We start from the raw sequence: 130,627 nt of genomic DNA on the forward strand, positions 1-130,627 counted from the left end.
CACACACACACACACACACACACACACACACACAGAACCGCGCATGCTTACTTTGAGTAACTTCAAACAGTTAACAAAACTCTGATGAACCAATGAGGAGGCAATCTCAACAGACCAATCCGGGGTGCGTGTTTAGCGCACGAGCATTTAAAGGGAGAGAGGGGGAACGTTTCCTTGAGGAGTCACCATGCAGTCTATGGTGGTAAGCGATTGTCCGTACGCTCCTAAAAAAAGTTTCAAGTGGAAAAGAAGAATCGATCCGATGGCGCAGGGCGACACTCAACGCTACTGGCCTCTGAAAGATGAAAGGGGTGCCGGAGGGTACTTTTTTGACGAGAACACCTGCACGGTTACCTTCTTCACGATCCCAAGAACGGCCGGCCTTGTATTTGAGAATGCTACAGAGAAAGTGGAATACGATCTGTACGACTGGAAGGAGTTCAGAAGATGGCGTACAGAGTTTGAATACCTTGTGGAGAGAGGAGAAGTGCCACTTCATACTATTAAGGAGCACGAATGGAAAGGTTACAGAAGCCCGTACCACGTTTTCAACATCCGAGCGTGTATGCTCGCCGAGGGAGTAGTAGACCTCTGTTTGGCGGTGACCTGCTCGCGTAAACGCGGGGCTCCCGGAGATGACGCTGGGAAAAATGGTGAGGTGAAGTACGGGCGTCTCAACTGGTACCACTTGCTAAAGTATTTCGCCTTGGTCGATAATCTGTTCAAGAATATGATGAAAAACATGGGCATTGAAACTATTAAGACGAATCTGTACGGCATGTTTGAGGAGTGCAAAGAAGAAAAAGTCGTGCCTCCGTCGCAAATCATCGAGGAACCCTACGAGGAGGACTCCTCCCACTCCTCATCATCCGATATAAATGAGCCGACCATAGCCGAGCAAGACAAACTGGTCATCATCGACAAACTGGTCATCATCGACATGGCGAGCCTAGAGGAGGATCTCGAGACCTCTTCCTCGTCGAGCTCTAATGACGACGAAGAACAGCCTCCTTCAGATCCTGAAGATAAAGAGAACGTGCCTCCCGAAACACCTTCAGTCGAAAAAACAGCCGATGAGATAGACGGCGTTCTCAGCACGAAGGTGCTAAAGATCATTCGAACCGTGATCGGAACCCTGCTGGATGGGATTATCGATAAGGATATCAAGGAAAACTGCAACGGATGCGCTATCGATCACCCGAGTCAACGTCAGCACCAATGCCTGAGCGACCCTGGCCCTAGCTATTTCTGTCTGAACCTACCCAAGCTGCTTAAGAAGGTGTTCAAGCCGTGGTTCCCGCAAACGGTGACCGTAGCGCTGAATATGTGCGGTGTCTCAAATCCACCTCCTCACAGCAAGATCTCCGCCGCTGCTGAGGCGATGATGATGGAGCTAAAACACGAAAGTAACATCAAAGATGCTCTGAGAGAGATTGAAGAGCAAAGTCAGGATCTGTGCGAGGACCTGCAGGAGCGCCTTAAGGACATTTGGACGCTGCAAGAAACCATGGCCCTTGACGAGTCGTCTGAAAAAGAAGCCTCAACAGTCTGAAAATTGAGAGGAAATGTTCTAAACTATGGGAAACCTGGTCAGCAGGCGTGACGGTTCTACATCCGAGAACAATCAATTAATAAGGGACATGATCTCTTTGTTCAGCAACACCGTCGACGTCACAGCTTACGATCTCGCCGATGAGAGATTATCTGCTTTAAAAAAACTGATGTGTGTAGTACGGGAATCTAGCGGTCTATGGAGTTCTCTGATCACCGAAGCCAATAATACTAGTTATCCGGCGCATACGTATATATCACGCATTCTTTCTTGCATGTTTGAAAAACCCTTTGTATGTAAAGACGCTCACCTATTATGCATTTTCACCTTTGTAACCGACGTGTGTGTTTTGAAACTAAGTAAAGATGAAAAGGTTGATGTAAAAGAAGCCTTTGAACATACTCTTTCATTATTAAATGAACATAATATAAATGTAATCTCTTTTGCCAAAAGTTTGTTTATGAAACCATAAAGCATTGTAACCTCATTTGCCAATTTCTTTTTATAAAAACTATTAAGCAATGTATCCTCATTTGCCATTTTCTTTTTATAAAAACTATTAAGCAATGTAATCTCATGTCAAGTTTTGTTTTATAAAAACTATTAAGCAATGTAATCTCATGTGCCAAGTTTGATAATAAAACCACGAAACAACGTATTTGTTGCATCATTGTATTCGGATCAACATGACCGAACGTTTGCTGAAAAAGATTTACTATAACCCCTCAAACCCCGGGTCTTACGGTGGGGTAGCGGGTCTGCAAAGGAGCGTTGAGGAGAAGACCGGTAAAAAAGTAGATGCTGAAAAAATCAAAACCTGGTTAGCGGCGCAGGATGCTTACACTCTACATAAACCGGTCTCAGGGAAATTTAAAAGAAACAGAGTAGTCGTGAAACACATTGACGAGCAATGGCAAGCCGATCTGGTAGATATGTCCGGCTTATCGGAGCATAACGACGGTGCAAAGTTCATGCTAACCTGTATAGATATACTATCCAAATACGCGTGGGTGCGCGTCCTAAAGAACAAGACCGGCGTCGAGGTTACCAAGGCCTTCGAATCGATTCTCAAGGAGAGGAGGGTTCCTAAAAAACTTCAGACCGACGAAGGGAAAGAATTCTTTAACAACAGATTCCAGGCATTAATGAAAAACAATAACATCGTTCACTTTGCTACCGGGACCGGACAGAAAGCCTGCGTGTGTGAGCGGTTCAACAGGACGTTAAAAACCAGAATGTGGAGATACTTCACGGCCGTCAATACGAGAAAATACGTAGACGTGGTGCAAGACCTGGTTCACGCCTACAACCGCAGCTATCATAGCAGCATCAAAATGAAGCCCTCAGAAGTGAACGAGGGAAACTCTTTCAAAGTTTTTAAAACCCTGTATGGATTGTTTGCGCCGAGAGAGCAAAGAAAAAAATTGAGTTTCAAGTTTAAAGTCGGCGATACCGTTAGAATTTCGCGATTAAAACATCAGTTTGAGAAAGGTTACGTACAGAACTTTACGGATGAATATTTTACCGTTTCTGAACGAATAGGGAGAGATCCTCCCGTATACAAACTGCAAGATTACGACGGTGAAAATTTACAAGGAACCTTTTACGAGCAGGAGCTGCAAAAGATTATACTCGGTAAAGATAAGGCTTTTAAAATAGAAAAGATTATATCTGAAAAGACTAGGAACCGAAAGAAGATTTGTCTGGTCAAGTGGGTCGGATGGCCGGACAAGTTTAACTCGTGGATTCCTGCCAAGGAAATCCGCGACATCGTGAAAGGATAAAAGGAGGCGTTGTACTTTTGCATAAAATTATAACTCCGTAATCATGGAGGAAAGCGGATTCTTCGTTACTCTCCCGAGCAACGCTTCGAGAGGCGTATACCCCAATAACAGAATTTCGAGCTACAGGACGCATTTCTTAAAACCTATAGAGTTGTCTGGTGAGTGGGAGGTAGCACTCGCGGAGGTGCAATATCCTAACACGTGGTTCAATCTGCATGAGAAGAACGGCATGGAACCTACCTTTATAGTTAGAAGGGAAGGCGTCGAGAGCAAGAGGTTTTTTATTTCGCAAGGGTATTACGATGACATAAACCTCATCGTAAAGGAAATGAATAAGAAGATGAAATCTTTTGACCCCGAACTAAAGTTAGAATACCGTCCGTTGATAAACAAAATCCGACTTGCGGCCTCCACCAAACCCTATTGTTTGGAGGCTAAAGGTAACCTTTCGCTTATTCTCGGTCTGGCATCCAAACACCTCATGCAGGAAGAGCCGGAGGCACCCTTCCCTACGGATCTTCGCGGAAGGATTTACTCATTGTTCATGTATACCGATATTATACAATATCAGAGAGTGGGGGACAGCTTTGTGCCTCTGTTGAGATGCGTACATATAGGGGGGAATAAACACGATTTCGTCACAGTAACGTATGATAAGCCACACTACGTACGTGTTACCAAAGCTCTCATAAACGATATAACCGTCGAAATCAAATCCGATCAAAATATCGAAGTACCTTTTCAATACGGGAAAGTTATAGCTAAACTTCACTTTAGACCGGTAAAACATTCATTCTGCATTTGAAGAAAAGAAAGAAGTAAAAAAAAATGCATCGAACGAGTTACGGAGATCCTCAGATCTATGTGGACTACTATAAGCATCAAGCCGGAAATGGTCTTCCGGGGTTCCAAGGGTCCCCGGTCATGTATGGGGCGGGACTCGGTGGTATGTTCAAATCGCTTTTTAGGATGGCGGTTCCCCTTATCAAAAGAGGATTCTCTATTGCAACGCCTCATTTAAAAACCGCCGCGAAAGGGATAGTAGGCGACGTGATTAGCAACTTTGTGGCCAAGAAGCAAGAGGGATCGGGACTCGCCGCCATTGCCCGCAGGAACGCTAGGTGTCCTCCCGGAAGACGCCTCGCGTCATCGTATAAAAAACGCAACGTCGTCGCGAGTAAGGTCAAAGTGAAGAATAAAACCAAACGAAGAAGCGGTAAACGTCCTTCCTCCGACAACAAAAGAAAACTGAACATCTTCTAGAACAGCTATGGCCTTTCTACATAGTATGTCGGCCGAATGCGCCAAAACGGAACTGGATATCTTCACTCTGCCTTATACTCAAACGAGTATCGAAAAGTACGCGTACGTGGAAATACCGCCGCTTTCATCCGTTGCAGACGGAGGAGCGCCGATAGATTTTTACGTAGCGGGTAATAGCGACGATTACCTGGATCTCAACAACACTTTTTTATACCTAAGATGTAAAATCACAAACCCTGACGGAACCGACATAGCCGCCGACGCAAAGGTCGGCGTCGTGAACTACCCGATAGCCTCCCTTTTTTCACAAGTGGACGTTATGCTAGGAGACCGACTCATCAGTCAGTCGAGTAATACGTACCCTTACAGAGCAGTCATGGAATGCCTCATGAATTACGGCAAGGACACGCTGGAGACTCAGTTTTCAAGCGGTATGTTTTACAAGGACACTGCGGAGCATATGGATGCTACGGACCCGGCGGGCCGGAACATGGGTCTCAGAAGCAGAGCCGCGTTTAGCGGCGAAAGTAGTCCCTTTGACCTGATCGGATACATTCACTCCGATATATTTTTTCAGGATAAATTTTTACTGAACGGAGTGGACCTGAAAATTAAATTTGTAAGGAGTAAAGACGAGTTTTGTCTGATGAAAGAAGGACAGACGGACTACGTTATAAAAATACTCACGGCTTCTCTTTTTGTGAAAAAAGTCACCGTGTCTCCCGCTGTGAAGTTGGGCCACGCGCACGCGCTTCTGAACGCCACAGCCAAGTACCCCATGGAAAGGGTGTGCATGAAGACCTTCAGTTTACCCGCGGGGAGCCGCGTATGCACCCAAGAAAATCTGTTCCTGGGCCCTCTTCCAAAAACCGTCGTTATAGGAATGGTGGATAACGACGCGTACGTAGGAGCCTACAATAAAAACCCCTTTAATTTCAAACACTACGACACGGAGTTTATCGCACTCTACGTGGACGGAACCCAACATCCCGCTAAGCCTTTTCAACCGAATTTTCAAGCCGGTAACGCCGTTCGCGAATATCACTCGCTAATTCTGGCTTCGGGAAAACACCTTAAAGATCAAGCTCTTTCCATCGGTCGTGAAGAGTACATAGGAGGCTACACATTGCTGGCTTTCAATCTATCCCCCGACGATGAAGGAGGGCAGCATCTGTCGCTGATAAAGTCCGGAAATATGAGAATGGAACTCCGGTTTAAAAATCCTCTGCCGAGGACCATAAATCTCGTTATTTACGCAACGTTCGATACCATACTGCAAATAAATAACCACCGTAACGTGCTCATCGACTACCAATAAAAACGCATGGACACCGGAGAACTTACCGAGGTGATGAGAAGCTGCCGCGCTTTGGAGAAAGTCTTTTCGGGAGTGGTTCCCTGCGACCGGCTACCTAGCATTAAGCTGAAACGCTTTCCCGCCATGTTTGTCGTAAACACGCACCCCAGTCATATGCCCGGGGAGCACTGGTTGGCCCTGTGTCTGAACGACGAAAGGTCCGGAGAATTTTTTGATTCTTACGGTAACCCTCCAGACTACGAACTCTTTCCTAAATCTATTTATTCATTTATGAAAAAGAACTGCAAAGAAATAAGACATAACTCTACACAAGTTCAGAGCTTTGATTCCGTTTGCTGCGGCCCTCACTGCGTTTTCTTTTTATGTCAAAGGGCTAAAGGAAGATCGTTTAATCAAGTTATATCGAATTATAAGGACGATGTAAAAATCAACGATAAAATGGTTGTAGCTTTTGTCAAAAAAATGTACACTAGACTGAATAAGAGATGTTCCGTTACTTGTAATCAGCGAGCGTGTTCCGGCGAAAAGTTTAAATGCTCTGTAAAAGATTAGACGGACGCCATTTTGTCTTTTAGTATTTTTTATTAATAAATTGTAATTACAATGAACAAATAAACGATACAACCGCCTATTGTTGTCTTTATGTCCTTAATCAAAATTCACCCACGCCGAAGAGTTAAAAGCATAATCAGAACTCAAGCTAGTTGAATCAGAACTAGTTGAATCAGAACTAGCAGGGGCGAAACTCGTCGAGTTTTTAATGGTCGACACTTTTTGACGTACGGCGTCATTAGGAATGGTGGAATACGGTACATTTAATGTAGCTACCGCGTGTAGTATTTCATTCCAACCTAGGGGGCGTCTGTTGTCGGGTATCTTGTGGGTAGCCGTGAGGTTTTTAATCAAGTCCAGCATGTGCGAGCCTTTAATCGTTTTTCCTTGGAAAACAAGCTCTCCCTCATCATTCCACGATGCCGTTTGACCCGATTTAGCTATTTTGTCCAGAATGTAGGAGGCGTTTTTTCTGGCTCTCGCCGGTACGTTTTCGATAACCTCTTTTACCATCTCGTCCTTGGTCACGCTTAGATCTACCGGTTGATCCTGTATCTGGCTGATCGGTTCCTTGGGGAGGGATAGGGTTAATCGCGACGTTTCTTCTTCTTCGCCTCTTTTAACGACGTTTAAAAATCTTTGCAAAGCCGCGGAGTAAAGTTTAGCCTTGTCGTAGGGATTCATGTCCGTCCTAGATAAAATGTGACGCATAACCGCGTCTAAATCATTTTCAACGGTCCGTCTTATATTTTCTTTACCCGTCGACGCATTTTTAAGCATATCTAATTGATGTTGAGGAACCAAATACATCTTCTCAGCAGTCTCCATTTTTTTATCCTTTGCCCGATAGCAGGCTGCTTATAAAGGGAACGGCTACGCTGAGCAGAGGGAGAAGGAAACCTCCGTGCTGGTTAATAGCTTTTCTCTTTGTAGCTACAGAAGCTCTTTTATTCGCAAAAAGTTTTATCCACTTTTTCTGTCTTTTCAAAACACGGTACTGTTTAGCGGTCAGAGGAATGTTCCCGCGGAGCAGATTAAAAGCCAATTCGCATATAGAAAGTATGAGTTCCGGTGAAGCTTCGTGTAATATAACCTTCCTACGTCGGGGTTGTGACTTATATAAGGTTTTCAACGCGGGTAGGTTCGTCCTTAGTCGAGCCGACATTTTCTTTCCCGGCGTTATTTGAATTTTTTCTTCTTGGGGACGTACACGGCGGGGTTCTCCCAGGAAAACGCGCTTGACCTAAGACGGAGCTCCTCTGGCGTTTGAGCTTTCAAGTCTACTAATAAATAGCCGTAAGGTTTAGAGGCGGCGTCTTGAAAGCACTCTATAAAGTATTTTGAGTTTCCGGGGTACATTTGACGCGCCAGTACGCTGATCTGCGACTTGTCTCTGGGATTTTTAAATAAAACCATGTAGTTTGCATTCAGGTTGATGGTTCTACTAGTCTTACCTTGAAAGAAAAGATTTTGCACCAAATACAAAACGCTCAAGTTTCTGTGATGCGTGTATTTTGTAAACGCTTTTTCAATCTCGTCGTTTTTGCTGGCATCGTTCATGAGATCGTCCAAAATGAGAAGGTTAGTCCTATCTATAGGAAACAGTTGGTCGTCACACAGAGATTCGGGTATTCCTTGAACAAAACGAACATTTATTTTGTTCATCAAATCATCGTACAGAGGTTGCCAACATGTATAACACCAAACGATATTATCCGGGACTTTAGACATCGTTTCATTACATTTTTCCAACAACTTTTTAATAAAAAAAGATTTTCCACAGTTACTGGGTCCGCAAACTATACAAGAAAATGGTAGCTGAAACCTAGCATCAAAATGCTCCATGACCGGAGACCCAAAAATGTTAAAGCTTAATACCCGTAGGGCAGAGTCCTGAAATCGGGCAGCAAAATGCGCTTATCGTACACGATCCTGAACCTTTTCTGTTGTGTTTTGTTTTTTAGGAGGAAGCCTATTTTATCCCTGACAATCATGTTGCGGGACGTCATTATCTCTCTAGAACGGGAGGGGTTCTTAACGTGTTCGTCGACCAGTTCCGTCAAAGATTTCAGGTTGACTAGTTTATCGTTGGTGTAATTTAACGTGAGCCCCTTAACCTTCATAACGTTCTCACCCTTTAATGTACGGAAACCATACGTTTTTGGCCCTCCGCTGACAAACTCTACAATGCTGTCGCCTTCAGAGAGTTCGCTGGTGAGTCCCCCCAAATAATCGCTCAACGGCGGCATCCAATCTCCGTCACGGGAGACAAACACCACCGAATCTGTGTCTGTGTAAAGAACCCTTCTTTGCAATTTGTCCATGAGCTCGTAAAGCTCCAGTCTGGCGTAGGCGGTCGTGAAAACGCCTATGAAAACGTTTGAGACGCCGGGGTCCATGCATCTGACGTCGGCCTGTCGCCACTGCACAAGCGCTACATCGTCGTTCAAGAACGACAAGTCCCTGACTTTGATGCTCGTTGAAAAAATAAACTTTAAAAACATTTCAGGCTGCGTGATCAGAGTCGTGTTCAGTCTGTCGGGCCGCTGACACATTTTTCCCCAGAGAGAATTTAGAGCTAGTTTAGCCACAGATCTCTTGGCGGGGTTATGCGTTATTTTCCCAGCGTCCAGACGAATTCCTTCATGTTCCTCGTACCCTCTCAGGTATTCCTCCTCGTCCGCCGCACATTTTACCCAGGAGGGGTACCCGCTGCTCTCCTGTTTAGTTTTCAAAAACATTTTAATGTAATCCGCAAACAGGGTGTCGGAGCGTAAGGGGAAATGCCAGACTTCAAAGATTTTCTGCACCACGTAGCCTTTTTCGACGGCTTTGATCACTTCTTGAGTGCACCAAGTACCCGTCAGGGCTCTTTCGTCGTCGCTATGCTCGCACTCCGACAGCCGATGTAGCACGCAGGTTCTACAGAGAGGGAAGGTGAGTTTGCCGTTTACTCTGTAGGGCAGAACAGGCGCCCACAAGCCTCTGGGGGGCAGAACTTTGACTCTGACTATACCGAAATATTGTTCTATCGGTAGGAAGTCCTTGAATACAACCACGGGGTGTCCGAGGGGGTAGGTCTTTGTTTTGTTGACGAATGGGTAGAGAGATGTGAAGTCGTAGTAATCGATCCTCTCCTCGGGTTGAGCCACGTAGTGCAGATTTAACGCGTTGGTCCTCCCCCCAAACAAAGCATCGCGGGGATTTAACCTTTCTGGAAAGTCAAATGATTTCAGAAAACTTTTCACATCCTCGTCGGTCTTTTTCATCTCGCTCCACTCGTGTTCCCATATCGAGGTCACTCGCAGATCGTAAGTGTGCTTCAAGTGTTGAATTCTCGTCTTCGTTCTCTCGAGTAGACTCCCGTATGTCGTACCTTGGGTCAGAGGGTGATGCTCGTGCGAAGCGAAGCATTTATCACAACCGTGATAAAAACACCCTAAAAACTCGTACGCTCTCCGCACGCCTTTGTGCTCGCTGTATCCGTCCACGGCGTATTTACCAAATTTCACTTCCCCACCGTTCAGAGCGTGCTGAATGTTTATCTTCCGCTTTTGCGCCACATACTCCAACCATTGGATAGAAGAAGACGAAAAAGATTTCTGCCCGCTGACGTAATGATCCAACGGTGGAATGGCCAACGTGTGTGGAGAAAGAAACTTTGTTCTAAAGATTTTCATGCACACGCTGGCTATGGTGATGCAACTAAAGGGGTCGACTTGTGTGCTTTCCAAGATCTCTTCCCTGAATATCAGACAGGCTCGCCTCAAAATCTTTACGTCGTTCTTACAGTACTTGGCCATCTCTTTCTTGAATAGAAAGATTCCTCCTTTGACCCCTTCGTACCATCGGAAGAACTCCTCGCGATCTTTGGGCATCATGCTGTCGGCACCGTAGAATTCGGGAGCGGGGTAAGGCCCTACATAGTCCTGATGTTCCGGGATGTTCCAATAGTGTGGAAAGTATCCTTTAGCGTCTGACTCGAACCCCATAGCTTTAGGCATTGCGGAGAGTTTCATAGGCATGAAGCATAGGCTGTCGATAAACCTCTGATTAAACTCGGGGTCGGTAAAACACAGAATTTTGCTGCCTTGTGCTACGATGTTAGGAACTACGCCTTCTTTCACCAGGTAGTTAAGCAGGAGATAGGAATCGTATCCTCTAGCGTTGTGTGCTATGAACATATAGTTGCTGTATGCGGGCTTGCGGAATTTTGCAAAGAATTTTTTGACGCAGTCTTCCCCGGACCACGTCCACGTTTCTCCTTTAAAATCCATGCAACATAAAAAATTTGCAACGTGCACACCCGTCGCTTGATGGCATTCTAGATCGTAGAAGATGAGTTTGTTGCTCCGCTTTTCTTTCTCTAGAGGTTCGATAAAACACTGGTGATTAAACAGTTTATCCATCTTCTCCCCACAGAGACTACAGCTTTGACCGATGCATTTATGAGACTTCTGCCCAGCGAATGATGTTTTAACCATCGTGTTACATTGTGCGCAATAGTACGCTCTTTCGCATAATGTGTACGTAATGTTTTCATTCGTCTTTTTCGACTCCTTGTGTTTGTCATAACAGTACTGAGATCTGCACAGTCTTAGACAGTCCGGGCATTGTAAGAGACTCTTCTGTTTGTGTTTGTGACATTCGGAATCGTTACAGACGCCGCACGCGTATTTACAACTGTGACTCCTGCGGTCATTGTAAGTAGCGTAGCAGTAATTGCAGAAGTAAGCCGCGCCTAGAAGTCCTTTTATGTTTTTTACACCATAGTAATGTTTATCGTGTAAAAATATGAACAAAGTCCGATCATTGGGGATTTCAGAGGTTTGAAAAAATGAATATCCTTTTTTGGAGACGGTACGGTGCAATACTACAATTTTACAGTTGAGATGACTCTCAAATCGATGTACGTCCGCAAACCCGACTTCGTCTTGGGGTCTTAATCCCGCATCTCTCTGTAACTGTTCCGCTATCCTACATATCTCAAAATGACTCCTCCCAGGATTCAACAGCTTAGCGACGCACAGCGCGAAACACAAATTATTACCCTCGTTTAGAAAAACGTATAAATGCTTGAGCTTTTTCCTTACAACTTCGGAATGGAGGAGGCCTGATAATTTTCTCCTGTCCCCACCCCCTCCCCTCGGAGCGTGCACTAATTGAATCACCAAATCAACGGCGTCGCTCATCAACACTTCATGGTTGCTCTGCATAGCTTTCTCGAGAGGTGATAGAAACGAATCTAACGCTACTCCCTCAGAGGTCACTTCAATAGGTTCTGAAACGCTCAGATTAGGTCCGTGAATTTGAAAAATCATGACGTCGTTCGGTTCTACGGCTTCGCGAGCAACGTCTACCATCTCATCTATAATCCCTAAAACGTGGTTGTGAAAATCAGAGAAACTGCTGATGTCCTCTAATGAGGAGAAATTTACTTTCCTTCTAATTTCTGTGTTATTGAACTTTTCCCTCTTTTTAATTCTAATGCTCGGGTCTGTAGCCGCTCCACAGCCTACTTGTTCGGCGTCAATATTGATCATGGGGTGAGAATAATTTGGTCTCTCCTCATCAATTTCAATCGGTACGTTATTTTGATTATCAGAGGTTTGGCTATTTAATTCTCTAAGATATTGCTCTAGTTCTTGGAAACAATCGTATTGTTGTTCTGGTTGTGTAATCTCGGTTCTGGCTTCGGGGCTATGAGCATTGTAATCGATAGGTATTGCCAATCCTCCATTCAGAGAATTTACGGCTTGTAAAACGTGAGGATTTACTGTATGATTTAAATCTATAAGATATTGCTCTAGTTCTTGGAAACAATCGTATTGTTGTTCTGGTTGTGTAATCTCGGTTCTGGCATCGGGGCTCTGAGCATTGTAATCGATAGGTATTGCCAATCCTCCATTCAGAGAATTTACGGCTTCTAAAACGTAAGGATTTACTGTATCATTTAAACCTCTAAGATATTGTTCTAGTTCTTGGAAACAATCGTATTGTTGTTCTGGTTGTGTAATCTCGGTTCTGGCTTCGGGGCTCTGAGCATTGTAATCGATAGGTATTGCCAATCCTTCATTCAGAGAATTTACGGCTTGTAAAACGTGAGTATTTACTGTATGATTTAAACCTCTAAGATATTGTTCTAGTTCTTGGAAACAATCGTATTGTTGTTCTGGTTGTGTAATCTCGGTTCTGGCTTCGGGGTTATGAGCATTGTAATCGATAGGTATTGTCAATCCTTCATTCAGAGAATTTACGGCTTCTAAAACGTGAGGGTTCGTCGCGTCTTCAGGCAGGTTGTGATTTATTTCTGTAAGGCAATGAATGAAGTCGTGTAAATCATAAATGCTTTATTAGTCACGTTGGTTATATATCATGAGTGAACTTGTGTAAATGCTTTATTAGACATGTTATATATCATGAGTGAACTCGTGTAAATGCTTTATTAGACACGTTGTTATATATCATGAGTGAACTCGTGTAAATGCTTTATTAGACACATTGGTTCATGAAAGGGGCTCCCTGACGCTAATAACGGCTTCGTTCATAAGCAAATTAGCTGAGCTTAACACTGCGTACGCGGCAGAATTCACTTGGCTCTGCGTACCGTGGATACGCGCGACTTTCAGATGTTCAGCGGCTGCAAGAGCGTCTCTTGCCCTTCGAATGAGATCAGCAGTCATGAGGTCCTCCTCCTCCATGACATATCGATTCGGTTCATGTTCCTGAAGATGACCCGCTCCGTCTTCCTGATTTGAAGTTGCGCTGGCGGCTAAAGTACAGATGAGTAAACAATCTTACTATCGAATTGTGAAATCATTTTTTCACATCATCATGTTCGGTAAAACATTCAAAAAACTTACGTGACGGAGGAGGTCCTCTGAGCGGTGAAGCATGTTCCCCACTGTCGAAACGCAAAGAACTGGCTTCAGACAGCGTTTCCCAAGCGTTCGGACCCTGTTCAGTAATTACTGACTGAGATTCTAACGCTGGAGCGGGCTCCCAGTCGTTCATCGCTTGATTAATGATGTCATCATCTTTGAAAAAATTTAGACAAATGAGAATAATTTAGTCAAATGAGAATAATAATGATTCAAAATAATAATATTAAAATAAAACATACCCGGAGATGCACGAAAAGGATGTACAATCGCTATATGTTCGACGTCCAGATCAGTATATAATGAAATCTCTTGGTATTCAAATTCATCTTCATTATCTAGATATTATGAACAATAGACATATATTATTTCGGTAGGAAATTATCTGAAAAACATTTCAAAACCTGAAATCTTTTTTTTATAAAATCATTACATTAAATGGTCGCTAGATGGCAGTGTAGGATAACTAATGGAAGAATGATAGAAGTTTTCTGTGAAAACCGTTCTCAGAAATCTTTTTATGAAATCAATACATTAAATGTCCGCTAGAAGGCAGTGTAGGATAACTAACGAAAGTTTTCTGTGAAAACCGAGGTTCATTCAATATGCTCTTTGAACTCCTACATTGCATGGAAGACAGTTTTAAATGTAACGTTCAATCAATATGCAATTTTAACTTATTGTGTTACCTTATTATACATATAATTATACATATTATTGTGTTAACTTATTATAACGTTAACTTATTATACATCATTTGTGAAATATAGTATAAATGTTTAAATGAGTACATTTAAGGTTTAGCTACGTTTTATTACTTTCATAATAATACTATAGTAATTTAATACATTCAAAATAACTCCAAAGTCTTACCTCCTGCTCGAGACGCGTTCATATTAAATGTCGGCTTGCTTGCTTGGACGGGTCCTGGTCACGCGAGTGAAACATCTAACTTCCTACGATGCTAGAAGCACCTTTTTGTACATTTCTTTAACGTGGGGGAGATGTATTTTGATATATTACTCTGTGTGTGTGTGTCTGTGTGTGTATGCATGCGTGTGTGTGTGTGTGTGTGTGTGTGTATGCATGTATGCATGTATGCATGTATGTGTGTGTGTGTGTGAGTGTGTGTGTGTGTGTGTGTGTGTGTGTGTGTGTGTGTGCATGTGTATGGGAGACCTGGGTATATGCTCTGTAATCAGTGACAGGGGTTAATTCATTGGAGAAAGGCGCCAAGGTCATATAGAGAATGTGTGCCTGAGACACCGAGGACCCTCAGAGTTACAGCTTTAAGTCAGTATGAGGCCTCTCTCAGGAAAAAATGGTTTGTATGGACAATACCACCATAGACTGCATGGTGACTCCTCAAGGAAACGTTCCCCCTCTCTCCCTTTAAATGCTCGTGCGCTAAACACGCACCCCGGATTGGTCTGTTGAGATTGCCTCCTCATTGGTTCATCAGAGTTTTGTTAACTGTTTGAAGTTACTCAAAGTAAGCATGCGCGGTTCTGTGTGTGTGTGTGTGTGTGTGTGTGTGTGTGTGTGTGTGTGTGTGTGTGTGTGTGTGTGTCAACTAGAGGTCAAAGTCGTAAATCACTTTTTTTTTAAGTTTTGGAATATGCCGTCCTATAATCTCTCTGAGGTCTGGCCCTTTAAGCAGTACATCATTGAGAGACACGTTGTTACACTGCGCACTTGAATCAAACACTATTCTGATTTTGTCTGGCTTTTGAGGGTGGTAAATGCCAAAGCTCGGGAGATACCAGCATTCTTGGTCTGGTGCAAGAGGAGGGGCAGATTCAGCATGACCCTTCCTGAAGATTTTCTCCATGAATTCCACATAATGCTCTTTCATCACAGTTTTCTTTGTCAGTGTTTTCCGGAGTGACATCAAACGACTGAGAGCTTGTTCCTTGTTGTTGGGTAGAAGCTGTCTTGGGAAACGAAATGGGAGTGGAGCCACCCAGTTATTTCCCTCATCTTTGGTAAATTCTTTATCCATAATGTTCAAGAATAACGCATCTTCAACCGAGAGTGCAAACTTCTCATCGTCTGTAGTTTGCTGGAAAAGACGTCTACCTACCTCTGTGAAATTCTCTTTAATGTGGACCACATTTTTACAGGGAGAGAGAAAGCTGTGTCGGCCATTACTGAAAACATTAGTCTTGAAAGAGTTCACAGTGGGTTTATGAGCCCCTGAGAGGCAAACATCTCCTATGATTACCCACCCTAAATCCAGGCACTGAGCATAAGGTGCATCGTGAGGGCCATTTACCTGACTGCGGACCTTGTGAGCTCGAATGATGTCTCTCCCCAGGAGGAGAAGAATATCTGCTGATGGATCTAGTGATGGTATCTGTGTTGCTATTGGTCGCAGATGGGGGTGAGCGGCGGCTGCCTCTGGGGTAGGTATCTCATTTCTGTTGTCTGGGATCTGGTCACATTCGGTGAGTGTTGGCAACGGCATAGACACCTTTTCATTAATGTGCTCAACGATAAAGCCATTAGCTCTGCGCCCTTTTGTGTCAGATAAGCCAGTGCACGTTTTCATAGTGTATGGGAGTGCGCTACCTTGTACACAAAAAATATCAAAAAAGGCAGACCTAGCCAGTGACACGTTGCTTTGGTCGTCTAACATTGCATACATTCTTCTCTTTTCTTTTGGGAATGCTCTGGGATACACATTAACTAAGCAAATCTTTGAGCATGACTTTCCTTGGAAGCCTGGTCCGCATATTTCTGTACAACTGGATGAGGTAATTGTGGAGCTTGGTGAGCCAGACTCCTCACCACGACTCTGTGGTGTTGTATCAGAGTCTCTGAGTGACCATGGGGGTGGTGATCCTCCATGCATGGCTGAAATGTGACCACTGCTATTGCATTCGGAGCAATAGATAATGGCTTTACAGTCCTTTGCTTGGTGACTTGTAGATGAGCAGCATTTGTAACAAATAGAGTGTTCTTTAAGTAACCTCTTCCTTTCATCTAATGTTTTCAGTCTGAAGCCCCTGCATTTGGCCAGTGAATGTGGCTTCCGATGTATGGGACATTGCTTGTCTGGACTGAGAGAAAGCAATACAGCATCCTTGTCAGTTTTGTTAATGTCTGTTTTACTTACTGCAACAGGAACTCTGAACTGAGCTTGTCTTCTTGCTGTCTTTTCAACTTTTGGCGATAGTGTGCTGTGAGCTTGCAACATGAAGCTTGGATCTGTTTTCATTTCGGCATGGTCATTGACAAACTGGACGAAGTAGGAAAAGGGTGGATAGACAGCGTCATTGTCTTTTTTGTATTTTGACCCCTGTCTGACCCATGACTCTTGTACACTGTAAGGAAGTTTTTCAACTATTGGGTTTATTCCCTTTGAAGTGTCAAGGAAGCTAAGGCCAGTCAAGTAGCCTTCGTTTTTTGCATATTGTAACTCAAGAAGGAGATCCGCTAGCTCCTGCAACAGGTAAGTGTCCTTGTTGGAAATCCTTGGGAAATTCTCTAGGCGTTTAAACAGAGATGCCTCGATTACCTCTGGAGAGCCATAATTCTTATCGAGCCGTTGCCAGAGACGCAGAAGACCAGTCTCAGGATTGTTCACGTGGACTGCTCTGATCCTCATGGCGTGTTGGAGTGACTCCCCACCGAGCCACTTGGTGAGTAAATCAAGCTCTTCGCTTGCTTTGAGGTTGAGACCTTCAGTGGCATTAAAGAACATAGACTTCCAGGACAGGTAGGTTTCTGGCTTGTTGTCAAAAACTTTGAAACCTGCTGTAAGTAGATCACGGCGTGCCAGGTAGGCTGCTAAGTCTGAGATTTCAGTTCGTGGGGCCTGTGGTGGTCTGTGCTGGAAGGGTGGTTCGTCTGACCTGATGTGCTTGGATGTTGAATTTGGCTGTCCTCTGGTGGTATCTGTAGAGCATTCACATGGGTGTGGAGAGGCTGGAAATGATTGCAGATTGCGAGTGTTGCTTGAGTCAACCCGTTGTTCTGTGTCAATGTTTTCTTTGCTTTTAACATCATGACCGTTGTGAAAGTGAGTGTTAACATATTCCTGTGTTCGTCTTATGGAAGGAGGTGTAGTAATAGCACCGGGTTCACGACCTCGGTAGATTGAAGTGTTTCTTCAGCTGCAGCCTCCCATACTTGAGCTGCAGCAAGGGCTGCTTCAGCCTCACCCTCTTCCTTCAGAGCGTTCAGTGTTGCCTCAATGCGTGCCTTTTCGACCTCCATGTCTATTTGGCATTTGGCGTACTGCGCTCTGGTTCGGGCAGCCTCTGCGTTAGCCCGTGCTTGTGCTGCAGCCTGACTCACATTTGAGCCACTGGACCGGCGTGAAGCAGAGGAATGACACTCTGACCTGACTTCAAACTGGGAGAGAGGTGGCGTGCTCCTGGGGTGTGACATCCTGAGTTACCGAATCAATTATCTCTGGTGTTGCACTTGACGTGTAGATAATCTTTTTACTCTTCTGCCCTCAGTTAACTGTTCTGTAATCAACCTAGACAGCGAGCTAAACATTAAAGGACTCAGCAATGATGAGACGATGTGACGTTGTTTTGTTCTTTACTGAGACCCTTTTTACTGTAAAACTGTAACAAAACGAGAATTGACAATGTACATAAATGTTTGTCATAAAATAAATACACTTCCATAAACATACTGTCACAAGTCATTACACAAATGAACATTTACGTGCCCTTTAGCCAAAACTAACATAAACAGAACTGAATCGTGAAAGAAACTACAATCAAACAGACAAAAAAGCTATTTAACATACGACAAGCTATTGTGTGGTTCTTACACTTACAGATTATGATTTGCCAAGGCTCACAGGTGATATGAAGATTTATTGTTTGTGCTCGAATGGCCGTTTTCTAATCTCCTTGCTGCTTATAGCCACTGGCCGTTAGATGGCGCGATTTAAACGAAAACAGAACAACAAATGTAGCAAGGGTGCCCCTTCTGGCGCAAAAGAGAATTACAATGTTGACCAACCGGGTCTCGCTGCAAGTGTACGGGACAGAACACCAGTATTAAAGTTTTAAGATGACTTCACACCAAAAATATCAACCAAAGAACTCACATAGTAGAGATTAGGAAGCCACTAAAAGTATTTCGATTGGTGTGCGTTTCATACAGGTTAAATCCTTGAGGTAAGCCTATGTGAACTACATCTCCAGGCTCCAGTTGCAGTGTCAGGCCACCAGTGATGTATCGGACTTTGCCATCTGAATTATGCTCATAAAGGTACAGCAGATAATTACTGTTCTTGTACAGACAAACACCTGAATAATAACCAGAAGTTCCTGAACAACTGGTGAACCTGAAGTAGTAGACTCCTCTGACAGGAGCTTTAAACATTCCTGAAATAAGACAAACATCTTTTACACTTATGCACTTATAAATAATTAAAGAATGAACAAGGCTATGAACTGCTGATTCATTCAAACATCAGATTGAGTCATAATCAACCACTAGAAATCTAATATTCTAGCTTTGAAATTTGGAGTTTCATTCAGCATATGAACCAGCCTTATATTTCAAAAATACTCCAGAAATACTGCACAGTTGAAGTATTACTCCAGAAATACTGCAGTTGAATTATTACTCCAGAAATACTACACAGTTGAACTATTACTCCAGAAATACTGCACAGTTGAATTATTACTCCAGCCTGACTTCAGTGTTTTCCAGTGCCATGGCTGCATCTGTGGTACACTGATGGTTCTGATCGCTCCTGATCTGGGGTGGGTTTCCCGATAACGAACGATCTTAGAAAGTTACGAACAACTTTAAGAACGACGTAACTTTAAGAACGCCAAATTTACGAGTGTTTCCCAAAAGCCTTCGTAGTCTCCAAATTTACGAACGAGTTTTAAGTAGTTCTTAGTTGACTCCGCCTCTGCAGCTGCCCTGGAAAATCTCGGCTAGTCGAAAACCGAACCACCGATTTACATAAATTTTTTCATAATTACGCCGCAAAAGCATCATTGGCAAAATGACAATCATAAAAACTAACAACTAATAAGTGTTGACATTTCAAGTATAAGGAAAAAATGAGTAGAACATATTATTACCTTTGCAATTCTGACCGATCGTAGGCTTTTATCAAGGCTATAAATAGGGCACACAATTAACCTTTCACACATTATTCAAAACCATGGCAAACAAGCAGAGAAAATGAAACTTTCTGTCGAGTGAACTGAGCCAAAAACAAAAGTATAGCCTACTGTTCAATAGCTCGAGGAAGTTCATCAAATTCAGAAAAAAAAAACAAATAAAAACTGTAGTCAAGTCAAAAATAAGGGGGCAGGACTCAGAAAGGAGAGGGCTAAGACTGGTGGAGGTCAAATGTCCACAAGTGCCTTCACTGTTGAGGAGGAGAAGGCACTGGGGATACTGGGCCCCACAGCTACTGAAGGGACACCAGGGGATTTGATACAAGCTTCAGAGTGGATACCCACTGTCAGCTAGTATATATATATATATTTATTTATTTATTTTTTTGCTGCATGGCGAAGCAATGCTTTAGTAACAGCATGCACACATTTATGTCAGCTTTGCTTAGTCCGTGGGCATCACCAACAGTCTGCAGAACAGTCTGTGGCATAAAATCGGAGGGCGGTCAGTAACTGCGTCGTGGAGCTAAGGGCAAAATTCTGTATTCAGGCGAACTACATGGCTTCGTGGATTACGTCGTCTTCTTAAATTATGTCTTCTATTCAAAGCCATTTATTTGCAAAGAATACATTAATTTTGAGTCTGAAACGCTGTTGACTGCACGATGACGAACGGAGAGACTTAATTAAATATTGGGAAGATATAAACTAATGCTAAATAATTCAAAGTAGTACATTTGATTTCTGTTGACACATTGTGGTATATGCGATGTAAATACTTCAAAAGAAAATAGGCTACTAGGCTAATTATACACATAAACGCAAATGTAGTAATGCCGTGATTAAAACCCGCGCGAGTGAAATTAGCGCCTCTATCATTTTTGAAGAAGAACTGCACGAGAGCTTCGAGTTAAGAAGTACTTAGTGAGTTACGAATGGGTCCGGAGATTCTTAACTTACGAACGACTATAAGAACGACGTAAGTTACGAAGAGTATCGGGAAACACTCGTAAATTTAAGAATATTCGTAAGTATGAGGTTACGAAGTACTTAGAGTTACGAACGTTTCGGGAAACCCACCCCTGATGTGTAGACATGTTGTGAGTACCTGTACTTGGGCTGTAAGCTCCTCCAACATTTGTGATGACTTGAGAGTAGACCACCCTGGTCATGATGCTCAAAGATTCCAAACTTGCAGCCAGAGCCGCTGAGAACGCCACCTTGGGTCTGTCTACAGAGTCCAACACCATCAGTGACACAGAACACATGGACTTGTACAACTCTTCTCCTAGTGGGTTCACCAGTGAGGGGTTTAAAGTTTACCTATGTCTTTCTTTAGGCTGTCCACAGCACTTTCAGTAGTAGCCAGTCTGGCATTTAGGGCTGTTGAGGAACATAATTGAGGATGATAAGTGAACATGAGGGGGAGTTTGTATGCTGTAGGGAGTCCTGCAGTCATCAGTGTCAGGTTGGATCTGTGCTGATTTACCTGCACTTGTTTTCTTCAGTATCATTACTTCATTCTTACTGGCATCTAGTGCAGTCTTTGTTGCTGTTCATGAAGCCATAATGAGAAACCAAAAATATTAACATGTGAATTATATGGTAATAATAAGAAAACACATAAAGGGGACTCTCACAGACAGGTAGAACAGAGCAGTGTTGGTAAAATGCCCAACAGAATCACTCTGCTCACAGCTGTGGGGACACTAGAGTAGAAGAGATGAATAGGGAGGAAATTAAGAAGGAGCAGGTGTAGGTGATAATTAATAAGCAGGTGATTGGTAAGGGGGCGTGGCCGTGAGGTGTGATTTGTGGATTCCTGGTTGAGTGTTGACTGAGGCATTACAATCGTATTTATTTACCTGTGTTATGTATCTTCAGGCTTTTAACTTCACCTTCAGAGGCTGCTAACCTGTCCTTCACAGCAGACATCTCAGTTGTCTGTGCTGAAAGAAGGAAAACAAATCTGTTTACTGGGGAAAACTCACTAAATATTTAAACGTTTTATTAAAATGCCCAACAGAACCACTCTGCCCACAACTGTGGGGACACTAGAGTAGAAGAGATAAATAGGGAGGAAATTAAGAAGGAGCAGGTGTAGGTTATAATTAATAAGCTGGAGATTGGTAAGGGGGCGTGGCCGTGAGGTGTGATTGGTGGATTCCTGGCTGAGTGTTGACTGAGGCATGACAATCGTATTTATTTACCTGTGTTCTGTTTCTTCAGGCTTTTAACTTCACCTTCAGAGGCTGCTAACCTGTCCTTCACAGCAGACATCTCAGTTGTCTGTGCTGAAAGAAGGAAAACAAATCTGTTTACTGGGGAAAACTCACCAAATATTTAAACGTTTTATAAAAATGCCCAACAGAACCACTCTGCCTACAGTTGTGGGGACACTAGAGTAGAAGAGATAAATAGGGAGGAAATTAAGAAGGAGCAGGTGTAGGTGATAATTAATAAGCAGGTGATTGGTAAGGGGGCGTGGCCGTGAGGTGTGATTGGTGGATTCCTGGCTGAGTGTTGACTGAGGCATGACAGTCGTATTTATTTACCTGTGTTCTGTTTCTTCAGGCTTTTGACTTCACCTTCAGAGGCTGCTAACCTGTCCTTCACAGCAGACATCTCAGCTGTCTGTGCTGAAAGAAGGAAAACAAATCTGTTCACTGGGGAAAACTCACCAAATATTTAAATGTTGTACATGTACATGCAATATGTACATTTGTATAATCTATACCTCATGTGTTTTTTGTTAGATAAGCTCTGTCCATGAACACCTAATTCCATTACCTGAAATCTCTTTATTCAAGATCTCCACTTTATTCTCCATTTGTTTGGTCTGTTTGATCCGTTGGGCAATTTTGCTCTTCAGGGCTGGCAAAGAATTCATCACTGAACTCAAACCATGAACTCAAATGTTTCAGTTGTTTAAGACAAAATTGGAAAACCAAAAAATATCTAAATCTTTATTTGGTGAATAGTTACTGTTGTTATATATCTGAACATCCAAACAGAAAAAGCACCAAATCACTCTTACCCGTGTTTTCCTGCTGCACGTATTTCATCTCCGTCTTCAGCTCCACCAGAGCGGTTCCTTGCTGGTACATAGTGTCTTTAAGCTGCTTCAACTCAGTAGGGAGGTTTGTTGGATTTAAAGCTTCAGCACTTTCAGCTTCCTGCAGGCTGTTGTGGACCAGCAGCAGTAGAGTTACAACAGCACTTCTCTTCATCTTGACCACCTCTCTCAGTGTGTGGAGATAAACTGCTCTTCTTATACACCTACTGAGATGAGCAGTTCTCAGATCTTACCATGATGAGGCCACTCACACTTCCTCCTTTGTTCCACTGCCAAATTAGGCAGTGATGCTTCTTACCACATTTGCTTTCCTACAGGAGGAACCCTGAAGTGGAGGAGTCCACCTGTTTGATCCTGCAGCTTCTAGGAGGTCACTGGCCTTCAAATGTCTTCTTTCTTTGCAGAAGGTTTAGTAACATCCATAAGTCTCATTAAGCTATGGATCTAACCCTCTGCAGTACACTTGCAATTATGTTGTGAAGCATCAACATCATTTATGTTTAAGAAACACCTTTGTGTAACCTTTCCTCTTTGTCAAATCTTACTAAAATTCAGTATGTTATCAGCATGAGGTTCATCTAATGCTGTGTCAGTTATCTTGATTGCAAAATTGTATCTTGGGTGTTATTAAATGTATGTGAATAATTTCAAAGGCTTCAAAGATTTCCAAAACATTCTAATAAATGAGAACATCAGAGATAACAATAATTGTTATAATTGAATCGTAATTAGTCAATAATTTATGTGAATGATTTTCAGATGTGTTCTGTGTTTCATTTCATGGTTGTATTGAGCAATCTTTGTGTTGCTCTGACAATGACAAGATGAGGAATCTTATCTGCATCACAACTTCATACCAACTCATTTCACAGGTCAGTGTTAACGTACTGTTGCTCAAGACGACCACATTTCTTGTTACATAATACATAGTGCAATTATGCAAACGTTCAACACACCACCACCAATAACTGCACCAATACCAACGATACCTGCACAAGATCAGAAGGATCAGGGGATAATAGATGGTCTAGTACAGTGGAAGTCCACACTCAACACTCTCATTATTACTAACGTGTTCTTATGTTTTGATGACTCATCCCAGTGGTTCTCAGTCTGCTACACATATCAGAACTTCCCATGTTTACACCTGATCCAGCTAACAGACTAATGAACAACCTGTCCAGGTTGAGAAGGATATGTTCAACCAGAGAGAACTACATCCAGGAAATGGTCCAGTGAACCCACTCACCTAAACAAGCCGTGCTGTGTGTTCAGTACTGATGGTGCTGATTTTATGACTGTAACGTATTGAACAGGCAGAGAGGGATCCAAATGCGGAAGAACACCGCTTTTATTGAAATGAGACGCTGGTACAAACACAGGCAGGTGAATCACGAGTACTTGGATCAGTAGTAACAGCGTTTTCTTGGCGTGGTCAGGACGGTCCAGGGTCATACCGGGGGAGCAGAAGTCAGAAGGTACAGAGGGATTAGGCAGGAGACAAGGTCGGGGACGTAAGCGAGGGTCAGAACACAGGAGAGCAGACAGGATATAGAAAGGCTTGGTACGCGGCATGAGTCGGCAATACTTCGCAACTGAGATGTGCTGGTGAAGTGCTTAAATAAGGCTGAAGGGGGCGTGGTAATGAGGGGCAGGTGAGGCTGATTAAAGAAGATCAGGTGGCATTCCTGACAGTACCCCCCCTCAAAGGAGTGGCATCTGACGCTCTACGACGTGCTGGGGGGTGACCGCGGCGCCGGGGGGCAGGAAAGTTAGGATGTGTAGCGTGGAAATCAGCGATCATCGTGGGGCAGAGGACATCCCTCACTGGAATCCAGGCCCGTTCCTCGGGGCCATATCCTTCCCAATCCACCAGATATTGCAGACCACCTCGCCGGCGTCGGGACTCCAAAAGCTCTCGGACGATGTACGCTGGACGATCGTCGATCTCCAGAGGGTCCGGAGGTTTATCATACACAGGGGGCACGGTGAATGGGCTGTAGTGAAACGGTTTCAGGAGAGAGACGTGGAAGACAGGGTTAATACGGTAATGTGACGGCAAAAGAAGCTTGTAGGTAACTGCATTAACTCTGCTGAGCACTTTAAATGGACCGATGTACCGTGGACTGAGTTTTTTACATTGTTGCTTCAAGTTAAGGTTCTGTGTCGACAGCCATACTCTCTGTCCCGGGTGGTAAATCAACGCGGGGAGACGACGACGGTTTGCATTGAGCCGGCGTGTGTGTAGGGCACGCCGCAAGTGTACATGCGCTAGCTCCCAGGTACGGGCACTGTGTTTAAACCATTCGTCCAGGGCGGGGACATCAGCTGGTGTCTTGTCCCACGGGAAAAACGCAGGTTGGTAACCGTATACACATTGAAAGGGCGTGAGTTTGGTCGCGGTGTGTATAATGGAATTCCGGGCGTACTCTGCCCATGGGGGGTATTTATGCCAGTCATGTTGAGAAATGCAATATTGTCGGAGAAACCTCCCTAACTCCTGATTGTAACGCTCAACCTCTCCGTTAGACTGGGGGTGGTGGCCTGAAGTCAGACTAACAGTAATGCCAAGGAGTTTGCAGAACTGCTTCCAGACTCGAGACGTAAATTGTGTCCCTCTATCTGAGACGATATCCTCAGGTAAACCATAAATATGAAATACGTAATGGAAGAGGGTAAGAGCTGTATCCATGGCAGTGGGTAATTTGGGGCAAGGAATGAGATGGCACATTTTAGAGAATCGATCTACGATTACCGTAACAACAGTATTACCTCCCGATGAGGGCAAATCTGTCACAAAGTCAACCGCGAGGTGCGTCCATGGCCGGTGAGGAACAGGTAAGGGAAGGAGTTCTCCTGCTGGAAGTGCACGGGGAGTACGGGTCTGAGCACAAACGGAACACGCCAGCACATAATCACGAATGTCATCCTCCCAGGATGGCCACCAGTAACGCTGAGAGATCAGGTGTCGTGTGTGTGTAATACCTGGGTGGCCTGTGCCCTCCGTATCGTGTGCGAGCTGTAGGATGCGTCCCCGAAGGGATACGGGCACGTATTGTTTCCCCTCCGGACATTCCACCAGACTGGTTTCAGTGCGCAAAGCCTCGTCTAATTCCTCTTGTACTTCCCAGCGAATAGCTGCGAGGAAACAGGACTCTGGCAGAATACGTCCAGGTTCATGAGTAGCTTCGTCCTTTTCGTGGATCCGTGACAGGGCATCGGCTTTGATGTTCTTTGACCCGGGTCTGTAAGAGACAGTGAAACGAAACCGGGAGAAAAACAGTGCCCACCTTGCTTGTCGCGGGTTTAGACGTCTGGCTGACTTCAGGTATTCAAGGTTCTTGTGATCAGTATATACAATGAAGGGGTGTTCCGCTCCCTCCAACCAATGACGCCACTGCTCGAGCGCGAGTTTAATAGTCAGGAGTTCCCGGTCTCCCACGTCGTAGTTCATTTCCGCGGGGGTCAGCTTTTTGGAGAAGTAGGCGCAGGGGTATAGTTTCGGCGGGCTTCCCTGCCTTTGAGAGAGAACAGCGCCCACTCCGACCTTGGAGGCGTCGACTTCCACGATGAACTGGAGTTGGGGGTCAGGAAGGTGCAGAACGGGGGCTGACGTGAACGCCTTCTTGAGGAGTGAGAACGCTTGTTCCTCTTCAGCAGTCCAGGTGAATTTCCGATTACTCCCTCCCTTTAAGAGATTAGTGAGAGGGGTAGCCAACTCACCGAATCCTCGGATGAAACGGCGACAGAAGTTAGCGAATCCCAGGAATCGCTGCAGCTCTTTCGTGGAACGAGGGGTCGGCCAGTTTAAGACAGCTTCTACCTTCTGCGCATCCATGGAGATCTGGCCAGGGGACAGCGTACATCCTAGAAACGTCACCGAGGAGCGATGAAATTCACATTTCTCCGCCTTCACGTAAGGATTATGCTCACGAAGGCGTTGTAAGACTGCAGAGACGTGTCGGCTATGCTCTGAAGCAGACGGGGAATAGATCAGGATATCGTCTATATAAACGAATACGAAGTCATCGATCAGGTCATGGAAGATGTCATCCATAAACGCTTGGAACACAGCGGGGCTGTTAGTTAGTCCATACGGCATGACTAGATACTCATAGTGCCCTCTGGCGGTAACAAAGGCTGTCTTCCACTCGTCGCCCTCTCGAATACGGATCAAGTTGTAAGCGCTGCGTAAGTCCAGTTTGGTGAATATATTCGCCCCCATCAGACACTCTTGGGAGGCTGTGATAAAGGGGAGAGGGTAAGCATTCTTCGACGTTACTGCGTTTAGGGCACGATAGTCAATACAAGGTCGTAATCCCCCATCCTTCTTCTCGATGAAAAAGAAACCAGCAGCAACCGGGGAGGTGGATGGTCGAATAAACCCTTTCTGCAGAGCCTCGGTGATGTAGGACTCCATCGCCTGATCTTCAGGGCGTGATAGAGGGTAAGGTTTCGTCTTACGAGGTAAGGGGGCTCCAGGCAGGAGGTCGATTGCGCAATCACAGGGACGATGAGGAGGCAGACGACAGGCACTGTCCTTGTCGAAGACGTCAGCGAATGCGCGATACTGCTCGGGGATGATGTCAGAGAGAGGAGTGTCAGGGCTTTCCACCGAGGAGGACCTGAGTGGTAGGTGCATGCACTTACTGAGACAATTTTCATTCCAATGTACGAGTTCTCGCTTCTTCCAGGAGATTTCAGGGTCGTGCATTGACAGCCACGGAAACCCGAGTATGACGGGATCTTGGGGCGTGGATATGAGGAAGGACTCTCTTATTTCACTATGGAACAGACCTACCCGCAACTCTACGGGGCAGGTACGTAGCGTAATCACACCCTCTCCTATAGGCTGTCCATTCAGTGAATTCACTCTCACGGGAGGATCTATAGGTACGGTGGGAAGGTGTAGGTGGTAGGCGAGGTCCTGGTCTATGAAATCGCCCGCTGCACCCAAATCAACTAACGCAGACAGGTTAGTATTTATGCCGCCCCAAGATATTTGTACGGGTAAGCTAACTTGACTATATTTCAGTAACGATCGGCATGTTAGTGGGGACCTGCCCAGCTGCACGAACTCGTCTGACATCCGAAGACTCAGAGCACATACATTGGAAGGTGGTGCACCAGACGCAGTGACAGAAGCGTCAGTCTTACTGGAGTGGTAAGTTAACAACAACTTGTCAACGTTAATCGACGCTTGGATAAACTCTGATAAAGTGAGGGCTTCACTACGACAGGCGAGTTCAACCTGGATGTCGTTTCGCAGACCACGGCGGAAAACAGTTTTCAAGGCAGATTCACTCCAACCGCTTCCTGCAGCTAGCGTACGAAACTCCCTAGCATAATCTGCAGCACTGCGTTGTTCTTGTTTGATCTCGTAGAGCCGGTCTCCCACATCATGTCCGTCCGCGGGATGATCGAAAACAGCCCGGAACACTGCGGTGAACTGACTCTCTGACTGGAGGGCAGGGTCCTGGCTTTCCCACAACGCTGTACCCCAGGCGCCTGCTACTCCCGTGAGGAACGACAGGATAAAGTGGACTCTATGTAACTCGGCCTGGAACCGGGCTGGATGATACGTGAAGTATATGGAGCATTGCATGAGGAAATTTCGACAGCGATCAGGAGATCCATCGTAGCGTTCCGGTTCTGCTGCAGGAACACTCACGGAGGTAGAAGCAGAGGTCGTGACGAGGCGGACAGCTTCCTGAAGGGCAGCGATGTTAATTCCCTGACTCCGTATGATATCCGTGAGTTGGCGGACCATTTCAGTGAGAGTCGCGATGGTTTCTTCTGCTGGATCCATTTGAAGGCGAAGTATTTCTGTAACGTATTGAACAGGCAGAGAGGGATCCAAATGCGGAAGAACACCGCTTTTATTGAAATGAGACGCTGGTACAAACACAGGCAGGTGAATCACGAGTACTAGGATCAGTAGTAACAGCGTTTTCTTGGCGTGGTCAGGACGGTCCAGGGTCATACCGGGGGAGCAGAAGTCAGGAGGTACAGAGGGATTAGGCAGGAGACAAGGTCGGGGACGTAAGCGAGGGTCAGAACACAGGAGAGCAGACAGGATATAGAAAGGCTTGGTACGCGGCATGAGTCGGCAATACTTCGCAACTGAGATGTGCTGGTGAAGTGCTTAAGTAAGGCTGAAGGGGGTGTGGTAATGAGGGGCAGGTGAGGCTGATTAAGGAAGATCAGGTGGCATTCCTGACAATGACCAACTCTGGACTCTAAAAATTAGATTGTACTACAGTGTTGTAGCGGCCAATATAGACCTTATGGTGTTTTAAGTAGAAATGTTTAAAAATGATAAGCAATTTTGTTTGAATTTATAATTTCTTAGATATTTATTTTTGTGGTTAAAAGGGTAATTACATTGAAAAATCTAAATAATTAGAATTCATATGTTTAGGTTATCTGTGGTATATGGATAAAAATGTGTACTGTCGTTTTAATACTTGGCCGAGTCGGCTACCATGCACACTCGCGTTGCTCTTTTCAGATGACTAGGAGCCTTGGAGGCGAACAGTTTTCTTACGTGCTGCTGCAGACTCCGACAGACATTTAGAACATTTTTATTTAATCATTGGATATTTTAGTTAGTTCATGTTTGTATTGTAAGTGTTACAAAAGTAAATTAAACTTCAATTTTCATTTCAAGACCGGGTTGAAGTGGATTTATTTCAAGTTACACGGACATTCAGCATGAAACAGCAACTTCGCGGTCGAAGAGTTTGTCACTGTAAGAAACAGCACATTCCTAGTGATCTCACGAAGAACAAGCCTCTATATAAAGTAAGAAAACTTGCTTGACATTGGATTATAAACGTTGGAGAGGTTTGCTGAATCTAAAAAGAAGATTAATCGAGGGGCTGCAGAACTATCATGATCACGCGCTGCATTCGTGACTGGTGAGTGGACAAGTGGCTCGTGGCTGTTACGTGACTGTCGGTGGAATCGTAAAAAAGCGGCAATCATGTCGGACGATGAAGAAAAAGCGGTAAGCCCTCCGGGGGAAAAACGTCTGGTTAAACCAACACAAGTGTCATTGGTGTCAGGGTTCGACCCAGGCACGTGCCTCCTGCTGCCACTAGGCGGAGCCCGCGAGCTGGAACCAGGGACAATCAAGCCCGATAGATTGCACCTGTTAGGCAGACTATTTAAGACAAGCGACTTCAGCAACTCATTGCTGAAGTTGTTTGTTGTTCCGTACACACACAGCCCAAGCCAGTTTTCTCTTGTCTCCGGACTGCTCCTCGTTTCTCTAGTTCTCCTGTTTCTACCCTGAGCGTTCTCAGGTTGTTTTTTGGTTTCCTTCTGTCTTTTCCCTCTTTGTTCTACGTTAGTTTGTTCTCCAGTGTTCTGGTTAACAGACTGACAGGTACCAGGTAGAAGCTATAGGTCTTGTTACCATAGCTTCATCTTTTGTTTCTTATTTTTTCCCTTCCTCTCTGACACGTCGAGTTTGTCTCCGTGTACTTTTCGTTTTTCCCGTTTTTCTTTTGTGGACGTGTTGTATCTCTTTCTGCTTATTTTTTGTTTGTTATACTTACCTGGTCTATACACACGTTGAGCTTCTCCGTGTTGTCCTTCTGTTGTTTTCCCTCTGGGTTTTTTTGTTTTCATTTTTTCCCGCATTCGCGGAGGTTTCATTTGGCTGTTTTTTGCCGTTTGTTTTAACGGGTCGCGTTTGAGTCCTCACCACGTTTAAACCAACGCGTCACCGCCGTGATCGGCGGCGAGGCGTAACAATTGGAAAATAATTTGCAAATGAGAATCCGCTCCAGAAGAGCCAAGCTAGGCAAATTGACTGAGAAAAGAAACGAAATGCTCGCTTTAATGGATGATGATGCAAACGTGGAAATTATAACGCAGGAATTGTTAAAGTATGAAGAGCTGATATGAGAATTCAGTAAGATAAATGCTGATATTAAAGATCTGTATGGGCAGTCATGGCCTGGTGGTTAGGGAACTGGTCTTGTGACCGGAGGTTCGTGGGTTTGATCCCCAGTCCTGAGGCCATGACTGAGGTGCCCCTGAGCAAGGCCCTTAACCCTCAACTGCTCACTTGTATGAAAAATGAGATAAAAATGTAAGTCGCTCTGGATAAGGGCGTCTGCCAAATGCCATAAATGTAAATGTAAATCTGTACAGTCAGCTTGGATGTATAGAGAACATGGAGGTAGATCAAAGCGATTGGTTTCAGCAAAAATACGACGAGCACAGTAAATTTGTGAAAGAAATTAATTTATGGATACGGCATGCAATGTTTCGCATAGAACAATCTGCAAAAGTGAACAATGAGGTAAATCCTGAAGATAGCGCTTCAGCTACATCCAGAAAGAGCAAAAGGGCCAAGTCTGTCTCAGCTGCTTCTGTGGTATCATTAGCTCGTGCTGAACGCATGAAAGTGGAATTGGAGCTAGCTACTTCAGGGTTGCCAACTCTCACGCATTGAGCGTGAGACACACGCATTTGACTGTTTTCACACGCTCTCACGCCACACTTCCGATATCTCACGCCGAAAAAAATATCCAGTTTATTTACCTCAGATCCACATATATGATTCAATACGTTACTAGTTCGCTAGCTCTGGCGCCATCCACCGGCGATATAACACTGAATCTGTGTCCATTTTACGTTCGCCACCCCCCCCCCCCCCCCCCCCGCTCAACAAAATACACTTGCCACCGGCTCCAGGTTAAAATCTCACTCCAAGCGAACGTCAAAAGTTGGCAACCCTGAGCTACTTTGTTAACTAAGTCAGCTACATTGAAACAAAAAAAGGCTTTGGAGGAACAGGAGTTACAGCTCAAAGCGGACAAGGAAGAATTGGAGTTACAAGCAGAGCTTGATGAATCAGATGCAAAATTAGCCGTGTTAAGAAAATATGAAGAAGGTTCATATGTGTCACGAAGCTCTAAAGGCAGTAGAGTGGATTCACTGATGGCTACCCAGAGACAACATGTTGGCCACAATAGGAGCGGTGAGGCTAGTAATGTATCTCAGCACAGCCATAGTGGAATAGCTGTTAATGCAGCGTCTGTTGCACGACCAGTGTCTGATGCACGTCAAGTGTATGCCACTTCAAAAAGCAATTCTGCAAACACAGATAATTTAGTTTCTGTCATGCAATGCCAAAATGAAATAACTGAGAGTTTAATAAAGCAACAAAAGCTATCTACCTTGCCATCGCCAAACATTCCAGTGTTTAAAGGGGATTCAATGGAATACCGTCTCTTCATGAGAGCTTTCGAGCATCGCATAGAAAGCAAGACTGAAAACAGCAAAGATCTGCTTTACTATTTAGAACAGCACACAATTGGTCAGCCTAATGACTTAGTGCGCAGCTGTTTTCATATGGACCCAGAACAGGGCTACTCTGAAGCCAAGAAATTATTAAAGGAGCGCTTTGGTGACAATTATAAAATCTCGATGGCTTACCTTGACAAGGCTCTAAATTGGCCTACTATCAAGGCAGATGATGTTAAGGCACTTGAAGCATATGTTCTCTTTCTGACCAATTGTAACAACGCAATGTCGGACCTAGAGTACTTGGATGAGATGGAGAACGCGGCAAACATGCGCACAGTCATCTCCAAGCTCCCATACCGGCTGAGGGAGAAATTTAGGAGTATTGTCATTGACATTCAGAAAAAAGACAAGCGAACAAAGTTTAAGGACGTGGTGTCATTCATTACCAATCAGGCTGAAATGGCAGCACACCCTGTGTTTGGTGAAATCTCAGGTCAAACCAAGCGCCAACCTGAAAGGTCAACTGGCAAGAAAAACATCACAACGTTAGCCACTGAAGCTAAAGAGTAGAAAGCAGTGAAAGATGTTGGTGGTGCTGACAACAAGAAAACTAAAGAAAAGAAGCCGAACATGAAACATTGGGCCGCCCAATGGAGGATGGGTTCCCTTTTGAGTCTTGGTTCTCCCGAGTTTTCTTCCTATTTCCCACCATCATAGGGAGTTTTTCCTCGCCACTGTCGCCTTTGGCTTGCTCATTAGGGTTCTGGACCCATAGTATTGTTAACCTTGTAAACCCTGTAAAGCTGCTTTGCGACAACTTGAGTTGTTAAAAGCGCTATACAAATAAACTTTGATTGATTGATAACCAGCAAGAGGCCCTCTCTGCTGCCTCCCCCATCCTGCGAGCTGCTGCCTTTCTCTCCTTCCCTGTCATTCCAATGGCTGTAAGCATTTTCCACACTGACTGAGCCGGGAATCCTCTACAGCCGACATCGACTGGGAAAAGCCATGCCTGCAATCCCTTCCCCCTGCAATCATGCAGTAGGTCTTGGTATTTGGCTCTCTTTCTTTCATAGACCTGTTCACACCCCTCCTCCCATGGGACTGTAAGTTCAATGAGGATGATCTTTTTTGCGTCTTCCGACCATAGTACCATTTCCGGCCTAAGGGTTGTCTGAACAACCTGGGGGAACTTCAGCCTTCCTCCAAGGTCGACCTTCATTTCCCATGCTTGGGCCTTTTGTAGCAGACTAGTTCTTGTTATTGCTGTGGTTGGTGGCTTTTCCCCCTCCCTTACAAACTGGCTTGCTGTCGTTTTCCGCAGTGGTTGACGTTTCTTTTTCCTTTCCTGCTCTAAGGTGTTAGCCAGTGTCATGAGCACCTTGTCGTGGCGCCACATGTACCTTCCTTGGGTTAGTGCTGTTTTACACCCAGAGAGGATGTGTGCCATGGTGCCCATCTCTGGCAAAGCCTGCACAATGGGTCCTCTCTCAGGCCCCACCTTTGCAAGTTCGTTGGGGTTGGGAGTGTGTCATACAATGGGAGTGTGTCATTTTTTAATCTGGAATGAAGATCATGTTTCAGTCTTTTGTCTTTGTTCTTCTGGACCTTTGGCTCCTTTGACATATTAAACCATCGTCCTCTCTGCTCTCTCCAGGCTTGGTGTGACTGGATCTGCATTGAAATCGGGCAACACGGTGGCTTGGTGGTTAGCATGTTTGCCTCTCAGCACTGGGGTCTTGGGTTCAAGTCCCTATCTGAGTGGAGTTTCCATGTTCTCCCCGTGTCTGCGTGGGTTTCCTCTGGGGTCTCTGGTTTCCTCCCACAGTCCAAAGACATGGAGGTTAGGTAAATTGGCATTCCCTGATTCCCTGACAAATTGTCCCTGAGTGTGTCTGTGGTTCTTCATGTCCAATAAAAGCAGTTGTCTGAGTGTCTGTGCATGAATGTGTGTGTGCTTGTATGTCCAGTGGTGGATGGTGCTCTGTCACTAGGGTCTGTCCTCTCTCCCCTTCCTGCACCCAATTCAGTCCCCCAGGGGGCTGTGGCTTCCGGTAGAGAGTACGCTGTGCGCAATAGGCTGCCGCTTCTTGCCGGTGTGTGAATGGTAGTGTAAGAGTTGTACCTGTGTTAAAATTGTAAAGCGACCTTGAGTACCTAGAAAGGCATTATATAAAATGAACATTCATTCATTCAAATGGTTCCAATCCTATCTGGTCGGTTGAATCTATCAGCTAACGTGGAGAGGATTCACATCCAATCCATGTAGACTCTCTCCCCGTGTGCCCCAGGGCTCAGTACTAGAAACTGTTCTCTTCTCTATGTAAGCCCAATTACTTCTCTCCTTCCCTTCTGTACAGAAACTCCCTGCCCTCTCCATCACCTCACAGAAGTTCTCCCCCTGACCATGAGACACTCCTTGTGGTTCACCCCTCTAACCTTCTCTCTCTCACACACCCCTCTCCCCTCCCTGTACCAATTCTCTTATCTCTCTCACTCACACACACACACACACACACACACACACACCTCCCCAGTGCACTGAGGTTGAGTAAGAAGCTGTGGACACCAACACTCTGTACATCTCCTGGAGTTTGTCCAGCTCCTCTACATGTTCCTAGTGCTGCACTGATTCACTCTCACTGCTCTCAACACCATTCATACAGATTCCTCCCAATACACAGTGTGCTCAGACTGTTCTTTACATATTTTTGCTCTTTCACTGTAACACATTTAGCTATAAGTATTTTCTTAGTACATTAGCAAACATGAAAACATTTTGGAAATGATCAGACATATTTCCAGTGTTTTTTATAGTTTGTTTTGATTCTGTTATGAGTCTACCTTTGGATTTAAACTTGGAATCACACAGTAAATCTGCCATTAGACCAGAAGGTGGTAATCTGCATATTTAAAATAATGAGACTTCATTTATTATGCAACCGGATCAGATCATTTATTTTAAATGTTGTCTTTTCTGAGCCAGAAGTACAGAATGGAAAACAAATAGCCAAAAATAAGATCAGTATTAAAGTTTTAAGATGACTTCACACCAAAAATATCAACCAAAGAACTCACATAGTAAAGATTAGGAAGCCACTAAAAGTGTTTCGATTGGTGTGCGTTTCATACAGCTTAAATCCTTGAGGTAAGCCTATGTAAACTAAATCTCCAGGCTCCAGTTGCAGTGTCAGGCCACCAGTGATGTATCGGACTTTGCCATCGGAATTATGCTCATAAAGGTACAGCAGATAATTACTGTTCTTGTACAGACAAACACCTGAATTATAACCAGAATTTCCTGAGCAAGTGGTGAACCTGAAGTAGTAGACTCCTCTGACAGGAGCTTTAAACATTCCTGAAATAAGACAAACATCTTTTACACTTATGCACTTATAAATAATTAAAGAATGAACAAGGCTATGAACTGCTGATTCATTCAAACATCAGATTGAGTCATAATCAACCACTAGAAATCTAATTTTCTAGTATTGAAATTTGGAGTTTCATTCTGCATATGAACCAGCCTTATATTCCAAAAATACTCCAGAAATACTGCACAGTTGAATTATTACTCCAGAAACACTGCAGTTGAATTATTACTCCAGAAATACTACGGAGTTGAACTATTACTCCAGAAATACTGCACAGTTGAATTATTACTCCAGCCTGACTGCAGTGTTTTCCAGTGCCATGGCTGCATCTGTGGTACACTGAAGGTTCTGATTGCTCCTGATCTGATGTGTAGACATGTTGTGAGTACCTGTACTTGGGCTGTAAGCTCCTCCAACATTTGTGATGACTTGAGAGTAGACCACCGTGGTGATGCTGCTCAAAGATTCCAAACTTGCATCCAGAGCCGCTGAGAACGCCACCTTGGGTCTGTCTACAGAGTCCAACACCATCAGTGACACAGAACACATGGACTTGTACAACTCTTCTCCTAGTGGGTTCACCAGTGAGGGGTTTAAAGTTTACCTATGTCTTTCTTTAGGCTGTCCACAGCACTTTCACTAGTAGCCAGTCTGGCATTAAGGGCTGTTGAGGAACATAATTGAGGATGATAAGTGAACATGAGGGTGAGTTTGTATGCTGTAGGGAGTCCTGCAGTCGTCAGTGTCAGGTTGGATCTGTGCTGATTTACCTGCACTTGCTTTCTTCAGTATCATTACTTCATTCTTACTGTCGTCTAGTGCAGTCTTTGTTTCTGTTCATTAAGCCATAATGAGAAACCAAAAATATTAACATGTGAATTATATGGTAATAATAAGAAAACACATAAAGGGGACTCTCACAGACAGGTAGAACAGAGCAGTGTTGGTAAAATGCCCAACAGAACCACTCTGCCCACAGCTGTGGGGACACTAGAGTAGAAGAGATACATAGGGAGGAAATTAAGAAGGAACAGGTGTAGGTGATAATTAATAAGCTGGTGTTTGGTAAGGGGGCGTGGCCGTGAGGTGTGATTGGTGGATTCCTGGCTGAGTGTTAACTGAGGCATGACAATCGTATTTATTTACCTGTGTTCTGTTTCTTCAGGCTTTTGACTTCACCTTCAGAGGCTGCTAACCTGTCGTTCACAGCAGACATCTCAGCTGTCTGTGCTGAAAGAAGGAAAACAAATCTGTTTACTGGGGAAAACTCACTAAATATTTAAACGTTTTATAAAAATGCCCAACAGAACCACTCTGCCTACAGCTGTGGGGACACTAGAGTAGAAGAGATAAATAGGGAGGAAATTAAGAAGGAGCAGGTGTAGGTGATAATTAATAAGCAGGTGATTGGTAAGGGGGCGTGGCCGTGAGGTGTGATTGGTGGATTCCTGGCTGAGTGTTGACTGAGGCATGACAATCGTATTTATTTACCTGTGTTCTGTTTCTTCAGGCTTTTAACTTCACCTTCAGAGGCTGCTAACCTGTCCTTCACAGCAGACATCTCAGCTGTCTGTGCTGAAAGAAGGAAAACAAATCTGTTCACTGGGGAAAACTCACCAAATATTTAAACGTTTTATAAAAATGCCCAACAGAACCACTCTGCCCACATCTGTGTGGACACTAGAGTAGAAGAGATAAATAGGGAGGAAATTAAGAAGGAGCAGGTATAGGTGATAATTAATAAGCAGGTGATTGGTAAGTGTTGACTGAGGCATGATAATCGTATTTATTTACCTGTGTTCTGTTTCTTCAGCCTTTTGACTTCACCTTCAGAGGCTGCTAACTTGTCCTTCACAGCAGACATCTCTGCTGTCTGTGCTGAAAGAAGGAAAACAAATCTGTTCACTGGGGAAAACTCACCAAATATTTAAACGTTTTATAAAAGCAACATGTACATTTGTATGATCTACACCCCATGTTGTGGTTTTTGTTAGATAAGCTCTGTCTATGATCACCTAATTCCATTACCTGAAATCTCTTTATTCAAGATCTCCACTTTATTCTTCATTTGTTTGGTCTTTTTGATCTGTTGGGCAATTTTGCTCTTCAGGGCTGGCAAAGAATTGATCATTGAACTCAAACCATGAACTCAAATGTTTCAGTTGTTTAAGACAAAATTGGAAAACCAAAAAATATCTAAATCTTTATTTGGTGAATAGTTACTGTTGTTATATATCTGAACATCCAAACAGAAAAAGCACCAAATCACTCTTACCCGTGTTTTCCTGCTGCACGTATTTCATCTCCGTCTTCAGCTCCACCAGAGCGGTTCCTTGCTGGTACATAGTGTCTTTAAGCTGCTTCAACTCAGTAGGGAGGTTTGTTGGATTTGAAGCTTCAGCACTTTCAGCTTCCTGCAGGCTGTTGTGGACCAGCAGCAGTAGAGTTACAACAGCACTTCTCTTCATCTTGACCACCTCTCTCAGTGTGTGGAGATAAACTGCTCTTCTTATACACCTACTGAGATGAGCAGTTCTCAGATCTTACCATGATGAGGCCACTCACACTTCCTCCTTTGTTACACTGCCAAATAAGGCAGTGATGCTTCTTACCACATTTGCTTTCCTACAGGAGGAACCCTGAAGTGGAGGAGTCCACCTGTTTGATCCTGCAGCTTCTAGGAGGTCACTGGTCTTCAAATGTCTTCTTTCTTTGCAGAAGGTTTAGTAACATCCATAAGTCTCATTAACCTATGGATCTAACCCTCTGCAGTACACTTGCAATTATGTTGTGAAGCATCAATATAACTTATGTTTATGAAACACCTTTGTGTAACCTTTCCTATGTCAAATCTTACTAAAATTCAGTATGTTATCAGCATGAGGTTCATCTAAATGCTGTGTCAGTTATCTTAATTGCAAAATTGTATCTTGCATGTTATTAAATGTATGTGAATAATTTCAAAGATTTCCAAAACTCAGTATTGTGTAATAAAACTAATAGTGACACTGATGTGTCATTCTAATAAATGAGAACACCAGAGATAACAATAGTAGTTATAATTGAATCGTAATTAGTCAATCGTTTCTGTGTGTGACATTCGGCGAGGGACGAAGGACGAGACACTGAATCCTTCTTTGTAGCAGATGTCACGTTTATTATAACAGAGATTGCGCAATAGCGCACGAGGAACATTGAAAGACACCCACGGAAACATGTAGACTTTAGACAACAACGAGCACAGGACACTGCGCGAATGCACATTAAATAGACAAACCACATTAGCCCCATGTGATTACGAGACGATTCACAGGTGAGACGGATTATCACATGACACAATCATAACCACGGAGATCCACTGACGCAGACAAAGCAAGTGGACAACGTTAACACATGCCCAAAAGGGAGGGGCCGGGGTCCTCAACGTGACAGACACCCCCTCCAAGGGCACTACCCGTCCCGGGGTGCCAACAGGACCGAGTGCCCCGAACCCACAATGATGGGCGGATCCGACGTGCTCAGTCCTGCGTCTGGGAGGTGACCGCCCTTGGTGAAGCGTCCGCCACGGACCGCCTAGAACACCCTCCCTGGGAAGACGGGGGAAAAGACGTGAGACACATTGAACGGAACATTCACAAACACACACACAGGCATGCTTACACATAGTGGCACGAGAGGGAAAAATGGGTTAGGCACACAAATGGGGAGACTAACAAACACTGGTACACACACACTTGGCATAGGCGCCAGGCTTCGCGCCAGGAGGAGAGCTATTAGGGGAGAGCGATCCGGAGCTGCTGGTGCAGGAGTCCTCCTCCCTTTTACTGTTCCCTCGGAGGAGGGAAGGCTCTCCTCCTCGTCCTCCGTGTAGGGGTCGCTCTCATACACTCCCGAGCCCACGGACGGGGAATAGTCCTCCGCGCCGTAATCCACGGTGGACGCGTCGTCCTCCGAAGGAGGGTAACAGTCCCGCTCCTCTTCACCCTCCTGTACCGTGGGAGAGGGACCCACAGGCGGAGGGAGGTAGTCCTCCTCCTCTGACTCCTGCTCCTCCTCCTCTTCACCGTAGTCGACAGTGGTGTCGTCGTCATAGACGGAGGGAGGGTACTCCTCTTCCTCCTCCCCCTCCCCAACATAGTCCACGGTGGGAGCGGAGTAAATGGATGGAGGGTAATCCTCCTCTGACTCCTCATCGGAGTCTTCCTCCCCGAATTCCGTCTCCGGGGTTGAGTCCGTGACGCCGATCACACTGGGACCCTTCTCCGGAGGCGAGAGGGCGCGGGATGGAGGGGAGTGTCGCTCCCTCCAAATCCGGACCGTTCCCTGGCGGAAGGTCTCCGCCACCTCGGGGTCTCTCTCTTCCACCTTCCGGTTTGAGGCCAGCTGGAGGGCGCACACTGGGTCCTTCTCCAGCTGTTCCTGCGTCGGTGGGTTCTCCTCCTCTCCAAGCTCGCCCTCTGGTGGCGATGCCTCGAAGAGCTCAGGGACGCTCACCCGTATGGGCGAGCTTTACCGCCGGACGCTCCTTCCCGGGACTCTTCCACCAACTCTGGTACGGAGGTCTCCCGTGCCGCACACAGCAGGTGCGAACACTCCGGGTCCGTCATCAGCTGCGCCAGAGTCGGTGGGGTTTTGCGGCGCGGGGGAGAGGAGGAAGAGCGGTGGTGCCGCTTGCTGGGGCGAAGTGCCTTCTTAGGCCGGGTGGCGTAGCCTGGCATATCTCCTCTTGGTGTCTCAGACGGCTCGTCGTTCTGTGACGTTCGGTGAGGGACGAAGGACGAGACACTGAATGCTTCTTTGTAGCAGACGTCACGTTTATTATAACAGAGATTGCGCAATAGCGCACGAGGAACATTGAAAGACGCCCACGGAAACGTGTAGACTTTAGACAACAACGAGCACAGGACACTGTGTGAGCGCACATTAAATAGACAAACCACATTAGCCCCATGTGATTACGAGACGATTCACAGGTGAGACGGATTATCACATGACACAACCATAACCACGGAGATCCACAGACGCAGACGAGTACACGTGGACAACGTTAACACACGCCCAAAAGGGAGGGGCCGGGGTCCTCAACGTGACACTGTGAATGATTTTCAGATGTGTTCTGTGTTTCATTTCATGGTTGTATTGAGCAATCTTTGTGCTGCTCTGACAATGATGAGATGAGGAACCTTATCTGCATCACAACTTCATACCAACTCATTTCACAGGTCAGTGTTAACGTACTGTGGCTCAAGACGACCACATTTCTTGTTACATAATACATAGTGCAATTATGCAAGCGTTCAACACACCACCACCAATAACAGCACCAATACCAATGATACCTGCACAAGGTCAGAAGGATCAGTGGATAATAGATGGTCTAGTACAGTGGAAGTCCACACTCAACACTCTCATTATTACTAACGTGTTCTTATGTTTTGACGACTCATCCCAGTGGTTCTCAGTCTGCTACACATTCCAGAACTTCCCATGTTTACACCTGATCCAGCTAACAGACTAATGAACAACCTGTCCAGGTTGCGAAGGATATGTTCAACCAGAGAGAACTACATCCAGGAAATGGTCTAGTGAACCCACTCACCAAAACAAGCCGTGCTGTGTGTTCAGTACTGACGGTGCTGTTTTTATGACCAACTCTGGACTCTAAAAATGAGCCTGTACTACAGTGTCATCCTCCATAACAGTGATATAAGTAGAGTGACGTGAGTGACATGTTAAAGAAGGCTGATCTGAGTCTGATAGAAAAGACCTGGCTCTGGTCAAGGTGAGTGTATTGTCTGGCATAATTTTGTCTTGTGTGTAGCTGCTCAGATTTGAAAACCATTTCACAAAGCTCCTGAAACACAGGTGTTCCTTTCCGAGGAGGTTTGGAGCTCTGCAGTGTGTGCTGAACTAAATAAAATCACTTTTTAATCTGGAATGTTTCAGTCTTTTGTCTTTGTTCTTCTGGAACTTTGGCTCCTTTGACATATTAAACCATCATCCTCTCTGTTCTCTCCAGATTGGTGTGACTGGATCTGCATTGAAATGGTTCCAAACCTATCTGGTCGGTTGAATCCATCAGCTAACGTGGAGAGGATTCACATCCAATCCATGTAGACTCTCTCCCTGTGTGCCCCAGGGCTCAGTACTAGAAACTGTTCTCTTCTCTATGTAAGCCCAATTACTTCTCTCCTTCCCTTCTGTACAGGAACTCCCTGCCCTCTCCATCACCTCACAGAAGTTCTCCCCCTGACCCTGAGACACTCCTTGTGGTTCACCCCTCTAACCTTCTCTCTCTCACACACCCCTCTCCCCTCCCTGTACAAATTCTCTTCTCTCTCTCTCTCTCTCTCTCTCTCTCTCTCACACACACACACACACACACACACACACACACACACACACACACACACACACCTCCTCAGTGCACTGAGGCTGTGGACACCAACACTCTGTACATCCCTGGAGTTCGTCCAGCTCTTCTACATTTTCCTAGTGCAGCACTGATTCACTCTCACTGCTCTCAACACCATTCATACAGATTCCCCCCAAATACACAGTGTGCTCAGACTGTTCTTTACATATTTTTTGTGTGATGTATTGGTGTTATAAATGTTAATCCTCCACATCACCTGTAGGGAGTGCTATAACACGGATGAATGATGTCGCACATGCGATTAAACCAACACACATGTGGAAGTAGCTGAACCCAACAAATGTGTCCGGTTGTGTTAATCTCATAGATTAGCACATTGATGCTATCCATAAGTAATCCATAAGTAAACATTACAAATTGGCGACGAGTTAAGTAACCCACCGAGGCGGACGTTGGTCGCGGAGATTTTTGAACAGACTGGAAGGAGAACACGAGAATGGCGGCGCTCATCGTTCATATTGATGCCTTTGACGAGTCCGTGGAGCAGTGGTCGACATACGTTGAGAGGTTTGAACATTTTGCTGACGCAAATGATGTCCCGGAGGAAAAGAAAGTCGCTGTATTCTTGAGTGTGATTGGTGCAACGACATACGGATTATTGCGCAGCTTGCTTGCTCCAGATAAACAGCTGTTCTGAAAATCTGTGCTACCCCTCGAGCTGTCCTACCTTGGGCTACTGCGCATGCGCATGCTAATTTTACGTCACTGTCAGCGCACACCCTTAGCGCAAAATTATAGACGTATCTATCGATTCTTGCTACCGTGTCAAAATGTAGTACCGCAGCAGTAGCTGTACGTACGATCATTTTATAGGCTATATTACCTTAACCGAACGTGTTTCTACCATTTATATTGTAGTTATGATCATATTATAGCCTATATTACCTGATCAGAACGTGCGTCCAGCATTAATACTGTACGTACGATCATTTTATAGGCTACATTACCTTATCTGAACGTGCGTCCAGCAATAAAAGTTAATTAAGTCATGTATTGATTACTGGAACACTGTGCGCTTAAGGAATGTCTTAGAAACAGACTGTGATTAACAAATCAAACTCAAATTAAACTTCACATTGTAAATATTAAGCAGACATCAGAATTGTTTTTAAAGAAAATATTTAGTAAAAATATTCTGAATTTGACAACAAGAAAGTTGTTACCATAAATAATTACCATAAATAAAAATAAAATTTAAAACAAAAAAGCACATTGTACATCTATTTGTGCTGCCACAAGTGTAATGAGTCAAAATGAATATATATTTCTCTACGAACATTTTTGGCAAAAATAACTTCTGTTTTTTTTGTGGTCATAATGCACACAGTCAAAATGTGCCCATCTATTGCACAGCTCACACTGCACCTGAAAATAAAATCACAAGTCATTATTGAAACAATGCACTGGAGCAAAACACATTTAAATTATATATTATGATACACAGTTATTGCAAATTATTCTATAATAAAACTGTGAACATTAAAAATACTACAAAAATAACACTGCAGTCTTGGTCTCTCAGCTTTGGTCTGTTAAAATCTCTGTACTGCATTGGTAGTTGTACCATTTCTGTTATGTTCTTGTCGTCAGCATCACCTTCTAACATGGAGCAGATTATGCAGTAATCCACTGTATTGTCTATATAAAAAAAATGCCTGGATAAATATGATCTCTCTCATCAAGACCAGTGCATTCATGTACCTATGAGAATAGCGGGTCATTTTACAACAGTGCGATACATAACATTTAGCAGATATTGTTCTGCAGCTTCAGGTAATATTTACATCAAATATCACAAAGTGGGAAAAAAAAAACATTTAAAAAGCTAGTGGTGCCAGGTGGGAAATTTGTGGGAATTGTATGATGCAACCATGTCAACATGGACCACAATTTCAATGTCTAATCTTCCTAATGAGGTTTTGTAACGTTTCGCAACTGGGAGACGGACGCAAATGCGGAAGAAAACTCAATTTATTGAGAGAAACACTCTGAGCCTCTTGGAGGCGAATCGTGCCAACCCTTAACGCACGGGAACGGCGAGGCATGTTAAACACGAGACAGCTCTACTTTAACAGACAAGCAGTATAACTCAAAGCCTTACATAGGCCAGTCGTGTCGAGACAGCGACACAACACTAAACACAACCTGTTAACAAAATGACATACACATCATGAACCAAAACATCCAGGGACTCACACAGGTACAACGCCTGAACATCCAAATCAAACAAAAGTAACAGAATGAAATAAAAGAAAGAACAACCCACACAATCACAGAATTACAGAAATACAAAACTAAACTCCAAACATAATAAACACTCAACCAAACCAAAGACCCAAAACGTGTTAACACGATCTAGCACATGTACACAGAAACCTCGCAGAGAATAAACGGCTCTGCAAACCTAACAACCCCAGAACCTCAAGGATCAAAGCGAGAGACTACTTAACTTTGGTAGCGTAGGTTAAGAAAGCCGGAACGACAGGTGAGCACGACTCAACGACCAGAAATAGAAGAAAAACAGAACCAAACCAGACAGACGAAATCTACCCACGGAGAAACGGTGAGACTAAGCACGGGTAACGAACAGGATGACTCACGCCAGGAGATTAGACATCGGAGAATATAACTTGGTATTAATCAGCCGAGAACTCAAAACAGCTGAGTGACTCTAGGAACCAAACTAACACAGAGGGCGGGGCTACCACTTCACAAAGACTATTGAAACGTAAGAAACAGAAGAGACGGAACATGACAATGTAACATTACCCCCCCCTAAAGCGTGCCACACTGGGGCACGCAAAAATCCCCTCAAAGGGGACCGATAGAAACAGACAAAAACCCCGAAGAAGCCAGGGAAGACGAACTAGACACCGGGATAACAACCGGCGTGGACAACTCGGACCTAGAGGGGACAAAAGAGGACCGACAATGGGCAAAGGAAACAGACGATGAATCAGACCGTGGGCCAGACAACTCGCATAATGAACCAGAAGGATCCGAAACAGAACACGAAGACTACAGCGCAGGACCACTCGAAGACAGTACCGAGGCACCAGCCGACGCAGACACGGGCCCGACCGACTGAGAATTTGTTCCAAGAGAACGGGAGGGTCGCAGATCCCTGGGGCACTGGACAGGATCCAGGGCTACGGACACCGGACTGGCAGGCACAGACTCAGCTAAACCGGAACCCAATGGAGACCCCGAAGAGGGGCCATGGGGAACAAAACTAACACCAGATGAACACACAAAAACAGATAACAATATACACAAAACAGACATATGCACCGGCACCCAATAAGTAAGCACACAAGGCATAGACAAATACATAGGAACAGAAACGTAATGTTTACACACTTCCCGAACAACAGGAACCCGTACAGGCAAAGACATCATAACAGGCACTGGGACTAAAACATAACCTGGAACAGGGGCAAGGAGTAAGGGCATAGTCCTACGGTCAAAGCCGTTTAATAGTTCAAAAATAGAAAGGACACTTCCAGAAGGCTCTTCTGTGGTTGAATTTGTAACAGAAGTACCGCATAGAGGCTCTTGGTAAGCTGGATGAACCGGAACCGACTCCATCTGAGTGTCAGGCAGAATGTCCTCCAGGGCAAGCTGGAACCCTGGTTGTGGGCCCTCCGGGACAGACTGGGAACCCGGCCGCGGGCCCTCCGGGACAGACTGGGAACACGGCCGCGGACACTCCGGGACAGACTGGGAACACGGCCGCGGACACTCCGGGACAGACTGGGAACACGGCCGCGGACACTCCGGGACAGACTGGGAACACGGCCGCGGACACTCCGGGACAGACTGGGAGTCAGGCAGCGCGGCCTCCGGTTCAGACTGGGAGTCAGGCAGCGCGGCCTCCGGTTCAGACTGGGAATCAGGCAGCGCGGCCTCCGGTTCAGACTGGGAATCAGGCAGCGCGGCCTCCGGTTCAGACTGGGAGTCAGGCAGCGCGGCCTCCTTAACTCTCCTTTTCTTCCCTACATAACAGATAGGGTCAAAAAGATGGGTTATGAGAGGTCGACAATCAGGAGGTACACCCGTTACAGAACATCTCAACCCCGATGTAGCTAAGGGGTTCAAATGTTTGATGGAAGGAATCCCATTGGCATCTGGACTACGTAGGACTTTAGTTCTAGAAAACCTCAACTTAAGAAACCGAAAAAATCCATCAATGGTCCAGGCCTCCTCTGGTCTGGTAGCCAAAACAAGGTCCGCCCACTCGAGAGCTACACTCCGTAAGAGAGATCTCATAAAGAGTACGGATACATTATCTGGAGGTTTAGGGCAAGTTAAATGTTGAAAATACAGCTCACATCGCATAATGAAACAATCAACATTATCTCCTTCGCCACTAAACTCATAAGGGCAGGGCATGATTGAAGGTAAAATAACAGGTTTTCCCTCCGAGTCTAACGAGAACTCCGACTGCAACACACCAAGTTGGTTCGAATACATTAATCTGCTCTCAGCACGGCTCGCAATAGAAGGCTTTACTTCAGAACCAACAGTTACCAACATAGTCTCTTTACAACCTCCCTCCTCAAATGGAGAGTCCACACTGAGTTTACTCGCTGCGTCCTCAAAAGGTGAGTCATTCTGTAACGTTTCGCAACTGGGAGACGGACGCAAATGCGGAAGAAAACTCAATTTATTGAAAGAAACACTCTGAGCCTCTTGGAGGCGAATCGTGCCAACCCTTAACGCACGGGAACGGCGAGGCATGTTAAACACGAGACAGCTCTACTTTAACAGACAAGCAGTATAACTCAAAGCCTTACATAGGCCAGTCGTGTCGAGACAGCGACACAACACTAAACACAACCTGTTAACAAAATGACATACACATCATGAACCAAAACATCCAGGGACTCACACAGGTACAACGCCTGAACATCCAAATCAAACAAAAGTAACACAGAATGAAATAAAAGAAAGAACAACCCACACAATCACAGAATTACAGAAATACAAAACTAAACTCCAAACATAATAAACACTCAACCAAACCAAAGACCCAAAACGTGTTAACACGATCTAGCACATGTACACAGAAACCTCGCAGAGAATAAACGGCTCTGCAAACCTAACAACCCCAGAACCTCAAGGATCAAAGCGAGAGACTACTTAACTTTGGTAGCATAGGTTAAGAAAACCGGAACGACAGGTGAGCACGACTCAACGACCAGAAATAGAAGAAAAACAGAACCGAACCAGACAGACGAAATCTACCCACGGAAAAACGGTGAGACTAAGCACGGGTAACGAACAGGATGACTCACGCCAAGAGATTAGACATCGGAGAATATAACTTGGTATTAATCAGCCGAGAACTCAAAACAGCTGAGTGACTCTAGGAACCAAACTAATACAGAGGGCGGGGCTACCACTTCACAAAGACTATTGAAACGTAAGAAACAGAAGAGACGGAACATGACAATGTAACAGGTTTTTAATAAATCACTCAGCAACAGTAAATGCAGTAAAAAACAGTAAATGGAATTACTATAAAACTCACCTCGACATACAAGCAAAGAACATGCTATCTCCATGCGTGCACTCTTCATAGCTACTTGTGTCATCTGCAGTTTGCTGATGTCTCCTGTCAAAAGGAAAGATTCTGCAAACTGAATGAAAAATATTATATATTAAAATACTTGATGAATTTATCAAGTTAGTAAAACAAAAATTTAACATGTACCTTCAAAACTAAAACTCCACAGTTACAGGAATCCTGATGTGACGGGTGGGGGTGAGCAACAAAAAGGAAGCGATCACGCCAAGTCTCAGGGAAAAAGGATGGTTTAATAGAAAGTGTGCAAACCTAAAACCCGTGCACTATGTCCAAATTAAGGATATAATGACCAGCGGTCAACTGGTACAAAGACAAGACATATATAGGCAAACAAACGACCCTCAGGTGAGACGGATCACGGGCTCCGCCCACCTGAGGGACGCACATGACGTCACCAAACAACAACAACAGCCGCTGTGGACAGAGATGGCCGGTCTCACCGTGACACCTGCTGTATGCTGTGCTGCATTGAAATCATACGCCACTCTGTTTTGTGGTCCTTATGATCCCTTGTCTTCAGGAGATATATATATATATATATATATATATATATATATATATATATATATATTTAGGATTTGTCTGATATCAGTACAGGTTATTATTTTATAGTGTCAATATATTCAAAATTATATCTTCAAAAGTATTACCTCCAGTTCCTTAGTGTGACGCTGGGACAGAGGCAGCAGGAGGCAGAGGTATAGGATGCTCGGGTTTATTATCCATAACAAAACCACAAAGAAAAGACTCAGGCTCAAAGGCAAAACAGTAATAACAGAAAGGTGAACACCGAAGTAAGGCTCTTGGATTTAAGTGGCAGGACTCTCCCACGTAGCGAGGCGCTGTGGCAGGTGAATGAGCAGCGCTGGAAGGATCGACCTGTGGGAATATAAAGGGAGAGCCTAACGCGGAACAGGTGTCAGAATACAGGTGATTGGGAGCGTGGGAGTGTCCTGCGTTGTGAGGGTGTGTGTTGTGAGCTGGGGGGCGTGGTGGTGTGTGTACGGGTCGCTCAGGGCGCCCTCTGGTGGCGTCCGGGCCGACTCACCGTGACACTTAGAATTTTTCTTTCCAAAGAACTTTATTGTCCCATTGGGTCAATGACCGTTAGTGCCTTCATTGACATGGTGACAACCTAATTAAAAATAATGAGTGAATGAATGAATGAAACAATAGTACTGGAGAACCACACACTCTTATTTTAATGGAAGCAATGTAATGCTAAAAAGGGCCACTGCAGAGCAAGGGATGAGAATTGTTTAAGAAAATGTTAAAGACACAACAAAACATTTATATAAATTATAACTGTTCTGAGTTGTCTGGTGTATTTTTAGGTAAAATAAACCCCACAGTATCTGGAGAAAAAAACCTTCTAGACAATAAGCAAAGATTTCTGAAATTAAAACAAGATGGATTTGTAAATTGATCATACACACCACAAGAATCCAGTGCGCTCCAGTATTCACAGGACACACCCAAGTGTCCTGAACTGGAAACTTCATCTGCATGAATGGTATAACACAACAGAATGTACACACACACACACACACACACACACACACACACACACACACACACACACACACACACACACACACACACACACACACATCCACACACAACCACACTGTTTTTACATTCATTGTACAGCTGATCTGTAACTTACAGATACGGACATCGGTCTGCAACACATCAGTGTCATCTCACTCAACAGCAGTCCATCTTATGTAGTCAAATGAGGGACTTACCTTACTGAGACACCTGAATTGTCATCTCACTCAACAGCAGTCCATCTTATGTAGTCAAATGAGGGACTTACCTTACTGAGACACCTGAATTGTCATCTCACTCAACAGCAGTCCATCTTATGTAGTCAAATGAGGGACTTACCTTACTGAGACACCTGAATTGTCATCTCACTCAACAGCAGTCCATCTTATGTAGTCAAATGAGGGACTTACCTTACTGAGACACCTGAATTGCCCAGCAAACACAGCAGCAGCAACAACAGCACTCAAATGACATACAGGCATCTGTTAACGTAAAAACAGAAACTGTTACCACATATGAGTAAAAAAGTCTAATAAACAATCAAACAAATAAAGAAATCCATCTGTAATGCCAACACTCTGAAAATCACTGGGGGAGATACCATCATGGGTGGGTTTTTATAATTGACCATTATGTATTTTTTATTGCTATATTGTGTCCGCACACTCCATCTTGACTCCAGGCTTTTTGACTGCATGATTTATATGAAAGTTATTAATGGCACATATTGGTCCTTGATTTATCTGAAGGTGTTTGCTGAAGAAAAAGGTACCAAGTGTATTTGCCTTGTGCTCTTCAATTATGTTGTGCAGGTAAGCATCAATGACCTGAATAAACAAACACGTTAATCAACTCCTTGGTGTACTTAAACAGCAGTTCCCGGTTTTCTCCTAATAACAATCAAGAATAACCCAGTATCCATTTCTGGTTCCACACTGCTGTTTAGAGAGCTCACTAAAGAAGTTGGCATGGGCAGTGTTAAAAATAGTTTAATGAATTACTTTTACTGCTCTCTCACAACCTTCTTAGCCACACATTAGTAATCATCAGAGGTGGGTAGAGTATTCAACAATTTTACTCAAGTAAAAGTACAGTTACTTGAAGCAAATGTTACTCAAGTAAAAGTAAAAGTATGCATCCCAAAAAATTACTTGAGTAAAAGTTAAAAAGTACTTTGATTAAAAGCTACTCAAGTAGTGAGTAAATGCATGAGTACTGTCTCGTGTCAGTAAATTACATCATGGGAAATTGAATTACGGGAAACAATGACTTTTAATGATAAAAATAATTTATTATAAATAAATATTATATATATATAAATTATTTATTATAAATAATATGTATTTTTGTTTGTTCCTAATTATTAGGCCTGTGTAACTTTAATGTGTTCCACAAACGCACTAACTGAAGAGACTATCAGCCAATACGTGTAGCTACAACTTGACACCAACTGAATCAATTTGTAGCAGAGTTAATCATCATATATTGCTAGTGTATACACTCTATACACTGGTTTTTAGTATTGCACTGCGTTACATTTAATAATTACATCATACAAACATTATGCCTCAGAGATATAGCATTACACAAAATTATACATACAGCAAACTTATTGCATCGTGTTTCCTCATATTTGATGTTGAGTTCTTGTAGGCTGAAATGTCCACACGTTTGCAGACAAGATTGGCAGCGCCAAGGTTGCAAACTCACGCATTGAGCGTAAGACACACGCATTTGACCGTCTTCACACGCTTACACGCCACACATCCGATTTCTCACGCCGAAAAAAATGTAGTTTATTTACCTCTGATCCATATTTATGATTCAATGAGTTACTAGTTCGCTCTGGCGCCAATCACTGACGATCGATCGATCGCGATATAACACTTAATTTGTGTCCATTTTACACCCCCCCCCCCCCCCCTCAACAATTTACGTTCACCACCCAACCCCCCCCCCCCCCCCCCCCCCCCCCCCCCCCCCGGTTTAAATCTCACTAAAAGAGATCTTGAAAACTTGGCAACCCTGCAGCGCATTATATAGCTGTCCTTTTTACACGTTTTTAATGTAAACATTGGCTGTATGAGGTCAGGGATGCTCGGTAGGTTTTTCTGTCACTTTCTTACTACGGTGGAGAAAGTTTGCGTATGTGATCACGTGATTGACCGGCTTCATTTGATTGGTCACTCATACTCGGGTGACGAGAGGTTGGTCAGTCTTCTTACTAAAAAGACGAATTATTTACAAAACGAAAGTAACGGTAACGCGCGGCGCAAATACTCAAGTAAAAGTAGAAGTCTTTCATATTAAAACTACTCCTACAAGTACATTTTTGTCCAAAAATCTACTTGAGTAAATGTAACGGAGTAAATGTAACGCGTTCCCACCTCTGGTAATCATTAATTAATTGATTAAGGAATTAACCTCATCAGCCAGCCACTCATCGCCATGTAGCGTCCGAAAAGAGTCGTAGAGTTTATAGGGTCCAACAACCGCTTCAACTCTACCAAACTCCTTTGAAGACCAGAGTCTCAGTACTGCAAAGATTAGTGTCATTACATAACATAATTGCAATAAACTGAAATTGATTAAGAAGACAGGCACAAAAGACAATTGGCAGTACAAAACAAATGCCCAACAGGCATTATACACACACTGAAATGGAAATATAAATTAAGAGGTTAATTAAGAGGTTAATTAAGAGGTTAGTTTGAGAGGTTGTTTTGGTCACACTTTTAGGGCAAATAGGAACAGCATGCCAAGAACGGTCAACAGGCCAACGTGAAACGAAAACAAAGAATGAACTGGTGGGTTAAGCCAAACCGTCAGAAATTGACCAACTGGTCACAACTCAAACTCTGCAGATAGGGCACCTTCTTCTTGTGTGCTTCTGGTATTTGATGCATCTTCCAATGTGGGCTGTTCAGCTACCCTGGTTGTGTTTACCTGTTCTGTAGTTTTGGGGGCAAAACAAATAACTGACGGCCTCTGATTTGATTCTGAGCACTTGCTTGAAGCTGGCTGAGAACATAGGAGAAGGCTGCTGTTGTCAGTTGGCTGAGTTTTAGCCACTGAACTTCTTAAAGTATTACTTCTCCTATAAGGTTTAAGGTGGGAGATGTTGTATTTAGTTTTTCAGGTAAAACCCTCTTGATTCTGCAGTTTTACAAGTTTGCCGCACACAGAGGTTATTATATAGGGACCAGAAAAATCAGGCTCCATTCTCCACCCCTTCCTTCCACGCTTCCTCATGTTCAGCAGAAGAACTTCGTCCCCATCGTTGTAAAAACGTCCTTGTATTTCTTCTGGACTCTTTTGGCATATGCCGCTTTCTGTTTCTCCTGAGCCTTAATGGTGTTCTCTTCTGCTGTTTTTTCAACAGCCGCCATATTACTTTTTTTTGACTCAAACAACTCACCATATCCTCCCTCAGGGAGAATGATTGCAGACAGCTGCGACAGAAAACGTTAGGAACAAAGCAATACAACAATTAAGTGAACATGTCATGTGTTATGTAATTGAATGCAAATAGTGAAGAAATTCTAGCATTTCCAGCACCTAATTGCATATTTATACAAATTATACATACATTCTCAACAATTCTCATTTTTTGCCACGTTTGTTCTTCCTTTCTATCTAATGCTATAGAATTATAGGGTTGCAAAAAAGTGGTAAAATAAGCCGTCTGGGAACCATAAGAGACGAGTCCTTGTGAGCCAGCTGCGCTCGGTACACCAGAAAAAGGCAGAATTGTTTTAGTTGCATATTTAGTCAGACAGCTGTTTTTGTAAAGTAAATGACTAACCGGCAAGTCGACAGGTAGCTCAGATGGGAACACGGCCTCTCTTCCATACATCAAAAGAAAAGCTGTGCATTTGGTTGTTGTATGGACCTTGGATCGGAGTGCAAAAAGCGTGGCTGTGACGTTCGTGGGTCGGCGAAGGACGAGACACAGAATCCTTGTTTTCGACAGACGTCACTTTTAATCTTCACACTTATTGCGCAATAGCGCACGAGTAACATTGAATGAAGCACACACACAACGTGTAGATTTAGACAACGACGAGCACAGGACACTGCGCGAGCGCACATTAAATAGACAAACCACATAAGCTCCACGTGATTACGAGACGAGTCACAGGTAAGACAGATTATCACACGACATAGCCATAACCACGGAAATCCACAGACGCAGACAATACAGGTGGACAACGTAAACACACGCCCAAAAGGGAGGGGCCGGGGTCCTCAACGTGGCAGACGCCCCCTCCAAGGGCACTACCCGTCCCGGGGTGCCAACAGGACCGAATGCCCCGAACCCACGACGATGGGCGGATCCGACGCGCTCAGTCCTGCGGCTTGGAGGTGACTGCCCTTGGCGAAGCGTCCATCACAAATCGCCTAGCACACCCTCCCTGGGAATACAGGGGAAAAGACGTTAGACACATTAAACGGAACATTCACAAACACACACACAGGAACACTTACACACAGAGGAACAAACGGGAAAAAGGTATTCGGTACACATATGGGCAGACTCACAAACACTGGCACACACACACACGAAACAGGCGCCAGGCTGCGCGCCAGAAGGAGAGCGATGAGGGGTGAGAGATCGGGAGCTGCAGGTGCTGCAGCGAACGGTCCTCCTCCGGCCTTTGCTGCGAAGCCTCCGCCCGGTGCAACGTGGCTGGCTTGCGTGCCTGGCGAGCCGCAAGGGAGCTCTTCCTCTGTGTCCATCTCCTCCTCTGTCCTCTGGCTCCACTCCATGGACTGCTCCGGGCTGCCACCGCGGGAGCAGTCCATCGCACTCTCGCCAGAGCGATCGGAGGGTGGACTCCTCTCCGAACTCCTCTTCGTAGTCCCGGCTGTTCTCTCTGAGGAGGGCGGACTCTCCTCCTCCTCCTCCGTATAGGAGCCCTTGGACGGAGGGTAATCCCCCTCGTCGTATTCCTCCCCGCCTTCCTCTACGGTGGTAGAGGGACCCACGGGCGGAGGGAGGTAGTCCTCTTCCTCGGACTCCTCCTCCTCCTCCTCCTCACCACCGTAGTCGAAAGTGGACGCTTCGCCCACCGACGGGGGGTAGTCCTCTCCCTCTCCACCGTAGTCCACTGTGGAGGCGTCGTTTAGCGACGGGGGGTAGTCTTCCTCCTCTTCCTGCTCCTCCTCCTCGGAGTCCTCCTCCCCGAACTCGCTCTCTGGGGTGGACTCGGTAGCACCAAAGACGCATGAGCCCACCCTCAGAGGCGAGAGGGCACAGGCTGGAGGAGAGTGTCGTTCCCTCCAGATACATACCGCGCCCTCCGCCAGTTCGGGGTCCCCTTCCTCTAGCCTCCGGGCTGAGGCCAGCTGGTAGGCACACACCGGGTCCTCTTCCAGCTCCTCGACCGATGGTGTGGCCTCTTGGCACGGGGGGAGTCCTCCTCCGCAAGCTCGCCCTCTGGCTTCCCTGTTGACCCGTAGAACTTGGGGACGCTTACACGCACGGGCGAGAGTCCCCGAGAAGGCGAGGGGTGCCTCTCTCGCCACACTCAGACAGCTGTTCGGTGGTACTCCTCCGCTAGCTCGGGAATAGCAGTCTCCCGAGCCACGCAGAGCAGATAGGAGCACTCCGGGTCCTCCTTGAGCTGCGCCAGAGACGGCAGAACCTCGTGGTGTGGGGGAGAAGACTAAGAGCGGTGATGCTGCTTGCTGGGGTTCTTGCCCTTCTTGGGCTTGCTTTTATAGCCTGGCATGGTCCTGGTGTCTCAAACGGCTCGTCGTTCTGTGACGCTCGTGGGTCGGCGAGACACAGAATTCTTGTTTTCGACAGACATCACTTTTAATCTTCACACTTATTGCGCAATAGTGCACGAGTAACATTGAATGAAGCACACACACAACGTGTAGACTTAGACAACGACGAGCACAGGACACTGCGCGAGCGCACATTAAATAGACAAACCACATTAGCCCCACGTGATTACGAGATGAGTCACAGGTGAGACAGATTACCACACGACATAACCATAACCACGTAGATCCAAAGACGCAGACAATGCACGTGGACAACGTAAACACACACCCAAAAGGGAGGGGCCGGGGTCCTCAACGTGACAGTGGCATCGAGAAATGCATCCCAGTCATTTTGCTTCTCATTGACCAATTTCTTCAGGGCTCTAAAATGTAAACACAAAATATAATATAAAATGCAGTGCTCACAACACAAGAAAAAAAGTATATGCAGGAAGAGTAATTGTGTGGGGGAAAAATGTAAATATATATAATATGGACATATATACACAGACAAAATGTCATGGTTAAAAAGTAAAATGGATGAAATGGAGCCGTATTTTCACTTTGTCTTGCACACAATATCAGTACATCCTACCGTTTTATGTTATCATTGGTCTTTTCGTCCAGGCCATTTGTTTGGGGGTGATATGCTGCTATTACACTCCTCTCAATGTGCATATTTCACAAAGCCTCTGATTAAGCTTAAAACAAATCATAGCATTAAACAAATGCACCACTCTCAGAACATAATCTTTTGTATTTCGATAATAAAATATTTTATATTTATTTCATTGTGTCAACATTTGCTGAAACATTTAGTAAAAATGATTCAATTATTATGAATTAATTATAATATATTACACAGACTTTCAGGTTAAATCAATTTTCTTTACCTGTATTTTTTTTACACACAAAATAATAAAAACATTACATATAGACTTATGATATTCCAACACACTTACTTCATTGACAAATTCTCGTCCTTGATCAGAAAGGATTCTTTTTGGACATCCGTGTCTGTAAATGATGGTGCATAAATGCTTTCCAACTTCAGAGGCAGTTTTATTTCTCAAAGGAAATGCCTCAACCTACTTTGAGAAGTAATCGGTTACAGTTAAAATGTACTGAAACCCATCATTTGTTTTGGGTAGGGGCCCAGTAAGGTCCATTCCAATGAGCTCCCAAACAGCAGTCACCTACCAATAAATAAAAAATATATATACATTTCATGTCAGTGGTTTCCCCACTTTCTGACACCTGTCACATTCCAAGACCTAAAGACATACATTTGTTAAGATATTATGACACTTTCTATTAATTATAAAATAAAATAACCACAAAAACCATACCCAATTTTGGACATCAACCGTCATGCCTGGCCAGTAAAACCTGGCACACATGGCATCCAGTCTTCATGATGCCCGACTGGCCACCTATTGGGGAGGAGTGAAACTCCCTAAACAAAACCCTGGCCTCCTCCATTGTTTTAAACAGGCCTAGTGTGCTAATTCAATAGTACAAACAGGATTTTTATGCTTTACCATGTTTTAGATTCACAGAGAAGGATGTTTATCATTGCTAAAAGTGGTTTAGATAATCTGCAGTGTTACTGTTGTGTGCTTTATTAATACTGTTGTCTGTCTCTCCCTCCCCTCTTCTCTCTCTCTCTCTCTCTCTACAAGATGTGAAACTACACAACTCAGCAACACACAGTAAAGGATTCTAAAGACTCTTAACATATGTTTTATGGACATTTATGATTAAAATTGTTAATGAGTTGTCGTTTTCAATAAAACAAAAATCCTTTTTATTAGGATTGATCAAGCATTTGTCGTCATTTAAATGCAAGTATTATTATAAACAGCTCATCTCTGATTGAAATAACTTATGATAATACAGTCTTTAATGCTGTGCTCTTATACAACAGTTTTGCAAAGCAAGAAAAGCAACTGAATATTGCATTAGGTATGTGCAGCAGAGACCTCACCTGAAGCCCTCCATGACTCCATAGGGACCCACATTGGATGACACAAGTTAGCATTATAGTAATTGTGCTCCAAATGTGTGATGCAAGCTGACATTCTAGTGAGTGATGGGCTGATATTTGGGCCCCCTTTGCATAACCCATATGGGCCCTATGAAGATTTGCCCATGGGCCCCTAATGGGGCTGAAGCGGGTGTCTGCAGTTAACCATAAGGGCCCTAGTTGTTGCCCACACTGGCCCCGTCATTATCCCACACAAACAAGGGGCCCATGTAGGGCCAGTGAATCATTGCTCATACGGGGCCCACCTGAGGCCCACATTGACCCCAATATTGGCCCACATGGGCTAACACACATGGGGCCCATGTGGAGCCGATGGACAAATCTTTGTGGGCCCCAGCTGGGTTGCCCAAAAAGGGCCCATGTGCCAGCCCATTTCAAACCCATGTGGGTGTTACGAATTGACCAGGCAGAGAGGGATCCAAATGCGGAAGAACACCGCTTTTATTGAAATGAGACGCTGGCACAGAAACAGGCAGGTGAATCACGAGTACTAGGATCAGTAGTAACAGCGTGTTCTTGGCGTGGTCAGGACGGTCCAGGGTCATACCGGGGGAGCAGAAGTCAGGAGGTACAGAGGAACTAGGCAGGAGACAAGGTCGAGGACGTAAGCGAGGGTCAGAACACAGGAGAGCAGACAGGTAATAGAAAGGCTTGGTACGCGGCATGAGTCGGCAATACTTCGCGACTGAGACGTGCTGGGGAAGGTGTATATGTGTGACTGAAAGGGGGCGTGGTAATGAGGGGCAGGTGAGGCTGGTTAGGGAAGATCAGGTGGCATTCCTTACAGTGGGGCCCGCATGGACATGTTGGGTAAGCACGACATCAGTTTCCACTCCTACGCAGACGACACTCAGCTATATTTATCGGCAAAACCCGATGATTTAGGCGTAAACAGTAAAATTGAGAAATGTGTAGAGGAGATAAAACATTGGATGGCGTGTAACTTTTTAGCACTAAATCCCGATAAAACAGAGCTAATAATAGTTGGGTCTAGGGCAGCGAGAGACAAGATACATAATGTAGCATTGAATCTACATTCCTTTACCATAACCCCCAGCGCAGAGGTAAAGAACTTAGGTGTCACAATAGACCCAGATCACTCGTTCGAAACACAATAATATAACTAGGGTAGCGTTCTTTCACTTACGCAACATTGCTAAAATTAGAAACATATTAAATACTAGTGATGCGGAAAAACTAATCCATGCATTCATATCCTCTCGTTTAGATTATTGCAACAGTCTCCTGGCTGGATGCTCTGGTAAATCAATAAACAAATTCCAGCTGGTTCAGAACGCAGCAGCACGAGTTTTAACAAAAACTAAAAAGTTTGATCACATTAGTCCCGTAATATCGTCATTACACTGGCTGCCAATTAGATTCCGTATTGACTATAAAATACTTTTATTAACATATAAAACACTGCATGGCTTAGCTCCAGACTATCTTAGTGAGCTTGTTGAACAATATGACCCAGCGCGTTCACTTCGCTCTCAGGACGCAGGGTTATTAACTGTTCCTAGGATCAAAAAGATCACAGCAGGTGGAAGAGCCTTTTCTTTTAAAGCTCCACAACTGTGGAATAATCTTCCTGCCTCTATTCGGGACTCAGACACAGTCTCAATGTTTAAATCTAGACTAAAAACTTATGTTTAGTTTGGCCTTTGAATAATCTGTTACATATTTACCACATCATGTATCTTTTTTTCTCCAAGATTCACCTGGAGAGTAACACTGCAGTCGGAGCCTACAATACCAGCATTACTGCTCCGACATGGAATGCCTGGCGTTCATCAACAGACATTTACAGTGACAATATCAAAACCCAGAACTTTCATTTCTACCTAGTCATTTTTACTTAGTCTGATTGTGTGATTTGTGTGTGACTTGTGTATTTGTCTGTGTTTTGTGTAATTTATGTGTTAACGGGCCGCCCAATGGAGGATGGGTTCCCTTTTGAGTCTTGGTTCTCCCGAGGTCTTTTCCTTTTCCCCTCCATCATAGGGAGTTTTTCCTCGCCACTGTTGCCTTTGGCTTGCTCATTAGGGTACTGGACCCATAGTATTGTTAACTTTGTAAATCCTGTAAAGCTGCTTTGTGACAACTTGAGTTGTTAAAAGCTATACAAATAAACTTTGATTTGATTTGAAGTATTGCATGTGTTCTTGTAGAGAGTGTAGTTTGAAGAAAAGGGCAGAATAATCTCTTGATACACTCTAGGTGATGGGGCAGTCTACCCCCTAGCCTAAGTTAGTTTTTCTTCTTTCTTTTTGTTTTGGGTTGTTCTGTTCATCTGATATAAACATTTATGGTAGTTTAATTGTACCTATTGACCACTGTTGTCATAATAGCCAGTAATTGAATAAGAAGGGAGGAGTTGTGATGTGGACGATTAACAGTTATAACAGCAATACATCACCTGTAGGGGGTGCTATAACACAGATGAATGTATGTGCACACGTGAATAATCCAACGCACATGTTGAACTAGCTGAACCCAACAAATGTGTCCGGTTGTGTTAATCTCATAGATCAGCATATTGATGCTATCCATAAGTAATGTATATCACAGTTAGACGGTGAAAACATTACATTTTGCTCTTTCACTGTAACACATTTAGCTATAAGTCTATTTTCTTAGTACATTAGCAAACGTGTGTTTTTTATAGTTTGTTTTGATACTGTTATGAGTGTACCTTTGGATTTAAACTTGAAATCACACAATAAATCTGCCAAGAGACCAGAAGGTGGTAATCTGCATATTTAAAATAATGAGACTTCATTTATTATGCAACCGGATCAGATAATTTATTTTAAATGTTGTCTTTTCCAAGCCAGAAGTACAGAATCGAAAACAAATTGCAAAAAATAATATTAGTATTAAAGTTTTAAGATGACTTCACACCAAAAATATCAACCAAAGAACTCACATAGTAAAGATTAGGAAGCCACTGAAAGTGTTTAGATTGGTGTCCGTTTCATACAGCTTATATCCTTGAGGTAAGCGTATGTGAACTAAATCTCCAGGCTCCATGTGCAGTGTCAGGCCACCAGTGAAGTATCGAACTTTGTTGCCATTATTATACATATGAAGGCCCAGCAGCTTATCTTGGTTCTTGTACAGAAAAACACCTGAATAATAACCAGAATTTCCTGAACAACTGGTGAACCTGAAGTAGTAGACCCCTCTGACAGGAGCTGTAAACATTCCTGAAATAAGACAAACATCTTTTACACTAATGCACTTATAAATAATTAAAGGATGAACAAGGCTATGAACTGCTGATTCATTCAAACATCAGTTTGAGTCATAATTAACCACTAGAAATCTAATATTCTAGCTTTGAAATTTGGAGTTTCATTCTGCATATGAACCAGCCTTATATTCCAAAAATACTCCAGAAATACTGCACAGTTGAAGTATTACTCCAGAAATACTGCAGTTTAATTATTACTCCACACTGTAAAACCCAATAAATTCACTAAACTCAAAAGTTTTGTTCACTTAAGAAATTTTAAGTTCATGTAATATAATTTTTAAGTACAGTTAACTTAAAAAAAATTAAACTTTAAATAAAATATATAAGTTTAGGAAAATCTCAATTAAAAAATGTATATATATATATAAGTACTACTGTGACGGGCGCGGTGAGCAACTAAAAAGGAAGCGATCACGCCAAGTCTCAGGGAAAAAGGATGGTTTAATAGAAAGTGTGCAAACCAAAAACCCGTGCAATATCTCCAAATTAAGGATATAATGACCAGCGATCAACTGGTACAAAGACAAGACATATATAGGCAAACAAACGACCCTCAGGTGAGACGGATTACGGGCTCCGCCCACCTGGGGGCATGACATCACAAAACAACAACAACAACAGCCGCTGTGGACGGAGGCGACCGGTAGGGGGCCGCCTCACCGTGACAACTACATACTACAATACTTTTAGTAATAATTATATAATTAATATAATTTCCCCCAACTTAACCAGAACACAAATATATGATATTAAAGAACTTATTGCATTTAGCAAAATCTACTCAAAAGATTTAAGTGCATCTAACTCCTAGATAATTCTTGTCAATATTATTTCAACCAATTACTTATTTACAAATCCACTGAGTAATTCACAAAACATGAAATTACACCAATTTCAAAATAAGTTATTTATTAGAATTATAAAACTCTATTTATTGCCATTTCAAATCTAATTAGCTAACTAGGCCATTTCACATATTTGCCATTTCAAAACTCAGAATAGAAGTAGGGTTACAGGTTTCTGGCAAGTAAACATCTTTTTTTGATGACTACCTGTTGAGGCCTAGCTATTTGAATAACAATATCTAACACTAGCTACATTAGCATAAAGCTAACGTCACTTTCCTCACGCTGGCGCCCAAAGCGGATACCGTCACCAGCCCCGTTGACAGGGTGGGACAACCGGGTCTGTTGTCTCGGGCCCCAGGGCCAGGGGGGCCCATCATAGAGCACAGCAATTTATTTTTTATTTAAAGTCTATAATGGCGGCACGGTGGTGTGGTAGTTAGCGCTGTTGCCTCACAGCAAGGCGGTCTGGGTTCGATTCTCAGTCTGGGCTGCTCTGTGTAGAGTTTGCATGTTCTCCCTTTTCTCCGGGTACTCCGGTTTCCTTCCGCGGTTCAAAGACATGTGTGTTAGGTTGATTGATCACTCTAAATTGCCCGTAGGTGTGCGTGTGTGTTGGCCATGCGGTGGACTGACAACCTGCCCATGGTGTACCCTGCCTTCGCCTGGAATTGCTGGGATTGGCTCCCCCCCCCCATGACCCCGACTAGCAGGATTAGGCGGTTCAGATAATGGATGGATGGAAGTCTATAACTAAGTAATCTTGAAATGTTTCATTAATATACAATTCTGTACTTAAAATAAGCTCAGTGGCTAAAATATGTTATTTTTTTTACCTATCTGCATATTTTCCATTAAGTGCATACACACCGGACCGTAGCCGGCTGGAACTCGCCGAACAGCGGGAAAGGAAAAACGTTTACCTGACGAATTTTAATGTTGCATTGTGTTCCAGGTTTGAAAAGTGCTGGTATTTAGGCTAAAGTACTTGAAAATGCTTGAAATTGTAACTACTTCATTTCACAACAAATCTGTCTGACTGAACAGTTCTCTTGTATTATGTTAACCAGGGTTGCCAACTTTTCAAGATCACTTGGAATGAGATTTGAACCTGGGGGGGTGGCGAACGTAAATTGTTGAAGGGGGGGGGGGGGTGTAAAATGGACACAAATTAAGTATTATATCGCAATCGATCGCTCGCCAGTGGTTGGCGCCAGAGCGAACTAGTAACTCATTGAATCATAGATGTGGATCAGAGGAAAATAAACTAGATTTTTTTTTCCGGCGTGAGAAATCGGAAGTGTGGCGTGAGAGCGTGTGAAGACAGTCAAATGCATGTGTCTTACGCTCAATGCGTGAGAGTTGGCAACCCTGCGTTAACAAATACGAGCCTCTTGTAATTCCAGGACGAAACATGAGAGAATGTAAAGACATTAAGATAGGGCGTTTTGAAAATAAACAACCATTAAATAATTTGATAAAAAGCGAATTATTTCAAATCATTTCGAGTATATGTATACATATTTAACTTATTTAAGTTTAACGTTCTGGGAAATATTGAAATGGACCTTGACAATGACATGGTCCACATGAAACTTTCTTGTCCCGGGCCCCAGAAAGACTGTCAGCGGGCCTGACAGTCACATATCCAAATTTGGAAAAATAAAGACGAAAACTGTTTCCTTCATGGAACAAGACGTGCGTTTTCTTAAAATCTGTTTAATAACCAGCTACTTAACAATTTTACTAGAGAATCCCTTCAATGAATGTGCCCGCTAACGCGCCGCTATTGTGACCACTGTGAAAAGTAAATCCGGGACACCAGGCATGTTGGTGACGTCAGGCGCTGCGTGACTTTGGATACTCATAAATTATAATGTTAGTAAAAGTAAGTAATTTTCATTACTCAAAAATATGTGATTTTCATTACTCAAAAATATGTACTCATTTAAACTTAAAACATAACAAAAAGGTAAGACATCACAAAACCTTAATGCTGGGTTAACTACATAACAAAATTTGAGTGTTATACCAATAAAGAGTATAAGTTAACAATACTGTTCGGGTTTACAGTGCAGAAATACTGCACAGTTGAATTATTACTCCAGCCTGACTGCAGTGTTTTCCAGTGCCATGGCTGCATCTGTGGTACACTGAAGGTTCTGATCGCTCCTGATCTGATGTGTAGACATGTTGTGAGTACCTGTTTTTGGGCTGTAAGCTCCTCCAACATTTGTGATGACTCGAGAGTAGACCACATTGGTCATGCTGCTGAAAGATCCCAAACTTGCAGTCAGAGCCGCTGAAAACGCCACCTTGGGTCTGTCTACAGAGTCCAACACCATCAGTGACACAGAACACATGGACTTGTACAACTCTTCTCCTAGTGGGTTCACCAGTGAGGGGTTTAAAGTTTACCTATGTCTTTCTTTAGGCTTTCCACATCACTTTCACTAGTAGCCAGTCTGGCATTATGGGCTGTTGAGGAACATAATTGAGGATGATAAGTGAACATGAGGGGGAGTTTGTATGCTGTAGGGAGTCCTGCAGTCATCAGTGTCAGGTTGGATCTGTGCTGATTTACCTGCACTTGTTTTCTCCAGTATCATTACTTCATTCTTACTGGCGTCTAGTGCAGTCTTTGTTTCTGTTCATGAAGCCATAATGAGAAACCAAAAATATTAACATGTGAATTATATGGTAATAATAACAAAATACATAAAGGGGACTCTCACAGACATGTAGAACAGAGCAGTGTTGGTAAAATGCCCAACAGAACCACTCTGCCCACAGCTGTGGGGACACTAAAGTAGAAGAGATAAATAGGGAGGAAATTAAGAAGGAGCAGGTGTAGGTGATAATTAATAAGCAGGTGATTGGTAAGGGGGCGTGGCCGTGAGGTGTGATTGGTGGATTCCTGGCTGAGTGTTGACTGAGGCATGACAATCATATTTATTTACCTGTGTTCTGTTTCTTCAGGCTTTTGACTTCACCTTCAGAGGCTGCTAACCTGTCCTTCACAGCAGACATCTCAGCTGTCTGTGCTGAAAGAAGGAAAACAAATCTGTTTACTGGGGAAAACTCACCAAATATTTAAACGTTTTTATAAAAATGCCCAACAGAACCACTCTGCTCACAGCTGTGGGGACACTAGAGTAGAAGAGATAAATAGGGAGGAAATTAAGAAGGAACAGGTGTAGGTGATAATTAATAAGCAGGTGATTGGTAAGTGTTGACTGAGGCATGACAATCATATTTATTTACCTGTGTTCTGTTTCTTCAGGCTTTTAACTTCACCTTCAGAGGCTGCTAACCTGTCCTTCACAGCAGACATCTCAGTTGTCTGTGCTGAAAGAAGGAAAACAAATCTGTTTACTGGGGAAAACTCACCAAATATTAAACGTTTTATAAAAGCAACATGTACATTTGTATGATTTACACCCCATGTGTTTTTTGTTAGATAAGCTCTGTCCATGATCACCTAATACCATTACCTGAAATCTCTTTATTCAAGGTCTCCACTTTATTCTCCATTTGTTTGGTGTGTTTGATCCGTTGGGCAATTTTGCTCTTCAGGGCTGGCAAAGAATTTATCACTGAACTCAAACCATGAACTCAAATGTTTCAGTTATTTAAGACAAAATTGGAAAACCAAAAAATATCTAAATCTTTATTTGGTGAATAGTTACTGTTGTTATATATCTGAACATCCAAACAGAAAAAGCACCAAATCACTCTTACCCGTGTTTTCCTGCTGCACGTATTTCATCTCCGTCTTCAGCTCCACCAGAGCGGTTCCTTGCTGGTACATAGTGTCTTTAAGCTGCTTCAACTCAGTATGGAGGTTTGTTGGATTTGAAGCTTCAGCACTTTCAGCTTCCTGCAGGCTGTTGTGGACCAGCAGCAGTAGAGTTACAACAGCACTTCTCTTCATCTTGACCACCTCTCTCAGTGTGTGGAGATAAACTGCTCTTCTTATACACCTACTGAGATGAGCAGTTCTCAGATCTTACCATGATGAGGCCACTCACACTTCCTCCTTTGTTACACTGCCAAATAAGGCAGTGATGCTTCTTACCACATTTGCTTTCCTACAGGAGGAACCCTGAAGTGGAGGAGTCCACCTGTTTGATCCTGCAGCTTCTAGGAGGTCACTAGTCTTCAAATGTCTTCTTTCTTTGCAGAAGGTTTAGTAACGTCCATAAGTCTCATTAAGCTATGGATCTAACCCTCTGCAGTACACTTGCAATTATGTTGTGAAGCATCAACATCATTTATGTTTAAGAAACACCTTTGTGTAACCTTTCCTCTCTGTCAAATCTTACTAAAATTCAGTATGTTATCAGCATGAGGTTCATCTAATGCTGTGTCAGTTATCTTAATTGCAAAATTGTATCTTGGGTGTTATTAAATGTATGTGTATGATTTCAAAGGCCTTAAAGATTTCCAAAACATTCTAATAAATGAGAACACCAGAGATAACAATAATAGTTATAATTGAATCGTAATTAGTCAATAGTTTCTGTGAATGATTTTCAGATGTGTTCGGGTGTTTCATTTCATGGTTGTATTGAGCAATCTTTGTGCAGCTCTGACAATGATGAGATGAGGAATCTTATCTGCATCACAACTTCATACCAACTCATTTCACAGGTCAGTGTTAACATACTGTTGCTTAAGACGACCATATTTCTTGTTACATCTCTTGTTCTTGAGCAATATTTGTTTTAATTTGTTTTATTGGTTATTTTATTGGTCATTTTAGTTCTGTAATACTGTATTTTGATCTACTTTTTACTTTTCTATGCTTTTATTACCTGTACAGTGTCCTTGGATTTCCTGAAAGGCGCTTCTTAAATAAAATGTTATTATTATTATTGTTACATAATACATAGTGCAATTATGCAAGCATTCAACACACCACCACCAATAACTACACCAATGCCAATGATACCTGCACAAGGTCAGAAGGATCAGATGGTAAAGATCAGGGATGGGCAACTGGCGGCTCGCGTCCTTACTCAGTGCGGCCCGCAAATAGATCAATAATAATTTAATAATTAAAAGAAATCTCCCGTGTCGGTGTTGTTCCTTGTCCGGTTATCCCGCCCTGCGTGTCTGTTGTCCTGGTTTCCTTCTGTCTGCCACGCCCGTGTCGTCATTGTGTTCAGTTGTGTCTAGTTTAGTCCTGTGTACTTGTATCTCTGTGTTTCGCCCGTTGTCGGTTATTTGTGGTTTGTTCGGTTTTGTGGATTATCTGTCATCGCTGTTCTGGTATTTTCCATCTCCATTGTGTTTCTCCGTTGTGAATGGCTCTCCTGTTACGACTCCTGCCTGTCCTGTTGACCACTTGGACGGCTCTCACGTTTTGACCCGTGCCTGTACAAACGACTTCGCCCATGGAATTCCCCTTATTAAATCTCGCTCTTCTCAGCGTTTGCGTTCGCCTCCTCGCTCCGCAGCGCGCTACGCGTTACACTTCTTTGATATGAAGGAGTTCAAATTCCTTTTTGCACTTTTTTATTAAGCAAATGTTTTGTCTTTGTTGCTTATTAAGGACGTGTTAATGCATTTATATGCAGAAAATACACAGATCTGAATTCACACAGATCTGAATTAAATTAAAATGTGTTCTTATTGAGAATAATTTGTAGTGTCTTTCATATCCAATTATTTGAAGTGCGTGGTCATGTGGCCCTCCAATAATAGTGCTGAAAATTTTTTGGGCCTCTTTATCATGGAAGGTGCCCATCCCTGGTAAAGATGATATCCCTGAAGGGTCAGGGATAAAGATGATTCAGTAAAGTTGAAGTCCACACTCAATGCTCGTTATTTCTAACATGTGTCTTGCACTTACATGTTTCCGTCTTCCCTGAATTTGTTTCAGATGAAAAATGTGATGAGATTACTGTATTTGTAGGGACAAGATTACACTGTAAAAAATGTTTGATGAATTTACGCTAATAAACTATAAAATAGCAACAGTAAAAGATCAGTGTTCTCAAGTCTCACGCATTGAGCGTGTGACACACGCATTTTACCGTCTTCACACGCTCTCACGCCACACTTCCGATTTCACACGGCGAAAAAAAAAAAAATCTAGTTTTTTTACCTCTGATCCATAGCCTATATATATGTCGCCCTCCACTGGCGATCGATCGCGAAATACAACAACAACGCCCCCGCCCCCCCCCCCCCCCCCCCCCCCCGCTCAACAACTTACGTTCTCCACCGACTCTCACACTCTGAAATGAATTCAAAACTTGAGAGCCCTGAAAAGATCATAAAGTAAAAAACAGTATATTACTGTAACAGATGCAATAGTTTACTTAAAAAAAATAAACAGTATATAAAATTTATTTTTACAGTCATATGTAGAAAGCACACATTTTTTATGTTAATTTCAATATTTTAGGTAAAATATATTGGAAAATTCCGTAATGTAGTAAACAAGGAATTACTCTAAAAATAAAAAAAATATTCAGTCTAAATGATAGATTTTGCTAATGAGTAGCCTACATTTCAATTTACAGTGAAAACCGTTCATCAATCAGCAAAATCGCACCTTGATTTCTACAGAAAGAAAATGCTAAAAATATGGCCAGTGCTGAAAGGTAAAGCATGTGTCACATTGAGGATCCCGGCCCCTCCCTTTTGGGCGTGTGTTTACGTAGTCTACGTGCATCGTCTGCGTCTGTGGATATTCCGTGGTGATGGCTATGTCATGTGATAATCCGTCTCACCTGTGAATCGTCTCGTAATCACATGGGGTTAATGTGGTTTGTCTATTTAATGTGCGCTCGCGCAGTGTCCTGTGCTCGTCGTTGTCTAAAGTCTACACGTTGCTGTGTCGGTGTATTGTTCTCCGTGCGCTATTGCCAATCTTTGTTAAAATTAAAAGTGACGTTTGCTGCTCTAGAGGGATTCTGTGTCTCGTCCTTCACGCCGCACACATCGTCACAGAACGACGAGCCGTCTGAGACACCAAGTGGAAGATGCCAGGCTATAAACCAAAGCCAAAAAAGGGGAAGAAACCCAGCAAGCGGCATCACCGCTCTTCTCCCTCTCCTCCGCGCCGCAGAGCCCTGCCGACTCTGGCGCAGCTGACGCTGGACCCCGAGTGTGCGTACCTGCTGTGCGCGGCTCGGGAAACTTCCATACCTGAGCTGGCCGAAGAATATCGCCGGACAGCTGCTCGGGTGTGGGTAGAGAGGCACCCCTCTCCTTCTCGGGAGCTGTCGCCCCTGCGGGTGGGCATGCTCGAGCTGGAGGAGGACACCCCCGGTCGAGAGGAAGGCTCCTCTCCGTGCCAGGAGGCTGTGCCTACGCAGGAGCAGCTGGAGCAGGATCCTGTCTGCGCTTTCCAGCTGGCCGCGGCACGGAGGACGCAGTACCCCGAGTTGGCAGAGGAGCTCCGCGAGGGGGCGGTGCAGATTTGGCGTGAGCGCCAGCAACGCCCTTCTCCAGCACGCGCCCTCTCGCCTCTGAGGGTGGACTCCTGCGTCTACGGGGCTGTCGAGTCCACCCCGGAGAACGAGTTCGGAGAGGGGGACTCCGAGGAGGAGCAGGACGAGGAGGAGGAGGATTATCCTCCGTCCATCTACTCCGCTCCCACCGTGGACTATGTTGGGGAGGGGGAGGAGGAAGAGGAGTACCCTCCCTCCGTCTATGACGACACAACCGTACACTACGGTGAGGTGGAGCAAGAGGACTACCCTCCGTCCGAGAGCGACGCGTCTACCGTCGACTACGGGGAAGAGGAGGAGTCGGAGGAGTCGGAGGAGTCGGAGGAGGACGACTACCTCCCTCCGTCCGTAGTTCCCACTCCCTCCGTAGAGGAAGGCGAGGAGGAGGAGGAGCAAGAGGGCTATCCTCCGTCCGTGGGCTCGGAGATGTCCGAGTTCGCGGACCACGACCTCTACACCGAGGAAGACGCCTACACGGAGGATGAGGAGGAGAGCCTTCCCTCCTCCGTGGGCACTGTAAAGGGGCGGAGGACTCTGGGGGAGAACGCGCCCTCCAGATCCTCCGGGGCCAGCCCCATGGACTGTTCCCAGGGTGAGAGCCAGGCAGAGTCCATGGAAGGGATCCTGGAGGGTGAGGAGGAGAAAATGGACATAGCGGAGGAGCTCCCCCACGCTGCACCCGGTACGTCCTACAGCCACGCTGCACCGGGCACGTCCGCCCGCCGCGCTGCACCGGGCACGTCCGCCCGCCGCGCTGCACCGGGCACGTCCGCCCGCCACGCTGCACCGGGCACGTCTGCCCGCCGCGTTGCACCTGGCGGAGAGTCCGCAGCGAAGGCAGGAGGGGGACTGCCCAACGCAGTGCCAGCAGCTCCGGATCTCTCTCCCCTACTCGCTCTCCTCCTGGCACGCAGCCTGGCGCCCATGTCATGTGTGTGTTCCCGTGTTTGTCAGTCTTCCCCTTTGTGTACCAAACCCGTTTTTTCCTCTTGTGCCACTGTGTGTGAATGTGCCTGTGTGTGTGTTTGTGAATGTGCCGTTTAATGTGTTTAACGTCTTTTCCCCCGTCTTCCCAGGGAGGGTGTGCTAGGCGATTCGTGACGGACGCTTCGCCAAGGGCAGTCACCTCCCAGACGCAGGACTGAGCGCGTCGGATCCGCCCATCGTCGTGGGTTCGGGGCACTCGGTCCTGTTGGCACCCCGGGACGGGTAGTGCCCTTGGAGGGGGCGTCTGTCACGTTGAGGACCCTGGCCCCTCCCTTTTGGGCGTGTGTTTACGTAGTCTACGTGCATCGTCTGCGTCTGTGGATATTCCGTGGTGATGGCTATGTCATGTGATAATCCGTCTCACCTGTGAATCGTCTCGTAATCACATGGGGTTAATGTGGTTTGTCTATTTAATGTGCGCTCGCGCAGTGTCCTGTGCTCGTCGTTGTCTAAAGTCTACACGTTGCTGTGTCGGTGTATTGTTCTCCGTGCGCTATTGCGCAATCTTTGTTAAAATTAAAAGTGACGTTTGCTGCTCTAGAGGGATTCTGTGTCTCGTCCTTCACGCTGCACACATCGTCACAGCATGTTGAAATATAGGACAATGTACTGCCATTTTAGAAATTGTCTTTGTAAATATGGGTCAAATATTTATACATATAAGGAATACCATATTTTCTGGACCATAAGGTGCACTTAAATGTTTTCGATATTCAAGTCTTGTGCTATCATTGCTGCCTTCAGTCGAATGGTGACTGTAGAGACGCTACTCCCGGCTGTTCTTTAATCAATTACGTTTTACATAATGTTCTCTGGTTAGTTTATCGCTGCCAGCGTACACATTACGTATCTGTGTCAGGGACAGATTTTTGAATTCAGTGCACATACAAGGCGCACTGCTGATTTTTGAGAAAATTTAAGGCTTTTCTGCTTAAAGTCTGAAAAATTGTGTAGCGTCGGTCCACTGGGGGCGGTGCTACTTCCCATGAGCCCCCGCGGCTCCGTTATTGATACGCGTTATGTGTAAGTGTTATGACATGCTGTTGTTGATTATGTATTTGATTATATGTTTTGTTAGTTTAAGTCTCCCTGTATTCGTTTATGTAGTTGTACATTGTCTGAGTCTACCTACCGTGTTTGTGTAATGTTACAGTGCTAATGACCTGCCCTCATGTTTCACGTATTGTGTTTAATACGCTTGATTACGGCTTCATGCGTGATTACGTTGCTAAGGCAAAATAAAAGTGCCTTGTTGTCTTAAAATGTAGCAACAACTGGGCGGCCTGCCAGTAATTTACTGTGAAGTTGGACTTTACAATCAAATACTGTAAAATAATAATGGTTGTAATGTGTTCATTAGGGGTGGGCGATACTCGGAATTTTGGTATCGATACGATACCGATACGATACTTCCAAACCGTTGGGGGGGGGCGATACTTTTTACTTGAAATGTAAAAAGTGTCTATACTTTTTACTCGCGAAAGTATAATCCATTAATATAATAATTTATATTAAATCATATATATTTTTGCTGATGCTGGTCCAGCGTGTCGCGTGCCAGTAATTATGCCTCGTGCCAATGGTGGCACGCGTGCCATAGGTTGCCGACCCCTGCTGTAGACGGTCAACCAGTTTCAGCTGTGGAAAATTCAATTAAAACAGGCGAATACACCACAATTAAGCCAACTACAGGAAAGTCTGATGTATGGAAGTCATATTCCATTGTAATTAATGGAGAGGGAAATCGGCTTGTTGTGATTGATATCAGAAAGTGTTGGTGTTCGTCACTGACGGCATGTGTTTGGACTGTGGTAAGAAATGGGACAGCGAGATCCATCGCTATATTGCTGTTTTAATAAATACATAAGAAAATTTCAAGTACTAAATCTAATTAATTCGATTCATATTAGGATTGCAGGCGGGGGCGACAGAAATGTGTATGTGGCGGGCGGGTGCGGAATTAAAACAAGCGATTTTTTGGCGGGAGCGGGATTAAAACAAGCGGGAGCGGGCGGGAGCGGGATTAAAAAAGCAGTCCCGCACAGACCTCTAAACTGCAGCAAAAGAATCGATATTTTCGCCATGGTATCGATCCGATACCGATCCTCACCTTTGTATCGATACTATCGATATAAATATCGATCCGCCCACCCCTAGTGTGTTTTACAGTTGTTTTAAAAATTATTCACCGTAAATAGGTTTATTTTAAAAAGTTGTTAATTTTACAGTGTATTATTGTAAGCTGTAAAGTCATTTTCTGTAAAAAGAACAGTTCTAAATTATGAAATTTACGGTTACCGTAGTGTTTTTTACATTGTCACCATTTTTTTATGGTGAAGTTCTGGCAACCACAGCTGCCAGTCTTTTACCGTAAATTTAACAGATTTTTTTTTACAGTGTACTAGTATAAGGTAGAACATGGCAACAAGCAGTATCGGACTGTCTACCCTATTATCAGATTAGGACTCTTGCTGCAGCATTTTGTACAAGTTGTAGCTTCTTTATGGACTGTTAAGAGCAACCTATTAGAAGACTATTACTGTAGTCCAATCTCGATGAGACAAAAGCATAGACCAGCTTCTCTGCATCAGCTAATGAATGTGTCTCAGCATGGCGATATTACGAAAATGGAAAAAGGCAGCCTTAGTGACATTGCATACATGTGCGTCAAATGAATCCGAATCAATAGTGACACCTAAACTTTTTGCAGTAGATTTAGGTGTTACTGAAAATCCATCTAGGGTAAGGGGAATATTAGCCCAATTGCTTCTAGCAGCTTTAGACCCAAGAATCAGCACCTCAGTCTTATCAGCATATAGTTGAAGAAAATTAGACGCCATCCAGTTTTTAATGTCCTGGACACAGTTCTCAATCTTGACAGTAGTAGTGATATCATCCAGATTGGAAGATATACACAACTGAGTATCATCTGCGTAGCAATGGAAGCTAATACCATGCCTAAGAATGATAGTGCCCAGTGGTAGCATATATAATGAGAATAATATGGGGCCCAGTACAGATCCTTGTGGGACACCATACTTTACCTTAGAATGCTCTGAGCATTCGTTATTTACTAGTACTGTCACGCTCGATGGAGGAGGCACGACAAGCGAGAACGGTGCAACACAAAACGTTTATTAATTGACACTGACGTGTAAGCTCCGTGCGGAGTGCGGGCACAACAGACACACACTCACGCTGACACGAAACTTTAGACAAAGACGAGCACAAGACACTGCGCGAACGCACATTAAATAGGTGATGACCTCGTGATCTCGAGACAAGGCACAGGTGCGACTACGAACACGCTCACGAACAACCCACACTCACGGAAGTACATACATGGACATAACGACACGCAGACAACGTAGCGGCACGCCCACAGGAAAGGGTCCGGGACTGTCACCGTAACAATGGTGATCGCCGTAATGATCTGTCGGGTAGGACCTGAACTAGGAGCGTGCTTGACCTCTTATACCAATGAGTGTCTCCAGCCTATTAAGTAGAATATTATGATCAATGTTGTCAAAAGCAGCACTGAGGTCTAGCAGTATGAGAACAGAAATGTGTCCTTTATCAGAGGATATTAAGAGATCGTTCAGTACTTTAGTCAGTGCCGTTTCAGTGCTGTGATGAGCTCTAAATCCAGACTGAAATAACTGACATGTTCTGTCTGTAAGAAGGAAGAGAGTTGTGAAGAAACTACTTTCTCTAAAATTTTGGATTTGAATGACAGATTAGAAATTGGCCTATAGTTGGACAGTTCCTGGGAGTTAAGACCAGGTTTTTTAATTAGCGGCTTGATGACTGCAAGTTTAAATGAACTGGGAACGTAGCCCAGGCTCAGAGAATAGTTAATTATAGTAAGCAAACGTTCTACATTGCTATGCAGTAGATGGGTTGGTACTGCATCTAGTATGCATGTGGAGGGTTTAGCAGATTCCACCAGTGAAATTAGCTCCTCACGACCAATTGGGGAGAAGGAGTCTAACAGGGCATCAGAGCTGACCAGACAGCTGTCAAGGTGCATTGGCATGTTGACAGGCTCTGAGATAGCACTACAAATTCTTTTCCTAATTTTATCAATCTTATCATTAAAGAATACCATAAAATTGTTATTGCTGCACTCTAGTGGAATTAGAGAATTGATTTGTTCATGATGCCTCATAAGGCTGGAAACAGTTTTAAAAAGGAGTCCTGAATTGTTTTTATGTTTTTCTATTAAGGCCGATAAGTATGAGGATTTTGCTGTATGGAGGGCATGCTTATATTCAATAAGGCTGCTTTTCCATGATAGTCTATACACTTCTAACTTCAAATTACGCCATTTACGCTCCAGGATCCGCGCGACTCGTTTGAGACTGTGCGTGTACTCATTGTACCAATGCGTTATTTTTCTCTCAGTGGCTCTCTTATATCGCAATGGCGCAACCTTGTCTAAAGCTGTACGAAGAGAAGTCTCGACGTGCTCAGTGAAACGATCTAGTCCTTCCGGAGTTACAGGTGGATCAGTGTTTGTCAGACCCGGTAAAATATCAGTGAGCGCGGCTATGGTGCTGGGTGTTATAGTTCGTTTAATTTGGTAGCGGGGTGGCCGATGAATACAGTCAGTTAAACACAACTCATATGTCTGCTGCCTGGCCTTGGCTCTGGTTTGTCAATCCCCATTAATTACTCCTACACTACCACTATTAATCCTAGCAGATATGCTACGGGAAATGAGAGCAGCACCCTCCCAAGAGGGGTGAATGCCGTCTCGCTTCAAAAGGCCAGGCCTGCCCTCAAAACATGTCCAATTATCTATATAACCCACTTTGTTATCTGAGCACCATTTAGACATTCAGCGAACACGCTGAATGTCTAAATGGTGAAAGGTTTCGGCGCCACGCCCAATCATTGGTGCCGACGTGTATAACTATCTTAGAATATTTACGTTTAGCCAGCACCTTTAAATTACCCTGATGTCAGGTGCTCTAGCCCCTGGCATACATTTGACTATGGCTGCTGGTGTCTCTGAAGGGGTCGCTATATTCACGTGTCTGAGCTGTGAATTTTCAATCACCAGAGCTCTTTTAACAGGTCGCTCAGTCTGTGTATTACTGAGTGGGGCAAACCTGTTTGACATGGGAACCTGAGACGAACGGTGCTCAGCCCTATGGTTATGCCCTATGGCTTTGTCGAAGATGTTTTCAGTCGAAAAGGTCTTTCGATGGCTTGTGGAGGTTGTTGTAGTCGGAGTTAAAAATATATCCACAAAGTATTTGTAGATATATCAACTGTAAGCAAACTGATAGGGAAAAAGAAGGCAAAAAACACTCCACAGCAGCGTCGGCAGTAAGGTGATACAGCCCAGTTACTGATCTATATATGTGGAGAGTGGTGATACAGCCCATTTACTAATCTATATATGTGTAGAGTGGTGATACAGCCCATTTACTGATCTATATATGTGGAGAGTGTTGATACAGCCCAGATACAGCCCAGTGACCCTCTCCTCCACAGTACAAACATCTGCCTTCTCGGAGGCGTGATTGTCTCTCGGACTGGGAGAGGCGCGTGTGGCCTAGCTGCATGGACTTCGGGACAGGGTCAGTACCTTGGGCATTTGGGATACGCAAGGTTTCTACCATGGGGATTGTGTCATGGGGTGTAAGACGCTTATTGCTTCTCTGTTCACGACATCGGTTGTCAAGAAGTACGGTAAGTGTTATGAGTGCATCGAGATTGACTGGAGGGTCCCGAAGAGCTAACTGATCCTTCAATTCCTCACACAGTCCCTCTTGGTAGACTGTCATAAGGGCATCCTGACCCCACCCGCTCTCAGCAGCCAGCGTTCTGAAGTCCAGTGAGTACTCTGCCACCGTAGACCTGCCCTGGCGCAACCTTAACAGACGAAGACCAACAACTCCGCCTGACGCCGGGTGATAAAACACACTTTTCATAGCTTTAGAGAAGGTCTCTTATGTGGCGCATACTCCTGATTGTCTCTCCCAAAGGGGTGTAGCCCACGCTAACGCTTTATCGGTTAACAGCGCCATCACATAAGCTATTTTGGCACGTTCACTCGGTAAGCGTGAGGGTTGTTGTTCAAATATCAATGTGCATTGTAACAAAAAACCCCTACACCGATCAGGGTCTCCTGTGTAACGCGCTGGGGGTGGTAATGCAAGTTCATACTGGACTGCAGAAGCGAGAGAAACTACAGGGTTAACAGGAAAAGGTACATCAGGAGTGGGGAACGTAGCGCTCAATGCCTGCAACGTTGTTGTCATGCCATTAAGTTGTTCCATGATCTGGTGGAGTACCTTTTCATGGCTGCCTAGTAATTGCCCTTGGTTGGCTACTGCAGCTTTAAGTGCTGCTGCTTCATGTGAAAAGGCTGAGTCCATATTAGGCTGATTCGTTCTGTGACGACGGGTGTACGATCGGCACACACCGCGTCAGAAAATGTAGAGAGAGATAGACCCAAGCGCCGTATGAAGCAGACAGGAGATAAAGCCAGCCAACCCAAACTGTGTGCACACGAAAACATGCACACAGGCAAACATAAAAACAAAACTTAAAGGACGCGGAATAAAATCAACGCGTGAAAACGAAACTAAAAGGACGCGGAAAACTCGACGCATAAAAATAAACAAAACCGTGAACGCACGGGAGAGGAAATAAAGACAACGGAAAGAACGCGGAATAACTTTGACGCGTGACAAATGAACTAAGGACGCCAGGGGAAGCCTGGCAGCAGGCGAACGCTGCAACAAAACAAAACCCTTCCCAAAATAAAAGAGTAACCGATAGGAAGAGAGATAGCTGGAGGAAAACTTGAGATGGGCCAGTAAGCGGCGCAGGAGATAGAGACTCGAATAAGTATAGGTAAGTGAGAGATTAAGGTGGCGAGACACCTTACAACAAAACGCAACACCAGAGAAAACAGAGAAGGGCTAATAGCGTACTGGTAAGACCAAAACGAATCAGCAATGATCCGTCTCCACAAGTTTCCTTAGGAAGCCATGGCAACAGGTGAAACGGATCATTGCTGATTGTGCCGATTCAGTCTAGGACTGACTCGGGTGCCTCTTGTGGTGGTAGAAGGCGTGGCATCCGAGCCAGCCCTGACACTAAGAGCTCGGACCTCTGCCTACAACTCTGGTGATCCGGCTAGCTACAAGAAGACCAGATATGACCTTCAGAGGACCATCAGGCTAGCCAAACGGAACTATAGGGACAGAGTTGAATCCAACTTCCTCTGCTCTGATCTCAGACGTATGTGGAGTGGACTGCGCACCATCTCTGATTATAAAGGAGGTATAAGCCGGGATAGGGGGTCACCTTCCTCACTTGCAGATGAGCTTAATGCACATTATGCTCGTTTTGAGGAAAATAACACCTCCCCTGTTGAAAATCTCCCAACAGATCAGGAGAGCTTCACTCTGACCATTTCTCTGTCTGAGGTGGTGAAATCTTTCAGGGCAGTTAACCCACGCAAGGCACCAGGTCCTGACGGGGTGCACAGTTGTGTACTTAGAGCATGTGCCAACTGTGGTATTATGTGTTATCACAGGCCCCGCCCACGAGCAAGAGTTGACGGGGCACGGGTGTGCTGAGGCGGGTTTAGCTCATCGTTGTTCAATAAAGTTGGGCTCGTTTTTAAAAAGCTACCCAAGTTGTCGCTAGAGTCACTGACCCACAGTTATATTGAGAACCCAGAATATACGACACCAACCAGTTGGCTGAGGTTTTCACAGACATCTTTAACCTCTCCCTAAGACTGTCAGTGATTCCTACATGCTTTAAGAAAACCATAATTGTTCCAGTTCCCAAGAAACCTACTGCCACTTGCCTGAAGGATTACCGCCCTGTTGCACTGACATCAACAGTTATAAAGTGCTTTGAGCGGCCTTACACAACATTTGTAACTCAGCCTTACAAGACATTTACCAGTCTTGCTGCCTGAGGAAAATCCACAAGATCAGGGTAGACCAGGGATGGGCAACTTCCATGATAAAGAGGGCCAAAATTTTTTCAGCACTATTATTGGAGGGCCACATGACCACGCACTTCAAATAGTTGTATATGAAAGACACTACAAATTATTCTCAATAAGAACACATTTTAAATGAATTCAGATCTGTATGTTTATTGCACAAACATACATCTATTTTCTGCATATAAATGCATTAACATGTCCTTAATAAGCAACAAAGACAAAACATTTGCTTAATAAAAAAGTGCAAAAAGGAATTTGAACTCCTTCATATCAAAGAACTGTAACGTGTAGCGCGCTGCGGAGCGAGGAGGCGGACACAAACGCTGAGAAGAGCGAGATTTAATAAGGGGAATTCCATAGACGAAGTCGTTTGTACACGGGTCAAAACGGGAGAGCCGTCCAAGTGGTCAACAGGACAGGCAGGAGTCGTAACAGGAGAGCCATTCACAACGGAGAAACACAACGGAGACGGAAAATACCAGAACAGTGATGACAGATAATCCACAAAACCGAACAAACCACAAATAACCGACAACGGGCGAAACACAGAGATACAAGTACACAGGACTAAACTAGACACAGCTGAACACAATGACGACACGGGCGTGGCAGACAGAGGGAAACCAGGGCAACAGACACGCAGGGCGGGATAACCGGGCAAGGAACAACACCGAGACGGGAGAGGGGGGCGTATGTGACAAGAACAAAAAAGTCCTGCTCTATCGTTTTTTTTCTTTTAATTATTAAATTATTATTGATCTATTTGCGGGCCGCACTGAGTGAGGACGAGGGCCGCCAGTTGCCCATCCCTGGGTTAGACAGTGGTCACCCAGCACACGGCCTGTTCACTATTATGCCATCTGGCAGGAGATTTCGCAGCATCCAAGCTAGAATAACCCGGCTACTAAACAGCTTCTATCAGGGGCGGACTGGGGAGAAAAAGTGGCCCGGGAGTTCCTGACAGACTGGCCCACTATATATATATATATATATGTATATCTCTAACGTGGGTATTTCTTCCTCTTAGTTTTAATCTAAGAATTTCAATAGCTTTAAAAAACCGCCACTTGCGTCCGTGTTAACCGTGTTAAGGTCATTTGTACATGGTGCCTTAGACGTTGCAGAGGCGACAGCAGTACATTTAAAATAACATGTTATCTACAATTTAAACTGCTGTATGTTTTCGTAGTCCGGCCCGGATTTTCTGGGACAAGTTGTTTTTTTTTCTGATCTCCGCTGCATACCGTCAGCTCGCATCACCTGGCCCAGTCCGTGGCCCGGTCCAACTCGTTCATGTGTTTACAGGCTCAGTCCGCGCTGAGCAGGTTAGTCTGACTGGAGCGGGGGAGGTAATAACACCGTTATACAGCAGCATGACTACGGGCCGGGGGCCGCAGTGCGCGGCAGTGGCTCCTCCATGGGCCGAGTTAAACCACCGGCGGCCCGGTGATCCACTAACCCATCAGCCCACCGGGGAAATCACCGGTAGTAATGTATGCCAGTCCGCCCCTGGCTTCTATCCACAGGCTGTCAGGCTTCTGAACAAACTGTGAGGATGGAAGACCCAAGTTTCATATTCTTTATTTATTCTGATATCGCTGCTATGGACAACTTCTCACTTTGGACAGATTGGGTTTCTGAGATATTCTGACTATGCAAAAGTTTCTGCATATGGCCTCCTGCATATCTCATGTATATATATGTTAGGCTTGTCCCGATCCGATATTTGGATAAAATACCACCGAAGACAAAAAGAAAGGTCCTACACAACTAACACTGGCAGAAATGTTTGCGAAGCTTGACAAACTGCCACTTTTTCTTAATTACAATTTAAAATATTATTTGCACTTTTCTGATGTCATTTCTGTTTGTTATTTATTATTTTGTCTATTTTGAGTTTATTAATTGCTAAATAAACAGGTCAGTTTCTGCTTACCAACCATTGTGTATTATTCAAACACACCTAATTCAGCTGGCTACTTGTTATCAAGAGTAAAACGCTTTTCAACATGAGCTTGACAACAAAGTAAGTTAGCTAAATAACTTTAAACTTTAATACATGCTCGGATAGGCCGTTATCGGTATCAGCCGATATCGGATCGGAAGCGCAAATAAATATCGGTATCGGAAGTTCAAAAAGCTGGATCGGGACATCCCTAATATATGTATATTTGTGTGTGTTTTGTGTGTATTCTCTAGTGTTTTCGTTGCTGCTAAATGCAATTTGTATTGTTTTGGTACTGTTTTTGCCACTATATGTGATGCTGCCCCGCTGTCAGGCCCGTCGCGATGGGGCAGGCAAACCAGGCAATTGCTTGGGGCCCCAAGCTGGCCTGGGGCCCCCAGACAACAACAGGTTAAGAATTAAATGCAGCGACAAACTGTGTGAGCCCCCCTTTACATTCTCAAAGTCATGAGCAATGACACTATTCTCAGAATCCCCCTCAAGGGGGCCCCTCCCACCAGCTGCTGAAGGCAGGCAGACACTGTCCTGGCAGACAGCCAAGTTTTAGACGCCGGCAAATATGAAACTTAACCATGAAGCGAATTTATCCATCAGGAAGCCAAAAGAGAAAACAAAAGAAGGAAGAGGAACACAAAAAAACTAGTGGTGGGCCGTTAACGGCGTTCGTTAATTTGATACTCTTATCGGGCGATATAAAAATTATCGCCGTTAATATATCTACTAAATGGGTAAGCAAACTATGATGACTTTCAACTTGATAGTTTAGCTCGGCTGTATTCCTAACCAAATTGCACAGTAGGGGCGAGAACGAGTTTTCAAACCTGTGAATTAAAAATCGTACGTGTGTTTACATGGATGCAGCCACGAAGTCGCCAGGTTTGCTTCATGGAAAATTCATTTTTAGGAACGTAAAATATTGCCGGAGCGGAGCTCGGAGCGGTCGTTTTCTGCATGGTCCTAGCGCTAGATTCGTCGCTATTTAAATATTTATTTTTAACCGTTAAAACTTCAGAGGACCAAACCGGCTTTTGAAAAAGTCCCCCCCAAATTATGTCCGTGAGATTAAATGTACTAAATGTTGGCTTACATTTCAAATATCATGTTTAGCTGAATAAACATGTTATCAACCCCTTTTAATGTACAGTATGTAGGCTTACAAATTCATGTTTAACTGAATAAACCGTTGAACACGAGTAGCCTACATTTTATTGAGTATGTTTTTTTCTTCAAGTATCAAAGTAGAACAGCTTCCTCAAGCAGTCATTGATGCATTTTGGAAACAGGAGATGAGCCCCTGGTCTAATGCACCCTCTGTATTAAGAAACCCTATCTCAAAAGCTGACTTTTAGTTATTACTTGGGTAGCACACATATGAGCCATTTTAATATAGATTAATCTAGATTAATTTCAAGATTTCAGTGAGATTAATCTAGATTTAAAAAATTAATCTATGCCCACCCCTAAAAAAAACACAAGATGATGATTTACACTGGATAAATTAGGCCTACCTGTACAAATGGTGTAATTTAGCAGCAGGTAGGCTAAAAACAATATATACGTCCCGGGTAATCCCATACTTAAATCTGCTATGTTCAGCTACAAGTAGTAAATTTGTAAAGTAGTTAGTTTGAGGTGTATATGCTGTGGTTCTTGAAGGTGGACTGCGGCCAGATATGTGTTTTTTTTTTGGCCGGAGGGGGGTTTGGGCATGAGATTTCTGGTGTGGAGGTTGGGGGGGCCCCGGTTGGTGTCTTTGCTTGGGGCCCCCAAATACCTTGAAACGGCACTGCCCGCTGTAGAACTATTCTGAGCCTCACCCAAAGCATTTCAATGCATGTTATGTCCTGACATGATGTGCAAATGACAAATAAGAAGATAAGAAGTCTTTATTGTCTGTCTGAAGACAGAAATTCATCTTTGACATGACTTTACAGATCACAAATATACACAAAATCACAACAAAAATCCATCTTATACAATATACCACTTATAAAGGTTAAAATACTATTGAGTTCAGAATTGTAATTGCAGAAGGAACAAAAGATCTTCTATACACATTCTTCCGAGCCATTGGGACTTCATATCTCCTTCCTAATGGAAGTAACTGAAATGGTGTGTGTAATGGACGAGATGGGTCTGTAGTGGGATAAGATACAGTATGTATGGTGTATACAGTATAATTGTATAGTGCAGAGCCAAGTATATTAGTCTGGCCCTCTAAAAACGTTCTAGTTTCTCATGTGGCCCCTTGGAAAAATTAAGTGCCCACCCCTGCACCATAGTGTATGTGCACTGTAAAAAAATGTAAATGTGCCATATTTGTCAATTGTTTATGTTTATTTTAGGGCAGGTTATATTTAGGGCAGTCATGGCCTGGTGGTAGGGATCTGGTCTTGTGACCGGAGGATCGTGGGTTCGATCCCCAGACCTGAGGCCATGACTGAGGTGCCCCTGAGAAAGGCACCTAACCCTCAACTGCTCAATTGTATAAAAAATGAGATAAAAATGTAAGTCGCTCTGGATAAGGGCGACTGCCAAATGCCATAAATGTAAATGTATTTTGTTGTGCAGAGAGGACAAGTGTGAGCTGCAGTAGTCAATGAGAAAGCGCTGATCATACTACAATGATCAAACAGCTCCTCAAAACAGTACCGCGCATGCTAACAGAGTTAGCTATATAGCAGACAAACCAACTATTTAGCCTGATATATTTAATCAGCTATTATAATACAGCACTGTAAACTTCTGCTAATGGGCCAGGTGGTAATATGCATAGAATAATGACTCTTTGTTTATAATGCAACAGGATTATGCAACATCGGTAGTAACAATAGTTGTAATTTCAATGTAAAAGCAAAAAATAATAGATTGCAAAATGTAAGATCAGTATAAAAATCCAATCAAAAATAACATTTGACAAACTCACAATCAATTAGTAAAGATGAGGTGTCCACTAAAAGTGTTGCCCTTGAAACCACACGGAGACAACTTATAGGAGGCAGGTAAACGAGTGTTAACAACATCTCCTTTCTGCAGCTGCAGGGTAAGACCACCAGCAATGTATCTGTGTTCATTACCATGGTCAGTAAAACCATATTCATATAAGAAGAGCAGCTTCTCATTGTTCTTATACAATTGAACACCTGTATAGTAGCTCCCTAAACAGGTGGTGAACCTGACGTAGTAGACTCCTCTGACTGGAGCGGTCAACATTCCTGAAATAAGGCACACAAATCAGGTACTTTTCCACATAATATCATAATGAACCATTAACTGCAGAATGTGCAAATTAACTGAATCATGAAGTTGATTCATAGTCAACTGCTAGAAAATCTGCCTAAAATGATAATTTACTGCCAGTAGTCTAGAGAACATTTATCTGTTTATTTTCTTTTTTAAGAGGAGAGTGTGATTCTTTCCCCAGGCATAAACGAATGCGTTCAGTAATTTTCTAGAGTCATTAACCAATGAGGAGCAGAGAGAACAATTTCATTGGTCAAAATCCAATCATTTTTCCTGATTGGCTGACAACTTGTCAGTGAGCCAGCACACGAGGATGTTTGCAGCGGTGCAGAGGGAATCTGAGCGAGAACAGAGTAAATATGACTGAAAGATGGACACGTGTGCGTGGTGTGTGAATCATGCTTTCATATTCAAAAATGTGTTCTTGACTAGTGGCAGTTAATCAACACCATACATACCATACTTCACTGGTTTTTAGTGTAACTGAGTAAATAACATACTCACAACTCATGTCTGCATGTCATGACCCAAACTCCACTTCCCAGAACCCCACACTGCTAACCACACCTTCCAATCCCATAATTCCTTCCAGTTCTGATTCTTAACGTCACCTGTTTTGTGTTTTCCCACTAGTCTGATTAAAGTCTGGTCTTTCCACTCGTCTGTTTAAAGTCTGTTCTTCCCACTCATCTGTGTGGTTTACTATGTGTTTCCACATTGTTGTTTTACGTCTTTTGTCATAATCTGTCAGTTTCTGTTCTTTGCTATAATCGTCTGTTCTGTTTGCTGTGTTTCTGTCCATCCATGTTGAGATGAACACCTGGTTTTGGATTGTCTTTCTGTATATGAACCAGCCATATACTCTAGAAAAACTGCTCTTTATAAATATTAGTCCAGAAACACTGGAATGTTGAATTATTACTCCAGAAATACTGCACTGATGAATTATTACTCCAGAAATACTGCACAGTTGAATTATTACTCCAGCCTGACTGCAGTGTTTTCCAGTGCCATGGCTGCATCCAGAGGCGGTCTTTGCATAGAGGCATTGCTAGGCAATTGCCTTGGGCCCCTCCCACTGTAGCCCACTGTAGGGGCCCCCTGACTAGTTAACTTATTTCTCGCATATTAATTAGACATGTTGTGAGTACCTGTTTTTGGGCTGTAAGCTCCTCCAACATTTGTGATGACTTGAGAGTAGACCAGATTGGTGATGCTGTTCAAAGATCCCAAACTTGCAACATCAGCCGCTGAGAACGCCACCTTGGGTCTGTCTACAGAGTCCAACACCATCAGTGACACAGAACACATGGACTTGTACAACTCTTCTCCTAGTGGGTTCACCAGTGAGGGGTTTAAAGTTTACCTATGTCTTTCTTTAGGCTTTCCACATCACTTTCACTAGTAGCCAGTCTGGCATTAAGGGCTGTTGAGGAACATAATTGAGGATGATAAGTGAACATGAGGGTGAGTTTGTATGCTGTAGGGAGTCCTGCAGTCGTCAGTGTCAGGTTGGATCTGTGCTTATTTACCTGCACTTGTTTTCTTCAGTATCATTACTTGATTCTTACTGGCGTCTAGTGCAGTCTTTGTTGCTGTTCATGAAGCCATAATGAGAAACCAAAAATATTAACATGTGAATTATATGGTAATAATAACAAAACACATAAAGGGGACTCTCACAGACAGGTAGAACAGAGCAGTGTTGGTAAAATGCCCAACAGAACCACTCTGCCCACAGCTGTGGGGACACTAGAGTAGAAGAGATAAATAGGGAGGAAATTAAGAAAGAGCAGGTGTAGGTGATAATAAGCAGGTGATTGGTAAGGGGGCGTGGCCGTGAGGTGTGATTGGTGGATTCCTGGCTGAGTGTTGACTGAGGCATGACAATCGTATTTATTTACCTGTGTTCTGTTTCTTCAGGCTTTTAACTTCACCTTCAGATGCTGCTAACCTGTCCTTTACAGCAGACATCTCAGCTGTCTGTGCTGAAAGAATGAAAACAAATCTGTTTACTGGGGAAAACTCACCAAATATTTAAACGTTTTATAAAAATGCCCAACAGAACCACTCTGCTCACAGCTGTGGGGACACTAGAGTAGAAGAGATAAATAGGGAGGAAATTAAGAAGGAGCAGGTGTAGGTGATAATTAATAAGCAGGTGATTGGTAAGGGGGCGTGGCCGTGAGGTGTGATTGGTGGATTCTTGGCTGAGTGTTGACTGAGGCATGACAATCATATTTATTTACCTGTGTTCTGTTTCTTCAGCCTTTTAACTTCACCTTCAGAGGCTGCTAATCTGTCCTTCACAGCAGACATCTCAGCTGTCTGTGCTGAAAGAAGGAAAACAAATCTGTTTACTGGGGAAAACTCACCAAATATTTAAATGTTTTATAAAAGCAACATGTACATTTGTATAATCTACACCCCATGTTGTGTTTTTTGTTAGATAAGCTCTGTCCATGAACACCTAATTCCATTACCTGAAATCTCTTTATTCAAGATCTCCAGTTTATTCTCCATTTGTTTGGCCTGTTTGATCTGATGGGCAATTTTGCTCTTCAGGGCTGGCAAAGAATTGATCATTGAACTCAAACCATGAACTCAAATGTTTCAGTTGTTAAATACAAAATTGGAAAACCAAAAAATATCAAAATCTTTATTTGGTGAATAGTTACTGTTGTTATATATCTGAACATCCAAACAGAAAAAGCACCAAATCACTCTTACCCGTGTTTTCCTGCTGCACGTATTTCATCTCCGTCTTCAGCTCCACCAGAGCGGTTCCTTGCTGGTACATAGTGTCTTTAAGCTGCTTCAACTCAGTATGGAGGTTTGTTGGATTTGAAGCTTCAGCACTTTCAGCTTCCTGCAGGCTGTTGTGGACCAGCAGCAGTAGAGTTACAACAACACTTCTCTTCATCTTGACCACCTCTCTCAGTGTGTGGAGATAAACTGCTCTTCTTATACACCTACTGAGATGAGCAGTTCTCAGATCTTACCATGATGAGGCCACTCACACTTCCTCCTTTGTTACACTGCCAAATAAGGCAGTGATGCTTCTTACCACATTTGCTTTCCTACAGGAGGAACCCTGAAGTGGAAGAGTCCACCTGTTTGATCCTGCAGCTTCTAGGAGGTCACTGGTCTTCAAATGTCTTCTTTCTTTGCAGAAGGTTTAGTAACATCCATAAGTCTCATTAAGCTATGAATCTAACCCTCTGCAGTACACTTGCAATTATGTTGTGAAGCATCAACATCATTTATGTTTATGAAACACCTTTGTGTAACCTTTCCTCTTTTCCTCTAAAATTCAGTATGTTATCAGCATGAGGTTTATCTAAATGCTGTGTCAGTTATCTTGATTGCAAAATTGTATCTTGGGTGTTATTAAATGTATGTGAATAATTTCAAAGGCTTCAACGATTTCCAAAACATTCTAATAAATGAGAACATCAGAGATAACAATAATTGTTATAATTGAATCGTAATTGGTCAATAATTTATGTGAATGATTTTCAGATGTGTTCTGTGTTTCATTTCATGGTTGTATTGAGCAATCTTTGTGCTGCTCTGACAATGATGAGATGAGGAATCTTATCTGCATCACAACTTCATACCAACTAATTTCACAGGTCAGTGTTAACGTACTGTTGCTCAAGACGACCACATTTCTTGTTACATAATACATAGTGCAATTATGCAAGCGTTCAACACACCACCACCAATAACTGCACCAATACCAACGATACCTGCACAAGATCAGAAGGATCAGGGGATAATAGATGGTCTAGTACAGTGGAAGTCCACACTCAACACTCTCATTATTACTAACGTGTTCTTATGTTTTGATGATTCATCCCAGTGGTTCTCAGTCTGCTACACATATCAGAACTTCCCATGTTTACACCTGATCCAGCTAACAGACTAATGAACAACCTGTCCAGGTTGAGAAGGATATGTTTACCCAGAGAGAACTACATCCAGGAAATGGTCCAGTGAACCCACTCACCTAAACAAGCCGTGCTGTGTGTTCAGTACTGACGGTGCTGTTTTTATGACCAACTCTGGACTCTAAAAATGAGCCTGTACTACAGTGTAATCCTCCATAACAGTGATATAAGTAGAGTGATGTGAGTGACATGTTAAAGAAGGCTGATCTGAGTCTGTGTAACGATTCTGTTGTGGACTTGGGTAAAGTAGGACACAAACGCGTAGAGACCAGGGTTGCATTTGCAGTAGACTGTATATTTAATTTAGAATCCAAAGACAGATGACCAATTGACAAACTCCCGACACGGTGACGAGACCGACGAGGCATTCTGGACAGACCATGAAACACTGGGATTACATCACCTCACTAATACCTCAATATAACAATATTAAGACAGAACAATGACATCTCTTAACATGGTGACTTAATGAACGAGGCAGTACATAATGCATGTAACATGGCCAGTAACACTCTTTACGTGACGACTAGATCACCGACAGTACATAACACATGCAACCTGGGCAGTAACACTCTTTACGTGACGACTAGATCACCGACAGTACATAACACATGCAACCTGGGCAGTAACACTCTTTACGTGACGACTAGATCACCGACAGTACATAACACATGCAACATGGGCAGTAACACTCTTTACGTGACAACTAGATCACCGAGGCATTTAAATAAACCACATAACATTATGGGTAGTAACAACTCTTTAAACGGTGACCAGATCAACAAGACATTAGAAACAACCACGTCAGTAGTCTTTGATAATTCGTGTGTGAAAGGGAGTAAATGCCTAGATTTAGAAAAGACAAACGAAACTTTAAGTATTCAGCTACATAGGACTTTGACCACGTAACTCAAAATTAGAACACACGCGGACATGAACCTTAATATAAAAACATTGACAGACAGGGAAATCAAAAGAACAAACACGGACAACGACCAAAACTAACAGGGTTGCGAACTAGAAGAACAACGTTTCCCCAAAGGCAACGGCCAACCCCGAAGGAGACAAATACACGATAACCATAACAACATAACTTGTAATAACCAAAGACAGAACAGACTGATAAAGACTAAAACGAAGACTAAAGTGAATCGACTAAAATCTAGAGCACTGACAGACGGCACTGGACAACCTGGAAACGCGGAGGGCATGAAACAACGATCGCCAAAGACCGTGTCCTAACTAAGGATTTAAATACCCACTTATTTAAACAACAATGAGGTACAGGTGAGACCCATAATACCAAGGGCTGGAACAAGGCGGTGCAAAACACTAAAACCGGCGAATAAACGTAAGTAAATGAGGGGGGGGCGGAGTAACGCGTTACAGAACCCCCCTCCTACGCGTGCCACTCCGGGGCACGCACGATCCAAACCAAAACCATTTCCCGAAACTAAGGAGGCCGAATAGGGAATCCTGAAGATAATGTAGCAGCTGAAAAACCTAAAGAGGAGGCACGTGATGCGACCGGAGCCACTGAAGCCGAAACAGAAGAAAGGGGAACAAAATCAGAACAACCAGGAGAAGACGTAGGCACGGACTCAGACTCAACACACGACCACCCCATACGAGAGGAACAGGCAGAGGCGGGGCCAGGAACAACCAACGGGACGAGATCACCATCAGGACTAACCGAACCAGGGGTCACAAAACTGAGAGAGCCAGAGACAAAAGGCCCTGTAGAGAATCCACAATCAGGCCCAGCGTCTACACCAGAAGACACAACCGGACCTCGAGCAGAGCACGGGTAATTAGAAGACCCAGAAGGCAGAGGAACTAAGGGGACCGATGCGACCCTGGAAATTGACTGAGGCAAGGGTACCTGTTGCGGAGAACCCTGGTGGCATGTTGGAATGGGCACAGTAGGAGAAACAGAAGAGAAAAACCCAGGGGCAGAAGACAATTCCAACACAGACATAATCACACTAAGAACAACAGACATAGGAACTGGAACCAAATTAACAACAACACGAGGAACCCACATTGTAACATTAGAACTAAACATTCCAACAGGAGGCAACACAATAGAAACAGGGACAAGTACATAACCAGGGGATGGTGCCAAAAACATAGGCATAGTCTTAGAGTCCATGCATGCAATGAAGTCAGTTACTGTCTTCAACACTGATGCCGGTTTCGTCTCTGTGCCTATGGAACTCTGATCTCCTAGATCCAAAGGGACAGTCTGGGTGAACCTCTCGATGTTATCAGCAGATCCTTCCTGGGTAACAGGGTCAGGGAGTAATCCAGAAGACTGGGGAGCAGAAGACGGAAGCGACCATTCCCGGGTCGCGGGAGCGACAGATAACTCCCTCTGAAGTGCAGGTGTATGCAGCACAGGCCTCTCCAAAGCCCTCTGAGCCGAAACCAGCCCAGAGACAGCGTTGTTGGGGGGCATTGCTACCGAGGAGACAGCTGGAGGTATAGGAGGCCCTGTGATAGCAGGAGGGCCAGGGAGTGTTTCAACCAGGGTGGCATCGCTAGGAAACGCAACAGTCATGATGACCTCACTAGAGGGCGTTGCTGCCAGAGACATAGCATCAGTAAGCACGGCCGCCGGGAGAGCGTCATCAGCAGGCGCGTCCAAAGGAACATTACAGAGTGGCCTGGTGGCCAAGGAGATGTCCAGAGGCATCGGGGCCAACGAGACGCCAGGGAGCGTGGAGGCCTGAGGGACGCCAGGGAGCGTGGAGGCCTGAGGGACGCCAGGGAGCGTGGAGGCCTGAGGGACGCCAGGGAGCGTGGAGGCCTGAGGGACGCCAGGGAGCGTGGAGGCCTGAGGGACGCCAGGGAGCGTGGAGGCCTGAGGGACGCCAGGGAGCGTGGAGGCCTGAGGGACGCCAGGGAGCGTGGAGGCCTGAGGGACGCCAGGGAGCGTGGAGGCCTGAGCAGTAGCTTCGGTATGCAGAGCCTCCTGGAGAAACTGGGTTGGTATTGAGGGAGCAGGCCGAAGAGCTGCCTCTATCTTTCTTCGTAAAGTCATCAAACTTTTAACATGAATGAGTGGATCATCTGTGTTGGCCATGAAAGATCTATTCCTGAACTCCCCCACTACCATTGGATATAGAGAAAAACGTTTAAACATCAAAATAAAAAAGTCCTCTAAAGAAAACCCGGTCCCCTTCTCATCCAATTTTGTACCGAGTGTCTTTTTAGCCCAAACCAACGCCTTTCCGGTGAGAAACTGGCACAAAAACTGAATTTTAACATGTTCCGGAGGAGGAGAACATAACAAAAATTGAAAAAACAATCTACTTTGAAAAACAAAGTCCTCAACCGTCCCCTCTCCATTATATATCTTAGGGGGGTCACGCCGAGAGAACAATAGGCATGGCGCACTTATTACCGGAGTGTCTGTCAAATCAGTATTGGGTCTCTCGCTGTGTCCATTTAAAGGGCGATCGTTCTGTAACGATTCTGTTGTGGACTTGGGTAAAGTAGGACACAAACGCGTAGAGACCAGGGTTGCATTTGCAGTAGACTGTATATTTAATTTAGAATCCAAAGACAGATGACCAATTGACAAACTCCCGACACGGTGACGAGACCGACGAGGCATTCTGGACAGACCATGAAACACTGGGATTACATCACCTCACTAATACCTCAATATAACAATATTAAGACAGAACAATGACATCTCTTAACATGGTGACTTAATGAACGAGGCAGTACATAATGCATGTAACATGGCCAGTAACACTCTTTACGTGACGACTAGATCACCGACAGTACATAACACATGCAACCTGGGCAGTAACACTCTTTACGTGACGACTAGATCACCGACAGTACATAACACATGCAACCTGGGCAGTAACACTCTTTACGTGACGACTAGATCACCGACAGTACATAACACATGCAACATGGGCAGTAACACTCTTTACGTGACAACTAGATCACCGAGGCATTTAAATAAACCACATAACATTATGGGTAGTAACAACTCTTTAAACGGTGACCAGATCAACAAGACATTAGAAACAACCACGTCAGTAGTCTTTGATAATTCGTGTGTGAAAGGGAGTAAATGCCTAGATTTAGAAAAGACAAACGAAACTTTAAGTATTCAGCTACATAGGACTTTGACCACGTAACTCAAAATTAGAACACACGCGGACATGAACCTTAATATAAAAACATTGACAGACAGGGAAATCAAAAGAACAAACACGGACAACGACCAAAACTAACAGGGTTGCGAACTAGAAGAACAACGTTTCCCCAAAGGCAACGGCCAACCCCGAAGGAGACAAATACACGATAACCATAACAACATAACTTGTAATAACCAAAGACAGAACAGACTGATAAAGACTAAAACGAAGACTAAAGTGAATCGACTAAAATCTAGAGCACTGACAGACGGCACTGGACAACCTGGAAACGCGGAGGGCATGAAACAACGATCGCCAAAGACCGTGTCCTAACTAAGGATTTAAATACCCACTTATTTAAACAACAATGAGGTACAGGTGAGACCCATAATACCAAGGGCTGGAACAAGGCGGTGCAAAACACTAAAACCGGCGAATAAACGTAAGTAAATGAGGGGGGGGCGGAGTAACGCGTTACAGTCTGATAGAGAAGACCTGGCTCTGGTCAAGGTGAGTATATCGTCTGGTATAATTGTGTCTTGTGTGTAGCTGCTCAGATTTGAAAAACCATTTCTCAAAGCTCCTGAAACACAGGTGTTCCTTCCCAAGGAGGTTTGGAGCTCTTAAGTGTGTGCTGAACTAAATAAAATCACTTTTATATTACAAATACATCTGACGATGCTTTGCCTTCACTCGCTTTACGTGAGTGAAGCCTTGGCCAGGAGGATTTGATGTCATCTGGTGGTACCCATCGTTCACTGGGCGTTTCCACCCTTATCCACAACACCCTCCCGATGGCGGGCCGGCAGTGGTGGCCAAGTCACTGCCCATCTCCTCCTCCTGGCTTCCAGCCGAACTCCTCTCTCCTACTCCATAACCAGCAAGAGGCCCTCTCTGCTGCCTCCCCCATCCTGCGAGCTGCTGCCTTTCTCTCCTTCCCTGTCATTCCAATGGCTGTAAGCATTTTCCACAATGACTGAGCCGGGAATCCTCTACAGCCGACATCGACTGGGAAAAGCCATGCCTGCAATCCCTTCCCCCTGCAATCATGCAGTAGGTCTTGGTATTTGGCTCTCTTTCTTTCATAGATCTGTTCACACCCCTCCTCCCATGGGACTGTAAGTTCAATGAGGATGATCTTTTTTGCGTCTTCCGACCACAGTACCATTTCCGGTCTAAGGGTTGTCTGAACAACCTGGGGGAACTTCAGCCTTCCTCCAAGGTCGACCTTCATTTCCCATGCCTGGGCCTTTTGTAGCAGACTAGTTCTTGTTATTGCTGTGGTTGGTGGCTTTTCCCCCTCCCTTACAAACTGGATTGCTGTCGTTTTCCGCAGAGGTTGACATTTCTTTTTCCTCTCCTGCTCTAAGGTGTTAGCCAGTGTCATGAGCACCTTGTCGTGGCGCCACCTGTACCTTCCTTGGGTTAGTGCTGTTTTACACCCAGAGAGGATGTGTGCCATGGTGCCCATCTCTGGCAAAGCCTGCACAATGGGTCCTCTCTCAGGCCCCACCTTTGCAAGTTCGTTGGGGTTGGGAGTGTGTCATACAATGGGAGTGTGTCATTTTTTTTATCTGGAATGAAGATCATGTTTCAGTCTTTTGTCTTTGTTCTTCTGGACCTTTGGCTCCTTTGACATATTAAACCATCATCCTCTCTGTTCTCTCCAGGCTTGGTGTGACTGGATCTGCATTGAAATCGGGCAACACGGTGGCTTGGTGGTTAGCATGTTTGCCTCTCAGCACTGGGGTCTTGGGTTCAAGTCCCTATCTGAGTGGAGTTTCCATGTTCTCCCCGTGTCTGCGTGGGTTTCCTCCCACAGTCCAAAGACATGGAGGTTAGGTAAATTGGCATTCCCTGATTCCCTGACAAATTGTTCCTGAGTGTGTCTGTGTGTCTTCATGTCCAATAAAAGCAGTTGTCTGAGTGTCTGTGCATGAATGTGTGTGCTTGTATGTCCAGTGGTGGATGGTGCTCTGCCACTAGGGTCTGTCCTCTCTCCCCTTCCTGCACCCCATTCAGTCCCCCAGGGGGCTGTGGCTTCCGGTAGAAATACGCTGTGCGCAATTGGCTGCCGCTTCTTGCCGGTGTGTGAATGGTAGTGTAAGAGTTGTACCTGTGTTAAAATTGTAAAGCGACCTTGAGTACCTAGAAAGGCGCTATATAAATTGAACATTCATTCATTCAAATGGTTCCAATCCTATCTGGACGGTTGAATCTATCAGGTAACGTGGAGAGGATTCACATCCAATCCATGTAGACTCTCTCCCTGTGTGCCCCAGGGCTCAGTACTAGAAACTCTTCTCTTCTCTATGTAAGCCCATTTACTTCTCTCCTTCCCTTCTGTACAGGAACTCCCTGCCCTCTCCATCACCTCACAGAAGTTCTCCCCCTGACCCTGAGACACTCCTTGTGGTTCACCCCTCTAACCTTCTCTCTCTCACACACCCCTCTCCCCTCACTGTACCAATTCTCTTATCACACACACACACACACACACACACTCTCCTCCCCAGTGCACTGAGGTTGAGTAAGAGGCTGTGGACACCAACACTCTGTACATCTCCTGGAGTTCGTCCAGCTCCTCTACATGTTCCTAGTGCAGCACTGATTCACTCTCACTGCTCTCAACACCATTCATACAGATTTCTCCCAATACACAGTGTGCTCAGACTGTTCTTTACATATTTTTTGCACTTTCACTGTAACACATTTAGCCATAAGTCTATTTTCTTAGTACATTAGCAAACATGAAAACATTTTGGAAATGATTAGACATATTTCCAGTGTTTTTATAGTTTGTTTTGATTCTGTTATGATTGTACCTTTGGATTTAAACTTGGAATCACACAGTAAATCTGCCATTAGACCAGAAGGTGGTAATCTGCATATTTAAAATAATGAGACTTCATTTATTATACAACCAGATCAGATCATTTATTTTAAATGTTGTCTTTTCTGAGCCAGAAGTACAGAATGGAAAACAAATTGCCAAAAATAAGATCAGTATTAAAGTTTTAAGATGACTTCACACCAAAAATATCAACCAAAGAACTCACATAGTAAAGATTAGGAAGCCACTAAAAGTGTTTCGATTGGTGTCCCTTTCATTCAGCATATATCTTTGTGGTAAGCGTATATTAACTAAATCTCCAGGCTCCAGGTGCAGTGTCAGGCCACCAGTGATGTATCGGACATTGCCATTGACATTATACTCAGGAAGGTACAGCAGCTTATCTTGGTTCTTGTACAGACAAACCACTGAATGATGACTAGTACATTCTGAGGAACTGGTGAACCTGAAGTAGTAGACTCCTCTGACAGGAGCTGTAAACATTCCTGAAATAAGACAAACATCTTTTACACTTATAATAATAATAATAAATTTTATTTAAAGTGCCTTTCATAAACACCCAAGGACACTGTACAGATAACATGGGAGAAAGGTCAGGTACAGCAGTAAATAATACAAAACAATTAAGAAATGTTAAAATCAGTCCGAAACAGAAGTGTTTTCAGTTCAGATTTGAAAGTCTTGAGTGAAGTGCAGGAACGCAGGGAAATGGGGAGCGAGTTCCAAAGCTTTGGGCCAACAACGCTGAAGGCTCGTTCACCGAACCCTTGTAGCCGGACTGGAGGAACAACCAAGAGGTGAGCATCGGCGGAACGGAGAGAACGTGCAGGACAGTGTGAAACTAGCGAGGACAGGTAAGGGGGGGCCAGGTTCTGTAGTGAACGGAAGACCAAGAGTAATGTCTTGTACTGAATGTGGTATTGGATGGGTAGCCAATGAAGCGATATCAGTTTTGGGGTGATGTGCTCAGATGCTTTAGACCGTGTTAGGACCCTGGCAGCAGAATTCTGCACATGCTGGAGCTTCTTGATTTTACTGGCCGGCAGTCCAGCCAACAGAGCATTGCGGTAGTCCAGACGACTCATAACAAAAGCATGAACAAGAGTTTCAGCTGCAGAGTCAGTGAGTCAAGGGTGGAGTTTAGCGATGTTTCTTAGATGGAAGAAAGCAGTTTTAGTAATGTTATTGATATGGGCTTCCAATGTGAGGGCTGAGTCCAAGATAACACCCAGATTACGGACAGTAGGTGATGTGGATGTAACGAATCCAGGAATTGAGATGGATGGTTGAACAAGTTTCCGAAGAGTGGGTGAGGAGGTAATGAGAATGGCCTCAGACTTGCTATTATTTAGATTGAGAAAGTTCTTTGCCATCCAGGAATTGACATCATGGAGACAGCTGAGCAAGGATCCAGGAGGTTGAAGATCCGAGGGCTTGGAACAGACATAGATTTGGGTGTCGTCAGCATAGCAGTGGAACTGGAGGCCATGTTGTCGAATGATATTACCAAGGGGGAGGAGGTAGATTATAAAAAGAAGTGGGCCAAGGACCGAGCCTTGAGGTACACCAGACGTTACAGCAGAGCAGGTGGATCTAAAGCCGCTGAGGGAAACAAACTGCTGGCGGTCAGAGAGGTACGACTCAAACCATGATAGCACCGTATCAGATAGTCCAGTCCAGAGTTTCAGCCGGGACAACAGTGTAGAGTGGCAAACTGTGTCGAATGCTGCAGTGAGGTCAAGTAGAACCAAGATGTTAACTAGTCCAGAATCGGCTGCTAATAGAAGATCGTTCATCACTCGGACTAAAGCAGTTTCAGTGCTGTGGTTACTCCTGAACCCAGACTGGAACTGCTCAAATAGATTATTAGATGATAAATAGTCCTTTAATTGAGTGGCAACCACACGCTCAAGCAGCTTACTGAGAAAAGGGCGGTTGGATATGGGATGGTAATTACTGAGGTCCTCGGGAGCCAAACCAGGTTTCTTAAGGATAGGGGTGATGGCAGCCAATTTCAGTGAGGGGGGAACAATGCCAGAGGCAAGGGAAGCGTTAATAGTCCTGGTGAAGAGAGGACAGAGTGAGGACAGACAGTCTTTAACCAGGCATGTAGGCAGAGGATCCAAAACACAGGAGGTTGGTTTTGCAGACTTGATGTACATCACTACTGTGGTGGCATCCACTGGAGTGAAAGTTGAAAAGCAACAGCTGACTGGAGGACTTTGTTGAACAGGGTCAGAAGAGGAGTTTGTGAGGGCTATGCCAGCATGAATGTTCCTAATTTTCTCTTCAAAAAATGTCATGAATTTGCTACACAGCATTGATGATGGAGTGAGGGCAAAGTTATTAGCAGGCCTTAAAAGCTTGTTAACTGTGGAAAATATCGCTTTGGGATTGCCATGACAGTCTCTGATGTTGGTGGAGTTATAAGCTGATTTAGCGTTATTGAGGGCAGCTTTGTAAACAAGGAGATGGTCGTTGTAAGCATCTAGATGAACTGTTAGTCCAGACTTTTTGCTGAGGCATTCAAGTTGTCGTCCTTTAGCTTTCCTTAACCTCAGCTCAGGGGTGTACCAGGGGGCAGAGTGGCGAAAGGTGACTTGACGAGAACGCAGCGGCGCATGAAGATCCAGGGCGGACATAGCCGTATTGGTATAGTGGTTAGTAAGGACTTCAACAGAGGCCGGTGCTGGTGGGACAGGGACAGAGTCAATGGTATTCATGAGATGAGAGGGACAGACATTCCTAATACTCCTGAAGGATATTTTGCGTGACAGATGACCTCTATTGAGTTGAGCTGAAGCAGCTAGTTCAAAGGAGATTAAACTGTGGTCAGAGATCTGAGGGTCAGTAGTAAGCAGGTTAACTAGAGACACCTGAGGGGTGGAACAAGCCAGGTCTAAAATGTGACCATGCTTATGAGTAGCAGTGACAACATGCTGAGTAAGGTCAAAGCACTTTAACAAGTTTAGAAGATTAGTTGAGTGGGGATCACCATTCACAGCAATATGTACATTAAAATCACCTAAGACGCAGATTGAAGTGTAAAAAGGGTAGAGAGTGGCGAGCAACTCTGAAAATTCAGCCAAGAAAGTGGATACCAAGTTTGATTTGGGGGGTCGATACACCAGGAGCACTAATAAAGGTGTGGACCCAGAGACTTTCAGGGCAAGGCATTCAAACGATGAGACCGGGTTAACAGGCACTGAAATGACCTTAAACACAGACCGATAAAGAGCAGCAAGTCCACCACCATGACCAACTGCCCGTGGCTTGTCAATGTACTGGTACCCAGTAGGTATTGCTTCATTAAGCTGGAGGTATTCACCATGCTGCTGCCAGGTGTTAGTTAGGAACAAGAAGTCAAAATTATTGGCCAAGATGACATCAGCTATAAGAGGTGCCTTGTTATTGAGTGAACGCACATTTAGAAGTGCAAGTTTAGTGTTAGAACATGAGATGGGAGAGTGTAGCACATGCCGATCAGTGGACAGAAAAACTTTTAGAAGCACAGAGTGGTCAATGGAGCGTGGAGTAACAGATGGACGATGTTCTGAGGAATGTACTGAGGACGATGTAAACTGGGAATGATGAGATGAAAGCCGGTTAGAAGTCCAGATAGTGGGAATGCATCCAGGTCTAGGTACAGATGAATAATGGACCTTAGGTTTGGAGGAAGAGGTGCCACGGTGAGTGTAACGTTTACGGCGAGCTATACCCAGGGCAGCACATGTAGTAGCAATGGACGTAGGGAGGCGGACAATCCTACGATTGAGCTGCAGAAGTTCGTAAGGAGTGTAGAACAGCATCGTATCTGTCGAGTGAAGTGTGATCAATGACAACAGGATGAAAACATAGAAGACTTGGGTTAAAGAGTTAGGCGGCGAAACAGCGAGCATAAACAATAGCGCTTAGCATTAGCATAGCAACCACTATAAACACTCAGCAGGACGAAGTGCAAAGAAAACAAACAGCAAACGAGAAAGTAGAGACTTACTCGAATGAAGCGTGATCAGTAATAACAGGATGAAAACATAGAAGACTCGGGTTAAAGAGTTAAGCGGCGAGCAAAAACAATAGTGCTTAGCATTAGCATAGCAACCACTGTAAACAATGGCTGTTATCATTAGCACAGCAAAGCGAAACAACCTACGAAAGAAGCGACCGGTAAGATGTAAAAACCGCGGAGTCACAAAGGTATAAAACGGTAATATAAAGGTAAATAAAACTAAAAACATGAGACAAAACTAAAATGAAATCGAGGTTTTTGTGAAAATAAAAAACCTTTAATTATGCACTTATAATTAAAGAATGAACAAGGCTATGAACTGCTGATTCATTCAAACATCAGTTTTTGATAATCAACCACTAGAAATCTAATATTCTAGCTTTGAAATTTGGAGTTTCATTCTGCATATGAACCAGCCTTATATTCCAAAAATAATCCAGAAATACTGCACAGTTGAAGTATTACTCCAGAAATACTGCAGTTGAACTATTACTCCAGAAATACTGCACAGTTGAATTATTACTCCAGCCTGACTGCAGTGTTTTCCAGTGCCATGGCTGCATCTGTGGTACACTGAAGGTTCTGATCGCTCCTGATCTGATGTGTAGACATGTTGTGAGTACCTGTTTTTGGGCTGTAAGCTCCTCCAACATTTGTGATGACTTGAGAGTAGACCAGATTGGTGATGCTGTTCACAGGTCCAAAACTTTCAGCCAGAGCTGCTGAGAACGCCACCTTGGGTCTGTCTACAGAGTCCAACACCATCAGTGACACAGAACACATGGACTTGTACAACTCTTCTCCTAGTGGGTTCACCAGTGAGGGGTTTAAAGTTTACCTATGTTTGCTCTTTTCAGATAGTCCATATCACTTTCACTAGTAGCCAGTCTGGCATTAAGGGCTGTTGAGGAACATAATTGAGAATAAGTGAATATGAGGGGGAGTTTGTATGCTGTAGGGAGTCCTGCAGTCATCAGTGTCAGGTTGGATCTGTGCTCATTTACCTGCACTTGTTTTCTCCAGTATCATTACTTGATTCTTACTGGCGTCTAGTGCAGTCTCTGTTTCTGTTCATGAAGCCATAAAGAGAAACCAAAAATATTAACATGTGAATTATATGGTAATAATAACAAAACACATAAAGGGGACTCTCACAGACAGGTAGAACAGAGCAGTGTTGGTAAAATGCCCAACAGAACCACTCTGCCTACAGCTGTGTGGACACTAGAGTAGAAGAGATAAATAGGGAGGAAATTAAGAAAGAGCAGGTGTAGGTGATAATTAATAAGCAGGTGATTGGTAAGGGGGCGTGGCCATGAGGTGTGATTGGTGGATTCCTGGCTGAGTGTTGACTGAGGCATTACAATCGTATTTATTTACCTGTGTTCTGTATCTTCAGGCTTTTAACTTCACCTTCAGAGGCTGCTAATCTGTCCTTCACAGCAGACATCTCAGTTGTCTGTGCTGAAAGAAGGAAAACAAATCTGTTTACTGGGGAAAACTCACCAAATATTTAAATGTTTTATAAAAATGTCCAACAGAACCACTCTGCCCACAGCTGTGGGGACACTAGAGTAGAAGAGATAAATAGGGAGGAAATTAAGAAGGAGCAGGTGTAGGTGATAATTAATAAGCAGGTGATTGGTAAGTGTTGACTGAAGCATGACAATCATAATTATTTACCTGCATTCTGTTTCTTCAGCCTTTTAACTTCACCTTCAGATGCTGCTAACCTGTCCTTCACAGCAGACATCTCAGCTGTCTGTGCTGAAAGAAGGAAAAAAAATCTGTTTACTGGGGAAAACTCACCAAATATTTAAACGTTTTATAAAAGCAACATGTTCATTTGTATGATCTACACCCCATGTTGTGTTTTTTGTTAGATAAGCTCTGTCCATGAACACCTAATTCCATTACCTGAAATCTCTTTATTCAAGATCTCCACTTTATTTTCCATTTGTTTGGTCTTTTTGATCCGTTGGGCAATTTTGCTCTTCAGGGCTGGCAAAGAATTTATCATTGAACTCAAACCATGAACTCAAATGTTTCAGTTGTTTAAGACAAAATTGGAAAACCAAAAAATATCAAAATCTTTATTTGGTGAATAGTTACTGTTGTTATATATCTGAACATCCAAACAGAAAAAGCACCAAATCACTCTTACCCGTGTTTTCCTGCTGCACGTATTTCATCTCCGTCTTCAGCTCCACCAGAGCGGTTCCTTGCTGGTACATAGTGTCTTTAAGCTGCTTCAACTCAGTATGGAGGTTTGTTGGATTTGAAGCTTCAGCACTTTCAGCTTCCTGCAGGCTGTTGTGGACCAGCAGCAGTAGAGTTACAACAACACTTCTCTTCATCTTGACCAACTCTCTCAGTGTATGGAGATAAACTGCTCTTCTTATACACCTACTGAGATGAGCAGTTCTCAGATCTTACCATGATGAGGCCACTCACACTTCCTCCTTTGTTCCACTGCCAAATAAGGCAGTGATGCTTCTTACCACATTTGCTTTCCTACAGGAGGAACCCTGAAGTGGAGGAGTCCACCTGTGTGATCCTGCAGCTTCTAGGAGGTCACTGGTCTTCAAATGTCTTCTTTCTTTGCAGAAGGTTTAGTAACATCCATAAGTCTCATTAACCCATGGATCTAACCCTCTGCAGTACACTTGCAATTATGTTGTGAAGCATCAACATCATTTATGTTTAAGAAACACCTTTGTGTAACCTTTCCTCTCTGTCAAATCTTACTAAAATTCAGTATGTTATCAGCATGAAGTTCATCTAATGCTGTGTCAGTTATCTTGATTGCAAAATTGTATCTTGGGTGTTATTAAATGTATGTGAATCATTTCAAAGGCCTTAAAGATTTCCAAAACATTCTAATAAATGAGAACACCAGAGATAACAATAATAGTTATCATTGAATCATAATTAGTCAATAGTTTATGTGAATGATGTGTTCTGTGTTTCATTTCATGGTTGTATTGAGCAATCTTTGTGCTGCTCTGACAATGACGAGATGAGGAATCTTATCTGCATCACAAATTCATACCAACTCATTTCACAGGTCAGTGTTAACGTACTGTTGCTCAAGATGACCACATTTAATAATAATAATAATAATACATTTTATTTCTATAGCGCTTTTAGAGACCTCAAAGACACTTTACATTAAAATAGTATTCACAGTAACATAAAAGCATAAAACAGACACCATCAACAACAACAACAGTATAATTGCTAGGACTAAGGCCACAAAATCTCAATAAAAATAAAACAATAAAATTACAATTTAAAAGCTAATCGAAACAGATGGGTTTTGAGGAGTGATTTGAAGGTTGGTAGGTCAGAACAGTCGCGTAATTGTTGAGGGAGAGAGTTCCAAAGTGATGGAGCAGCAACAGAAAACGCTCTATCACCCCAGGTCCGATGCTTGGTCCTAGTGCTAATTGACAGGAGATTGGCATTGGAGGAGCGAAGGCAACGGGATGGAGTATGAAAATGTAAAAGATCAGTGAGGTAAGAGGGGGTCTGACCGTGGAGGGTCTTGTGCGTAAGCAGAATCATTTTGTACTGTATGCGTTGGGGGACAGGAAGCCAGTGAAGTTTTTGAAGAACAGGTGTAATGTGGTCATGAGAACGTGTGTGAGTAAGGAGACGGGCAGCTGAGTTTTGAATATACTGAAGTTTTTTGAGGACTTTGTTAGATGAACCATAAAGAATGCTATTACAGTAGTAGACATTTCTTGTTACATAATACATAGTGCAATTATGCAAGTGTTCAACACACCACCACCAATAACAGCACCAATACCAACGATACCTGCACAAGGTCAGAAGGATCAGGGGATAATAGATTATCAAAGGTGACGCCCAGGTTCTTAACACATTGTCTGGCATTCAGATTCATTTGATTTAAATAAGTCTGGACATCATTCCTTTGTGAATCACTGCCAAGAACAAGAACCTCTGTCTTCTGTTTATTTAACTGTAGAAAATTGTTAGACATCCATGTCTGTATATCATCTATGCAGTCAAACAGTGAGCAAATTGATTTTAGGGCTTTAGGTTCTAGCGAGATATACAGTTGAGTGTCATCTGCATATTGATGATAACTAATACCATGTTTATTAATGATGTGTGGTAACGGAAGCATATATAGGTTGAATAGTAACGGCCCAAGAATTGATCCTTGGGGGACGCCACAAATTATTTTTTGACATGTGGAGGAAGAGGTACCTAATGCTACATAGTAATCACGCCCAGTTAGGTATGATCTAAACCAGTCTAAGACTAAGCCACTAAGGCCTACCCAGCTCTGTAGTCGATCAAGAAGTATTTCATGATCAACGGTGTCAAAAGCAGCGCTTAAATCTAGCAGAAAAAGGACTGAGATTTTGCCTGCATCCTTATTCAATCTCAAGTCATTTGCTACCTTAACTAGGGCTGTTTCAGTGCTGTGGAGAGCTCTGAAACCAGATTGAAAAGTGTCATTTATTTGATTTACTTTGACATAGTCATTCAACTATTTTGCTAAGAAAGGAAAGGTTAGATATAGGTCGATAATTATTAAGAATTGTGGGATCAAGATTTCTGTTCTTTAATAGTGGTTTAACCATTGCAGTTTTAAAAATTTTAGGGAATTCACCCAATTGCAGAGACTGATTAACAATCGTTAGAACTTCATTTGCTAATGAGCTCAGAACCTGCTTGAAAAAGCTTGTTGGTAGAGGGTCCAGTTCACAAGTAGAGGATTTTAGTGATGAGATCACATCAAGTAGTGTTACCATGTCAACTTCTTGGAAATAAGACATATTAAAGTTAGGCTGAGTAACTGATGTAAGGGTTGATGGTCTATTAGTGCTTGTTGCTATGTTCTGCCTTATACTAGTAATCTTGTCCCTAAAAAATATAGCAAACTCCTCACATTTTTCAACTGAAACAGTCTCAGGGAAGCCACAGGAGGTGGGGTTTACTAGCTGATCTATGCTTCTGAACAAGACAGCTGAATTATTATTGGATGAATTGATTAAGGTAGAGAAATAGTTTTTCCTTGCTGATTTCACTTCACTGTTGTAATTCTGCAATGTTGTTTTATAAATATCAAAATGTACTTGCAATTTTGACCTGTGCCAATGTCTCTCAGCCTGCCTACAATCTTGCCTAAATTTTACAATAGATGGAGTATTTCTCCAGGGCATCTTAATTTTACCAGAGATTATTTTAGTTACCTTTGGTGCCACAGCATTAATACAGTTTCTAACTCTGTGTGTGAATGTTTCAACTAGCTCATTCCCATTTTCTGAGAGGGGAGGGAGGGACTGTATCATGTCTGTGAAGGCCACGGCACTGCCAGCACTGAGATAACGCTTGGTTATTGTGCGCTTTTCACTGAGTGTTCTAGTAGATAATGACATATTGAAAAATACACCAAAATGGTCAGAGATTGCAACATCAGTAATTTCAGTATTATCAACTTCTATACGTTTAGAAATGATCAAATCTAAAATGTGGCCATGCTTATGAGTTGGGCCTGATACATGCTGTATGAGATCAAAAGAGTTAAGCATCCTCGTGAATTCTGAAGTGATTGGATTTGTGGATATATCCATGTGAATATTAAAATCCCCAGCAATTAAAACATAATCAAAATCAATTAAAATCCTTGAAAGCATTTCTTCAAAATCTTCAAGAAAATCTGCATGTAGTCTGGGAGGATGATAGATAACAATCAAATGAATAAGTACTGAATAAGTACTGTTGAGTTGTACTGCCAGATATTCAAACGTAGGATGTTCCCCTAATGAGATCTGCTTACAGCGGAATGCTTTATGGTAAAAACATGCAACACCACCACCTCTCTTATTTACTCTGGAGACATTAAAATAGTTAAAGTCGGGAGGCAAAGCTTCATTTATCCTGGGAACTACATCCAGGAAATGGTCCAGTGAACCCACTCACCTAAACAAGCCGTGCTGTGTGTTCAGTACTGATGGTGCTGATTTTATGACCAACTCTGGACTCTAAAAATGAGCCTTTACTACAGTGTCATCCTCCATAACAGTGATATAAGTAGAGTGACGAGAGTGACATGTTAAAGAAGGCTGATCTGAGTCTGATTGAGAAGACCTGGCTTTGGTCAAGGTGAATATATCGTCTGGCATAATTTTGTCTTGTGTGTAGCTGCTCAGATTTGAAAACCATTTCACAAAGCTCCTGAAACACAGGTGTTCCTTCCCGAGGAGGTTTGGAGTGTATTTTTGCAGTGTGTGCTGAACTAAATAAAATCACTTTTTAATCTGGAATGAAAATCATGTTTGTTTCAGTCTTTTGTCTTTGTTCTTCTGGACCTTTGGCTCCTTTGACATATTAAACCATCACCCTCTCTGTTCTCTCCAGATTGGTGTGACTGGATTTGCATTGAAATGGTTCCAATCCAATCTGGTTGGTTGAATCTATCAGGTAACGTGGAGAGGATTCACATCCAATCCATGTAGACTCTCTCCCCGTGTGCCCCAGGGCTCAGTACTAGAAACTGTTCTCTTCTCTATGTAAGCCCAATTACTTCTCTCCTTCCCTTCTGTACAGGAACTCCCTGCCCTCTCCATCACCTCACAGAAGTTCTCCCCCTGACCCTGAGACACTCCTTGTGGTTCACCCCTCTAACCTTCTCTCTCTCACACACCCCTCTCACCTTTGGATCTCCCCTCTCGCCCCTCTCGCCCCTCTCCACACACACACACACACACACACACACACACACACACACACACACACACACACACACACACACACACACACACACACACACACACACACACACACACACACACACACACCTCCTCTGTGCACTGAGGTTGAGTAAGAGGCTGTGGACACCAACACTCTGTACATCTCCTGGAGTTCGTCCAGCTCCTCTACATGTTCCTAGTGCAGCACTGATTCACTCTCACTGCTCTCAACACCATTCATACAGATTTCTCCCAATACACAGTGTGCTCAGACTGTTCTTTACATATTTTTTGCACTTTCACTGTAACACATTTAGCCATAAGTCTATTTTCTTAGTACATTAGCAAACATGAAAACATTTTGGAAATGATTAGACATATTTCCAGTGTTTTTATAGTTTGTTTTGATTCTGTTATTGTGACGCGGGAACAGAGGCGGCCGAAGGCGAGGGTTGTACAGAATGGTCTTTATTATCCATGCTGTTCAGTGTGCAAACAGAAAAGCTTCAATAGCCGAAACAAGGTACTAGCTACAAGAGAAGCCAGAGAGGTCCAGCGTAGAGCTCTGACGGGGCAATGTGCAGCACTGGACCGAACGACCTGCGGGGTATAAAAGGTGCACAACATAATTACCGACAGGTGTTAGTAATGTGGTGACTGGGACCGAGGGAGTGGTCTGGTGCTCGAGGGCGTGTGTGGTGAGGCAGTGCGAGCTGTGGCCTGCGCCCTCTGGTGGCGACCCGGCCTCCCCACCGTGACAGAGCCCCTCCCCAAGGGCTCCTCCCGCCGACCACCACGAGGCCGCCCTGGTCTCCTCGGGGCCGGCCGGTCCGGATGCTCTCGGTGGAAGTCGGCGATGAGGGAGGAGCCCAGGACCTGGGAGGCCGGAATCCAAGAACGTTCCTCGGGACCGTAGCCAACCCAGTCCACCAGGTACTGCATCTTTCCCTTGCGACGTCGGGAGTCCACCAGCCGCTCCACAAGGTAGGCAGGACCGTCAGATAGCTGCAGCGGAGAGGGCGGCGCTGTCGTCACCACGTCCTCCAAGGGCCCCTGTCTGTACGGTTTTAAGGCGGACACGTGAAACGCGCGGGAAGCGCGTCGGTCTTCGGGCAGGCTGATCTTGTACGTCACTGGATTGACGCGCTTGAGGATGATGTAGGGACCCGCGTACTTCTCCCCTAGCTTACCCCTCCTACCCAGGCGTCCATCTCCGGTGGACACCCACACCTTGTCACCCACCTGGTAGGAGGGAGCCTCGCTCCTTCTGCGGTCCGCCTTATGTTTGAACCGTCTGATAGCTTCCCTCAGGCGCCGATGGGTGTCCTCCCACACCCTCTCGCTCCGTCTGCACCACTCCTCGACAACTGGCTGATCAGAGGAGGCGACGTTCCAGGGGTACAGAGGTGGTTGACGGCCGAACACGCACTCGAATGGCGTTTTCCCCGTGCTGGAATGGGTAAGGGAGTTTTGTGCGTATTCAGCCCATGGCAGCAGGGCGCACCACGTGTCTGTGTGCTCACTACAGTAAGCGCGCAGGAACCGTCCTACTTCCTGATTGGCGCGCTCCACCTGTCCGTTGGCCTGAGGGTGATATCCAGATGTTAGGCTGACAGTCACGTTCAGTTTAGACAGGAACTCCCGCCACACACGCGAGGTAAACTGCGGGCCCCTGTCCGACACAATATCCTCCGGCAGACCGAACTGCCGGAATATGTGCCGGAACAGAAGGTCCGCCGTCTCCCACGCGGTGGGCAGGCCAGGCAGAGGGAGGAACCGAACCATCTTTGAAAATCTGTCTATCACCACCAATATGACTGTGTTACCTTCGGATGGAGGGAGATCGGTGATGAAGTCAAGGGCGATGTGCGTCCACGGCTGTTCTGGCACAGGGAGAGGAAGGAGCTTGCCCGCTGGAGGAGTCCTCGGCACCTTGCTACGCGCACACACAGCGCAGGAGGCTACGTGGTTCAACACGTCACGGTGTAACCCAGGCCACCAATACCTGGCTCCTAATAACTGGGCTGTCTTGGAAGCCCCGGGGTGTCCTGTTCCCACCGACGTGTGTGCCCAGTTGATAAGGGCAGTGCGCTGTGCGGGAGGCACGTACCTGCGGTGCGGTGGACAGCTCGGATGTGGATTAGCTGCAGCAATCGCCCTGTCAATCTCCCAATCCACAGTTCCCAGGAAACACTCAGGGCTTATCACCGGCTCATCACTGGTGGAGTCCTTACTGCCCGGGAAGGACCTGGATAATGCATCTGCTCGCTGGTTCTTCTCCCCAGGCCGGTAAGTAACCTGGAAGCGGAACCTGGAGAAGAACAGTGACCACCGAGCTTGGCGAGCGTTCATGCGTTTGGTGGTTTTTATGTATTCGAGGTTCTTATGGTCGGTGACGACTGTAAAAGGGTGTCTCGCCCCCTCGAGCCAGTGACGCCACTCGCCGAAAGCCTTGCGCATAGCTAGCAGCTCACGGTCGCCCACACCGTAGTTACGTTCCGCTGCGGTTAGCTTTTTGGAATAGAAGGCTATCGGTCTGAGCGAGCTGTTTTTCTTCGGGCGTTGAGACAGCACAGCACCTACACCAACGTTGGAGGCGTCTATCTCCACTATGAACGGCTTGTTGGGATCGGGTTGGTGTAGTACGGGCGCTTGTATAAAAGCCTTCTTAAGGTCGCCAAACGCCCTCGTAGCCTCTGTTGTCCAGCTCAACTTTTTTCTTCCCCCCCGTAACAGATCAGTAAGTGGCCTCGCGATTTGGCTATACCCGCGAATGAACCGCCTGTAAAAATTTGCGAAGCCCAGAAACCTCTGAAGCTCGCACCGCGTGTGAGGCTGAGTCCATTTCACGACCGCATCCACCTTACCTGACTGCATGTGAACGGAGCCTGGCCTGATGGTGTAACCCAGGAAGTTCACCTCGCAAAGGTGGAACTCGCACTTCTCCAGCTTGCAATATAGGTTATTGCGCAGGAGCGTGCCCAGGACAGCGCGCACATCACGCACGTGTTGGTCCGGGGTTTGTGAATAGATCAAAATATCATCAATATAGGCGACAACACATCCATTCAAATATTCCCTCAGGACCTCGTTAATAAACGCCTGGAAGAACGACGGAGCCGACGCCAAGCCGTAGGGCAAGACGCGGTACTCGTAATGCCCGGTCGTAGTGCTAAACGCCGTCTTCCACTCATCCCCCTTGCGAATGCGGATGAGATTGTAGGCGCTGCGTAGATCGAGTTTAGTGAAAATTCTCGCTGACCGCAACTGCTCTAGTGCCGAAGGCACCAGCGGCAGCGGGTAGGAGAAATTCACTAAGAGGGAATTGAGCCCTCGATAATCCACGCATGGCCTCAACCCCCCATCCTTTTTCTTAACGAAAAAGACGCTGGCTGAGGCAGGCGAAGTGGAGGGAGTGATATAACCTTGTGCGAGTGCCTCCTTAATATACTGATCCATTACCTTCTCCTCCTCTTGTGACAGCGGGTAGACGCGACCGCGCGGAGGAGTGGAACCGGGCTTAAGCGTGACGTGACAGTCCCAAGAACGGTGAGGGGGAAGCTGTGCAGCTTTGGAGGAACTGAAAACCTCTGCCAGGTCCTTATATGGAGCAGGGATAACCTGGTTGGTCTTGATGTTAGGGCTCTCGATGCTGGTGGATTGAGCAAACACACGGGGAGAGGACCGAGCGCCCCGCAGAGGCGCAACCCATTTTAACAGGCTTCCCTTATTCCAGTCTATCACCGGGTTGTGCAATCTTAACCAGGGGAGACCTAACGTGAGTGGGTGACGTGTGTAGGGGAGGATGTAAAAACTAATCTGCTCCTGGTGACCTTGTATGACTAGTGTAACAGGTGCAGTGCGAAAACATATAAATCCCCCGCCCACAGGCCGTCCGTCCAGTGCCCGCACGCGTCGAGGTTCCGCCAGTCGTTTCAGTGGCACACCCAGCCGATCCGCTACGCTTCTCCTCATGATGTTCCCCGAGGCTCCCGAGTCCACTAGGGCAAAGAGATCCAGAGACACCTCCCCGTGAGACACTGAGACCTGCCACGTCAATAAATTGCCCAATAAGGAATTACTCACCCGAGCCCGTCCCCTCCTGAAGCCGGTGTTCCTCCGGAGGGGAGCGGTCTCGCCCATCTCCATGGGTTCAGCGGCAGTCGTCTCACGGGGTGGTGCCGACACGGGAACCTGCGGGGTGACGGATAGAGAAGCGCCTCCCTTTCTCTCTTGGAGGAGTCGGTCAAACGTGATGGCTAGGTGTACCACCTGGTTGAACCCCAGCTCCTCTGGCCGACAGGATAACTCTGCCTTCAGCTCTGGCTTCAGTCCGGCCAAAAAAACGTCCGTCAGGGCAGCGTCATTCCACCCTGTCCGAGCCGCCAGGGTGCGGAATTCAAGGGCGTGCTCCGCTGCGCTGCGGCTGCCCTGGCGCAGCTGTAGCAGACTCTGTCCGCACGCTCTCCCTCTCCTAGGATGGTTAAACACCGCCTTGAATTCTTGAATGAAATTATCATAGTTAGTAACAAACGGTGCGTTGGCGGTGAGCTGGGCCGCGCCCCAGTCTAAAGCCTTCTCTTTCAGGCGTGACACCACGAACGCTACTTTTTCTCCGTCCCCGAGCTGCGGACCACTGGCGAAGTGCAGCTGGCACTGCACCAGAAAACCTTCGCAGCGCTCGGGATCCCCTCCATATGGCTCGGGAGGGGCGATGAGAGCTCTGGTCGGTCTGGTTCTCTCCGTGGTAGCCTGCACAGATAAACTCTGCATGCAAGTGGTGAGTGTCGCGAGAACCGCACGGAGCTCCTGGAGCTCCTGCTGCTGCTTACCTAGAGCCCTCCCCTGATGAGCAAGAATCTCCAGAGGGGAGGGCTCCTCGCCTCCGGCCGCTCCAGGCTGCACATTCTGTGACGCGGGAACAGAGGCGGCCGAAGGCGAGGGTTGTACAGAATGGTCTTTATTATCCATGCTGTTCAGTGTGCAAACAGAAAAGCTTCAATAGCCGAAACAAGGTACTAGCTACAAGAGAAGCCAGAGAGGTCCAGCGTAGAGCTCTGACGGGGCAATGTGCAGCACTGGACCGAACGACCTGCGGGGTATAAAAGGTGCACAACATAATTACCGACAGGTGTTAGTAATGTGGTGACTGGGACCGAGGGAGTGGTCTGGTGCTCGAGGGCGTGTGTGGTGAGGCAGTGCGAGCTGTGGCCTGCGCCCTCTGGTGGCGACCCGGCCTCCCCACCGTGACAGTTATGAGTCTACCTTTGGATTTAAACTTGAAATCACACAGTAAATCTGCCATTAGACCAGAAGGTGGTAATCTGCATATTTAAAATAATGAGACTTCATTTATTATACAACCAGATCAGATTATTTATTTTAAATGTCTTTTCCGAGCCAGAAATACAGAATGGAAAACAAATTGCCAAAAATAAGATCAGTATTAAAGCTTTAAGATGACTTCACACCAAAAATATCAACCAAAGAACTCACATAGTAAAGATTAGGAAGCCACTAAAAGTGTTTCGATTGCTGGGCGGTTCAAACAGCTTAAATCTTTGTGGTAAGCGTATGTTAACTACATCTCCAGGCTCCAGTTGCAGTGTCAGGCCACCAGTGATGTATCGGACGTTGCCATCGGAATTATGCTCAGGAAGGTACAGCAGATAATTACTGTTCTTGTACAGACAAACACCTGAATAATATTTACCAGGATATCCTGAGCAAGTGGTGAACCTGAAGTAGTAGACTCCTCTGACAGGAGCTGTAAACATTCCTGAAATAAGACAAACATCTTTTACACTTATGAACTTATAAATAATTAAAGAATGAACAAGGCTATGAACTGCTGATTCATTCAAACATCAGATTGAATCATAATCAACCACTAGAAATCTAATATTCTAGTATTGAAATTTGGAGTTTCATTCTGCATATGAATCAGCCTTATATTCCAAAAATACTCCAGAAATACTGCAGTTGAATTATTACTCCAGAAATACAACACAGTTGAACTATTACTCCAGAAATACTGCACAGTTGAATTATTACTCCAGCCTGACTTCAGTGTTTTCCAGTGCCATGGCTGCATCTGTGATACACTGAAGGTTCTGATTGCTCCTGATCTGATGTGTAGACACGTTGTGAGTACCTGTACTTGGGCTGTAAGCTCCTCCAACATTTGTGATGACTTGAGTGTAGACCACATTGGTCATGTTGCTCAAAGATTCCAAACTTGCAGTCAGAGCCGCTGAGAACGCCACCTTGGGTCTGTCTACAGAGTCCAACACCATCAGTGACACAGAACACATGGACTTGTACAACTCTTCTTCTAGTGGGTTCACCAGTGAGGGGTTTAAAGTTTACCTATGTCTTTCTTTAGGCTGTCCACATCACTTTCACTAGTAGCCAGTCTGGCATTAAGGGCTGTTGAGGAACATAATTGAGGATGATAAGTGAACATGAGGGTGAGTTTGTATGCTGTAGGGAGTCCTGCAGTCGTCAGTGTCAGGTTGGATCTGTGCTGATCATGAAGCCAGAAATCAAAAATATTAACATGTGAATTATATGGTAATAATAACAAAACACATAAAGGGGACTCTCACAGACAGGTAGAACAGAGCAGTGTTGGTAAAATGCCCAACAGAATCACTCTGCTCACAGCTGTGGGGACACTAGAGTAGAAGAGATACATAGGGAGGAAATTAAGAAGGAACAGGTGTAGGTGATAATTAATAAGCAGGTGATTGGTAAGGGGGCGTGGCCGTGAGGTGTGATTGGTGGATTCCTGGCTGAGATGTTGACTGAGGCATGACAATCGTATTTATTTACCTGTGTTCTGTTTCTTCAGGCTTTTAACTTCACCTTCAGATGCTGCTAACCTGTCCTTCACAGCAGACATCTCAGCTGTCTGTGCTGAAAGAAGGAAAACAAATCTGTTTACTGGGGAAAACTCACCAAATATTTAAACGTTTTATAAAAATGCCCAACAGAACCACTCTGCCCACAGCTGTGGGGACACTAGAGTAGAAGAGATAAATAGGGAGGAAATTAAGAAAGAGCAGGTGTCGGTGATAATAAGCAGGTGATTGGTAAGGGGGCGTGGCCGTGAGGTGTGATTGGTGGATTCCTGGCTGAGTGTTGACTGAGGCATGACGATCGTATTTATTTACCTGTGTTCTGTTTCTTCAGGCTTTTAACTTCACCTTCAGATGCTGCTAACCTGTCCTTCACAGCAGACATCTCAGCTGTCTGTGCTGAAAGAAGGAAAACAAATCTGTTTACTGGGGAAAACTCACCAAATATTTAAACGTTTTATAAAAATGCCCAACAGAACCACTCTGCCCACAGCTGTGGGGACACTAGAGTAGAACAGATAAATAGGGAGGAAATTAAGAAAGAGCAGGTGTAGATGATAATAAGCAGGTGATTGGTAAGGGGGCGTGGCCGTGAGGTGTGATTGGTGGATTCCTGGCTGAGTGTTGATTGAGGCATGACAATCGTATTTATTTACCTGTGTTCTGATTCTTCAGCCTTTTAACTTCACCTTCGGAGGCTGCTAACCTGTCCTTCACAGCAGACATCTCAGCTGTCTGTCCTGAAAGACGGAAAACAAGTCTGTTCACTGGGGAAAACTCAGCAAATATATATATAAATGTTGTACATGTACATTTGTATAATCTACACCTCTTGTGTTTTTTGTTAGATAAGCTCTGTCCATGAACACCAATACCTGAAATTTCTTTATTCAAGATCTCCACTTTATTCTTCATTTGTTTGCTTCTCTTGTTCATTTTGTTCTTCAGGGCTGGCAAAGAATTGATCATTGAACTCAAACCATGATGTCAAATGTTTCAGTTGTTTAAGACAAAATTGGAAAACCAAAAAATATCTAAATCTTTATTTGGTGAATAGTTACTGTTGTTATATATCTGAACATCCAAACAGAAAAAGCACCAAATCACTCTTACCCGTGTTTTCCTGCTGCACGTATTTCATCTCCGTCTTCAGCTCCACCAGAGCGGTTCCTTGCTGGTACATGGTGTCTTTAAGCTGCTTCAACTCAGTATGGAGGTTTGTTGGATTTGAAGCTTCAGCACTTTCAGCTTCCTGCAGGCTGTTGTGGACCAGCAGCAGTAGAGTTACAACAACACTTCTCTTCATCTTGACCATGTAGGGGTTTCACCTACTAATCCTTTAAAGTAGATATAATTTGTTTTACCTTAATTATTAATCAGTCTCATTAATTTAGAATCAGTCTCATATTCTAATTATACCAGAACCATAACATTTAGTTATTAACTAAGGGTAATTAATGGTTTGGTATCTGAAGGATTTAACTATGAATTCTTTGGAGGTTTTGGCAACAACCACTTTTGAATGACATCAACACAGACAATTTGGTGAAAATAAATGATACATTTATTTAAAACTAACTATTCTAAAACAAACGGCATCAACAAGGATCAGTACATTTACAGTGAAGACTGGGTATCTAGTGTGTGTGTGTGTGTGTGTGTGTGTGTGTGTGTAAAAAGGGGAGGAGAGTAATGTGTGCACGCGCTTGTGCGCGTGTGAGGAGGCGGGAGTTGTAGTTTCAGTTCTCCTATAGAGAACAAAGCAACTAAAATGGCGCCGACTTTAAACAGTAGAGCAGCGCGACTGTGTTAATTAGCTCAGCTGGTTTATTCCAACGTGGTCAGAACAAAGAGTAATGGAGCTGGCTTAATAACTAAAAATTAATGTGATGTGTCTGAGAATGGGGAAGACTACAAGTTGTCCATTAATCAGATAAATAAAAGATGGTGGCATGCACAGCAAAGAGAACTTTGTATGTACAAATCTTGATGAAGATTATGAAAATAAAGTTAAACACATTCAGAATGTATTAACAGAAAGCTTGGTTAACTCTACAGTTCAAATAACTTTGCCCTTTTATAAACTATGCCCAGCGTTAAGAGTCTCACGTGTTGAGGATTTGGGGTAGTGTCGTCCTCCCTGAATTCTCCTGGAATTAGGAGGGAATTTCCACCGCAGGCTCCTCGTTGATTAAACGACGTCGTCCAGGTGTGCTGGGGAATCGTCCAGGAACGCGAGTCTCGTTCACGGTTTAACAACAGGGAGTTGATCGCCTTTGTTTCAGTCCGTGTGGCCGCGTTAGCAAGCTTGATTGAAGTCGTTCGGTGAATCTGTTGTCGCGGTAACGTTGATCGGTTGCTGGTTAGATTGCACCATAACTCGGGCTCGTTAATTAAGTAATACGACTTTCAGCTGTTTGCCGTTAGTCGTTGCAAAGTTCGCGTGTTCTCAAAGAAAAACCGGAGAGAGAGGAGTGGCGGAGCCTCTCTTTAATAGGTCTAACCTATGTGTCGGTCAAACCAGAGAGAGAGAGATGAATGGCTGTTCAGGGTATTTAAACACCTGAACTGTAGACACACCCTTACTTCCGTCAAAGCAAGCTTGTTCAATATGTTGCCAGTGGTACTGCCACCTGCTGGTTTAGCATGGTACCTACATTCCCCCCTTGGTCTTCAGACTGGGGCTGACGTCACAGTCCTGAAGAGCACAAAAGGTTATCCATGCAGTCCTTGTTCCCTGTAGCATCCACTGGGAGGTGATCAATTCCATGAGTCAAGTTGTCCATCCCACCCATAGCATTATCCATGAGATGGCTGGGAGACGCTGTAGAGACACATCTGGGCAACAAGTTCACTACTGGGCAGTTCTTGAACAGTAACTAAGGTTAACCAAATCAAGAAAAACAATGAAAGGATACTAATGCATGGCTTAGATTTCTCTTGGCTTTACAATAAGAAAACAAGGTCACATGCAGGATTAAATGCCTTTGATGGAAAAGAGGAAATACATCAGGCATGGAGAAAGGTGTGGAGTTAGCACATGTTGGTGTTAGTCTGTTGGCTGGAACAAACCTAACAATGCTTTAAAGGAAAGATCTTGCTGGACTAAAACATTTGGGTTAATGTCCAGTTAGAGTGTGGCTTCTTGTGAGATCTAGTAAAATGTAAATGGGGGTTTAACTGAGGTGTAATGCCTCATCCTATCCCATGATAGACAAGTATTTAAGTATCTCACACTTGCTATACTGGTAGAGGAGAGAATAAGATCTGTGTGAGGGGTAAAATGTAGAAGTTAGGAGGTAACGCCGGGTACACCCCCCTTAGTAAAGAACCTATTGCATTGAGAATGCAGAACTGTGAGCGGAGATGATGCCAGGAACATCTCCCTTTTAAAGGGTTAGAGATCTGGAAACATAGCTACATGTTTACAGGCTGAAGGTTTACATGTAACTTCATATAAAGTCAGTTCTACCTCCCCCCTGGCTCAGGCTGGAGGTCCACTAACTGATCTTTATCTATGGCTGTCCCCCCTTCCACTGGTTCTGCCTCTCTTTCCACCTCTTGGCTCTGTCCCTGTGGCGAGAGTAGTGAGAGGGGCCTGCAGAAATAACAGTGTCTGAATTTACAGGGAAAGCATAGGGAGGATCTTGGAGCTCTTTGGAGTCTCCTTCAGGCAGACTGGGCTGCACAACAGTCTCCCAAACTGTCTGCGTGGTCTTTCTGATCTCACGCATCGACAGGTCACCTTGGCGTGCTAAAAGTGTGACATGGGTTCTCACACAAGGGTGGAGATTATGCAAAAATAGGGATTTGAAGGTTCGGTCTTCTGTGAGACCTGGTCCATTTCTTCCCTGGAAAAATGTTTGTTTCAAGCGATTAAAGTAATCTCTGGGATGCTCTGAACGCTTGTGCTTAATTTTAATGGCCGACATGAATGCTGACGCTTCGTCAAAGAAAGGGGAATACTCCTCAGCGAGGGCTTTACAAAGCTGAGTGTAACTGTCCCTAATGGAAAACGGCTGTGACTCTATGAACGTGTGAACTGATCTAGAGGTGGTTTTCCAAATTAGCTTCACTTTCTCTTGTTCGGTTGCATAAGGCAAGTCCGAGAGGCTACGCTCAATTTCTTTGAGGTAGTCTTCAACATGGTAGTTTGACCTTGCTGGGTCGAATGGCTCCATGTCCTTGGCTAGTGAATCTAGTAACTTTAACCGAGGGAAATGTTCAAGGACATGTCTATTAGAATAGGAAGGTGGACCTTCACTATCCAAGTGGTGTAACTCTTGGTCAATAGGATGCCTACTGCCTCCTGTCTCTCTGTGCCTAGGTGGCAGTAATGAGCCTTTATGCATCTCAAGTTGAGAAATATCTGTATTTCTCCTTGAGGAAAAAGCTGTAGCATGTACGTCACTGTGCCAGCCTGTGCGTGGGTCAGTGGAATGATGCTCAGCGTTTAAGTAAGGCCTGTTATCTGCTCTACCTGGTGAGACGTCCCTTGTCTGTACGTTCTGCCAGTGGTGTACATCAGCATGCCTTCTGCCGTCCTGCTCTGTGTCTATAGGGGGCAACAGTGAGCCTTTGTGCATCTCAAGTTGGGAAATTTCTGCATTTCCTCTTGAGGAAACAGCTGGAGCATGTACGTCACTGTGCCAGCCTGTGCGTGGGTCAGTGGAATGATGCTCAGCATTCATACAAGGCTTCTTAACTGTGGTACCTAATGAGATGTCCCTGGTCTGGACATCATGCGGAGGATAATGGTCACCAGCATGCTTTCTACCTTCCTGGTCTCTGTCCATAGGGGGCAACAGTGAGCCTTTGCGCATCTCAAGTTGAGAAATACCTGCATTTCTCCTTGAGGAAGAAGCTGGAACATGTACGTCACTGCGCCAGCCTGTGCGTGGGTCAGTGGAATGATGCTCAGCATTTAAGTAAGGCTTCCTAGCTGTTGTACCTGACGGGATGTCCCTGGTCTGGACATCATGCAGAGAATAAGGAGGGCCAAAAGACATAGCAGGATTAGTATTACTCTCTTTGTTACTCAAGAGTAAGGGGGCAGAAGCTAGGGACGAGTAAAAGGGCTCTGCTGACTCGTAGCAAGATGATGCAGACAGGGCATCTGCTCTAGGAGGGTGATTCTCCACAGAGGCTTCACTTTGAGCTTCAGAAGCTGAACAGTCAGTAGTATCATATGGATACTCTGAGGAAGAACTAGTTACATCTAACCTAAGGCTCATGGGGACTGGAGCCGGGGCCTTAGGACGTACAACAGGTGCATCATCACCTGTGGAGTGCTGACTATATTGGCTTTCTACTGTAACTAATTTAGAAGGTCTAGAGGTGTCGGACCTAGTTACAAGGAAATCCTGCGCTCTTGCACGGGCAAGTTCACTCTCCCTTTGGAGGTGGGCAGTTTCTGTTAAGCCCGTGTGACGTTCACTTACGGTGAGCACGTCATTCAGCGCATGAGTGGTCAGTTGGAGGTTGTGGCGAAGGCGCTCAACCTCAGAACTGAGCTTAGCAGTGTCCTGTTTGAGGAGTCTATTTTCCTTGCGTAGTGCCTCTACTAAGCGAGCCTGCTGCTGACATAGAAGGAACATTTTAAAAACTACATCTGGAACGGTAGGGGTCTCCTCAAAGGAGTCCTTTAGAGGTTTGTCAACTTCCTTTCTACCTGGTTCAAGCATCTGAAGGAGCTGAACAACCAGAGACGGACAAGTATTCTGCTTTAGGAAAGCCATGGTTAGTCTCTCTAAGTGCACCTATAGACTATTTCAAAAAGGGGCTAAATCAAATCAGCTTTAGTACAATCTGGCCTAGTTAATGTGCCGCGATCCTGTGTCTGGCAAGTGTGGGCAGGTAAAAGGGTAATACCTAGATAGGCAAGCCAAATTGAAACTGGGATAAAAAGAATTGTGCAAAAGGTGATTACGGTCTCTGAAACTAAACACTAGCACACTGGACCAAAGACTGCAATAGTGAAGTTATACAAAGACTGTGAAATCTGATAACGGTGCTAAATAATTATCCCAATACTTCTGCAGTACAGGGGAAATCAGTGGGATGCCACACAAGTTAAAGCAACTGAGTTACTATTGAAGTAATCAGATTAAATGAGTAAAATAAATATACTGATCTTCAGTTGATTGCACAATGAATGTGAATAGTAACCAAATGGTAAACAAATTAGAACAAGATATCACCAAACTAAAGTTACCAAGGATTAGCTTTCCTCTATAGGAAGACTTAGGAAGCGCTCTGGCGCCCTCTTCTGGCGAATTTGGAGATGGTCCTATTCTAATGGCTTGAAAGCCTGTGATATGAAAAAATGGTCGATATCAAACAAATATGGTTGAGCCAGAAATCTTCCTCACACGGGGCACCAATTATGTAGGGGTTTCACCTACTAATCCTTTAAAGTAGATATAATTTGTTTTACCTTAATTATTAATCAGTCTCATTAATTTAGAATCAGTCTCATATTCTAATTATACCAGAACCATAACATTTAGTTATTAACTAAGGGTAATTAATGGTTTGGTATCTGAAGGATTTAACTATGAATTCTTTGGAGGTTTTGGCAACAACCACTTTTGAATGACATCAACACAGACAATTTGGTGAAAATAAATGATACATTTATTTAAAACTAACTATTCTAAAACAAACGGCATCAACAAGGATCAGTACATTTACAGTGAAGACTGGGTATCTAGTGTGTGTGTGTGTGTGTGTGTGTGTAAAAAGGGGAGGAGAGTAATGTGTGCACGCGCTTGTGCGCGTGTGAGGAGGCGGGAGTTGTAGTTTCAGTTCTCCTATAGAGAACAAAGCAACTAAAATGGCGCCGACTTTAAACAGTAGAGCAGCGCGACTGTGTTAATTAGCTCAGCTGGTTTATTCCAACGTGGTCAGAACAAAGAGTAATGGAGCTGGCTTAATAACTAAAAATTAATGTGATGTGTCTGAGAATGGGGAAGACTACAAGTTGTCCATTAATCAGATAAATAAAAGATGGTGGCATGCACAGCAAAGAGAACTTTGTATGTACAAATCTTGATGAAGATTATGAAAATAAAGTTAAACACATTCAGAATGTATTAACAGAAAGCTTGGTTAACTCTACAGTTCAAATAACTTTGCCCTTTTATAAACTATGCCCAGCGTTAAGAGTCTCACGTGTTGAGGATTTGGGGTAGTGTCGTCCTCCCTGAATTCTCCTGGAATTAGGAGGGAATTTCCACCGCAGGCTCCTCGTTGATTAAACGACGTCGTCCAGGTGTGCTGGGGAATCGTCCAGGAACGCGAGTCTCGTTCACGGTTTAACAACAGGGAGTTGATCGCCTTTGTTTCAGTCCGTGTGGCCGCGTTAGCAAGCTTGATTGAAGTCGTTCGGTGAATCTGTTGTCGCGGTAACGTTGATCGGTTGCTGGTTAGATTGCACCATAACTCGGGCTCGTTAATTAAGTAATACGACTTTCAGCTGTTTGCCGTTAGTCGTTGCAAAGTTCGCGTGTTCTCAAAGAAAAACCGGAGAGAGAGGAGTGGCGGAGCCTCTCTTTAATAGGTCTAACCTATGTGTCGGTCAAACCAGAGAGAGAGAGATGAATGGCTGTTCAGGGTATTTAAACACCTGAACTGTAGACACACCCTTACTTCCGTCAAAGCAAGCTTGTTCAATATGTTGCCAGTGGTACTGCCACCTGCTGGTTTAGCATGGTACCTACAACCACCTCTCTCAGTGTGTGGAGATAAACTGCTCTTCTTATACACCTACTGAGATGAGCAGTTCTCAGATCTTACCATGATGAGGCCACTCACACTTCCTCCTTTGTTCCACTGCCAAATAAGGCAGTGATGCTTCTTACCACATTTGCTTTCCTACAGGAGGAACCCTGAAGTGGAGGAGTCCACCTGTTTGATCCTGCAGCTTCTAGGAGGTCACTGCTCTTCAAATGTCTTCTTTCTTTGCAGAAGGTTTAGTAACGTCCATAAGTCTCATTAAGCTATGAATCTAACCCTCTGCAGTACACTTGCAATTATGTTGTGAAGCATCAACATCATTTATGTTTAAGAAACACCTTTGTGTAACCTTTCCTCTCTGTCAAATCTTACTAAAATTCAGTATGTTATCAGCATGAGGTTCATCTAATGTTGTGTCAGTTATCTTAATTGCAAAATTGTATCTTGCGTGTTAAATACATGTGAATAATTTAAAAGGTCTTAAAAATTTCCAAAACATTCTAATAAATGAGAACACCAGAGATGATGATAATAGTTAGAATTGAATTGTAATTAGACAATAGTTTATGTGAATGTTTTTCATATGTGTTCTGTGTTTCATTTCATGGTTGTATTGAGCAATCTTTGTGCTGCTCTGACAATGATGAGATGAGGAATCTTATCTGCATCACAACTTCATACCAACTAATTTCACAGGTCAGTGTTAACGTACTGTTGCTCAAGACGACCACATTTCTTGTTACATAATACATAGTGCAATTATGCAAGCGTTCAACACACCACCACCAATAACTGCACCAATGCCAATGATACCTGCACAAGGTCAGAAGGGTCAGATGATAAAGATGAGATCTAGTAAAGTGAAAGTTCACACTCAATGCTCGTTATTTCTAACATGTGTCTTGCACTTACATGTTTCTGTCTTCCCTGAATTTGTTTCAGATGAAAAATGTGATGACCCAGCAGGCATTTCAACGTTGAATCAACGTCACATGTGATGATTGAATCAATGTCGGATTTGGTGTCGATTTTGAAAAGTGAATCAACGTTGATATGCCAACGTTGTTTCAACGTCATACATTCAACCTTGAATAAACCACAAAACTCACGTTCATGATGCTCAAAATTGCATGGGAGAGAGGAAAAAACATCTGTATGTCATAATGAAAAAATTTCAATTTTATTTATTTTTATTCTCTCTGTAAATTTCCTCTCTGAGAACATGGAACAACAGTACTACAAACAAAATGTATAAAGAATGTCAAAAAGATAAATCTTATTTCTTGCGGCCACCACTACCCAACCTCTGGTGCATACTTGAGGTATTTAGCCATCGTGTCCATTGCCGCCTGTTGTGCGATTTTGTGTGTGCTAAGAACAGTGTCTAAAGAGAAAAAACAAACCGTAGGTTAGTTTATAGTCATAAATACCGAACATCTAAATTTGTAAAAATATTGAATTTTCATCCACTCGTTTCAAATTTTTGCTCATGCTACCTAGCCGGGTTGCCAACTTTCACGCATTGAGCGAGAGACACACATTTGACTGTCTTCACACGCTCTCATGCCACACTTCCGATTTCTCGCGCTGAAAAAAAAAATCTAGTTTATTTACCTCTGATCCATATCTATGATTCAATGAGTTACTAGTTCGCTTTGGCGCCAACCACCGGCGATCGATCGATCGCGATATAATACTGTGATGTGGGGTTGGAGGCAGCAGGAGGTTTGAATGTTTTATTTTCCATGATGAAACACAAGAACTCAGGCCACTTGGCAGTAGAAACACAGCAGGCTTATTCAAAGTAAGAAGTCAAGTAAAGCTATACTGAAGCGTAGAGCAGGGCCAGTGAAGCGACAGACGACTCCCACGTAGCGAGGCGAGGGGTGCAGGTTGTATGCGCAGCACTGGACGGTGCGACCTGTAAGAATATAAAGAGCCCAAGGCTGATCAACAACAGGTGTCAGTACTCGGGCGATTGGGATTGAGGGAGTGAGAGGGCGTGCGCAGCGCTAGTGTGGGCGTGTATGTGGAGGTGGGAGTGTCTGAGTGCAGCATCTGGGCTGACCCACCGTAACAGAGCCTCCCTCCAGAGACCCGGACTTCCTCAGACGGCCCGGACGGCGAGGAGCCGGATGGTGAGGATGCTCCCGATGGAAGGAGGCGAGCATGGAGGGGTCCAGCACCTGGGAAGCCGGAACCCACGACCTCTCCTCAGGCCCGTAGCCCTCCCAGTCGACCAGGTACTGCAGGATCCTACCTCTGCGCCTGGAGTCCAGCAGCCGTCGCACCATGTACGCAGGACCGTCACCCATCTGCAGGGGAGGGGGTGGATTGGACCTGGCTTCCGCACTCAGAGGCCCCTCTCGGACCGGCTTCAGGGCAGAGACGTGGAAGGCCCGCGAGACCCTACGATCTCCTGGGAGGCTCAGCCAATACGTCACAGGGTTAATACGCTTTAGGATAATGTAGGGACCCACGTAGTGGTGCGCCAGCTTACCTCTGGGTCCCAGTCGGCCGTCGTTAGTAGCCACCCACACCTTCTCTCCCACCTTGTAGGCAGGAGCTTCGCTCCTCCGGCGATCCGCCTTCACCTTGAAGCGCCTCACTGCTGCCTGCAGATTACGATGTGTGTCTGCCCACACACGTTCGCTTCTTCTGCACCAGTCCTCCACCACTGGCTGGTCTGACGTGGCAGTGTTCCGTACTCGGCCCAGGTGAGTAGAGAACTCAACTCAGGTGAGTTGCTCCGCTACATCGCAGCCTAACCTCCAATCCAACCCCAGTAGTTTAGTTATTAGTAACTATGCCTCCAAAAATATTACTGAGCTAAATAGCTTCGATCCTATATCGCAAAAAGAGCTCACAACACTGATTAATTCGTCTAAGCCTACATCATGTATATTCGACCCAGTTCCAACCCGTCTATTTAAAGAGCTACTCCCAGCCATTGCAGGGCCCTTACTTAATATGATAAATTCTTCCCTTAACCTAGGGTACATGCCCAAACAATTAAAATGCGCCGTAATTAGACCCTTGATTAAAAAACAGAATCTCTACTACCGAGTAGTCGGTAGTGTTTGTTTAGCATCTACGTTAGAGTGGGATTCCGCCTTGTTGTTTAAAACGCACTGATTTCTTTTTTGTAGTTTTGTAGTCTAGTGGACGAATATGGGTTACATATGGACATGTAGATTAATTAAGCATGTTGTAGAGGCTAATGTGGTTGCTATTGTGTTAGAATAGAGGAGGTTTGCTTGCAGTTAAATGATGGTAAATGCAGGCGTGAACTATAAATTTTGTTGGGAGGAGAGGTGAGCTAGTTATTTCGGTGTGTTTGGTTTGTACCCTGTCGTAGGAGTGCAACCTGCATGCGGTGGAAGAGGAGGATCATTGTAGCCTGTATTATGCCTTATTCTTATTAATTTTCCTCATGTATATTTCTGTTTGTATGCTCCATTTGCTCTGGTTATTGAATGAGACACATTGGTACTTTTTATATTGGGGTTGTACCCTTTTGAAGGGATAGGTAGCTTTGTATTTAGTTAGTGTCTCTTGTGGGTTGTGTATTTAGCTACTTGTGTTTATGGCAACTTCCAAAGATTTTATTGCTAACCTGTCTGAAGAGTCTTTATGGTGGTTAACTAAAGATCAACTATGGAAGGTGGTTGAACATTTTGGCTTAATAATTACGGCTCAGGAGGGAAAGTTAAAAGAAACACTTGTTCTGGCTATTAAAAGTCAGTTAGTCCAGAAAGCTGTCCTTAAAGAGACAGTAGGCTTATCTGGAGATGAAGAGTCAAGTCAGCCACAGTATTCAGGTGATAGCTGGGAGTCTGAGAAATGGAAGGCAGAAATAGAAGTTAGAGCTTTGAAACTAAAAGAACTTGAAATAGAGAGGGACTTGGAGCTTCGTAGGCTTGAACAGCGCTTAGAGCTTCAACGTTTGGAGCATGAACGGGAGCGTCAGCAGCATGAGTTCACTATTAAAAAGCTTGAGCTTGAGGTAGCAATAAAGCGAGCCGAGTCTCCAATTGGTGCTACTCATTCTCCCTTAGTATCCACTTCTTCTGTGTTTGATGTTAGTAAGAACATCCGCCTTGTTCCACCCTTCTTAGAGAAGGATGTTGATAAATATTTTGCACACTTTGAGAGGGTGGCTACTACGTTAGATTGGCCTAGGGAAATGTGGCCACTTATGCTATAATGTGTACTTAGTGGTAAAGCACGGGAGGTTTTCTCTGCTTTGAGCAGTGATCAGGCTAAAGTATATGAGGTAGTGAAATCAACCATACTACATGCATATGAGCTAGTACCTGAAGCTTATCGCCAAAGGTACAGGAATCTTAAGAAATCAGATTCGTTGACCTTTGTTGACCTTGCTAGGGAGAAACAGGGCTTGTTTGATAGATGGTGTACAGCAAGAAAAGCTGACTCTAGGGAGGAATTAAGACAGCTGGTTCTCTTGGAGGACTTTATGAATTGTATCCCTGAATCTGTTGCTGTTTATTTAAATGAACAGGAAGTAAAGGACTTGGACGAAGCTGCTGCTCTGGCAGATAAGTATGCTAACACACAAACGGGTTCCTGATATCCACAGGGGTAGTTATCAGGGCAGATTGAGAGATTTTAGTAGAGGTAGACCGCACCCACCTGGTGGGGAGAATTCTCCACGGCCATCTTTTTCTGTAATATTAGCCACACTCCTGCTAGTAAGTCTGACGTGAGGTGTTTCTATTGTAAGAAGTTGGGACATAAGGTGACAAACTGCGCAGTTCTTATCAACAAGGGGAAAATGACTAAATCTGTGGGGTTGATTTCATCTTGTGACTGTAGTTTGCTTCCCTTAGGTAATGTGGGGGAGGTTGTTGGGTCTACTTTGACTGGAGTTGGTGACAAGGGTGATACTGATTACACTCCTTTTATGACGGAAGGCTTTGTGTCTTTATTAGGACAACAACAGCGTGTGCCAGTTTGTGTACTGCGAGATACAGGGACTGCTCAGTCATTTTTTTGACTGCTCAGTCATTTTTTAGGCCCTCTACGCCCTCTCAGAGGGCCTAAAATATTCTTAAAACATTATATATATAATTATCCAATTTTATTTTATCTACTTACAGTTTTACAATTGACATCTAAACAATTACAAAAATATAAGCAAATAAATTATTCAACCGTGTCTATTCTGTCAGGGCTGGTCCCAGGGCGGCCCCTCCGGTTGCCACCAGGAGGAGCCCGCGAATCAGACCTCAGACAAATCAGCGGTAATGGCTTTCACCTGTCATCCCGTCTTTATAAGGATGACAGACGCAGTGCCTCACCGCTGAGTTGTCTGCTTCATGTCGTCAACCTCACGCCATTTCCCTGTTGTCTCTGCTCGGTGTCTCGCCACCCTGCCTCTCATTCGTTTCAGTTGTTTTGTTTGTATCCCTGTCCATTCGAGTTCTTACCTCCTGCGCCACTCCCTGGCCTCTCTCAAGTTTTCCTCCCGCTGTTATTCTTCCTGTCCATTTGGTTTTGGTTTTGGGAAGGGTTTTTTGTTCCTCGCGGCGTTTGCCAGCTAGCCAGCTACCTTCCCTGGCGTCCTTGTTTTTTCCTTTTGGTTTTCTGTGTGTTCGCCACGCGTTGAGTTATTTCCGCGATTGTTCTCTGTTTTCCCCCGTTTCTCGCGTTGAGTATTCCGCGATTGTTTTCTGTTTTCCCCCGTTACACGCGCCGAGTTTCTCCGCGATTACTTTCAGTTTCACCCTCTACGTCAGCACTGAATACCCAGCGCGCCGAGTCTTTGTTCCCTCGCGCTCGTGCGATTATTCAGTGTACGGACGAGGCGCTTGGGTTCGCCATCATAAAACAACCGCGGGAGATTCCGTCCCCTACATCTCCCGTTCTGACAGAACAACTCAGCCTAATCATGAACCCAGCCGAGTCACACGACATAGAGCGAATGAAACTCGCATTAACCGTACAAGGGCAGGCTATAGGCAAACAAGATCAAATGCTGCAACACGTACTAGAACAGCTACAAAACGTTATGGTGGCCCTGCAGAACGTTAGCCAACCCCCAGCTGCTCCTGTCAGTCCGCCGCTGGCTGTGCCCTCAGCCACGCCTGCTCACTATGAGCCTGCTCTGCCTTCACCTGCACGTTTTGCAGGCGGATCCGGTGAATGTCGTGGTTTTTTGTTGCAATGTGCCCTGATATTTGAACAGCAGCCACTAAGGTTTCCCACAGAGAAAGCCAAGGTAGCCTACGTCCTCACATTGCTCTCTGGCAAGGCTTTGGCCTGGGCTACGCCAGTATGGGAGAACCAACCCGACGTGTGCTCAAGTTTCGAACGGTTCTCCCAAGCCTTGAGGAGCACGTTCTACCACCCTGCATCCGGTGGCCAAGCAGGGTCAAGGCTGTTGAAATTACGCCAGGGCAAGAGTACGGTGGCCGAGCACTCCATTGAATTCCGTACTTTGGCCGCGGAGAGCGGTTGGGAGGCCCAAGCCCTTACAGCGGCTTATCTAGAAGGGTTAGATGAGGGTCTCAAAGATGAGCTAGCCCTCCGGGACCTACCCACTGATCTGGATGCGTTTATTGAGCTTACGGTCAGGCTCGACAACAGGTTACGTGAGCGTAGAACCAGACGTTGCTCCCAGACTGGATTCTCCGCCACCGCTCAGGCTAGCTCCCTCACATCCAAGGCAGATTGGGTTAGCGAGGCCCCTAGGGAGCAACCTATGCAGATAGGGCACACTCGCCTGTCAAGAGAGGAGAGGCAGGCACGCATACAAGAGGGCCGGTGTTTATACTGCGGTAAAGGGAGCCACAGACGCGACAGCTGCCCCGACCTACAAGGCAAAAGGGCAGACCCGCCGATAGCTGGGGAGACTCCGGCGGGTCTCTCTGGTACTCCTCACTCCGAGGCCCTAACCCTCCACGTCACCCTCTCGTGGCGTGGAGGTCCTGAACACAGGCTCCTTGTGCTAGTTGACTCGGGGGCAGCCGGCAATTTCATTGATGCCTCCTTAGCGGCTTCTCTCGGGATCCCACTCGTTACCCTCGATACGCCCCTCACTGTGGCCGCTGTCGACGGAAGGGCCCTTATGTCAGGGAGTGTGAGCAGCCAGACTATCCCCCTTGACATGAGAATAGGGGGACACAGTGAACACATAACACTGTACGTTATCAGTGCCCCTAAGTTAGGCCTTATTCTCGGTCTGCCCTGGCTCCAGCGCCACAACCCAGACATCGACTGGCTGCATCTGTCGGTCAAACAGTGGGGCCCCCTGTGTAGGACTACCTGTCTGGTGACCGCTAGTCCTACAGTCGGTAAAGGCCCTGCCGAACAGCTAGACCTTACTCCCGTTCCTGCTGAGTACCACGACTTGCAAGAGGTCTTCAGCAAACAAAAAGCTGGGTTCTTGCCCCCACACAGACCCTTTGACATCGCTATCGACCTCTTACCTGGTACGAGTCCTCCCAGGGGTCGTCTGTTTTCTCTTGCTCTGCCTGAACGCAAGGCCATGGATGAGTACATCCAGGAGTCCTTAGCTGCAGGGCTCATACGGCCATCTACCTCTCCCGCGGGTGCGGGATTTTTCTTTGTGGGGAAAAAGGATGGAGGTTTACGGCCGTGCATAGACTACCGGGGGCTAAACAAGATCACCGTCAAAGACAGGCACCCTTTGCCCCTCATGCCATCGGCCTTCGAAGCACTGCAGCAGGCTACCGTGTTCACCAAGCTGGACTTGCGCAGTGCTTACAACCTCATTAGAGTGCGTAAGGGTGACGAATGGAAGACGGCTTTTATTACCCCTTCGGGTCACTACGAGTACCTAGTGATGCCGTTTGGGCTCATGAATGCCCCAGCCGTCTTCCAAAGGTACATCAACGGGGTGCTAAGGGAGACCTTGGACCGCTATGCGTTTATATACCTGGACGACATACTAATATACAGCCAGTCGCTCAGGGAACACGTCGGGCACGTCAGGAGGATTCTCCAGTTGTTGCTGGAGAACCACCTGTATGTTAAATTGGAGAAATCGTTGTTTCACATGGAAGAGGTCTCGTTCCTTGGTTTCCGTGTTTCCAAGGGCAAATTGGCCATGGAACCGGCTAAAACCAGAGCGGTGGCCTCCTGGCCGGTGCCCACGTCGGTCAGGCAGGTTCAGCGCTTCTTGGGGTTCGCCAACTTCTACCGCCGGTTCATCAAGGATTACGGTTCTGTGGCAGCCCCCCTATCTGCGCTCACCAGCAAGACCCTTAGGGGTTTCAATTGGACCCCTCAGGCCCAGGCCGCGTTCGACGACCTCAAAGGAAGGTTTGTTTCTGCCCCCGTGCTTCGTATGCCGGATCCCGACCTCCCCTTTGTTGTGGAGGTCGATGCCTCTGAAGTAGGAGTAGGGGCCATCCTGTCCCAACGGTCGGGGAGCCCTCCTAAACTCCACCCCTGCGCCTTCTACTCCCACCGTCTTACTCCGCCCGAGCGCAACTACGACGTGGGCGATAAGGAGCTCCTGGCTGTCAAATTGGCCCTTGAGGAGTGGAGGCATTGGCTGGAGGGTGCCAAACACCCTTTTGTGGTCTGGACAGACCACAAGAACTTGGCATACCTCCAGCAGGCCAAACGGCTTAATCCTAGGCAGGCAAGGTGGTCGCTCTTCTTTGAGCGGTTCGAGTTCACCTTGTCGTATCGGCCCGGGTCCAAGAACACTAAGCCCGATGCCCTCTCTCGCATATGGGAACCGCCCTCTGTTCCCTCAGGCCCAGGGACTGTGATTCCCCCTGCCAAGCTCGTAGCTCCTGTCCAGTGGGACATTGAGGCCACCGTTAAACGGGCCTTGACAAGGGATCCAGATCCTGGGGGAGGGCCAGCGGGGCGGCTCTACGTTCCGGCCCGGGTGCGTGGGCAGGTCATGAAGTGGGCTCATGCCTCACCATTTGCTGCCCACCCAGGTGCTCGGCGCACCCTTGAACTACTCAAGCGTCGTTTTTGGTGGCCCAACATGGACCGATCTGTTGGCAGTTTTGTGGCTACTTGCGCGGTGTGCGCTCAGGGAAAGACCCCTCATACCAAGCCCACAGGGCTGCTCCACCCGCTTCCGGTTCCTTCTCGTCCATGGTCGCACATCTCCATGGACTTCGTGACCGGGTTGCCCCCTTCTCGGGGCAACACGGCTATACTGGTCATTGTGGACCGCTTTTCTAAATCTGCTAAGTTTATAGCACTGCCTAAGCTCCCCTCTGCTCGCCAAACGGCCTCCGTCTTCCTGCAACACATTGTGCGTGCTCACGGCTTCCCTGTGGACGTGGTTTCCGACCGTGGGCCACAGTTCACGAGCCGTTTTTGGGGCGCTTTTCTTAAACTCCTGGGTGCCAGGGCCAGCCTCTCCTCTGGGTTTCACCCCCAGAGCAACGGCCAGACGGAGCGGGTGAATCAGGACCTTGAGCAGATGCTCCGATGCCTGGCCTCCTCCAATCCAGCCTCCTGGTCCGACCAGCTCATGTGGGCAGAGTACGCCCACAACACCCTCTGGCACTCGTCCTTGGGCATGTCGCCCTTCGAGTGCCTTTACGGCTATGCTCCGCCCATGTTCGCTGATCAGGAGGGGGATGTGGCGGTGCCTAACGCCAGAGCCCTGGTTCGCCGCTGCAGGTCCACCTGGCGGCGGGCCCGCAGGGCCCTGCTTAGGGCCTCGGCTGGCCACAAGCGCTGTGCTGACAGGCATCGCCTTCCGGCCTTGTCTTTTCGTCCTGGACAACGGGTGTGGCTGTCGTCCAGGGACCTGCCGGTTCGTGGTGGGACCCGGAAGCTGGCACCACGCTTTCTGGGCCCCTTTAAGGTTGAGCGGCGGGTCAATCCGGTGTCTTACCGCCTGTCCCTTCCTTCGTCCCTCCGGGTGCACCCTGTGTTCCACGCCTCGCAGCTTTGGCCGGTTCTGTGCCGCCTTCCCCGCGCTGCAACGCCGCCTGCCCCCCGTACGGTCGGTGGGGGTCCGGCCTACACCGTCCGCCGGTTGTTGGACGTCCGTCAGGTTCGGGGCCGGGAGCAATTCTTGGTTGATTGGCAGGGGTGCGGACCGGCTGACCGCTCCTGGGTTCCGGCCAGCCGGGTCCTGGACCAGACCCTGATCCGGAACTTTCGCCGGGACAGGGCTGTCGCCCTGGGCCCGCAGGGTCTCGGGCCTAGAGGGGGGGGCTCTGTCAGGGCTGGTCCCAGGGCGGCCCCTCCGGTTGCCACCAGGAGGAGCCCGCGAATCAGACCTCAGACAAATCAGCGGTCTTCATGTCGTCAACCTCACGCCATTTCCCTGTTGTCTCTGCTCGGTGTCTCGCCACCCTGCCTCTCATTCGTTTCAGTTGTTTTGTTTGTATCCCTGTCCATTCGAGTTCTTACCTCCTGCGCCACTCCCTGGCCTCTCTCAAGTTTTCCTCCCGCTGTTATTCTTCCTGTCCATTTGGTTTTGGTTTTGGGAAGGGTTTTTTGTTCCTCGCGGCGTTTGCCAGCTAGCCAGCTACCTTCCCTGGCGTCCTTGTTTTTTCCTTTTGGTTTTCTGTGTGTTCGCCACGCGTTGAGTTATTTCCGCGATTGTTCTCTGTTTTCCCCCGTTTCTCGCGTTGAGTATTCCGCGATTGTTTTCTGTTTTCCCCCGTTACACGCGCCGAGTTTCTCCGCGATTACTTTCAGTTTCACCCTCTACGTCAGCACTGAATACCCAGCGCGCCGAGTCTTTGTTCCCTCGCGCTCGTGCGATTATTCAGTGTACGGACGAGGCGCTTGGGTTCGCCATCATAAAACAACCGCGGGAGATTCCGTCCCCTACATCTCCCGTTCTGACATATTCAATCTGTTTTGGAAGGTGAGGGGTTAAGTGGAAGCCTGTGAGCCTGTGTCTCCCCCTATCAGGACTGTGATGCCCGCTGTTCGTTTACAGAGGGCCTGGCAGTTATAATTCAGTGCAATACCAGTTTCAAATTACAGTAAAATTGACCAATCATATCTTCCCTCTTAGTGGGCGGGCTTAACTGTATGATAATTTCCGCCCGCTGTGGCAACGCTAGCTGTCGTTAGCATACCACCGCTAGCTAGCTTCGATTCAGTCCTTTGACGTCCTCATTTATATATTCCGCTTTCGAGAACCACGGAGCTGTGAAAACTTATTTTGTGTGGAAACTTATTTTGCTTAACAAGTTATCTAGTACAAATGTTATTATTTATTGCATTTCTAAAGCTATACTGTTGTCTCGGTTTTTTTCTTTATTACTGCCATACAGCCACAGGAACTCATGTTTTGGTGAGGGGTATTGAAATGACATCACTTCAGGTACCCCTCCATAAGATCCATCTAGACTCTAAACTGGTTTCCGGTGACGTTGTAGATGGGGTGCGGCCGTCACTTCCCGTGGCTGGAGTTTCTTTTATTTTGGGCAATGATTTAGCTGGGGGAAAGGTGTGGGGCAGTACTGAAGTAGTCTCATTGCCTATTGTAGGGTCTGCACCTGAGCTGCCACAACCATATGACCAGTGTTCACAAAAATATCCTTATGTTTTCCTTTCGTGTGCTGTGACTCGTGCTATGGCTAGGCGTGGGGGTCTTGGTGCAGATGTATCTTTAGAGGACACTTTTGTTGCTAGACCAGAAATAGTAGACTGGAGTCTGGAGTCCTTCACAGTTACCTGTAGCTGTAGACAGTCCTGTAGAGGGCAGTGAAGTTTCCGAACTGCCGGATGAGTCCAATATGGCTCCTTTTGTGGCAGAAGGGAGCAAAGACCAGCTTCTGTTAGCAGGGGTGGGTTCTGAAGAGGAGGACAGTTCTTTGTCTGATCTATTTGAGGTGTCTCGGGAAGAGCTGATCCGAGAACAGTTAGCTGATTCCACCCTTCAATCCTTGTTTGCTTTGGCCGCAATAAGAGATGAAGCATGTGACTCAAAACCGGGATATTACTTGCAAGGTGGGTTGTTGTGTAGACGATGGATTTTCAGGTGTGACACATTTACCAACACTGTGTTAC

General features: G+C 44.9%; 4 protein-coding genes and 1 long non-coding RNA gene across 13 annotated transcripts; 1 reads left to right on the forward strand and 4 right to left on the reverse strand.

Annotated features, from left to right (window-relative positions):
• The first annotated feature begins 4,624 nt into the window (after nt 1-4,624).
• Nucleotides 4,625-5,917, forward strand: LOC143492623 (uncharacterized protein F54H12.2-like). The gene has a single exon (XM_076991010.1). It carries the CDS (start codon nt 4,625-4,627, stop codon nt 5,915-5,917), a length of 1,293 nt encoding a protein of 430 aa, XP_076847125.1.
• Nucleotides 5,918-17,573: 11,656 nt separating this feature from the next.
• On the reverse strand, nt 17,574-85,518 carry LOC143492614 (uncharacterized). Of its 5 annotated transcripts, XM_076990993.1 has the most exons (14): nt 85,054-85,518; nt 84,807-84,890; nt 84,573-84,656; nt 84,228-84,311; nt 63,942-64,025; nt 36,666-36,749; nt 36,321-36,404; nt 22,016-22,099; nt 21,671-21,754; nt 21,326-21,409; nt 20,950-21,012; nt 20,784-20,843; nt 20,569-20,691; nt 17,582-18,704 (listed from the first exon to the last, which is right to left on the reverse strand). In XM_076990993.1, the coding sequence occupies exons 1-14, from the start codon at nt 85,244-85,246 to the stop codon at nt 18,421-18,423; spliced, it is 1,479 nt and encodes a 492-aa protein (XP_076847108.1). In that variant the 5' UTR covers nt 85,247-85,518; the 3' UTR covers nt 17,582-18,420. The 5 variants fall into 5 exon arrangements, with proteins under 5 accessions (XP_076847113.1, XP_076847111.1, XP_076847109.1 ...); XM_076990994.1 differs by lacking the exons at nt 63,942-64,025; nt 84,228-84,311; nt 84,573-84,656; nt 84,807-84,890; nt 85,054-85,518 and adding exons at nt 36,969-37,052; nt 37,203-37,286; nt 37,450-37,883 and having other exon boundaries at nt 17,576-18,704; XM_076990998.1 differs by lacking the exons at nt 63,942-64,025; nt 84,228-84,311; nt 84,573-84,656; nt 84,807-84,890; nt 85,054-85,518 and adding exons at nt 37,203-37,286; nt 37,450-37,887 and having other exon boundaries at nt 17,574-18,704.
• LOC143492665 (uncharacterized) lies at nt 45,848-48,189 on the reverse strand. Its single transcript, XR_013125304.1, has 3 exons — nt 47,851-48,189; nt 47,327-47,714; nt 45,848-47,245 (listed from the first exon to the last, which is right to left on the reverse strand). It is a non-coding gene; the product is annotated as an uncharacterized LOC143492665 (long non-coding RNA).
• Nucleotides 59,361-64,693, reverse strand: LOC143492616 (uncharacterized). Its single transcript, XM_076991000.1, has 7 exons — nt 64,419-64,693; nt 64,172-64,255; nt 63,638-63,721; nt 63,262-63,324; nt 63,096-63,155; nt 62,881-63,003; nt 59,361-59,782 (listed from the first exon to the last, which is right to left on the reverse strand). Exons 1-7 carry the CDS (start codon nt 64,609-64,611, stop codon nt 59,499-59,501), a joined length of 891 nt encoding a protein of 296 aa, XP_076847115.1. The 5' UTR covers nt 64,612-64,693; the 3' UTR covers nt 59,361-59,498.
• Nucleotides 80,953-118,905, reverse strand: LOC143492613 (uncharacterized). Of its 5 annotated transcripts, none has more exons than XM_076990989.1 (12): nt 118,613-118,892; nt 112,004-112,200; nt 111,766-111,840; nt 111,547-111,630; nt 111,206-111,289; nt 110,865-110,948; nt 98,983-99,066; nt 98,680-98,763; nt 98,304-98,366; nt 98,138-98,200; nt 97,923-98,045; nt 93,359-93,775 (listed from the first exon to the last, which is right to left on the reverse strand). In XM_076990989.1, exons 2-12 carry the CDS (start codon nt 112,194-112,196, stop codon nt 93,492-93,494), a joined length of 1,221 nt encoding a protein of 406 aa, XP_076847104.1. In that variant the 5' UTR covers nt 112,197-112,200; nt 118,613-118,892; the 3' UTR covers nt 93,359-93,491. The 5 variants fall into 5 exon arrangements, with proteins under 5 accessions (XP_076847105.1, XP_076847104.1, XP_076847106.1 ...); XM_076990991.1 differs by lacking the exon at nt 93,359-93,775 and adding an exon at nt 93,856-94,068 and having other exon boundaries at nt 118,613-118,894; XM_076990988.1 differs by lacking the exon at nt 93,359-93,775 and adding an exon at nt 93,935-95,979 and having other exon boundaries at nt 118,613-118,905.
• Nucleotides 118,906-130,627: the final 11,722 nt, after the last annotated feature.

This window comes from Brachyhypopomus gauderio, unplaced genomic scaffold (assembly GCF_052324685.1).
Source record: "Brachyhypopomus gauderio isolate BG-103 unplaced genomic scaffold, BGAUD_0.2 sc80, whole genome shotgun sequence".
NCBI classification, from domain to species: Eukaryota; Metazoa; Chordata; class Actinopteri; order Gymnotiformes; family Hypopomidae; genus Brachyhypopomus; species Brachyhypopomus gauderio.

Coding starts and splice junctions, on each gene's coding strand:
- LOC143492613 (XM_076990988.1), bottom strand. CDS start 112,196: ATGAAGAGAAGTGTTGTTGTAACTCTACTGCTGCTGGTCCACAACAGC. Junction 98,367..98,679: donor CCTGAAGATACAGAACACAG/GTAAATAAATAC, acceptor CTTCATGAACAG/AAACAGAGACTGCACTAGAC. Junction 98,046..98,137: donor TCTGAAAAGAGCAAACATAG/GTAAACTTTAAA, acceptor TGGACTCTGTAG/ACAGACCCAAGGTGGCGTTC.
- LOC143492616 (XM_076991000.1), bottom strand. CDS start 64,611: ATGAAGAGAAGTGCTGTTGTAACTCTACTGCTGCTGGTCCACAACAGC. Junction 64,256..64,418: donor CGTGCAGCAGGAAAACACGG/GTAAGAGTGATT, acceptor ATTCTTTGCCAG/CCCTGAAGAGCAAAATTGCC. Junction 63,722..64,171: donor CTTGAATAAAGAGATTTCAG/GTAATGGTATTA, acceptor TCCTTCTTTCAG/CACAGACAGCTGAGATGTCT.
- LOC143492614 (XM_076990993.1), bottom strand. CDS start 85,246: ATGAAGAGAAGTGTTGTTGTAACTCTACTGCTGCTGGTCCACAACAGC. Junction 84,891..85,053: donor CGTGCAGCAGGAAAACACGG/GTAAGAGTGATT, acceptor ATTCTTTGCCAG/CCCTGAAGAGCAAAATTGCC. Junction 20,692..20,783: donor CAGCCTAAAGAAAGACATAG/GTAAACTTTAAA, acceptor TGGACTCTGTAG/ACAGACCCAAGGTGGCGTTC.
- LOC143492623 (XM_076991010.1), top strand. CDS start 4,625: ATGTCGGCCGAATGCGCCAAAACGGAACTGGATATCTTCACTCTGCCT.